The sequence below is a fragment of the Hyperolius riggenbachi genome, chromosome 10, assembly GCF_040937935.1.
Source record: "Hyperolius riggenbachi isolate aHypRig1 chromosome 10, aHypRig1.pri, whole genome shotgun sequence".
NCBI classification, from domain to species: Eukaryota; Metazoa; Chordata; class Amphibia; order Anura; family Hyperoliidae; genus Hyperolius; species Hyperolius riggenbachi.
Genome location: NC_090655.1, coordinates 242,415,753 through 242,542,563, shown reverse-complemented (window position 1 = coordinate 242,542,563; position 126,811 = coordinate 242,415,753). Strand labels below are relative to the sequence as shown.

At 50.5% G+C, this 126,811-nt stretch overlaps 18 protein-coding genes across 18 annotated transcripts; 8 read left to right on the top strand and 10 right to left on the bottom strand.

The window, feature by feature from the left end:
• Positions 1-10,171: 10,171 nt before the first annotated feature.
• Positions 10,172-10,582, bottom strand: LOC137536163 (histone H3.2). Its single transcript, XM_068258250.1, has one exon. It carries the CDS (start codon positions 10,580-10,582, stop codon positions 10,172-10,174), a length of 411 nt encoding a protein of 136 aa, XP_068114351.1.
• A 2,398-nt stretch (positions 10,583-12,980) lies between these two features.
• On the bottom strand, positions 12,981-13,374 carry LOC137536506 (histone H2B 1.1-like). Its single transcript, XM_068258717.1, has one exon. The coding sequence runs from the start codon at positions 13,362-13,364 to the stop codon at positions 12,981-12,983; it is 384 nt and encodes a 127-aa protein (XP_068114818.1). The 5' UTR covers positions 13,365-13,374.
• A 397-nt stretch (positions 13,375-13,771) lies between these two features.
• LOC137536505 (histone H2A type 2-B-like) lies at positions 13,772-14,164 on the top strand. Its single transcript, XM_068258716.1, has one exon. The coding sequence runs from the start codon at positions 13,772-13,774 to the stop codon at positions 14,162-14,164; it is 393 nt and encodes a 130-aa protein (XP_068114817.1).
• A 33,737-nt stretch (positions 14,165-47,901) lies between these two features.
• Positions 47,902-48,590, top strand: LOC137536500 (histone H1B-like). Its single transcript, XM_068258713.1, has one exon. The coding sequence runs from the start codon at positions 47,908-47,910 to the stop codon at positions 48,574-48,576; it is 669 nt and encodes a 222-aa protein (XP_068114814.1). The 5' UTR covers positions 47,902-47,907; the 3' UTR covers positions 48,577-48,590.
• A 1,613-nt stretch (positions 48,591-50,203) lies between these two features.
• LOC137537015 (histone H4) lies at positions 50,204-50,515 on the bottom strand. Its single transcript, XM_068259173.1, has one exon. It carries the CDS (start codon positions 50,513-50,515, stop codon positions 50,204-50,206), a length of 312 nt encoding a protein of 103 aa, XP_068115274.1.
• Positions 50,516-51,595: 1,080 nt separating this feature from the next.
• On the bottom strand, positions 51,596-52,026 carry LOC137537333 (histone H3). The gene has a single exon (XM_068259405.1). The coding sequence runs from the start codon at positions 52,024-52,026 to the stop codon at positions 51,616-51,618; it is 411 nt and encodes a 136-aa protein (XP_068115506.1). The 3' UTR covers positions 51,596-51,615.
• A 1,361-nt stretch (positions 52,027-53,387) lies between these two features.
• LOC137536499 (histone H2B-like) lies at positions 53,388-53,800 on the bottom strand. Its single transcript, XM_068258712.1, has one exon. The coding sequence runs from the start codon at positions 53,793-53,795 to the stop codon at positions 53,412-53,414; it is 384 nt and encodes a 127-aa protein (XP_068114813.1). The 5' UTR covers positions 53,796-53,800; the 3' UTR covers positions 53,388-53,411.
• Positions 53,801-54,207: 407 nt separating this feature from the next.
• LOC137536498 (histone H2A type 2-B-like) lies at positions 54,208-54,600 on the top strand. Its single transcript, XM_068258711.1, has one exon. The coding sequence runs from the start codon at positions 54,208-54,210 to the stop codon at positions 54,598-54,600; it is 393 nt and encodes a 130-aa protein (XP_068114812.1).
• A 4,191-nt stretch (positions 54,601-58,791) lies between these two features.
• Positions 58,792-59,375, top strand: LOC137537014 (histone H1A-like). Its single transcript, XM_068259172.1, has one exon. The coding sequence runs from the start codon at positions 58,794-58,796 to the stop codon at positions 59,373-59,375; it is 582 nt and encodes a 193-aa protein (XP_068115273.1). The 5' UTR covers positions 58,792-58,793.
• An 8,992-nt stretch (positions 59,376-68,367) lies between these two features.
• On the bottom strand, positions 68,368-68,679 carry LOC137537013 (histone H4). Its single transcript, XM_068259171.1, has one exon. The coding sequence runs from the start codon at positions 68,677-68,679 to the stop codon at positions 68,368-68,370; it is 312 nt and encodes a 103-aa protein (XP_068115272.1).
• A 1,100-nt stretch (positions 68,680-69,779) lies between these two features.
• Positions 69,780-70,190, bottom strand: LOC137537011 (histone H3). The gene has a single exon (XM_068259170.1). The coding sequence runs from the start codon at positions 70,188-70,190 to the stop codon at positions 69,780-69,782; it is 411 nt and encodes a 136-aa protein (XP_068115271.1).
• A 1,361-nt stretch (positions 70,191-71,551) lies between these two features.
• On the bottom strand, positions 71,552-71,964 carry LOC137536497 (histone H2B-like). The gene has a single exon (XM_068258710.1). The coding sequence runs from the start codon at positions 71,957-71,959 to the stop codon at positions 71,576-71,578; it is 384 nt and encodes a 127-aa protein (XP_068114811.1). The 5' UTR covers positions 71,960-71,964; the 3' UTR covers positions 71,552-71,575.
• Positions 71,965-72,371: 407 nt separating this feature from the next.
• On the top strand, positions 72,372-72,764 carry LOC137536496 (histone H2A type 2-B-like). Its single transcript, XM_068258709.1, has one exon. It carries the CDS (start codon positions 72,372-72,374, stop codon positions 72,762-72,764), a length of 393 nt encoding a protein of 130 aa, XP_068114810.1.
• Positions 72,765-88,307: 15,543 nt separating this feature from the next.
• LOC137537010 (histone H2A type 2-B) lies at positions 88,308-88,700 on the bottom strand. The gene has a single exon (XM_068259169.1). The coding sequence runs from the start codon at positions 88,698-88,700 to the stop codon at positions 88,308-88,310; it is 393 nt and encodes a 130-aa protein (XP_068115270.1).
• A 412-nt stretch (positions 88,701-89,112) lies between these two features.
• LOC137537009 (histone H2B 1.1-like) lies at positions 89,113-90,315 on the top strand. The gene is made up of 2 exons (XM_068259168.1): positions 89,113-89,334; positions 90,154-90,315. Exons 1-2 carry the CDS (start codon positions 89,113-89,115, stop codon positions 90,313-90,315), a joined length of 384 nt encoding a protein of 127 aa, XP_068115269.1.
• Positions 90,316-92,499: 2,184 nt separating this feature from the next.
• LOC137537008 (histone H3) lies at positions 92,500-92,910 on the top strand. Its single transcript, XM_068259167.1, has one exon. It carries the CDS (start codon positions 92,500-92,502, stop codon positions 92,908-92,910), a length of 411 nt encoding a protein of 136 aa, XP_068115268.1.
• Positions 92,911-94,003: 1,093 nt separating this feature from the next.
• On the top strand, positions 94,004-94,315 carry LOC137537007 (histone H4). Its single transcript, XM_068259166.1, has one exon. It carries the CDS (start codon positions 94,004-94,006, stop codon positions 94,313-94,315), a length of 312 nt encoding a protein of 103 aa, XP_068115267.1.
• A 1,605-nt stretch (positions 94,316-95,920) lies between these two features.
• LOC137536494 (histone H1.11R-like) lies at positions 95,921-96,613 on the bottom strand. The gene has a single exon (XM_068258708.1). The coding sequence runs from the start codon at positions 96,611-96,613 to the stop codon at positions 95,945-95,947; it is 669 nt and encodes a 222-aa protein (XP_068114809.1). The 3' UTR covers positions 95,921-95,944.
• Between the last annotated feature and the right edge of the window lie 30,198 nt (positions 96,614-126,811).

The window sequence follows — 126,811 nt, the reverse complement described above, 5'->3', positions numbered from 1 at the left end:
ACGCCAAAAGTCCCCGGGAAAAATCTGGATTTGACGCAAAGCAGCGTTTTAAGGGCAGAAATCATATTGAATGCTAAATGACAGGCCTAATGTGCTTTAAAACATCTTGCATGTGTATACATCAATCAGGTAGTGTAATTAAGGTACTGCTTCACACTGACACACCAAACTGTTCACTGAACAGAACAGGTATGCAGTGGCGGGTTCACTGAACAGAACAGGTATACAGTGGCGGGTTCACTGAACAGAACAGGTATGCAGTGGCGGGTTCACTGAACAGAACAGGTATACAGTGGCGGGTTCACTGAACAGAACAGGTATGCAGTGGCGGGTTCACTGAACAGTACAGGTATGCAGTGGCAGGTTCACTGAACAGGTATGCAGTGGTGGGTTCACAGAACAGGTATGCAGTGGTGGGTTCACAGAACAGGTATGCAGTGGTGGGTTCACTGAACAGAACAGGTATGCAGTGGCGGGTTCACTGAACAGAACAGGTATACAGTGGCGGGTTCACTGAACAGAACAGGTATGCAGTGGCGGGTTCACTGAACAGTACAGGTATGCAGTGGCAGGTTCACTGAACAGGTATGCAGTGGTGGGTTCACAGAACAGGTATGCAGTGGTGGGTTCACAGAACAGGTATGCAGTGGTGGGTTCACAGTACAGGTATGCAATGGTGGGTTCACAGAACAGGTATGCAGCCAGGGACAAGCTAAGCCTAACTAATCTTTCCCTATGAGAGAGTGTGCAGCAGCTCGCCCTACTCTCACTAATGCAGGCACTCGAGTGACCGTAATGGTCGCCGCTGCCTGCCTTTTAGTAGGGGGGGGAGTGGCTCCAGGGGCTAGTGTAGCCTAATTGGCTACACTGGGCCTGCTGACTGTGATGTAGAGGGTCAAAGTTGACCCTCATGGTGCATTATGGGGCAAACCGAACTTTCGCAAAAGTTCGCCTGCGGGACGCGAACGCGAACCACGGAAGTTCGCATGGAACCGTTCGCAGGCGAACCGTTCGGCCCAACTCTACCCGCATGGTGGCTGACTACATGGGGTCCTTCAGCGGGCTTGACAGCGTGGCCCCTGTTGATCCCATGGAGTATTGGGTCAAGCACCTGCCGATCTGGAGCGAGCTTGCGCAGTAAGCCCTGGAAGTGCTCTCCTGCCCCCCTTCCAGCGTACTGTCAGAGCGTTGCTTCAGTGCAGCCGGTGGAGTCGTCACTGAGAAGCGATCTCGTCTGTCTCACAAGTCTGTGGACAGACTGACGTTTCTCAAAATGAACCAGGGTTGGGTGGAAGGCGAATTCCTGGCCCCTGTTGTCGGCGAGAGGGGGACATGAAGTGGCGCACACACACATTACACCTGCTGCTGCTGCTGTATTTCTTCCTGCTGTCTGTGTGTCTCCACTGCCAGGGAACACATTACAAGGTGCTGCTGCCCATGCGCCACCAGCTATTACGCTCAACAATAGCTGCATTAATTTGAAAAAAAAAAATTGTAATTATTTTAGAGGTGTCCGGGTTGAAAACTGTGCTGTCCCAATTGTGTATTGGACACAATGTGGGCTTCACGACCGCTGTCTGGAACCTCATGCTGTTCATTTACGGCCCTGGAACCGCCGCCAGGACCCAGGGCCTACTATGTCTCGCTGCCTGCCCTCCTGCCTGCTGCCAAATGCCAGTCTGCCACACACTTATCCTCCTCACGCTGCCTGCTGTTATATTTCCTCCTGCTGTCTGTGTCTCCTCTCCACTGCCAGGGAAAACATTACAAGGTGCTGCTGCCCATGCGCGACCAGCTATTACACTCAACAATAGCTGCATTATTTTGAAAAAAAATAAATAAAAAAAATTGTGATTAATTTCCGGGTTGAAAACTGTGCTGTCCCAATTGTGTATTGGACACAATGTGGGCTTAACGACCGCTGTCTGGAACCTCATGCTGTTCATTTACAGCCCTGGAACCACCGCTAGGACCCAGGGCTCACTATGTCTCGCTGCCTGTCCTCCTGCCTGCTGCCAAATGCCAGTCTGCCACACACTCATCCTCCTCATGCTGCCTGCTGCTGTACTGCCTCCTGCTGTCTGTGTGTTTCCACTGCCAGGGAACACATTACAAGGTGCTGCTGCCCATGCGCCACCAGCTATTACGCTCAACAATAGCTGCATTATTTTGAAAAAAAAAATTGTAATTAATTTAGAGGTGTCCGGGTTGAAAACTGTGCTGTCCCAATTGTGTATTGGACACAATGTGGGCTTTACGACCGCTGTCTGGAACCTCATGCTGTTCATCTACGGCCCTGGAACCACCGCTAGGACCCAGGGGCTACTATGTCTCGCTGCCTGCCCTCCTGCCTGCTGCCAAATGGCATGCCAGTCTGCCACACAAACTCATCCTCCTCACGCTGCCTGCTGCTGTACTGCCTCCTGCTGTCTGTGTGTTTCCACTGCCAGGGAACATATTACAAGGTGCTGCTGCCCATGCGCCACCAGCTATTACGCTCAGCAATAGCTGCATTATTTTGAAGAAAAAAAAATTGTAATTAATTTAGAGTAGGGATGCTCGGAAAATTCCGCGGAATTATGAATTCCGTGATTCCGGCCGGAATTAGGTTAATTCCGATTCCGGTAGTCAAATCGGAATTCCTATACCTCTCAAACGGAATTCCGCGGAAATTTTATAATTCCGACGGAATTTTCCGGAATAACCCTCCTCCTCCTCCTCCTCCTCCTCCTCCTCCTCCTCCTCCTCCTCCTCCTCCTCCTCCTCCTCCTCCTCCTCCTCCTCCTCCTCCTCCTCCTCCTCCTCCCAGTAGGGAATTGCAGATTTTCAAAACAGCTTATATACCATAGCTGGGATTTGAACCCAGAACCTAGTGTGTAATAGGTATCTGTCTTAACCACACTACATGCTAAAGCTGGCGGTAGCATAAACCATACTTCCATTATGATCAATTCGATAGAAAAAGTAGCATGATTAAGGATTTGTACTTTTTGAAAAGCATGCTTATATACCATAGCTGGGATTTGAACCCAGGACCTAGTGTGTAGTAGGTATCTGTCTTACCCTCTAGACCAGGGGTCCCCAAACATTTTGGGTTGAGGGCCGGGTCAACATACTTCAGACCGCTGGTGGGCCGTAGTAAACATAAAATGATGTAGACGTCTTTGCGGACCAGACAGTGAAGCATACCCAGGTGACAATCTGCAAGCCAATTGGACAGCAGTGTCACCTGATGTGGAATTTGATTGGAAACCAGCAAAAATTCTGCTTTCTGGCTTCCATGTGGATGGGGGGTGCTGCACTGCTATTCCATATGTGGACCACCAATATTTAAAGATGTAGCTGACTGCATTTATAAGCAATACATTTTCTGTGTGGGGGGCCGGTAAGAAAGCCTTAGGGGGCCACATTCGGCCCGCGGGCCTTAGTTTGAGGACCACTGCTCTAGACCATCAACCACACTCAGGGCCAGGCTTTAGCATGTAGTGTGGTCAGAGGTGGGACAAGGTCCTTCAGCACCCAAGGCTGAGACAGCAAAGTGCGCCCCCCCCCCATCCCTCCCACCCCAGCTGTCACACACTGATTGCTATTACACTAAGAGGTACCCCAGGGCCCCCACCCCCCCCACCCCCAGCACCTTAATCTCTACTTATCTGGCTTGCAGTCGCTGCCATGTATCACCTTTTCTTATTTCTTTCTGCTTCAAACACAATTGGGAATGACAGCTGAATGAATTGTGCACCCCCTCCTACACTGCGCCCTGAGGCTGCAGCCTCTCCAGCCTCAGCCTTACTAGTGGGTAAGACAGATACCTACTACCATGCAGTGTGGTTCATGGTCTAGAGGGTAAGACAGATACCTACTACACACTAGGTCCTGGGTTCAAATCCCAGCTATGGTATATAAGCATGCTTTTCAAAAAGTACAAATCCTTAATCATGCTACTTTTTCTATCGAATTGATCATAATGGAAGTATGGTTTATGCTACCGCCAGCTTTAGCATGTAGTGTGGGTCATGGTCTAGAGGTTAAGACAGATACCTACTACACACTAGGTTCTGGGTTCAAATCCCAGCTATGGTATATAAGCTGTTTTGAAAATCTGCAATTCCCTACTGCATGATATGGAGGGAGGGAGGAGAGATTTTAAAATTTTTCCGACGGAATTCCGTATAAGTCGGAATTCCGCGGAACTGCCCTGGTATACCGTCGGAATGGAACGGTAACGGAATTTCTATATGACGGAATGCGGAATTGTGCCGGAAACGGAAATCGGCTATTCCGACCATGCCTGATTTAGAGGTGTCCGGGTTGAAACTGTGCTGTCCCAATTGTGTATTGGACACAATGTGGGCTTCACGACCGCTGTCTGGAACCTCATGATGTGTATTTACGGCCCTGGAACCACCGCTAGGACCCAGGGCCTACTATATCTCGCTGCCTGCCCTCCTGCCTGCTGCCAAATGCCAGTCTGCCACACACTTATCCTCCTCACGGTGCCTGCTGTTATATTTCCTCCTGCTGTCTGTGCCTCCTCTCCACTGCCAGGGAACACATTACAAGGTGCTGCTGCCCATGCGCTACCAGCTATTACGCTCAAAAATAGCTGCCTCCTGCCTGCATAAATTTAAAAAAAAAAATTGTACTTAATTTAGAGGTGTCCAAGACACATAATATAATGATAGAGAAGAAGATGATATAGAAGAAGAAGATATAGAAGAAGAAGATATAGAAGAAGAAGATATAGAAGAAGAAGATATAGAAGAAGAAGAAGAAGAAGAAGAAGAAGAAGAAGAAGAAGAAGAAGAAGAAGAAGAAGAAGAAGAAGAAGAAGAAGAAGAAGAAGAAGAAGAAGAAGAAGAAGAAGAAGAAGAAGAAGAAGAAGAAGAAGAAGAAGATATAGAAGAAGAAGATATAGAAGACGAAGAAGAAGATATAAAAGAAGAATATATAGAAGAAGAAGAAGAAGAAGATGATGATATAGAAGAAGAAAAAGATCTAGAAGAAGATCTAGAAGAAGAAGAAGATATAAAAGAAGAAGAAGATATAGAAGAAGAAGAAGATATAGAAGAAGAAGAAGATATAGAAGAAGAAGATATAGAAGAAGAAGATGAAGACGACGTAAATGAAGACTTCCAATAACCATTTTGGACACACCTTCTCATGCCAACACTTTTCATGAAGTTAATTTACTATTTTTGATACCTTTTTTTATAACTACTACATCACCACATAATCACTTGATGTTTTTCTTCATAAAAAAGGTGGTTTCATGCATCATTGACCTCCTATACAAGTTTTACAAGCTATTTAACGCCAGCTGGAATATTTTATTTGAATACAGACTCGGATAGTGACGTCGGATATCTGAGGTCGAATCGGATATTCGATTAACTCGAATATCAAACTTCAAGTGAATTCGGATAGTTTACTATCCGAATTCGACCAAACTCGAATAGGATAATGAGGTATTCGAGCAACTATTTACTCTCACAGGATTCATCACCACTATCGCCAATAAGGGCTGGTGCACACCAGAGTGGTTCTGAAGCGTTTTTTAAAACGCTTGCAGGGGGAAAATCGCTTGGCTAATGAAAGTGAATGGGATGGTGCACACCAGAGCGGTTCATTTTTTCTACAAATGCAAACTCTGGGGCTGCAGCATTTTTTCAGATTTCTGAGGCGTTTCTGCCTCAATGTTAAAATATAGGAAAGTGGAAAACTACTCTGAAAAATGCTAGGCATGTTTAGAAAACCTCTCTAAGGCCCCATTCACACTTAGAAACGCAAAACGCTAGCAATTTTTGCCGGCGTTTTGCAGGAGTGATTTTTTCGCGATTTCACACGGAAAAATCACTGAACACTGCAGCTATTTTGACGCAATCGCATTTAGCGCTTCTATAGCACTGAAACGTGATTGCCGGGAAATCGCCTGAAAATGGTGCATGTGATGCATTTGCGTTTAGCGGTTTTGGCTGTTTTGGGGTAATTTGCGGCGATTAGCGCAAATCACCCAAGTAAGAACGGGCCCATAGGGTTTTATTGCACTAGCGCTTTTAAAAAATGCTAGCGTTTGAGCATTTTGCCGAACAGGGCCGGCGCTACCATTAAGGCAAAGGAGGCAGCTGCCCCAGGGCCCCAGAGCTTGTAGGGGCCCCCAGTGGCTACAAGAGGAAAACAATTTTTTTCAAATCGGCCTTATAGTTTTTGAGAAAATCGATTTTAAAGTTTTAAAGGAAAAAAAAAACATTTAAAAACCTGCCGACTTTAATGGTTAATAGCAAATCCACCTTAAATGCTAGAAACCCTAAATTTGCAGGATATGTTAAGGAGATCATTAGGAATAAGAGGAAAAAACAATTTTTCAAAAAGACCTTATAGTTTTTGAGAAAATCGATTTTAAAGTTTAGAACGAAAAAAGTATAGTTTTAAATGCGGTAAATGTAACTTTTAGTAGCAAACCTAACGGTAGTGTCATTTTACATGTATCAAACGAAAGCACAATCAATTTCCTGACGGGGTTTCCAGGGGGTCTATACGCAGCCGCAGCGCTTTGGCCAGGGATCGCTATACAGCGCAATATGGCTGTATGAAGATCCCTGTCATTTTTTCCTATTTTCCCAATTTTTTTTTTATGTTTAGAGTGTGGGAATTTAAAAAAAAAATAATTATGTGGGGTTCCCCCTCCTGAAACTTTTTAACCCCTTGTCCCCCATGCAGGCTGGGATAGCCAGAATGTGGAGCTCTGACCGATTGGGACTTCACACCCTGACTATACCAGCTGCAAAAAAGATCCCCTAATGCCGATTTTTGTTCGGGGTATATGTTGGGGGGCCCCCCAGGTTTATTCTGCCCTAGGGCCCCATTGTTGCTTAAACCGGCCCTGTTGCCGAAATCACGGCAAAACACTCTAGTGTGAATGGGCCCTAAACATGCCTAGGAATCGCTCTGAAAATCTGCTTCAAAAACCTCTAGAGTTAGCAGATCTGCTAGAGGTTTTTGGTGTGCACTGGGCCATACTCAGTAGGAGCCAAACTCCTCCGGCGGTGGATTCACTGCCACTACCACCACTAACTCAGTAAGAGTCAAACTCTTTTGGCTCACAAATCACCCTGTTGGCACCGCAAATTACATTATGGGTGGTTGACAAGGTGCCATAGTCAGAGCAGGGACAAGGTCCTCCAGCACCCAAGGCTGAGACACCAAAGTGCACCCCTCCACCCCTCCCACCCAGCTGTCACACACTGATTACTATTAGACTAAGAGGGCCACAGGGCCCATACCCTCCCCAACACCTTAATATCTGGTTATCTGGCTTGTAGTTACTGCTATGTATCCCCTTTTCTTATTTCTTTCTGCTTCATACACAATTAGGAATGACAGTTGAATGAATTGTGCGCCCCCTCCTACACTGCGCCCTGAGGCTGGAGCCTCTCCAGCCTATGCCTCGGCCCGGCCCTGGCCATAGTAATAACAGTCTCACATGGGTTTACACCGGGCACTCTGGTTTTGTCATACATCTGAGATAAGTTAATTGGCTTCCTCTTCAGGGCCCTTTCACACTGGATGTTAACAGGGAATACCGCATAGTAACACGGTATTCCCTGAAGGGCTGTTTGTGGCGGAGCGGTGCTTGCGCCGCATCGCTGGTGCCAGTTTGCAGTATAAAACCAGCCTGAAGGAAACCTGAAATGTAATAAACAAGTATTTCTACTTGCCTGGGGCTTCCTCTGTGTCGATCTGGCAACCATTCATTCAGGCGCTGTCGGCCCTTGTAGTCGCCTAGTCGGAGACTATTGCGCATGCACAGACCTGGCTGTGTGCGTCCTTTAATGCGTTCCCAATGGCCAGGAGCATTCTGCAACTGCGCAGTTAGTTAAGGCTTGTAACTGCACAGTGACGGTAGAAATGTGATCCAAGGATGAACCCGGCGGGGCCAATCATGCGCAGTTGTCCCTGACTGGTTTAGTCAGGGACTTTACCAGGGTGGACAGTGGAGGAATGGGTGGGATGGGAAGGACCCCAAGACAGCCCACTGTCTACAGGGTTAAAAACAGGGAACACCAAGAGCCCCAATAGTGTAATACGTACTGGATAAGGTGGCAATAAATTTGTATTGCTAGATACTCACAAGTCAGGGTCACCAGCAGGTAACCACTGTAAACGCAGGGGAGATTGTCCTGACCCCACTCAGGATTAAGACGTCACTCTCTGTAGACAGGAAAAAAGGGTAGAAACCCTCCACCAGGGGTGGACTCGAAATTGTATATAAGGAACAGAGGCTCCAAAAGTATAAAATTAGATTAAATGAGCTTAAAAACCTACTTAATTGGCAAAAATGAAGGAGGAAGTGGTGATCTTACCTTCCTCAAGCAGACACGACAACAACTGCGCTTCAGACAGTCAAACACATTTATTAGAAACTCCCAAAAAATTGCAACGCGTTTCGCAGGCTCAATCCCGCTTCATCAGGCAATACAGGGAGGAGTATCAAGCGATCTGCACAAGGATTCAAGTTAAGCACCACTGTCAACAATCGCAGTTGTTGTCGTGTCTGCTTGAGGGAGGTAAGACCACCACTTCCTCCTTCATTTCTGCCAGTTAAGTTGGTTTTTAAGCTCATTTAATCTAATTTTATACTTTTGGCGCCTCTGTTCCTTATATACACTCTCTACAGGGGCTGTAGGAAGCCACAGGTAAGTAGAAATGCTTGTGTTATTACATAACAGGAACATTTTAAAATTGGCCCTATGGGGATTGAAACCTGATTCCTTGAGTTACATTGAAGCTGTACAGATGCGTCACTAGGCTGTAGGCTAGAAATGTATTCTGCTGCTATGTGGGGAGGCGGAGAACCAACGGAACGGTGCAGCCACTGACTGATGAGAACAATGCTCTCCGCCCACCTTCTGCCAGGCTGATCGCTGGTCAGGAGGGGTCAGCACTGCAGCACATGCTGGATTCTCAGCAGAGACGTTATCAGCCGAATTTCATGTAGCATGTGTATACAGCTTATGATTGTTTATGAATTTTTGAACCTGGGTGATAACTAATTAAATGTATGCATCACCCAGTTTCAAAAATGTATAAAGCATAATTAGGCGTATGTGACAACTTCCAACTTTTCCAGTTAAAATATACATTTTGGGATATACTAATATGACTGTTGGTCATTTGTATACTGTACTGTATGTACTGGCGCCATACTGTATAAACAGGTACAGATACTGGTGCTGTACTGTATGTAGAACCCAGTATACAACAACCAGCCAAATACAGCAAGCAATGTACCTTACCAGCGACTGGCTGGCTTAAAAGAAAAACATTTCTTTGTTACAGCTGATACAATTCTAGCAATAAATCTGCAATTTGTCTATTTCCTGCTTTCATTGAAGCAGACATTACGTCCTGTATTTACGGTACATATGAGCTCCCTGCTGTAGCAGTCAACTGACACAGCTGAGAGATCACATTACAATTTGTGCTTAGACACAGATGAGGGAATTAGACAGGCTAAACTCTAAATACATGCAGGGTGCATTTCTACGTATTCCTTCTGGCCAGCGCTAGAGTTCAGGTCCACTTTAACTAGCAGTTTTATATACGTATACATAAATGTTTTCACTATTATCAATCTGCACTGCTGAGCAAAATTGAAGAGAGCTATAGCGACCAGGCTCGGACTGAGCCACCGAACCACCAATGGTCCCATCGGTGGGCCCCGACTGCCCCGCCTCCTGGGGGCCCCAGAGCTAAGAGGGAGGGGGGCACAGCTTGGAAGGGGGGAAATTGGGCACAGAGTGGTGGGGAGGGGGGGAAGCCTCCCCTCCCTCACCTAGGGCCCCCCCCTTCCGCGCAACCCCCTCCTCCAGAAGTGCAGCCAGCAGCGAGCGGAGAATAACTTACCGAGCTTCAGATGATGCTAGCTCCGCTCCGCATGCTGCTGCTACTGCCCTGCTGGTCTCTGTCTCCTACAGTGACGCTGTCCAATCACGCTCTCCTGCGAGAGCGTGATTGGACAGCATCACTACAGGAGACGGAGACTTCCCATCTCTAATTCAAAATCCATCACTATTCTGCTACTCATAATTACACAGTGACAGCTCCATAGAGACAGAGTGGGTGGCTCTGAAAAGAGCCTTTGTGTTGTGGGTGATAATGTATGAGGCGCTTATGCCCTCTCGCCGCGGATCCTGCGGGCCAGCTGGATGTCTTTGGGCTTGATGGTGACCCTCTTGGCGTGGATGGCGCACAGGTTGGTGTCCTCGAAGAGCCCCACCAGATAAGCCTCGCTGGCCTCCTGCAGAGCCATGACGGCCGAGCTCTGGAAGCGCAGGTCGGTCTTGAAGTCCTGGGCGATCTCCCGCACCAGGCGCTGGAAGGGCAGCTTGCGGATCAGCAGCTCGGTGGATTTCTGGTAGCGGCGGATCTCTCGGAGAGTCACTGTACCGGGCCGGTAGCGGTGAGGCTTCTTCACTCCTCCGGTGGCCGGGGCGCTCTTCCGGGCGGCTTTGGTGGCCAGCTGCTTGCGGGGAGCTTTCCCTCCTGTGGACTTGCGGGCGGTCTGCTTGGTCCTGGCCATCGCTCAGGCAGTAATCTCTATTCACTTACGGAAATAAAATGAGAAGAGCGGCCGATGTAATGTCAGCTATTGCAGCCCTGCACGTTGTGCAGCCCCGCATGTGCAGTAGGAGCCTGCTTCCCATTAAATTGTGCAGCCACGTAAAACGTCCTAAATATCTCCGCTTCCGCACCACATACACCCCCGAAATTTTCAGGGGAGGGAGGGGACCCCAGATCTAGCTCTGTGCCGAATTGCAGCCCCCGAGCCCCGCTGGTTCCTGAGACTGATTGCAGCAAACCTATCTCGGGAACTAGCAGGGCTAGGGGGCTGCAATTCGACACAGAGCTAGATCTGGGGGTTCCCGTCCTCCCCTGAAAATTTCGGAAGTGTACGTGGTGCGGAAGCGGAGATATTTCAGGTAAATAATGTCTAACTTCTCACTGAGCATGCGCGATACTCAGTGAGGATGGCTGCTTCCGGTGTAATGTCTGATTGCGCTGCCCGGAAGCTCCCTTCCACACGTAGCATGCATGCTCAGTGTGAAGTTAATTATAATGCCGCTGGTTCCGGAGATAGATTAGAGGAACCTATCTCGGGAACCAGTGGGTCTCGGGGGCTGCAATTTGGCAGAGGTAGTTCGGGGGGTCCCCTCCCTACCCTCAAAATTTGGGGAGTGTAGGATGTGAAGAAGCAGAGATCAGGGACGGATCTGGGGGGGGGGGCAGGGGGCAAGCGGGTATCTTGCCCCAGGCGCAGTTTGTTGAATTCTTAAAAAGGCAGCAAAATGAATGGCAGTTTAGGCGCCAACACCTGACCTTGCCCCAGGCGCTACTTGGTCTTGATCCGTCCCTGGCAGAGATAGTTAGTATTTTACCATCAGCAGCATAAATAGGAACTGTGGCTGCACAGTCTCCTACTGCGCATGCGTGGCAGCGCAAATCCAAAGGCAGCATAATCAGACACAACACCGGGCTGCAATATCTGACATTACACCGGGAAGCGCCCTTTTATACAGCCCGAGCCTCTCTGTCATTGGCTGCCTCACACCACGCCCTCTACATGGTGACGCGAGACAGCGCGCAGAGCCAATTGTCTATCATTCCACCTCCATATACTGTGTACTGCGCGTGATCTAATAACCGCGGCCAATGAATGACTGTGACCGGGAAGGCGCACAACTCCCACCGCCATGCGGATACTCCTATACAGTATTACGGCGCTCTGGCTTTGATTGGCCGGGGTGATTGGAAGTCTTTATCTGATTGGCTACTGGAGAACATGTTTCATTTGTCAAATGTCCCGCCGGAACATTACTGTGTTAGAGTAGCCGCTATTGTGAAAGGATGACTGATTGCGTTCTTATGGAATCTCCTATAGCGGCGAGTTATAGCGGGAGGAATAGACGAGCTGTGTGCAGATCTGTATATTACACATATCCGAAGTTTACGGTGTGTCGGTTTTTAGATCGGCCCTGCTGGTGATTCCTATTGTAATGGAGACAGTTTAGGAGAGCTGAGATCTCCCTCCCCCCTCGGCGGGGCATTAGCAGCGGCAGCAATAGGGAGTCTCCTCGCTCCACACACAGACCGATGTAACCGGGAGGAACGCTCTAGAATTCCGTGGATCGGGATTAGTTTTGCTGGAAATTCCCAGCAGATCGGATATCTGGATGGTTTGGCGTCCTCATGTGTGTCTCAGTTATCAAACCCTCCGATTTCCTTTTAATTGTTTACAGTACCGGGAAATAATGGAGGACTTTAGAAGGCTTTTGAATGTGAAACGTGCTAAAAGCGGTTATTTGTGTTGCTAGCTGAGCTTTAGTGATATTTATTCCACCACACTAGCCCAGGATTAGTTCTCGCTTATTCATTATCCTGTTCTATTGAGAGACGTCACCGTATCCAATTCTGTCCCGCTTCTAACCAACCCCACCAGCCGCAGACTCTAGGTGAATGCGGAGGTCGCTGGTCCGTGTGGCCGCTTTATACCAGCGATCTCCACCCCGGCTTCTCTGAATACAGTGCGGCATATTCATCAACCCGGGCAATCTATATGCCTGGAGACACAGGAATAAAAGATTCTAGATTGTATTCTCAGGAATACTATGCGGCAACTCCAAGTACACAGAGATCTCCAAGATTCTGATTGAAGTGTAAACGCTGCAGAAAAAAGTATTCCAAATACTCCCCACCTTTTCATTTCTAAAGACCCCTCTAGGAGTGCCTATATTTAGTGATCAGAATTCCACGGCTGCAGAAAATTGGTAATCTCAGTGTGGGAATCACCTCCCTGGTCCTTACACATCTATTCCTAACCCTGTACAGCACAGATAATTGCATTAAACAGCTCCGCAGTGAATGAGTGGGTGGCTCTGAAAAGAGCCTTTGGGTTTCCTGTGTAGTCGGGTGAGAGGAGATTACTTGGCGCTGGTGTACTTGGTGACTGCCTTGGTGCCCTCGGACACGGCGTGCTTGGCCAGCTCTCCCGGCAGCAGCAGGCGGACGGCGGTCTGGATCTCCCGGGAGGTGATGGTGGAGCGCTTGTTGTAATGAGCCAGGCGGGAAGCTTCCCCGGCGATGCGCTCGAAGATGTCATTGACGAAGGAGTTCATGATGCTCATGGCCTTGGAGGAGATGCCGGTGTCGGGGTGCACCTGCTTCAGCACCTTGTACACGTAGATGGCGTAGCTCTCCTTCCTGGTCTTCCTGCGCTTCTTGCCATCCTTCTTCTGAGTCTTGCTCACCGCTTTCTTAGAGCCCTTCTTGGGCGCCGGGGCGGACTTGGTTGGTTCAGGAGCCATGCTGATTCTCAGTAACTCTGCAGAATGCGGAGACACAGGAGTAACGCCGCCTCCCCTCCTTATATAGGCGGCCTATGCTAATCAGGCTGCAGGAGAGCCGGCTCACACTATTGGATAGCGTCACTAGCGCCGCCTGATGACCGTCTCTTATATCTGATTGGCTTGAAGAGAGGCTGCGTCGTCGAACAGCGCAACAAAGAACTCTGGAAACAATTGGCTGCTTATAAAGAGAGCTCCTCCCTGGTATTTGCAGATTAGTGGAATGCTAGACAGGCATACTATTGGCTGAGTTGAATAGCAGCCAATCAGGTGGCAGCGCGGGTCGGGCAGCAGAGTATATAGGGCAGGAGGAGGGTTGGGTTCGGCTATTCTCGTGTTGGAGAGTTATCTGTATCCCCGAAGTCATCATGTCCGGAAGAGGCAAACAAGGTGGCAAGGCTCGTGCCAAGGCCAAGACTCGCTCCTCCCGGGCCGGCCTGCAGTTCCCAGTCGGCCGTGTTCACCGTCTGCTGAGGAAGGGCAACTATGCGCAGCGGGTGGGAGCCGGAGCTCCGGTCTATCTGGCCGCAGTGCTGGAGTATCTGACCGCTGAGATCCTGGAGCTGGCTGGTAACGCCGCTCGGGACAACAAGAAGACCCGCATCATCCCCCGCCACCTGCAGCTGGCCGTGCGCAACGACGAGGAGCTCAACAAGCTGCTGGGTGGGGTGACCATCGCCCAGGGGGGCGTCCTGCCCAACATCCAGGCCGTGCTGCTGCCCAAGAAGACCGAGAGCCACAAGGCCGCCAAGAGCAAGTAACTCCCTGCAGCAGCCTCCGGACACACAGTACAGAACCACAAAGGCTCTTTTCAGAGCCACCCACACTGTCTATAGAGAGCCTGATGCGCATTATTGTGCTTCCTCTGCATGCGGAGATGTCACTTGCTTATAATCTGCGATGAACACCCCCTATTAGCGAAGACTAATGTAACGTACACATCAATGGTTACATTCCATACATGGAAGTAACGCTACTATCAGTCAAACCCTTTATAAGCGGATCGGAGGGATCCCCCTGACTGGCAGTTGCACGTGTTCCTGTTACAGGAGGAATACTCCTGTTCCAATTCACACGCATGTTGGTATAGAGCTGCTATAGACGTGTGATGTATATGCGAGGAACACAAAAGCACGTATAGGACAAAGAACACAAGCGTTCTAAGCAAAGAGTATGCTCCTATTGATTGCATCATCTAATCTACACAGTGGCGGGGATGCTGCTTTTTTAGGTTGTATCTCCCCCTTGCTTATTTCAATTGGAATCCGACACTTATTGGCTGATGACAGCAGCTTCTGTAGCTGTGATTGGTGGAGGCAGAGCGGTTACTCTTTTCATATTTGCCGCTGAATTTCCCCGGGATGGATGTGCAGCTCTGTGTTGCGGCATCATGTGATGCTGCCCCGTAATATTCAGCATTGCCCCGGCAATGTCAGCTCACAGCTCCTCCATAAGAGGTACGGGAGGTTTGTATTTATATAGATTGGAATAGCCGGCCCAGCATTTGCTAAGCATTGAGGAGATTTTAAAGATGTTCTCCGTGTCATTTAACGATTAATATTATATTGTAAAATAACTAGTCAGATAATGAAGCAATGAGTTGTGTTGCCTTTGGAAAGTCTTAAAATTTGGAGGGAACTGACAGAAAGGCACCGGAGTGCTGTTCTCTTATTCCCCGCATGGGGGCAGCGGTGCGTCGCCAGGGAGATACAGGAAATAACTCCGCAACAGAAATGATACTTTGTATTGGCTTCTATAGGGAAGGAAATCAGAATTGTGTTTATTTCGCCAAGTACAAAGGTTAGTACCTGGTTGGAATTATTTCTGTAAGTATTAGCTATAGAAACATGCTGGTGGGATTAGAGTAGATGCGATGCCCGAGACAATCATCGTCTCATGTATATCAGCTCAGAATGAGGCTCCAAGAAAAGCTTTTGGGTTAAGCAATGATCGGAGGTATATGAGCCCGACACTGCTCAGTACGCGGAGATGACACGACAGCACTTGTATAGACAACGTAAGGAGACAGACTTGCTTATCCGCCGAAGCCGTTGTGTCCCGGGCAGTTGATCTGATTAGCCGAAGTTTTCAAATATCCCGCGCGTGTGCTAACGGTCTTTCCCGCCATTTTATCGATCTCCACCAACTATACACCCCTAGATTCGATCAGTCACGATTTGCGCACCTACAATAAAGATTACATGAGGTCTGAGTCTCTGCTGCGAGCGTGTTCCTGCTAACCCACCACACTGCTATTCCAGCACCGATCTGTCTCCGGTCCCATCCCAGGTGACACAGCCGGCTATAGGGGGCGTACAGCTTCCAGAGAGGAGCTCAGCGCTGCCTGCAAATGCTGGAACTCTCCAATCTCTGAGCAGCCGTTATCCATTTTCTTAACAGCCAACCCTATAATATAAGCCGCTAATAATCTGGGCTGGGATGATTAACTAAGCAGAAGTTACCAGGCTGCTCAATGCAGGAATTACCTGGAACGGATCTGCTTGTATCGCCCGCACCATTCAGCGGGATCCCGATAAAAACCACAATACCCGCTATTGCAATGCGCTGCTTATAGCAATGCTGGCTACCTTGGTGACATGACAGCACTTTCATGGATGAAGTGGGTGGCCCTGAAAAGGGCCTTTTGTACAGTATGACTGGTAAGGGGACAGACTCGCTTAGCCCCTGAAGCCGTAGAGGGTGCGCCCCTGGCGCTTCTCTGCCCTTTATCAACTGTACTTGTATCAGACAAAATCAGCACCTCCACCACCATTAGCGCAACCGCTCTTTATAAGGGCCGGTTCACACTTGCGGTTCCCTGCCAAACGGACCGGATGACCTGACCGGATCCGGATCGGAACCGTACGGTTCTGATCCGTCAGGTTGCATCAGGTGTTCATCAGGATGCGATCCGGATCCGTTTGGCAAAAGATAGTTGAAACCGAATAAAAATGTTGGGGTCTGAGAGGCCGGGCCGGTTTAAGCAACAATGGGGCCCCAGGGCAAAATAAACCTGGGGGCCCCCCCAACATATACCCCGGAACAAAAATCGGCATTAAGGGACCTTTTTTGCAGCTGGTATAGTCAGGGTGTGAAGTCCCAATCGGTCAGAGCTCCACATTCTGGCTATCCCAGCCTGCATGGGGGACAAGGGGTTAAAAAGTTTCAGGAGGGGGGACTCCACATAATTAAAAAAAAAAAAAAAATTCCCACACTCTAAACATAAAAATAAATTGGGAAAATAGGAAAAAATGCCAGGGATCTTCATACAGCCATTTTGCGGCTGTGTAGCGATCCCTGGCCAAAGCGCTGTGGCTGTGTCACGGACGATTGCGGGGACGCAGGCGCGTCCTGGAACCGCCCGTGAAGAAAAGAACGATCGCACTCGATTCCTGCATCGATTGCGCTTCAGATCAATAAAACCAAGATTTGATGCCTAGTATTCCTCTGCCTAGGAACAGCTGGGGGATCTGTCTTAGCTGAAGTGACAGCCTGGGGGGAAGGTGTTAATTAGCTTGGACATATTCCCTGTGGAAGGCACAATTTCCCTTTTGGCTCTGGGAACCAGGTGACACTTAGCTGATCTCATGGAGATGTTAATTAACCAAAGGATGCCTAGGTGCAGCCAAGCAGGCTACGAATCCACGGGAGGTCTGGACACTCTGCTCTCTGCTAAAGATCAAAGGAAAGTCAGCTGTTAGCAGCTAGAACATCCTGAATAAACCTGAGTCTCATCCTGGCATAATCCATAACTTCCCAGATCTGTAATATTTCTGGGGTTCCTGAGATGGCAGCTTCACCAAACGTGGGGGAAGTGTAGCATGAGCCCCGGTGCTGGTTCTGAGGAAGTTTCAGAACCTTCGGAGGTAAGGACTGCCAGCTAGGCAGTTTCAAAGCTCCCTGATGATACCACAGGGGTCCCACCCCTCATGTCTGGTATCAGGGCGCTGGGTAAATCGAGACAGACCTGAAAATGTTAATAAATCTGCCCTGACCTGTACGGTTCTGTGAGATAGAGCCCATATATGGGTAGATATGATTTCTAGCCCCAGTACAAGGGGAGGGCTCATCTCATCTTTGAAGGGGGTGTATGGCTCCCCGCCCTCACTCCCTCCTACTGAAGCAGGGGCATAAGAATGGCTGAGGACCCAAACTCAGTGTCCTCCACACTGAACCATCTTGCACTCATCAGATGCCAGCTTGAGGATATGCTGGCATCCACCTGGTCTGAACTCTGAACTCTGGACTTTGAAACCAAGAACTTTATGATTCTTCCCACAATAAGGACATCTTTCCAGGAACTAAGTATTTTTCTCCCTTCTTTTATTTTTCATACTGGCTATTACTGTTTTAATAATTGTTGAGTTTCATAATTGTCTGTATATATTAATTATTTATATTGCGTGAATAAACGACTTTCCCCAAGTCATTCACTGTTTCGCTACCCTGCTTATCAGCACACACAGAAATGATCCCGGGTCTCTGAAGATACGCTACTGTTTGTTTGTTGTTGGCTAGACAGAATATCGTGTGTTTAACCGTTTTATTCGCAGGATTAGTCAGTCAGTTAGTGGGCCCCACGGTCCCATAGTAACCGCGGTGGTGGCAGTTTACTCTGAACCAGTAGGTGACGTTGTAATTACCCGTGTCTCACAGGCTCCCTTCTGAGTTGTCTGCGGCTAATTCTTAACGGTTCCTGCGCATTGACTGCGACCAGAGTTCGCACGATCTGTGCGCTGGCACCGTTTAGAAGGCTAAGTGCGGTCAGCCACAAGGGCCCCTGTGACAGTGGTGGCAGCGGTGGGATCTGTGTTGTGCTGAAAGTATCTGCGATAGCGCTAGCGCTATCGAGAAACGAACTAATTCGTTGGTGTAGCTGGAAGGCAATATATTTTTTATATATACAGAGAGACTGTGTAGCCAGTACCCCTCCCCAAAAGTTTTATTTTATTTGGCATGGAAATGTCCGGGAACTACAAGAAAATGGGCCTGGCGGACCTGCAAAATCTTTGCCAAGAGAGAGGCATTGATGTCGGCCGCAAGAAACAACAGGACCTGGTAACGGAATTGTTTCAATGGGATACCCAGCAACTGCGGGAGCCGGGAGTGTCCGCTGAAGTGGATACCAGCCCATCTGACAATCGAGGGGAACCAGAGACTGAGACTCCTGACCGTACAGAGGTTGTGCATCCTGAGGGCCCTGCATCAACAGTTACGCCGGAGAATGTCAATGTGGACCCCAATCCCAGAGTTTCTGAAAGTACTCGCCTGGAACCGGCCAGTACTGGACTGTCCGTTTGTACTGATCCGCTAATGCAGCAGGCATTACAAAAGCTGATGGACACTGACCTGGACAAGTACCTGCAGTGCATGCGTGAAGAGCGCCAAATGCTGGAGGAACGGGAGCGGCAAGCTGCTGCTGCTGCTGCTGCTGAACGCCACGCAGAGAGGGATGCCGCTGAGCGAGAACGGGAGCGCCAATCTGCAGAGGCGCGGGAGAGACGACAGCATGAGCTCAACATGGCAAAGGTTCAACAGGCCAGCCGGAGTTCACCGCCCAGCCTCCCTGCTGAAGGAGCTGCACCACCCGTAAGTGCAAAATTTAAATTTGCTAATATTGAAAAAGACACAGACATTGACTTGTTTTTGCGGTCTTTTGAAAAAGCATGCCGTCAGTAGTGTCTGTCCCAAGACCAGTGGGCCAGACATCTGACACCTTTGCTGCGCTACAAAGCGCTTGATGCCTTCGCAGAATTGCCTGCGGAGAAGGATAATGATTATGCTGCTATAAAAGACGCTATTATTACTAAGTACCAGCTGACGCCAGAAGCCTATCGGAAAAAGTTTAGGGCCTGGCAGAAAAAGTCTTCTGATTCGTACCGAGATGTGGCCAGCAGCTTGCTCACCACACTCCGCCAGTGGACGCTAGGCCTCACCAAAGGGTCTTATGGCGTCCTGGAGGACTTGATAGTCCTCGAACAATTTCTGAACATTTGCCCTGCTGATGTACGACAGTTTGTGTTAGAACGCAGGCCGGCTTCAGCCACTGTCGCTGCAGACCTTGCTGAGACTTTTGCAACTACCCGGGTGGCTGATACTAGTGTTGGGCGAACAGTGTTCGCCACTGTTCGGGTTCTGCAGAACATCACCCTGTTCGGGTGATGTTCGAGTTCGGCCGAACACCTGACGGTGCTCGGCCAAACCGTTCGGCCATATGGCCGAACTAAGAGCGCATGGCCGAACGTTCCCCGAACGTTCGGCTAGCGCTGTGATTGGCCGAACGGGTCACGTGGTTCGGACCCGAACGCGCTCTGATTGGCCGAACTGTCACGTGGTTCGGGTAAATAAATACCCGAACCACGTCATATCTCCGCCATTTGTCTGTGGGTTTAGCTTTGGGTAGGCAGGCAGGGTAGTTCGCGCTCCAGCCACGCTAGCCAGGGTCCCCCCTGTCATTGTGTCACTGCTGGGAACAGTAGTACACCGCTTGCTCAGCCACACTATATAGCATTCTGTTTACTGCCACTCTGTGTACCTCGCTCAGCCACACTATATAGCATTCTGTTTACTGCCACTCTGTGTCTGCTGGGAATAGTAGTACACCGCTTGCTCAGCCACACTATATAGCATTCTGTTTACTGCCACTCTGTGTACCTCGCTCAGCCACACTATATAGCATTCTGTTTACTGCCACTCTGTGTCTGCTGGGAATAGTGGTACACCGCTCGCTCAGCCACACTATATAGCATTCTGTTCACTGTTCTGTGTCTGCTTGGAATAGTGGTACACCGCTCGCTCAGCCACACTATATAGCATTCTGTTTACTGTTCTGTGTCTGCTGGGAATAGTGGTACACCGCTCGCTCAGCCACACTATATAGCATTCTGTTCACTGTTCTGTGTCTGCTGGGAATAGTGGTACACCGCTCGCTCAGCCACACTATATAGCATTCTGTTCACTGTTCTGTGTCTGCTGGGAATAGTGGTACACCGCTCGCTCAGCCACACTATATAGCATTCTGTTTACTGTTCTGTGTCTGCTGGGAATAGTGGTACACCGCTCGCTCATCCACACTATATAGCATTCTGTTCACTGTTCTGTGTCTGCTGGGAATAGTGGTACACCGCTCGCTCAGCCACACTATATAGCATTCTGTTCACTGTTCTGTGTCTGCTGGGAATAGTGGTACACCGCTCGCTCAGCCACACTATATAGCATTCTGTTCACTGTTCTGTGTCTGCTGGGAATAGTGGTACACCGCTCGCTCAGCCACACTATATAGCATTCTGTTTACTGTTCTGTGTCTGCTGGGAATAGTGGTACACCGCTCGCTCAGCCACACTATATAGCATTCTGTTTACTGTTCTGTGTCTGCTGGGAATAGTGGTACACCGCTCGCTCATCCACACTATATAGCATTCTGTTCACTGTTCTGTGTCTGCTGGGAATAGTGGTACACCGCTCGCTCAGCCACACTATATAGCATTCTGTTCACTGTTCTGTGTCTGCTGGGAATAGTGGTACACCGCTCGCTCAGCCACACTATATAGCATTCTGTTTACTGTTCTGTGTCTGCTGGGAATAGTGGTACACCGCTCGCTCAGCCACACTATATAGCATTCTGTTTACTGTTCTGTGTCTGCTGGGAATAGTGGTACACCGCTCGCTCATCCACACTATATAGCATTCTGTTCACTGTTCTGTGTCTGCTGGGAATAGTGGTACACCGCTCGCTCAGCCACACTATATAGCATTCTGTTCACTGTTCTGTGTCTGCTGGGAATAGTGGTACACCGCTCGCTCAGCCACACTATATAGCATTCTGTTCACTGTTCTGTGTCTGCTGGGAATAGTGGTACACCGCTCGCTCAGCCACACTATATAGCATTCTGTTTACTGTTCTGTGTCTGCTGGGAATAGTGGTACACCGCTCGCTCAGCCACACTATATAGCATTCTGTTTACTGTTCTGTGTCTGCTGGGAATAGTGGTACACCGCTCGCTCAGCCACACTATATAGCATTCTGTTTACTGTTCTGTGTCTGCTGGGAACAGTAGTACACCGCTCGCTCAGCCAGAGTATATAGCATTGTGTTTACTGCCACTCTGTGTACACCGCTCAGCCAGACTATATACCATTGTTTACTGACACTCTGTGTACACCGCTCAGCCAGACTATATACCATTGTTTACTGACACTCTGTGTACACCGCTCAGCCAGACTATATACCATTGTTTACTGCCACTCTGATTCTGCTGGGAACAGTAGTACACCGCTCGCTCAGCCAGACTATATACCATTGTTTACTGACACTCTGTGTACACCGCTCAGCCAGACTATATACCATTGTTTACTGCCACTCTGATTCTGCTGGGAACAGTAGTACACCGCTCGCTCAGCCAGACTATATACCATTGTTTACTGACACTATATAGCAGACTATATAGCATTGTGTGTACACCGCTCAGCCAGACTATATACCATTGTTTACTGACACTCTGTGTACACCGCTCAGCCAGACTATATACCATTGTTTACTGCCACTCTGATTCTGCTGGGAACAGTAGTACACCGCTCGCTCAGCCAGACTATATAGCATTGTGTTTACTGCCACTCTGTGTACACCACTCAGCCACACTATATAGCATTGCGTACTCTGCCAGTCAGTGTGTATATTGCTGGGATCAGTAATACTCCACTCACCGTCAACCACTATATGAGCTCAACATGAGTTCCCCAGAGACCTCCGCTGTGAGCAGCACTCCCAACAACAGCAACAGCCAACGCCCCACGCAAGCTATAACATCCACCCCAGCAGCCAGTGGTCAGCAGCAGCCCTCCCCGGAGGAGAACGTTGTGTCCATCAGTCCGTCGCCAGAGCGATTAATGAGGGCTGCCATTGAGGAGATGATGGGGCCTGATGTGGAGGAGGAGGTCTGGCTCAGGCCAGCATCCCAAGTTAATGTTGAGGACGATGAGGGGTCTGTGTCTGGGGATGTTGGGGTGGCAGAGGTGGTGGGTGGGTCAGACTCAGGAGAAGAGTTGTATGATGAGGATGATGATCGGGACCATCTGTATGTGCCTCAGAGTCCGACCCCGGAAAACATGTTGTATCGTGTGTTTAGGTACTAAAATCTGCGTTCCCTCCCAGTAGTGTTGGGCGAACAGTGTTTGCCACTGTTCGGGTTCTGCAGAACATCACCCTGTTCGGGGTGACTATATAGCAGACTATATAGCATTGTGTTTAATGCCACTCTGTGTACACGGCTCAGCCACACTATATAGCATTGTGTTTACTTCCACTCTGTGTCTGCTGGGAACAGTAGTACACCGCTCACCCGCCACTGTATAGCATTGTGCTCTGTGTCACTGCTGACAATAGTGGTACACCGCTCACCCACCACTGTATAGCATTTCTGTACTGCCACTGTACTGCTGCCAGTCAGCGTGTACTTTAAGGATAAGTGAAATGAGGAAGAAATCCGGTGAAAGAGGGAGGGGCAAGGGAAGAGGTGTTTCCCCTGATGGTTCACGTACAGGCCACAGGGGAGCACCCAAGAAAACCCACTCAATACTGCCCATGTTGTCCAGGACAACAACCCTCACAGATCCAAAAGAACAGGACCAGATAATTACTTGGATGACCTCTCAAGCGTCCAGCAGTGGGTTAAGCAGCACCAGCACATCACGCACGAGGTCCGAGTCCTCAGCCAGTTAAAGTCTGGGCTTTCTTTGAAGACTGCACTGAGGATGTTACCATGGCGATTTGCAAGGTGTGCAAGACCCGCCTGAGCAGGGGGAAAAGTATTAACAACCTCTCCACCACCAGCATGAGCCGCCACATTCTATCCAAACATCCCACTCTGTGGGCAAACGCGGCAGGACAGGGTACCACCAGCAACACTGCCTCCCTTGGGTTCACCAGACTCACCACCAGACCCGCCTCAGCAGCAGCAGTAGCCCAGCCATTGCGTGGTTCACAACATTCACAAACATCAGACGATGCTGACACTGTCACTTTCCGGACTAGTGCTCTTGAGGTCTCCCAGTGTTCATCAAACACAACAACCAACAGCCCTTCGGTGTGCAGCGCTACGGTTGAGTTGTCTGTCTCTGAGATGTTTGAGCACAAGAGGAAATTGCCAGCAAATGACCCCCGGGCCGTGGCAGTAACAGCCAGCCAGCATAGCCAAGCTTCTGGCCTGCGAAATGCTGCCATATCGAGTGGTGGAGACAAACAGCTTCAAGGGCATGATGTCAGTGGCCATCCCACGTTACGTGGTTCCCAGCCGCTACCACTTTGCGCGCTCTGCAGTGCCTGAGTTGCATGAGCACGTGGTCAGCTAAATAACCCGAAGCTTGAAGAATGCCGTTGCCTGCAAGGTTCACCTCACCACTGACACCTGGACGAGTGCGTTCGGCCAGGGTCGATACATCTCCCTTACCGCGCACTGGGTGAACCTTGTGGAGCCTGGCAGCGATTCCTCACCTGCTACGGCGCGGGTGTTGCCCACGCCGCAAACAGCTGGATAACAACAGCAGCACCTACCTCTCTGACTCCTTCTCCTCCAACGCATCTCAAAGCTGTACCTCATCCGGAAATGCTAACCCAGCACCAGCAGCAGTAGGATCGTGGAAGCAGTGCAGCACAGCTGTTGGCATGCGTCAGCAAGCGTTGCTGAAGCTGATCTGCCTTGGGGATAAGCAGCACACAGGGGAGGAAATTTGGAGGGGAATAAAGGAACAGACGGATTTGTGGCTGGCACCGCTGGACCTGAAACCGGGCATGAAGCTAGACACCTGGCACGAACTGGCAATGTACGCAATAGAGGTGCTGGCTTGCCCGGCAGCCAGCGTTATGTCGGAACGCTGTTTCAGTGCTGCCGGAGGCATCATCACAGATCGGCGTATCCGCCTCTCCACAGAAAATGCAGACCGTCTGACTCAAATTAAAATGAATCAATCCTGGATTGGAAACGACTACGCAACACTCCTGGACCCCAACCAAGTAACATGACCGATGAACATCTGGGATGGTTTAGCGTTTCCGGTCCCTGTTTATTGAACCTCTCATCTGTATTACATTTATGACTGCATGGCGGCAAAAAGCATTGCTGCTATATCCGCACGCTTTTTGTCCTCATGCAAGGCCTGGGTTGTTGTGTCTCACAAAGCGTGGCCTTCTCCTCCTGCGCCTCCTCCTGTTCCATCACGTGTGCTGCTGCTGCTGCTGCTGCTGCTGGGTTACCGTTGCCGGTCCCTGTTTATGGAACCTCTTATCTTTATTACATTTATGACTACATGGCGGTACAAAGCATGCTATCCGCACGCTTTTTGTCCTCATGCAAGGCCTGGGTTGTTGTGTCTCACAAAGCGTGGCCTTCTCCTCCTGCGCCTCCTCCTGTTCCATCACGTGTGCTGCTGCTGGGTTAGCGTTGCCGCGTGGTCCCTGTTTATTGAACCACTTATCTTTATTACATTTATGACTGCATGGTGGTACAAAGCATGCTATCCGCACGCTTCTTGTCCTCATGCAAGGCCTGGGTTGTTGTGTCTCAAAGCGTGGCCTTCTCCTCCTGCGCCACCCTCCTCCTGTTCCATCACGTGTGCTGCTGCTGGGTTAGCATTACCGGTCCCTTTTCCTGGAACCTCTTATATGTATTACATTTATGACTGCATGCCGACAAAAAGCATGTTACCTGTGCAAAGAAAACAGACATTTCCCGCATTTAAAAGACAGTTTTCCCTTTGAAACTTTAAAATCGATTTTCTCAAAAACTATAAGCTCTTTTTGCTAATTTTTTTTTCCTCTTGTACCCACTCCCAAGGTGCACATACCCTGTAAATTTGGGGTATGTAGCATGTAAGGAGGCTTTACAAACCACAAAAGTTCGGGTCCCCATTGACTTCCATCATGTTCGGAGTTCGGGTCGAACACCCGAACATCGCGGCCATGTTCGGCCTGTTCGGCCCGAACCCGAACATCTAGATGTTCGCCCAACACTAGCTGATACCCGCAGAACTGCCCCATCCAGCTGGAGAGGAGGTCAGCCCAATACCTCGGCAGACCCTCCTGCCCCTGTGAGCCGTCCGCCACAGAGGCCACCCAGCGCAGCTGCTGCACCCAGGCCTGCAGCGCCTGGAGAGGTCACCTGTCACTACTGCCGCCAGCCCGGACACATGAAATTCGACTGTCTGGAGCGGAGACAGACACCACCAGCACCTGGATCATCTGCATCACCTGCACCTCACCCACAGCAGAGGCAACCCGCCAGCGAACCACAGCCTGGATCATCAGATTTTGTCCTGTTTGCACGCGGACAGGAAATCCGCGACCGAACCGACCAGCAGCAACTTGTTAGAGTGAACGGCAAAGTTGTCACCGGATTTCGAGACACCGGAGCTGACATCACGTTAGTTCACTCACATCTTGTGCCAAAGGAGAGCATCAGCTCCAGCCGATCCCTTGCCCTTACTGGAGTAGAGGGCACCCTTTTCCACATAGCCCACGCAAGAGTGAAGCTGGATTGGGGAGTGGGAGGGGTCCACGAAAGGGTTGTTGGGGTTATGAAGGATCTCCCAGTCCCTGTGTTGCTGGGGACTGATTTGGGCAAGCTTGTGTCCTACTATGAACCTGCCACGACCGCCTTGTCGCGCACGGAAGGAGACGGACTCTCCACCCACCACCAGGTACTTTATACACTTGGGGGAGCACCAGGGGGAGGTGGGTTGAATGTGCCCAGTTCAAGGGTACCAGGTTCAATAGTGCCTGCTTCAAAGGCACCTGAGTTTGATGTACAGGCTGTCTGTTGTGATGATGCTGTAACTGTACCTGAGTTTCTTGTACAACCCGTCTGTAATGAAAAAATGTCTATACCTGTCAATGTCATTACTGCATGCAATGATGATTTGAGTAATGCCCGTCTGTGCCATTCTGACAGTGTACCTGTGCTAGCAGTACCGCGCAGCTGCACTGCTCAGAACCCGAGCTCAGAACAGGTGGAGGGGGTTCCGGCCTCCCCCCCCTCCTCTGACCGCAGGGATGAGACCTTTCAGCCGCTGGCCTCGTGTGACATGAGCCAGTTGGCTGAAACTGACAGCGCCATATTCTCAGCCGCACTACAAAGTGACCCAAGCCTGGAGGTGCTCAGGCAGCAAGCCGCTGAGCCCCTCGCAGACGGGGCCGCTTTCAAGGTGTACTGGGAAGGTGGGAGACTGTACAGTGAGTCTGTACAGCCCCCTACAGGTAGATCCCACGCGGATACCAAGTGGCTTGTGGTCCCGAGTGCGTTCAGGGGACATGTGCTGAAATCCGCACATGGTAATCCTCTGACAGGGCACTCGGGTGTCCGCAAGACACTCGCCGGTATTCGGAACCTGTTTTATTGGCCCCGGATGAACAGGGATGTAGCAAACTACTGCAGGGCATGTGCCGTCTGTCAGGAGCTGGGAAGGTCCAGGGATTCCCGCGGGGTTCCCTTAGGTCCACAGCCACTCAGCAGGGGAACCCTGCGTGGGCTGGCTGTTGACCTAACCAACCCACTGCCCGTTGTCAGCAGTCCCGGCAGACACCACGTCCGACTGCAGTGGCGCAAACGCCCTGTCCAGAACGGTCCATGTTGGGTCAACCCTGAGGGTAGCAGACCGCGACCGGTCCAGGGGAACCGAGCCACAGGCTCCAATAGGTTTTCCCGCCGTACCGGCAACTCGAGGCCCGTCAGCCAGGTTAGCGGCGCCGCCACACATCTTGCGGATGAGTGGCTGAGCCGCAGACAAGGGGGAGGGCTGTCACGGACGATTGCGGGGACGCAGGCGCGTCCTGGAACCGCCCGTGAAGAAAAGAACGATCGCACTCGATTCCTGCATCGATTGCGCTTCAGATCAATAAAACCAAGATTTGATGCCTAGTATTCCTCTGCCTAGGAACAGCTGGGGGATCTGTCTTAGCTGAAGTGACAGCCTGGGGGGAAGGTGTTAATTAGCTTGGACATATTCCCTGTGGAAGGCACAATTTCCCTTTTGGCTCTGGGAACCAGGTGACACTTAGCTGATCTCATGGAGATGTTAATTAACCAAAGGATGCCTAGGTGCAGCCAAGCAGGCTACGAATCCACGGGAGGTCTGGACACTCTGCTCTCTGCTAAAGATCAAAGGAAAGTCAGCTGTTAGCAGCTAGAACATCCTGAATAAACCTGAGTCTCATCCTGGCATAATCCATAACTTCCCAGATCTGTAATATTTCTGGGGTTCCTGAGATGGCAGCTTCACCAAACGTGGGGGAAGTGTAGCATGAGCCCCGGTGCTGGTTCTGAGGAAGTTTCAGAACCTTCGGAGGTAAGGACTGCCAGCTAGGCAGTTTCAAAGTGCCCTGATGATACCACAGGGGTCCCACCCCTCATGTCTGGTATCAGGGCGCTGGGTAAATCGAGACAGACCTGAAAATGTTAATAAATCTGCCCTGACCTGTACGGTTCTGTGAGATAGAGCCCATATATGGGTAGATATGATTTCTAGCCCCAGTACAAGGGGAGGGCTCATCTCATCTTTGAAGGGGGTGTATGGCTCCCCGCCCTCACTCCCTCCTACTGAAGCAGGGGCATAAGAATGGCTGAGGACCCAAACTCAGTGTCCTCCACACTGAACCATCTTGCACTCATCAGATGCCAGCTTGAGGATATGCTGGCATCCACCTGGTCTGAACTCTGAACTCTGGACTTTGAAACCAAGAACTTTATGATTCTTCCCACAATAAGGACATCTTTCCAGGAACTAAGTATTTTTCTCCCTTCTTTTATTTTTCATACTGGCTATTACTGTTTTAATTATTGTTGAGTTTCATAATTGTCTGTATATATTAATTATTTATATTGCGTGAATAAACGACTTTCCCCAAGTCATTCACTGTTTCGCTACCCTGCTTATCAGCACACACAGAAATGATCCCGGGTCTCTGAAGATACGCTACTGTTTGTTTGTTGTTGGCTAGACAGAATATCGTGTGTTTAACCGTTTTATTCGCAGGATTAGTCAGTCAGTTAGTGGGCCCCACGGTCCCATAGTAACCGCGGTGGTGGCAGTTTACTCTGAACCAGTAGGTGACGTTGTAATTACCCGTGTCTCACAGGCTCCCTTCTGAGTTGTCTGCGGCTAATTCTTAACGGTTCCTGCGCATTGACTGCGACCAGAGTTCGCACGATCTGTGCGCTGGCACCGTTTAGAAGGCTAAGTGCGGTCAGCCACAAGGGCCCCTGTGACAGTGGTGGCAGCGGTGGGATCTGTGTTGTGCTAAAAGTATCTGCGATAGCGCTAGCGCTATCGAGAAACGAACTAATTCGTTGGTGTAGCTGGAAGGCAATATATTTTATATATATACAGAGAGACTGTGTAGCCAGTACCCCTCCCCAAAAGTTTTATTTTATTTGGCATGGAAATGTCCGGGAACTACAAGAAAATGGGCCTGGCGGACCTGCAAAATCTTTGCCAAGAGAGAGGCATTGATGTCGGCCGCAAGAAACAACAGGACCTGGTAACGGAATTGTTTCAATGGGATACCCAGCAACTGCGGGAGCCGGGAGTGTCCGCTGAAGTGGATACCAGCCCATCTGACAATCGAGGGGAACCAGAGACTGAGACTCCTGACCGTACAGAGGTTGTGCATCCTGAGGGCCCTGCATCAACAGTTACGCCGGAGAATGTCAATGTGGACCCCAATCCCAGAGTTTCTGAAAGTACTCGCCTGGAACCGGCCAGTACTGGACTGTCCGTTTGTACTGATCCGCTAATGCAGCAGGCATTACAAAAGCTGATGGACACTGACCTGGACAAGTACCTGCAGTACATGCGTGAAGAGCGCCAAATGCGGGAGGAACGGGAGCGGCAAGCTGCTGCTGCTGCTGCTGCTGAACGCCACGCAGAGAGGGATGCCGCTGAGCGAGAACGGGAGCGCCAATCTGCAGAGGCGCGGGAGAGACGACAGCATGAGCTCAACATGGCAAAGGTTCAACAGGCCAGCCGGAGTTCACCGCCCAGCCTCCCTGCTGAAGGAGCTGCACCACCCGTAAGTGCAAAATTTAAATTTGCTAATATTGAAAAAGACACAGACATTGACTTGTTTTTGCGGTCTTTTGAAAAAGCATGCCGTCAGTAGTGTCTGTCCCAAGACCAGTGGGCCAGACATCTGACACCTTTGCTGCGCTACAAAGCGCTTGATGCCTTCGCAGAATTGCCTGCGGAGAAGGATAATGATTATGCTGCTATAAAAGACGCTATTATTACTAAGTACCAGCTGACGCCAGAAGCCTATCGGAAAAAGTTTAGGGCCTGGCAGAAAAAGTCTTCTGATTCGTACCGAGATGTGGCCAGCAGCTTGCTCACCACACTCCGCCAGTGGACGCTAGGCCTCACCAAAGGGTCTTATGGCGTCCTGGAGGACTTGATAGTCCTCGAACAATTTCTGAACATTTGCCCTGCTGATGTACGACAGTTTGTGTTAGAACGCAGGCCGGCTTCAGCCACTGTCGCTGCAGACCTTCCTGAGACTTTTGCAACTACCCGGGTGGCTGATACCCGCAGAACTGCCCCATCCAGCTGGAGAGGAGGTCAGCCCAATACCTCGGCAGACCCTCCTGCCCCTGTGAGCCGTCCGCCACAGAGGCCACCCAGCGCAGCTGCTGCACCCAGGCCTGCAGCGCCTGGAGAGGTCACCTGTCACTACTGCCGCCAGCCCGGACACATGAAATTCGACTGTCCGGAGCGGAGACAGACACCACCAGCACCTGGATCATCTGCATCACCTGCACCTCACCCACAGCAGAGGCAACCCGCCAGCGAACCACAGCCTGGATCATCAGATTTTGTCCTGTTTGCACGCGGACAGGAAATCCGCGACCGAACCGACCAGCAGCAACTTGTTAGAGTGAACGGCAAAGTTGTCACCGGATTTCGAGACACCGGAGCTGACATCACGTTAGTTCACTCACATCTTGTGCCAAAGGAGAGCATCAGCTCCAGCCGATCCCTTGCCCTTACTGGAGTAGAGGGCACCCTTTTCCACATAGCCCACGCAAGAGTGAAGCTGGATTGGGGAGTGGGAGGGGTCCACGAAAGGGTTGTTGGGGTTATGAAGGATCTCCCAGTCCCTGTGTTGCTGGGGACTGATTTGGGCAAGCTTGTGTCCTACTATGAACCTGCCACGACCGCCTTGTCGCGCACGGAAGGAGACGGACTCTCCACCCACCACCAGGTACTTTATACACTTGGGGGAGCACCAGGGGGAGGTGGGTTGAATGTGCCCAGTTCAAGGGTACCAGGTTCAATAGTGCCTGCTTCAAAGGCACCTGCGTTTGATGTACAGGCTGTCTGTTGTGATGATGCTGTAACTGTACCTGAGTTTCTTGTACAACCCGTCTGTAATGAAAAAATGTCTATACCTGTCAATGTCATTACTGCATGCAATGATGATTTGAGTAATGCCCGTCTGTGCCATTCTGACAGTGTACCTGTGCTAGCAGTACCGCGCAGCTGCACTGCTCAGAACCCGAGCTCAGAACAGGTGGAGGGGGTTCCGGCCTCCCCCCCCTCCTCTGACCGCAGGGATGAGACCTTTCAGCCGCTGGCCTCGTGTGACATGAGCCAGTTGGCTGAAACTGACAGCGCCATATTCTCAGCCGCACTACAAAGTGACCCAAGCCTGGAGGTGCTCAGGCAGCAAGCCGCTGAGCCCCTCGCAGACGGGGCCGCTTTCAAGGTGTACTGGGAAGGTGGGAGACTGTACAGTGAGTCTGTACAGCCCCCTACAGGTAGATCCCACGCGGATACCAAGTGGCTTGTGGTCCCGAGTGCGTTCAGGGGACATGTGCTGAAATCCGCACATGGTAATCCTCTGACAGGGCACTCGGGTGTCCGCAAGACACTCGCCGGTATTCGGAACCTGTTTTATTGGCCCCGGATGAACAGGGATGTAGCAAACTACTGCAGGGCATGTGCCGTCTGTCAGGAGCTGGGAAGGTCCAGGGATTCCCGCGGGGTTCCCTTAGGTCCACAGCCACTCAGCAGGGGAACCCTGCGTGGGCTGGCTGTTGACCTAACCAACCCACTGCCCGTTGTCAGCAGTCCCGGCAGACACCACGTCCGACCGCAGTGGCGCAAACGCCCTGTCCAGAACGGTCCATGTTGGGTCAACCCTGAGGGTAGCAGACCGCGACCGGTCCAGGGGAACCGAGCCACAGGCTCCAATAGGTTTTCCCGCCGTACCGGCAACTCGAGGCCCGTCAGCCAGGTTAGCGGCGCCGCCACACATCTTGCGGATGAGTGGCTGAGCCGCAGACAAGGGGGAGGGCTGTCACGGACGATTGCGGGGACGCAGGCGCGTCCTGGAACCGCCCGTGAAGAAAAGAACGATCGCACTCGATTCCTGCATCGATTGCGCTTCAGATCAATAAAACCAAGATTTGATGCCTAGTATTCCTCTGCCTAGGAACAGCTGGGGGATCTGTCTTAGCTGAAGTGACAGCCTGGGGGGAAGGTGTTAATTAGCTTGGACATATTCCCTGTGGAAGGCACAATTTCCCTTTTGGCTCTGGGAACCAGGTGACACTTAGCTGATCTCATGGAGATGTTAATTAACCAAAGGATGCCTAGGTGCAGCCAAGCAGGCTACGAATCCACGGGAGGTCTGGACACTCTGCTCTCTGCTAAAGATCAAAGGAAAGTCAGCTGTTAGCAGCTAGAACATCCTGAATAAACCTGAGTCTCATCCTGGCATAATCCATAACTTCCCAGATCTGTAATATTTCTGGGGTTCCTGAGATGGCAGCTTCACCAAACGTGGGGGAAGTGTAGCATGAGCCCCGGTGCTGGTTCTGAGGAAGTTTCAGAACCTTCGGAGGTAAGGACTGCCAGCTAGGCAGTTTCAAAGTGCCCTGATGATACCACAGGGGTCCCACCCCTCATGTCTGGTATCAGGGCGCTGGGTAAATCGAGACAGACCTGAAAATGTTAATAAATCTGCCCTGACCTGTACGGTTCTGTGAGATAGAGCCCATATATGGGTAGATATGATTTCTAGCCCCAGTACAAGGGGAGGGCTCATCTCATCTTTGAAGGGGGTGTATGGCTCCCCGCCCTCACTCCCTCCTACTGAAGCAGGGGCATAGGAATGGCTGAGGACCCAAACTCAGTGTCCTCCATACTGAACCATCTTGCACTCATCAGATGCCAGCTTGAGGATATGCTGGCATCCACCTGGTCTGAACTCTGAACTCTGGACTTTGAAACCAAGAACTTTATGATTCTTCCCACAATAAGGACATCTTTCCAGGAACTAAGTATTTTTCTCCCTTCTTTTATTTTTCATACTGGCTATTACTGTTTTAATAATTGTTGATTTTCATAATTGTCTGTATATATTAATTATTTATATTGCGTGAATAAACGACTTTCCCCAAGTCATTCACTGTTTCGCTACCCTGCTTATCAGCACACACAGAAATGATCCCGGGTCTCTGAAGATACGCTACTGTTTGTTTGTTGTTGGCTAGACAGAATATCGTGTGTTTAACCGTTTTATTCGCAGGATTAGTCAGTCAGTTAGTGGGCCCCACGGTCCCATAGTAACCGCGGTGGTGGCAGTTTACTCTGAACCAGTAGGTGACGTTGTAATTACCCGTGTCTCACAGGCTCCCTTCTGAGTTGTCTGCGGCTAATTCTTAACGGTTCCTGCGCATTGACTGCGACCAGAGTTTGCACGATCTGTGCGCTGGCACCGTTTAGAAGGCTAAGTGCGGTCAGCCACAAGGGCCCCTGTGACAGGCTGCTTATAGACCCCCTGGAAACCCCGTCAGGAAATTTATTGCGTTTTCGTTTGATGCATGTAAAATTACACTACCGTTAGGTTTGCTACTAAAAGTTACATTTACCGCATTTAAAACTATACTTTTTTCCTTTTAAACTTTAAAATCGATTTTCTCAAAAACTATAAGGTCTTTTTGAAAAATTGTTTTTTTCTCTTATTCCTAATGATCTCCTTAACATATCCTGCAAATTTAGGGTTTCCAGCATTTAAGGTGGATTTGCTATTAACCATTCAAGTCGGCAGGTTTTTAAATGTGTTTTTTTTTCCTTTGAAACTTTAACATCGATTTTCTCAAAAACTATAAGGCCGATTTTGAAAAAATTGTTTTCCTCTTGTAGCCACTGGGGGGCCCTACAAGCTCTAGGGCCCTGGGGCAGCTGCCTCCTTTGCCTTAATGGTAGCGCCGGCTCTGCTGGGAGGTCAGCAGAAGGTGGACCTGTGGAATCAGGCCCTCCGCTGTTTAGCACTCACCTCCACCTCCGACATACTGCCAACATCTCCAGCACGTTTAAAGTCACTGCTGCTCCACTCCATAATGCTTGCCCATGTGTCCCCATCCAAAATCGCCGCTACAATACGCATAGAAAGTGGGGTAGAACATCCGTATTTTTAGCCAGTGTGTTGTGCGCTCTCCGGTTCTCATTGGTTTGTATTGGCCGGATGGTGCAGTCCGGCTCCGCTCCGGATACGGCTGCCGGAGGAGCCGGACCAAAAAATAGCGCATGTTGGGTCTTATGCCAGAGTCCGGATCCGGTCCGGACGAAACGGACGCATGTGAACGGACGCATAGGCTTTCATTGCTATGCCGTGCGTCCGTTCCGTCCGTTCTGCATGCGGTCCGGCTCCGGCACGGCGATTCCGGACGGCGACCGCTAATGTGAACCGGGCCGAACACAACAGCGTGAAACTACTACAAAACAACGTTTCGGAGCTATTTCATCAAGCTAATCCATATGTATATTCATTCATTACGCAGCAATCATAAATGGGATTACATGATCACGGATGAACTAACCAATAGTAGAGGACAGATGTGCTGACTAAACCGGGACCAATAAACCTGCATGCAAGCGGATATTAATTTCGCACATATCAGCGACCATCTCTATGGGTCGGAAATTACCAGGACTATAGAAAATGACATTTAGAAATAAAGAAGAGAGTCCTATTCTTTGAATGTGTTATTTAATGTTGATGGTAGTGAACAATTCCCATAATATAGGTCAATAATAACATAGACAGCCGATGTGTGAGAGCAGTGGTGCTCAGCAGAGCTCGAATATTCAAGTAGCTCGAATATTCGAGCTCTTTTTCAGCTATTCGAGCTCGGTATTCGAGCTCCGAATAGCTGCAGCTATTCGAATGGGCTATTCGCGTACACTCGAATAGCCCATTCACTATTCGAGCTATTCGAGCAAACGGCGCCAGGGGCGCCTCTAGCCATTTTGTCACTCCAGGCGAAAAAACCTGCGGCATCCCCCCCCCCCCGTGGTTCCCTTACCTCTCCCGTCCACCCCCTTCATGAAAATAATGTTTCATTATAAAATAATCGTACTGCGGCAATGTTTCACCATGAAAAAATCGTAATGCAGCAATGTTCCACCATAAAATAATCGTAATGCAGCAATGTTCCACCATAAAATAATTATAATGCAGCAATGTCTCACCATAAAAAAATCGTAATGTAGCAATGTTTCACTAGAAAATAATCGTAACGCAGCAATGTTTCAATAGAAAATAATCGTAACGCAGCAATGTTTCACTAGAAAATAACCGTAACGCAGCAATGTTTCACTAGAAAATAATCGTAACGCAGCAATGTTTCACCAGAAAATAATCGTAATGCAGCAATGTTTTACTAGAAAATAATCATAATGCAGCAATTTATCACTAGAAAATAATCGTAATGCTTCAATGTTTCACTAGAAAACAATCATAATATGGGCAGTGTTTCACAAATAAATAATGCACCTGTAAAAAAAAAAAAAAAAAAAAGCCTGCAGAAGTCGCCTCTCCCAGCGCACAGCTCATCGAGTCATCTCCCTTCAGCCAGCCGCTGTGAAAGTCCCACGCTAACACAGGCAGAGCAGGGCTACGGGAAGATGGAGCCCAAAGCCCTGCGCTGGAGACACAAATAGTCTCCAGTGCAGGGCTTCGGACACCATCTGCCTGTAGCCCTGCTCTGCCTGGCGGAAGACTCTGCAGGCTGAGGTGAGCTGCGGGATTCGGCCAGCAATTTGGCACAGCGTCTATTAGACGCCGCAAGCACCGAACCATGGGGGTCACACAATATGGCTGCGCCTCAGGTGACACAAACTGACAGCACCTCGCGCAACCGTTTGGTCGGTGAGGCTGGTGGATCAGGCAATCCTGAGAGAGAGAGAGAGACAGTAGCAGATAACAGAGACATACCAGGAAAGTGGGAGAGTGTCACGAAAGTACATGAAAAGGAGAGTGGTGAAGAAAATAGGTGGAAAGGAGGAAGAAATGGAGGAAAATGGAGGAGAGACAGAGTGATTGAGGGAGAGACAGATGTGCCTCACCACAAGTAGTCTTGTTTGACAGAGAGCACACTGGGAGCATGTTGAAGCACTGGGAGGGGGAGAGGAGGGAGGAAGAGGGGGATGGAGTCCAGCAGGGCAATCACAGGGCACTCAGACACAGGAACTTTTCAGCCCTGTTACAAATGCAAGGCAGTGAAGGCACCTTATATAAATAAGGCAGACTACCTTCTGCAGAGCCTGTGTCTTTTCTCCTGTCACTAGATGGGCGAGGGGGAGGGGGGCTGCCTCACACACAGTGTCGCTGACAGCCCTGTCCCTCTACTCACATGTCAGCCTTCCAGCTTCTGTGCTCCTCCTTGCACTCCATCCGTCCTGCTGATTGGTAGCTGTCTCTCTCTCTCTCTCTGTTCTCCTCTCCGAGCACAGCCTGCAGCTTTGCCATCTGCCTGCTCACCTCTCTCTGCTCTGAATGATTTCCCTTCAGGGGGGATGCAGGGGGGCATAGACTGGCCACTTTCAGGTGGTCAGCAGCATCCAGATCGGCATAACCTCCATGCTTGACTGGTGGTGGGCGGGGTTAGGGGGCGCGGCCACACGCAGTAAACACTGCGTCTGTGGCTGCTTACAAAAGCTGAGGCTTGGAGCAGAGCTTTCCCCTCTGCTTATTGGACGGCTGGCGCCAGAGGGCGGAGGGGAGACGGAAGTGTCGCTACACGCACGTGTAGCATAGAAACAAGCTGGCTGCTGCTGCCGAGAGGAACACAGACAGGGGGGACAAAATAAATGACATGGCAGTAGGGACAGGCGGCCGCAAATGCGCCTTTTGATTGGCACAGCGCTGCAGGCAGCTGCTTGTACTGCCTGTGGCAAGAAGCGCCCCTGAACGGCGCTATTCGAGCTCGGTACCGAGCTCGAATAGCGTCATAGCCCAGATTGATGTCCTTAGAGCCAATCAGAGGGCTCCCAGGCCCTCTGACGGCAGCCAATCACAGAGGGGGACCCTGGCCAGCCCCTACCCTATAAATAGTGGCCGCCATGTTACGTTTCTCCGTCCTTGCCTGAGACTTGCATAGAGAGAGAGTTGCTCCTTTGTGCTTTGGCTTAGCAAGAGCTTTATTGTGGTCATTTACCTAGCGTTTTTGCTCACATACACCTCCTATACACACCTATATTGTTGTTAGTTAGTTAGACATTGTATTTTAGTTAGTAGCTTTTGTGTTACATAGAGACAGACACAGCTGCTGCAGGCTTACAGCTTTAGGCCTCAGGGCCTGCCTGTGTGGGCAGCTGTCCTCCTTTCCTCTGTTTATTTCTCTCATCTATACCAGTATTTCTGCTGTCCTTTACTACTGATTGTATTAGTATTGTAGTTATATACTGTAACTGTACCAGGGCCGGATTTCTACTTTTTGCCGCCCAAGGCCCGCTGTCATCGGCCGCCCCCCCCCCCCTCCCTCCTAACAGCATCCTCATCAACCACACACACACACTTTTCTCCTCCCAGCAAACACAAAACTTTAACTGAAACTACTGTAGAAATCATCTTACACCCCACCGTTTCAGCACTGGCTTCCTCTCTGGTCAAATGGGATTCTGCAGTGTTCAAGCTTGGCTGTAGGCGAGTGTGTCCATACTGGGCATGCACAAGTAAAGTTGGCACATGCTCAGTAGAACTAAGGTACTTGTGTGCTTTTTTTCCTCCATGCACAAGCATTTCATTTTACTGAGCATATGCAAACCTTATTTGCACGTGTGCAGTACAGATACGCTTGGCCACAGTGTATGTGTGTGTGCATGTGTATGGAATAAGGCAGTTAGAACTGAGGAAGGTCAACTAGAGGAGCTGTATGCATGCAGAGGGACAGAACTAATGCCTGGCAGACACAATGAGATTTTCCGGCAGATTTCCTGTCAGACTGATTATTTCCAATATGTCCAATATGATTTCTGATCGATTTTCCGTTTACTTCTATGGAACATCGATCGGAAATCAGATTGGACATGTTGGAAATAATCGATCTGACAGTAAATCTGCCAGAAAATCTCATTGTGCGTACCAGGCATTAGGGACAGAAAGGCTGGTGTAAGGTAGGTAAGGGGCAGTTAAAACTGAAGAGGTGGTCATGGTGAGGAGAGATCAGTCAGGCTGGGGTGAGGTAAGAAAGGATAAAGAAGATAGAGAAGGATGGTCAGAACTGAGGGGGTGTTCAGGGTAAATAAGTCAGCCAGGGTAGGGGATGGTAACAATTGAAGGGCTAGCCAGGGCCCCTGTTTCCATAGGGGCAAACAGCTCCCAGCATGCGCCCCCCCCACCTATAGAAGCGCCACAGCTTCTAGTTTGCCCCTCCATAGAAGCACTACAGTTCCCAGCATGGTCCACCTCTCCATAGAGGCACCACAGCTCCCAGCATTCCACTCCATATAGTATTGGGGTGTCCCCAGGGCCCAAGAGCAGGCTGTCAACCCCATCCCCCAATGTGTATAATGGTCTGCAGTGCCCTGCAGAGTATTTGCAGCAGGGCACACTCACCTGTCCAATCGGCATGCTCCTCCTTCCGTCTGTGTGCCTCATCCTTGTGGATGCCTCATCTCCATGACCTGGCGGCATGTACATTACTCATGTGCACCTGGGTCATGGAGATGAGGCGTCTGCGTGGATGAAGACTGAGGCACCCAGAAGAGTGCGTCAGAGGGACAGATGAGGGCACTCCGCTGCGAATACTCTGCAAAGGCATCATGGATGACTATACACATAGAGGGAAGGGGTCTACCAGCTGGCTCTGGTGACATGGGGGACACCCCAGTACTATGAGAAGGAGGTGCATGCTGGGAGCTGTAGTACCTCTATATAGGTGGACATTCTGGGAGATGTAGTGCCTCTATAGAGGGGGGCATGCTGGGAGCTGTAGTTCCTCTGTATAGGTAGGCATGCTGGGAGCTGTAGTGCCTCTGTAGAGGGGGCATGCTAGGAGCTGTAGTGCCTCTGTATAGGTGGTCATGCTGGGAGCTGTAGTGCCTCTATAGAGGGGGCATGCTGGGACCTGTAGTGCCTCTGTATAGGTGGGCATGCTGGGAGCTGTAGTCCCTCCATAGAGGGGGGGGGCATGCTGGGAGCGGAAGTGCCTCTATAGAGGGGGCTTGTTAGGAGCTGTAGTGCATCTATACAGGGAAGCATGCTATGAGCTGTAGTGCCTCTATGGTGGGTGGAGGGGACAAAGGGGTCACCATCTAATGCTGCTTCCTGGATGGGAGGTCAGGATCAGGTAGGTACTCACACAGGCTTGAAGTCACTGTGTCTGCAGCAGAAGAAGTTATTGTAAGAGCCAGACACCCGATCCTTCAGCTTCCTGATCTATTCTATCTGTACAGACTGAGTCCTGCTTCAGCTTCTCCCCACGTGCAATGATTTCAGCACTCCCTCCCTCCCCCGTGCTTTGCTGTCGGTAATGAAAGGAGGGAGGGGGGGAGTGTATACACAAAGTTGCTGTGGCTATGCACAGAGGTCTGTCTCCTTCTCTGCCAGCGCTCTGGGGTTTCTGACTGCCTCAGCAGCGTGGTGAGACCTCTGTGCAGCACTCCTCTATGCTGCCGCTGCCTGCTCTAATCAGCTGATCCTGCTAACTTCCCTGACTTCCGCCTAGCCGCCCGCTGCGCACACACACAACATGCTGCAATGTGCTAAGCAATGCGGGCGGCTACAGACAGAAGGAACTGAGGTGACGGTGGGACACACAAGTTACTTCTCAGTCGCCCTAAGAATTCTCCGCCCTAGGAACCGGCCTTGGTGGCCTTGCCAGAAATCCGGCCCTGAACTGTACTAGGACACTCACTGTCACTGTTCATAGGCTACTAGCTGCTCCTGCATGTGTGCACTCACTGTCTGTGTACACACTACACACACATTTCCAAGTTCTGATAACTGATTGATTATTGTAATTGAATATTGTAATTAGTTAGTTGTACTCACTGTTACTACTTACTGTACTAGGAGTCTCGGACACTCAGTCACTGTTCATAGGCTACTAGCTCCTGCGTGTGTGCACTCACTGTCTGTGTACACACTACACACACTCTATTTCCTTCTGATAACTGATTGATTATTGTAATTAGTTAGTTGTACTTACTGTTACTACTTACTGTACTAGGAGTCTAGGACACTCAGTCACTGTTCATAGGCTACTAGCTCCTGCGTGTGTGCACTCACTGTCTGTGTACACACTACACACACTCTATTTCCTTTTGATAACTGATTGATTATTGTAATTAGTTAGTTGTACTTGCTGTTACTACTTACTGTACTAGGAGTCTAGGACACTCAGTCACTGTTCATAGGCTACTAGCTCCTGCGTGTTTGCACTCACTGTCTGTGTACACACTACACACACTCTATTTCCAAGTTCTGATAACTGATTGATTATTGTAATTGAATATTGTAATTAGTTAGTTGTACTCACTGTTACTACTTACTGTACTAGGAGTCTCGGACACTCAGTCACTGTTCATAGGCTACTAGCTCCTGCGTGTGTGCACTCACTGTCTGTGTACACACTACACACACTCTATTTCCTTCTGATAACTGATTGATTATTGTAATTAGTTAGTTGTACTTACTGTTACTACTTACTGTACTAGGAGTCTAGGACACTCAGTCACTGTTCATAGGCTACTAGCTCCTGCGTGTGTGCACTCACTGTCTGTGTACACACTACACACACTCTATTTCCTTCTGATAACTGATTGATTATTGTAATTAGTTAGTTGTACTTACTGACTGTTACTACTTACTTACTTACTGTACTAGGGACACTCACTCAGTCACTGTTCATAGGCTAGCTCCTGCGCGTGTTTGCGCGTGCGTGCACTCACTGTCTGTAGTGTACACACACTAAATTTACTTGTGATTACTGCTGATTATTGTAAGTTGTAACTGCTAGTTGTACTTCCTGACTGTTACTACTTACTTACTGTACTAGGGACACTCACTCAGTCGCCTCACCCACCAACCCACTCCATTAAAGTACCCCACTTTTCACCCGCCCTTTTAAAAAACTTTTGTCTATACGCCCAAAACATCGAAGATGTCTGGAAGTGGCAGCCAGCGCGGTTTGGGCAAGGGGAAGGGCAGCAAGGGAATTAGGAGGAGAGGGAGCAGCATTGTGGCAAGCCGCGGGCGCGGGCGCGCCACCATGCACAGTTCCGCAGCAGCAGCGTCAGTGGCTAACATTCCTCCCATAGCCACTGGCCGTGGACGCCTTGGGCAGACACTGTGGTGCAACTCATGACGGAGGATGAGCAGCCCGCCATCAGCTCTGCATCTGAGGCCTCCACCCTCACCACCACCACCACCACCCCTGTTCGCAGCAGCCGCCCAGCAGGGTCTGGGGAGGAGGCCAGTTCACCGTCACTCGCCGACCTGTCATTCAGCAGTCTTTTGACCCCAGGCATCATGAGTAAATTGTCTGCTGTTGTTGGCGATCTTGAGGAGGAGATGCTGCTGGGCACTTTGGGGGATGAGGGATTGGACAGCAAGACTGTGGCGACAGTCAAGCAGCCCATCCATGCATCAGGAGAGGAGTTTGGGGGGTCCTCATCCCAGCAGGACATGTTTCAGGAGGGGGAGGATGTTGATGACCCGGTGACAGACAGAGACTGGGTGCCACCACCTCCAGGGGATGTCGTCCTCAGCAGCTCTGAGGAGGAGGAGGAGGATGCTCTTGTGGGCCTTGCAAGGAGGCGCATCATTGCAAGCATTGGCAGCAGCAGTAGGCAGGTCCCACAGCCTGCTGGTGTCTCAGGCTCAGCAGCAGCAGCAGCAGCATCTGCCAGTACCACCACCAGCCGCACCCAAGCCTCCCAAGCCCCCCCCCCAAACCACCACAGGGAGACAGGCAGCAGCGCTTCCATGCCGTAGGGGGATGTTTCTGTCACCAATCTGGCGCTTTTTCACCATGCCCACAGTGTACAGCAAGTACGCCACTTGCAACCACTGTCAGCGGAAGTTGAGCAGAGGTGCAGACCCCTTAAAGTTCTGCACCAGCTCGCTCATCAACCACCTTGCTGCGAAACATTTCCACCAGCATCAGGAGTTCCAGAGGCTGAAGGCATCTGGTGCTGGCAGTGGCACCACACCCATCACTGCACAGCCTTCAGCAGCAGCAGCAACAGCAGCCACCCGCCCTCCTGCTCCTCCAGCAGCACCAGCAGGAGTGCGGAAACGCACTGCTCCTCCAACCTCTGCAACTCCTGCCGCCGACACTGAGGCCTGTTCTGGCAGCCAGTCCTCAGTGGCCTCCTCCGCTGTGTCTGCTGATTCCCGTGCCAGCAAAAGGCCACGCCAGAGCCTTTTGAGCGAGTCCTTCCAGGGGGTGGTTAGGGCTCTGCCTCCCAGCAGCCGTCGCGTGCGGCAGCTGAACGGCTTGCTGGCACGGGCCATGTGCTCCCAACTCCTGCCGTACACGCTCGTGCAGGAGGGAAGCGACATTCGTGCGCTGCTTGCTTGCGCAGCCCCAGACTGGCAGCTCCCCAGCAGACACTTTTTCTCCCGCAAGGCCATTCCTGCACTGCACCGCTTTGTGATGGCCAATGTGGAGCGAGGGCTGGAGCACGCGGTTGGTGAAAGGGTCCACGTCACCATGGACTCCTGGAGCAGCCGCTTCGGGACAGGCCGCTACCTGTCCTTCACTGTCCACTGGGTCAGCTTGGTGGAAGGGGGTGAGGATGGGAGAGCAGCAGCGGGCACAGCAGCAGCAGCAACACAGTGGGTGGTGCCACCCCGCAGGGTCAGGGGAACTGCAGCAGGTTCCTCCGATCCTCTGCCATCCTCCGGCACACCTGGCCAAACCCCCCGCCTCAGCAGCAGCGTGAAGGCCCGCCACTGCCAAGCGCTGCTGCACTTGGTCAGCCTTGGGAAGACCAAGCTGACGGCAACCCATGTGTTGGCCAAACTCCAGGAGCAGGAGAGGATTTGGCTGACCCCCAGAGGCCTCAGAGTCGGAGAGGTGGTGGCCGACAATGGGGCCAATCTGGTTGCCGCAATAGACAGGGGAAACCTGACCCACATCCCCTGTCTTGCCCACGTGCTGAACCTGGTGGTGCAGAAGTTCTTGCGCACCTACCAGGGGATGGGCGAACTGCTGGAAACGGCAAGGAACGTTGTGCGTCACTTCCGGCGCTCGGCTGCAGCCTGTGCGAGCCTGGAAGACGTGCAAAAGGAGCTGGATCTGCCACGCCATCGGCTGATCCTTGACGTTCCGACTCGCTGGAACTCCACCCTGGCGATGTTGGAGCGTCTGGTTGAACAGAAGCGCGCTGTCAAACAGTACCTTGCCCTGGCCACTGTTTCCGCCGCTCAGAGAAGGGACAAGACCAGCAACATCCCGTCCATCGTCCCCGATGATGACTGGAGGCACATGCAGCAGGTGTGCTTAGTGCTGGCTCCCTTTCTGCAGGCCACTAACATGGTGAGCAGGGACCATGCTATGGTCTGCGAGTGGGTGCCCCTGGTTTGTCTGCTGAACAGGGCCCTCGATGCTTTGCTGGAACAGGGAGCGGCAGCCTTGGACCAGCAGGAGCGGCAAGCAGCTGCACAGTCCACCTCTGAGGGGGAGGAGGAGGAGGACTTGGTGGAGGTCCCTGACCTTGCTGCTGATGAGGGGGATCAGCACAGTGCAGCTGAGTTGGTGCGGGGGTGGAGAGAGGATGAGGCTGACGAGGCAGAGGAGGAGGATGAGGACAGCAGCACTGCCGTCGATGTGCCAGCAGACGTGGCCCGCCTCTTCCCAATGGCAGCGCACATGCTGACGTGCCTTCGCAGAGACCCCAGGGTGATCCAGATGAAGCAGAGGGAGGACATCTGGATCAGCATGATGTTGGACCCACGCCTCAAGGGGAAGTTGAGCCAGTTCCTGCCGCCTGCAGGAGGAGACCCAGCGCAACAAATAAGGAGCTTGCAGCAGGCCCTTGTTGAGCGCTTGGAGGAAGCCTTCCCCCAGCCTTCCACCCCCACTGTCCAGCAGCCAGCACAGAGGCAGCAGCAGGTGCCTGCATCCAGCAGCAAGCGCCCCACAGACCTGCTGTCTCTCAGCCACGAGCTCTACAGGACTGTAGAGGCTCCGGCAGCAGTGACTAGAGAGGAGGTGCATGCAGCAGCATCCTCCACCGGTCACAGCCAGCGCCTGACCAGCATGGTGGATGACTACATGGGGTCCTACAGCGGGCTTGACAGCGATGCCCCTGTTGATCCCATGGAGTATTGGGTCAAGCGCCTGGAGATCTGGAGCGAGCTGGCGCAGTACGCCCTGGAAGTGCTGTCCTGCCCCCCTTCCAGCGTGCTGTCCGAGCGCTGCTTCAGTGCAGCTGGTGGTGTGGTCACCGAGAAACGCTCACGTCTGTCTCACAAGTCTGTGGACAGACTGACGTTTCTCAAGATGAACCAGGCGTGGGTGGAAGGCGAGTTCCTGGCCCCTGTTGTCGGCGAGAGGGGGACATGAACTGGCTAAGAACCATCGTTAATGTGCCTTACCACCCTTTACCACCTCCTGGCTCCTGCTCACTAAGCCAGCCTGGTTCACTTTGACTATTACGTCGCCTGCAGCCACACATTTTACACCTACAGTGGGCTGCTGTGTACTGCCCTTCTGCTGTCTGTCTGTGTTTCCCACTGCCAGGGTACACAGATTTACCTTCTGCTGCCACTCTGCCACCAGCTATTACGTCAAACAATAGCTATATATCTGTGTAATTTGTTTTACAAACAAAACCGAAAAACCATAAAAAAAAGTTTTAATTTTTCTGAGGTGCCCGGGTTGAAAACTGTGTTGTCCCAGTTGTGTATTGGACACGATGTGGGCTGCACGACCGCTGTCTGGGACCTCCTGTTGTGTTCATTTACGGCCTGGTATCACCGCTAGGTACCAGGGCTATTATGTCACGCTGCCTGCCTGCTGCCACACTCACACTACTCCTCCATTCCTCCTGCTGCTGCTGTCTGTCTGTGTTTCCCACTGCCAGGGTACACAGAATTACCTTCTGCTGCCACACTGCCACCAGCTATTACGTCAAACAATAGCTGCTCACATTACTCCTCCATTCCTCCTGCTGCTGCTGCTGTCGGTCTGTGTTTCCCACTGCCAGGGTACACAGAATTACATTCTGCTGCCACTCTGCCACCAGCTATTACGTCAAACAATAGCTATATATCTGTGTAATTTGTTTTACAAACAAAACCGAAAAACCATAAAAAAAAGGTTTAATTTTTCTGAGGTGCCCGGGTTGAAAACTGTGTTGTCCCAGTTGTGTATTGGACACAATGTGGGCTGCACGACCGCTGTCTGGGACCTCCTGCCTGCTGTGTTTATTTACAGCCCTGGTATCACCGCTAGGTACCAGGGCTATTATGTCACGCTGCCTGCCTGCTGCCACACTCACACTACTCCTCCATTCCTCCTGCTGATGCTGCTGTCTGTCTGTGTTTCCCAACGCCAGGGTACACAGATTTACCTTCTGCTGCCACTCTGCCACCAGCTATTACGTCAAACAATAGCTGCTCACATTACTCCTCCATTCCTCCTGCTGCTGCTGCTGCTGTCTGTCTGTCTGTGTTTCCCAACGCCATGGTACACAGATTTACCTTCTGCTGCCACTCTGCCACCAGCTATTACGTCAAAAAATAGATATATCTGTGTAATTGGTTGTAAAACCAAAACTACAAAACCATAAAAAAAAAAAAAGGTTTAATTTTTCTGAGGTGCCCGGGTTGAAAACTGTGTTGTCCCAGTTGTGTATTGGACACAATGTGGGCTGCACGACCGCTGTCTGGGACCTCCTGCCTGCTGTGTTTATTTACAGCCCTGGTATCACCGCTAGGTACCAGGGCTATTATGTCACGCTGCCTGCCTGCTGCCACACTCACACTACTCCTCCATTCCTCCTGCTGATGCTGCTGTCTGTCTGTGTTTCCCAACGCCAGGGTACACAGATTTACCTTCTGCTGCCACTCTGCCACCAGCTATTACATCAAACAATAGCTGCTCACATTACTCCTCCATTCCTCCTGCTGCTGCTGCTGCTGTCTGTCTGTCTGTGTTTTCCAACGCCAGGGTACACAGATTTACCTTCTGCTGCCACTCTGCCACCAGCTATTACGTCAAAAAATAGCTATATCTGTGTAATTGGTTGTAAAACCAAAACTACAAAACCATAAAAAAAAAAAAGGTTTAATTTTTCTGAGGTGCCCGGGTTGAAAACTGTGTTGTCCCAGTTGTGTATTGGACACAATGTGGGCTGCACGACCGCTGTCTGGGACCTCCTGCCTGCTGTGTTTATTTACAGCCCTGGTATCACCGCTAGGTACCAGGGCTATTATGTCACGCTGCCTGCCTCATTGACTGCCTGCTGCCACACACTCATCCTCCTCCTCCTGCTGCTGAATTTACCTCCTGCTGTCTGTGTGTTTCCACTGCCAGGGAGCACATACAATGGCGCTTCCAACATGCGTGCGCCACCAGCTATTTGTTACGCTCAAAAATAGCTGCATTTCTTTAAAAAAAAAAATTTGAAAAGAGAAATAAGTGAAGAAGAAGACGATATAGAAGAAGATGAAGAAGATGAAGAAGAAGAAGATGAAGATGATGAAGAAGATGAAGAAGAAGAAGATGAAGAAGATGAAGATGAAGAAGATGAAGAAGAAGAAGATGATGAAGAAGAAGAAGAAGAAGATGAAGAAGAAGATGAAGAAGATGAAGAAGAAGAAGATGATGAAGAAGAAGAAGAAGAAGATGAAGAAGAAGATGAAGAAGATGAAGAAGAAGAAGAAGAAGATGAAGAAGATGAAGATGAAGAAGATGAAGAAGATGAAGAAGAAGAAGATGAAGATGATGAAGAAGAAGAAGATGAAGAAGAAGATGAAGATGATGAAGAAGAAGAAGAAGAAGAAGAAGATGAAGAAGATGAAGATGATGAAGAAGATGAAGAAGAAGATGAAGAAGTTGAAGATGAAGTAGATGTAGAAGAAGAAGAAGAAGAAGATGAAGAAGATGAAGAAGAAGATGAAGAAGATGAAGAAAAAGAAGATGAAGAAGAAGAAGATGATGATGAAGAAGATGAAGAAGAAGAAGAAGAAGACAATATAAAAGAAGAAGATATAGAAGAAGAAGATATAGAAGAAGAAGATATAGAAGAAGAAGAAGAAGATATAGAAGATAAAGAAGAAGAAGAAGAAGTATATACAGTACTGAACAAATTTCTGGACACAACTTCTCTTTTCAACTTTTTTTTTTTTAAAGGAACATCCCCACATAATCACTTGCTGTTGTTACTTGGAAAAAAAGAGGTTTCTTGCATCATTCACCCTCAAAACAAGTGTTGGAAGCTATTTAAGGCCATTTCGAATAGTCAGCTCGAATAATGAGCTCGAATACCGACTCGAATAGTGAGCTCGAATTCCGAGGTCGAATCGAATAGTAAAAATTATTCGACTCGAATATTCGACTGATCTCGAATAATTTACTATTCGAATTCGACCTAACTCGAATTTTGAAAAGGGGTATTTGAGCACCACTATGTGAGAGGCTCATCCCAATGGCAGGCAGCAGAGGAGAGCTCAGCCTGTGCTAGCATCCGGGACATTCCTCCGCATAATATTCCCCTCCAGAGGTCAGTAGCCCCCCAGCCCCGTATAATGTGTGGCGGGGATCCCCTCCTTCATATTGCGGGGGCAGTGACAGGAGACCCCGTATTAGAGACATGTTACCCCCTGATAATGATGGAGACAGAGGAGATCGGGGGAGCAGGAATCAGAGCTGGTCACATTACAGGGGGATTTCCCGGCCACTGTCGCCGCTCAGAAGCCCCCCGTGACTGTAATGGGGGAGGGGATACCCCTGCCAGCCGGGCGGCCGCACACAGGGGGCGCACCGCTACTTTCCGGGGGGAATAAACCCACTTTTCTCCCGGTGAGGAAACACAAGCAAAGAGCCGAGGAGTGACAGCTGTGTGGAGGGGAGGGGTGGCTGAGAGTCCGGATCCCACCAATAGGAAGACGGGACGCGCTACTGTCAGCAGCCAATGGCAGCGCAGCCGGAGAGAGTATATAAGCGCAGAGCTGGCGATCACTTGCAATGTTACACTTTGTTGCAAAATAACTAGGAAGATGGCAGAGACCGCCCCAGCAGCCGCCCCTCCCGCAGCGGAGCCCGCCGCCAAGAAGAAGCAGACTAAGAAGGCGGCAGCCGGAGGAGCAGCCAAGAAAGCCAGCAAGAAGCCTTCCGGCCCCGCCGTGTCCGAGCTCATCCTCAAGGCCGTGTCCGCCTCCAAAGAGCGCAGCGGGGTCTCCCTGGCCGCCCTGAAGAAGGCTCTGGCTGCCGGAGGCTACGATGTGGAGAAGAATAACAGCCGCCTCAAGCTGGCCATCAAGGGCTTGCTGACAAAGGGCAGCCTCGTCCATGTCAAAGGCACCGGCGCCTCCGGATCCTTCAAGGTCAGCAAGAAGGAGGCAGCCGGCAAAGAGCACAAGAAGCCGGCGGCGGCCAAGAAGAAGCCAGCGGCTGCCGCCAAGCCTAAGAAGCCGGCTACTGCCAGGAAGCCCAAAGCCGCCAAGTCCCCGAAGAAGCCTAAGAAAGCCCCCAGCGCCGCCAAGAAGAGCCCCGCTAAGAAGGCAGCCAAGAAACCGGCGGCAGCTGCTGCCAAGAAGCCCAAAGCTGTCGCTAAACCCAAGAAAGCTGCCAAGAGCCCCGCTAAGAAGGCAGCCAAGCCTAAGGCCGCCAAAAGCCCGGCAAAGAAGGCAGCAAAGCCCAAGAAGGCTGCTCCTAAGAAGAAATAAGCTGCAGCTTGTCTCTCCAGAAACACAAAGGCTCTTTTCAGAGCCACCCACACTTTCCCTGAAGGGCTGCGATATTTCTCATTCACATTGTTACCAAGCAGTGCATATAGCTGTTAGTGACAGGGCTGTTATTGGCAGATATGCATGTGCTGCTCTTCCTGTGGATGTGAGAACCGGGTGAGGTGGGGATTGCTTAATATAGTTGCGGTTAATCTAACCCTGGGTTCAGTTTTAGATGATCATCAAGTCTTTACATAATGCTCCAGTCACAATTACATTAGGAACGCATGGTGTGTAGTTTATTTTATATAGTCGCTGATAAAAATCAGTGGCTGCTGGTACATATCCTACTAGCTTTACCTAAACCTACACCACGCCCAACAATTTGGGCGCCCATATTTAAGTAAATACCGTTTTATAGCCCGGGAATTCGGGCGCCCGATACAAATAGTGGAGGCGGAACTCGGACACGGCTGGAGTACCCCGGATAGTTTTTATTGGCCGGGTGTAGTTATTCTGAGATGAGCGGTCTAAGCTCTGGTACATTTCTGCCGGCGAGCAGCCCTGCACTGTTTGTAGACGGTATGATAGCGGCACTACAGCTCTGTATGGAGAACATGGGGGCGGCTCTGATCTAAGTTACAGAATTGCCGGGTGCCCACAGCGTGTCTGTGTACAGGGAACGGTTACTCGCTGCCAACGCTTTGGAAAATAAGAGTCAATCTGGAGGTCAAACAAGCTCTATCCATTCTTAACGTTCCAACAAAATAAAATGTTTGGGCGCAACAATAAAAATTACTATATCTAGTGAAGTTGCAGTGTTAGGGACGGGTACCCAGCTGCTTGTAAGTGACGAAAGGGAAATACGAGGAATTACTTTTTCTGGATCACATGGATAGCCGCCTCTCCCATCTGCCCCATCCTAAAGTTCTCAGCATCACAAAGCTTTTATGCAGCAAATTCAGCAATTTATGTGGAGCAGCAGATCGGGGAATACTTATTAGTCAGGCGCTTTTATGTAGGTAAAAATAAACAAAAACTACAGTAGCCGATGTTTTCCCAAATATCCCGCGCGCATATTAGCGGTCTTTCCCTCCATTTTATCCATCTCCAACAAATAGATTTCCCTAGATTCCATCGGTCACGACGTTTTGCACTCCCTGTGCTATTACTGCCGAGAATTTACCGCCGTCATGTGGTCTCTGTGCTGCGAGCATCTCCCTACTTCCCAACCATACTATTATTCCGGCACAGATCGGTCTCCATTCACATCGCGGATGAGCCGGCTACAGGAAGCGTACATGAGAATTGTCTCCAACCTTTGGGGCAGCCGTTATCCGCTGGAACGCTACTGCAATTATAGCCGGTGACGTCACCACTTCCCATCGCAAAGGAATAATGGAAGCCGCTGGTGAGTGCTGATGAATAAGCAGCGGTTAGATGGTTGCTCAGTGTAATACTTCCCTAGAGATCTCTTCACATCTTCCGATGGATGCAACAATACCACGTTATAGTGCGCAGCTTGTATAGCAATGTAATAATACACGGAGATATAACAGCACTTCTATAGATATAGTGGGTGGCCCTGAAAAGGGCCTTTTGTACAATAAGGAGAATTGGGATTAGCTTAGCCCCCGAAGCCGTAGAGGGTGCGGCCCTGGCGCTTGAGGGCGTACACCACATCCATGGCGGTGACCGTCTTCCTCTTGGCGTGCTCGGTGTAGGTGACGGCGTCCCGGATGACGTTCTCCAGGAAAACCTTCAGCACTCCGCGGGTCTCCTCATAGATGAGGCCGGAGATGCGCTTGACACCCCCTCTGCGGGCCAGGCGGCGGATGGCGGGCTTAGTGATGCCCTGGATGTTATCCCGGAGCACCTTCCTGTGCCGCTTGGCGCCTCCTTTCCCGAGTCCCTTCCCGCCCTTTCCTCGGCCAGACATGATAGTAATGTTGCTTCTTCTCTGCTGTAGAGATGAATTGATCTGTGCTGCCGCTTCCCCTCCTCTTATACAGCCTGGGCGGACCTGAGGGGAGACTGCACAGAAGGGGGCGGAGCAGATTTTCCAGTGATTGTGTTGGGTTTGTTCGCCCCCGCCCAGCCCAGCCCTGTTAATGAAAGTAAATCAGTGACTATGTACTGCTTGGAAAAAGCTTGTCTTTCTTTCATATAATACTTCCGAATACATTGCAATATTGTTTTTTTATCCATACTGTTGACATTCGGATACATTCCATTATATCCGTTTATTTTCTTGTGATTGCGTGTATCATGTACGGTCCTGATCTGGAATTCTTAATTAAAAAAAGCCCGGAACTCACTGATCTCTCATAGGACACAGACATTTAGGTCACGGATTGTTAAACTGGCGGGATATGGATGAGACGTTCCAGTCCACAGAACATCGGCGGGAAATGTGAAATTTGTTTTAGCGCTCAACCAACCAGCGCCAGACGCTTCTCCATAAAGCCAGTAAAGAACGCCAAGAAAGTATTAATTCGGATTGCTGGCTACAGATGTTTCTATGTACAGATAAGAGTGTTTCAGTCAGTTATGTCGAAGTTGCGCCTTACATTTCCCAGGACAATTGTGGAAGTTGAGGATTCATACGTTAACACAGATAATTGTGTCATGGAAGTTATGTAGCTGTGATAATACGTGTGCACTTCACTACAAGCTGCTGTGTGGGATTGAAAAAACTAAACCTGAGCGTTATCGGGGCCAATCTGAGGACGAGGAACATTTTATACCGCGCTTCTCTCCTTGCGGAGCCAAGGCGCCACCAGATAAAATTGCAGCTGGTAGGGGCGAGTGTGATCACGGGGATCGCTTTTACATACTGGATTGAACTGCTGCTCGAAGTTTGGTCAAAGCCTAACAAACCGCTATGCCAGTGTGGGTATGAGTAGTATCACTAGATGACATGTGATTAGACTGATGAAAGCATATGCAGCTACTGCCGCTACATTACTGCTCTGTATGGAGAATGTAGGGTGGCTCTGAAAAGAGCCTTTGTGTTGTGGGTGACAATGTATGACGTGCTTATGCCCTCTCGCCGCGGATCCTGCGGGCCAGCTGGATGTCTTTGGGCATGATGGTGACCCTCTTGGCGTGGATGGCGCACAGGTTGGTGTCCTCGAAGAGCCCCACCAGATAAGCCTCGCTGGCCTCCTGCAGAGCCATGACGGCCGAGCTCTGGAAGCGCAGGTCGGTCTTGAAGTCCTGGGCGATCTCCCGCACCAGGCGCTGGAAGGGCAGCTTGCGGATCAGCAGCTCGGTGGATTTCTGGTAGCGGCGGATCTCTCGGAGAGCCACTGTACCGGGCCGGTAGCGGTGAGGCTTCTTCACTCCTCCGGTGGCCGGGGCGCTCTTCCGGGCGGCTTTGGTGGCCAGCTGCTTGCGGGGAGCTTTCCCTCCGGTGGACTTGCGGGCGGTCTGCTTGGTTCTGGCCATCGCTCAATCGGCTGATTCTTCTCACAGGCGAGAATAGACTGAGGAGAGCGGCCGGGAAGAGCCTTTTTGTACACCCTGCGCCTCTCTGTCATTGGCTGCCTCACGAGATCCAATCACAGGGCGGCCTCCTAATTGCCCCACCCAGAGCAGCCAATAGCTGACCGTGAAACGCACAGTATTATCCCCATTCTCCAACTCGCCCTCTGCCATGCTAATACCCATTCATAAGCGCCGTGTCTTCTGATTGGCCAGGGTGATGGGGAGGAGATTTTATCTGATTGGCTACTGGAAAATATTTGTTATTTTTCAAATGTCCCGCCACAATATTGCTTATCCCGCCATTCTACGTTGCCTGATTTTGTTCTTATTTATTGAATTTTCTATCAGCTCTAAATTATACTATTTATAGCTAAAGCGTCAAATATAAGTGGAAAGGAATAAAGGTAGATGAGTCACGTTTCTATGCAGATCTGTATTCTGGATCGATTCGTGACGGCGGAGCGGACAGGCTGATGGTTACTCTTTGTTATGGAGACAGATTAGGAGAGCCGAGATCTCCCCAGCCGGGGCAATAATACGAGTCCCCTCGCCCCACAAACGGACTGATCTGACCGAGCGGAGCGTTCTAGATGTCTGGGAATCGGGATTAGTTTTGCTGGAGTAACCACATGTCCCAGCAGATCGAATATTTAGGTGGTTTGGCGTTCATCAGCTATCAGATTCACCGAGATTCCTTTCAGGATTATGTTCTTGTTAAAATAATATACTCTTGAAAGCGATACTTTATGCGCTTTTATTGATACATTTATTTACCTTTCAAACCATCACCATCCATGCACCCCATTAGTTTCATTCCATAGAATTATACAATACGTATTATTTAGAACCGTCACCCTGCCTTGTCCGGATGAACCGCTTCGAAAACCCCATCACCAGCTACACTGACGCCAGGATGGACTCGATAAATACACAACTTCTGCCGCTGGCTCGTGTGGCCGCAGCGCATCAGTAATTGTGTTCTCAGAAACACTGCGGCATCTCCAAGTACACACAGAGGTCTCTGGGGTTCTAATGGAACATAGTCAGTGGCAGCAGGGGAAACTATTCAATACATTAGTCACCCCTGAAGCTCCCCAGCGCCAATTCAGAAATAAAGATTAGGAAAATATATTTATTTTAAATCAGAACCAATCGGCTACAGATCAATAACACCAGCGTGGGAATCCCCTTCCGTGCTCAGCTTATGACTTCAGTAGTAATAGTACCGGGAACACTAAGGTTAAAGCGCGCAAAAAACACCAACAGCAATACATAGCCCTGCAGTGAATGAGTGGGTGGCTCTGAAAAGAGCCTTTGGGTTTCCTGTGTAGTCGGGTGAGAGGCGATTACTTGGCGCTGGTGTACTTTGTGACGGCCTTGGTGCCCTCGGACACGGCGTGCTTGGCCAGCTCTCCCGGCAGCAGCAAGCGAACGGCGGTCTGGATCTCCCGGGAGGTGATGGTGGAGCGCTTGTTGTAATGAGCCAGGCGGGAAGCTTCCCCGGCGATGCGCTCGAAGATGTCATTGACGAAGGAGTTCATGATGCTCATAGCCTTGGAGGAGATGCCGGTGTCGGGGTGCACCTGCTTCAGCACCTTGTACACGTAGATGGCGTAGCTCTCCTTCCTGGTCTTCCTGCGCTTCTTGCCGTCCTTCTTCTGCACCTTACTCACCGCTTTCTTAGAGCCCTTCTTGGGCGCCGGGGCGGACTTGGCTGGTTCAGGAGCCATGCTGATTCTCAGTAACTCTGCAGAGTGCGGAGAGACAATGAGGAGCAGCGCCGCCTCCCCTCCTTATATAGGCGGCCTATGCTAATCAGGCGCCAGGAGAGCCGGCTCACACTATTGGAGAGCGTCACTAGCGCCGCCTGATTACCGCCCCTTATATCTGATTGGCTGGAGGAGAAACTTTCGCGGTTGAATAGTGCAACAAAGAACTGTGCGTACAATTGGTTGCTAACGATGAGAGCTCCGCCCCGGCATTTGCTGATTAGCGGATTGCTAGACCGGCATACTATTGGCTGAGTTGAATAGCAGCCAATCAGGAGGCAGCGCGGGGCGGGCAGCAGAGTATATAGGACAGGAGGAGAGGCGGATTTGGTGATTCTCGTGTTGGAGAGTTATCTGTATCCCTAAAGTCATCATGTCCGGAAGAGGCAAACAAGGCGGCAAGGCTCGTGCCAAGGCCAAGACTCGCTCCTCCCGGGCCGGGCTGCAGTTCCCAGTCGGCCGTGTTCACCGACTGCTGAGGAAGGGCAACTATGCGCAGCGGGTGGGGGCCGGAGCTCCGGTCTATCTGGCCGCAGTGCTGGAGTATCTGACCGCTGAGATCCTGGAGCTGGCTGGTAACGCCGCCCGGGACAACAAGAAGACCCGCATCATCCCCCGCCACCTGCAGCTGGCCGTGCGCAACGACGAGGAGCTCAACAAGCTGCTGGGTGGGGTGACCATCGCCCAGGGGGGCGTCCTGCCCAACATCCAGGCCGTGCTGCTGCCCAAGAAGACCGAGAGCCACAAGGCCGCCAAGAGCAAGTAATTCCCTGCAGCAGCCGGACACACATCGTACGAAACCACAAAGGCTCTTTTCAGAGCCACCCACTCTGTCTATAAAGAGCCTAATGCGCATTATTACTGTACAGATTATGCTTATAATTACAACTAACGGGTACACCCCATATTAGTGGAGACCGATGTATAAAACAATGGTTACATTTCAGACTGAAGTCGCACCCAATATCGTATAAGTTATCAGTGAACAGGTAGAATGTAATGCGGCTGTATAGGAACTGCCATCCACATGCATTGCATATAAGTAAGCTGAGCAGCCTGCAGAAAGAACGTATAGAAGGCGTGCACGAGCGCTATTGGCAGCCAACAGACTAGTGATGGGAATTCCGGCTCTTCTCGGAGAATCGGCTCTTCTGAATCGGCTCCCATTAAAGAGACGGCTCTCAATCGGCTCTTCATTAAATAACACTGGACACCACTCAGAATCGGAGGAAAAGCCCCGTCTCCATGACAACTTCAGACTGCTTCTCTCACTCGGGCAATCCCTCCTGCTACTGCTCTGGCCTGCCCTTATACACTCCTACAGGCTGCAAGAGGAGGACTACATCCCCCAGCATGCCTCAGCGCCCTTTATTACACAGCAAATCAGAGCTGTGTGGGGTGGCTGAGGCATCGGCTCTTTCAAAACTGAGAGCCGGCTCTTGTCGCTCACAGTAAAGAGCCGGCTCGTTCGTGAACGACCCATCACTACAACAGACAGCATCAGCTGTATACCCGGTGCAGGGAACGTTCATCTGCAGGTTAAATCTTAACGGGCATGTTTTAATAGTTTGGGGTATTCATTAGAACCACCCAATAGTACAAACCACAACATATTCAACTATACAAGTCGGGCTCACAATGTAGAGAGCAAATATTCTGGCAGCGCTATTGGCTGACGAGCCAATGCTCCTGTAGCTGTGATTGGTGGAGGCACAACCGTTGCGGTTTTCAGATTTGCCGCCGAATTTCCCCGGAGCAGCCGGGATGGATGTGCAGCTCTGTGTTGCGGCATTATGTGATGCTGTACCGGCAGCTGCCCCGTACTCCTCTCTAGAAGCTGTATGCCCCCTATAGCCGGCTGTGTCACCCGGGATGGGACCGGAGACAGATCGGTGCTGGAATAGCGGTGTGGTTGGATAGCAGGAACACGCTCGCTGCTGCTGCTGTCGGTCTGTGTTTCCCACTGCCAGGGTACACAGAATTACATTCTGCTGCCACTCTGCCACCAGCTATTACGTCAAATAATAGCTATATATCTGTGTAATTTGTTTTACAAACAAAACCGAAAAACCATAAAAAAAAGGTTTAATTTTTCTGAGGTGCCCGGGTTGAAAACTGTGTTGTCCCAGTTGTGTATTGGACACAATGTGGGCTGCACGACCGCTGTCTGGGACCTCCTGCCTGCTGTGTTTATTTACAGCCCTGGTATCACCGCTAGGTACCAGGGCTATTATGTCACGCTGCCTGCCTGCTGCCACACTCACACTACTCCTCCATTCCTCCTGCTGATGCTGCTGTCTGTCTGTGTTTCCCAACGCCAGGGTACACAGATTTACCTTCTGCTGCCACTCTGCCACCAGCTATTACGTCAAACAATAGCTGCTCACATTACTCCTCCATTCCTCCTGCTGCTGCTGCTGCTGTCTGTCTGTCTGTGTTTCCCAACGCCATGGTACACAGATTTACCTTCTGCTGCCACTCTGCCACCAGCTATTACGTCAAAAAATAGCTATATCTGTGTAATTGGTTGTAAAACCAAAACTACAAAACCATAAAAAAAAAAAAAAGGTTTAATTTTTCTGAGGTGCCCGGGTTGAAAACTGTGTTGTCCCAGTTGTGTATTGGACACAATGTGGGCTGCACGACCGCTGTCTGGGACCTCCTGCCTGCTGTGTTTATTTACAGCCCTGGTATCACCGCTAGGTACCAGGGCTATTATGTCACGCTGCCTGCCTGCTGCCACACTCACACTACTCCTCCATTCCTCCTGCTGATGCTGCTGTCTGTCTGTGTTTCCCAACGCCAGGGTACACAGATTTACCTTCTGCTGCCACTCTGCCACCAGCTATTACATCAAACAATAGCTGCTCACATTACTCCTCCATTCCTCCTGCTGCTGCTGCTGCTGTCTGTCTGTCTGTGTTTTCCAACGCCAGGGTACACAGATTTACCTTCTGCTGCCACTCTGCCACCAGCTATTACGTCAAAAAATAGCTATATCTGTGTAATTGGTTGTAAAACCAAAACTACAAAACCATAAAAAAAAAAAAAAGGTTTAATTTTTCTGAGGTGCCCGGGTTGAAAACTGTGTTGTCCCAGTTGTGTATTGGACACAATGTGGGCTGCACGACCGCTGTCTGGGACCTCCTGCCTGCTGTGTTTATTTACAGCCCTGGTATCACCGCTAGGTACCAGGGCTATTATGTCACGCTGCCTGCCTCATTGACTGCCTGCTGCCACACACTCATCCTCCTCCTCCTGCTGCTGAATTTACCTCCTGCTGTCTGTGTGTTTCCACTGCCAGGGAGCACATACAATGGCGCTTCCAACATGCGTGCGCCACCAGCTATTTGTTACGCTCAAAAATAGCTGCATTTCTTTAAAAAAAAAAATTTGAAAAGAGAAATAAGTGAAGAAGAAGACGATATAGAAGAAGATGAAGAAGATGAAGAAGAAGAAGATGAAGATGATGAAGAAGAAGAAGATGAAGAAGAAGAAGATGAAGATGATGAAGAAGAAGAAGATGAAGAAGAAGATGAAGAAGATGAAGAAGATGAAGAAGATGAAGATGAAGAAGATGAAGAAGAAGAAGAAGATGAAGAAGAAGATGAAGAAGAAGATGAAGAAGAAGATGAAGAAGAAGAAGAAGAAGATGAAGAAGATGAAGAAGAAGAAGATGAAGATGATGAAGAAGAAGAAGATGAAGAAGAAGATGAAGATGATGATGAAGAAGAAGAAGATGAAGATGATGAAGAAGATGAAGAAGAAGATGAAGAAGTTGAAGATGAAGTAGATGTAGAAGAAGAAGAAGAAGATGAAGAAGATGAAGAAGATGAAGAAGAAGATGAAGAAGATGAAGAAGAAGATGAAGAAGAAGATGAAGAAAAAGAAGATGAAGAAGAAGAAGATGATGATGAAGAAGATGAAGAAGAAGAAGACAATATAAAAGAAGAAGATATAGAAGAAGAAGATATAGAAGAAGAAGATATAGAAGAAGAAGATATAGAAGATAAAGAAGAAGAAGAAGAAGTATATACAGTACTGAACAAATTTCTGGACACAACTTCTCTTTTCAACTTTTTTTTTTTTAAAGGAACATCCCCACATAATCACTTGCTGTTGTTACTTGGAAAAAAAGAGGTTTCTTGCATCATTCACCCTCAAAACAAGTGTTGGAAGCTATTTAAGGCCATTTCGAATAGTCAGCTCGAATAATGAGCTCGAATACCGACTCGAATAGTGAGCTCGAATTCCGAGGTCGAATCGAATAGTAAAAATTATTCGACTCGAATATTCGACTGATCTCGAATAATTTACTATTCGAATTCGACCTAACTCGAATTTTGAAAAGGGGTATTTGAGCACCACTATGTGAGAGGCTCATCCCAATGGCAGGCAGCAGAGGAGAGCTCAGCCTGTGCTAGCATCCGGGACATTCCTCCGCATAATATTCCCCTCCAGAGGTCAGTAGCCCCCCAGCCCCGTATAATGTGTGGCGGGGATCCCCTCCTTCATATTGCGGGGGCAGTGACAGGAGACCCCGTATTAGAGACATGTTACCCCCTGATAATGATGGAGACAGAGGAGATCGGGGGAGCAGGAATCAGAGCTGGTCACATTACAGGGGGATTTCCCGGCCACTGTCGCCGCTCAGAAGCCCCCCGTGACTGTAATGGGGGAGGGGATACCCCTGCCAGCCGGGCGGCCGCACACAGGGGGCGCACCGCTACTTTCCGGGGGGAATAAACCCACTTTTCTCCCGGTGAGGAAACACAAGCAGAGAGCCGAGGAGTGACAGCTGTGTGGAGGGGAGGGGTGGCTGAGAGTCCGGATCCCACCAATAGGAAGACGGGACGCGCTACTGTCAGCAGCCAATGGCAGCGCAGCCGGAGAGAGTATATAAGCGCAGAGCTGGCGATCACTTGCAATGTTACACTTTGTTGCAAAATAACTAGGAAGATGGCAGAGACCGCCCCAGCAGCCGCCCCTCCCGCAGCGGAGCCCGCCGCCAAGAAGAAGCAGACTAAGAAGGCGGCAGCCGGAGGAGGAGCCAAGAAAGCCAGCAAGAAGCCTTCCGGCCCCGCCGTGTCCGAGCTCATCCTCAAGGCCGTGTCCGCCTCCAAAGAGCGCAGCGGGGTCTCCCTGACCGCCCTGAAGAAGGCTCTGGCTGCCGGAGGCTACGATGTGGAGAAGAATAACAGCCGCCTCAAGCTGGCCATCAAGGGCTTGCTGACAAAGGGCAGCCTCGTCCATGTCAAAGGCACCGGCGCCTCCGGATCCTTCAAGGTCAGCAAGAAGGAGGCAGCCGGCAAAGAGCACAAGAAGCTGGCACAGGCCAAGAAGAAGCCAGCGGCTGCCGCCAAGCCTAAGAAGCCGGCTACTGCCAGGAAGCCCAAAGCTGCCAAGTCCCCGAAGAAGCCTAAGAAAGCCCCCAGCGCCGCCAAGAAGAGCCCCGCTAAGAAGGCGGCCAAGAAACCGGCGGCAGCTGCTGCCAAGAAGCCCAAAGCTGCCGCTAAAACCAAGAAAGCCGCCAAGAGCTAGTGTTGGGCGAACATCTAGATGTTCGGGTTCGGGCCGAACAGGCCGAACATGGCCGCGATGTTCGGGTGTTCGACCCGAACTCCGAACATAATGGAAGTCAATGGGGACCCGAACTTTTGTGGTTTGTAAAGCCTCCTTACATGCTACATACCCCAAATTTACAGGGTATGTGCACCTTGGGAGTGGGTACAAGAGGAAAAAAAAATTAGCAAAAAGAGCTTATAGTTTTTGAGAAAATCGATTTTAAAGTTTCAAAGGGAAAACTGTCTTTTAAATGCGGGAAATGTCTGTTTTCTTTGCACAGGTAACATGTTTTTTGTCGGCATGCAGTCATAAATGTAATACATATAAGAGGTTCCAGGAAAAGGGACCGGTAACGCTAACCCAGCAGCAGCACACGTGATGGAACAGGAGGAGGGTGGCGCAGGAGGAGAAGAAGGCCACGCTTTGTGAGACACAACAACCCCGGCCTTGCATGAGGGCAAGAAGCGTGCGGATAGCATGCTTTGTACCGCCATGCAGTCATAAATGTAATAAAGATAAGTGGTTCAATAAACAGGGACCACGCGGCAACGCTAACCCAGCAGCAGCAGACGTGATGGAACAGGAGCAGGCGCAGGAGGAGAAGGCCACGCTTTGTGAGACACAACAACCCAGGCCTTGCATGAGGGCAAGAAGCGTGCGGATAGCATGCTTTGTACCGCCATGCAGTCATAAATGTAATAAAGATAAGTGGTTCAATAAACAGGGACCACGCGGCAACGCTAACCCAGCAGCAGCAGACGTGATGGAACAGGAGCAGGCGCAGGAGGAGAAGGCCACGCTTTGTGAGACACAACAACCCAGGCCTTGCATGTGGAAAAAAAGCGTGCGGATATAGCAGCAATGCTTTTTGCCGCCATGCAGTCATAAATGTAATACAGATGAGAGGTTCAATAAACAGGGCCCGGAAACGCAACACCATCCCAGATGTTCATTGGTCATGTTACTTGGTTGGGGTCCTGGAGTGTTGCGTAGTCATTTCCAATCCAGGATTGATTCATTTTAATTTGAGTCAGACGGTCTGCATTTTCTGTAGAGAGGCGGATACGCCGATCTGTGACGATGCCTCCGGCAGCACTGAAACAGCGTTCCGACATAACGCTGGCTGCCGGGCAAGCCAGCACCTCTATTGCGTACATTGCCAGTTCGTGCCAGGTGTCTAGCTTCGATACCCAATAGTTGAAGGGTGCAGATGGATGGTTCGACACAGCTACGCCATCTGACATGTAGTCCTTGACCATCTTCTCCAGGCGATCGGTGTTGGAGGTGGATCTGCACGCTTGCTGTTCAGTGGGCTGCGGCTGCATGGGTGTCAGAAAATTTTCCCACTCCAAGGACACTGCCGATACCATTCCCTTTTGGGTACTAGCTGCGGCTTGCGTTGTTTGCTGCCCTCCTGGTCGTCCTGGGTTTGCGGAAGTCAGTCTGTCTGCGTACAACTGGCTAGAGGAGGGGGAGGATGTCAATCTCCTCTCTAAAGTCTCCACAAGGGCCTGCTGGTATTCTTCCATTTTGACCTGTCTGACTCTTTCTTCAAGCAGTTTTGGAACATTGTGTTTGTACCGTGGATCCAGAAGGGTATAAACCCAGTAATTGGTGTTGTCCAGAATGCGCACAATGCGTGGGTCACGTTCAATGCAGTCTAGCATGAATTGAGCCATGTGTGCCAGAGTCCTACCAGAATCCTCATCATCCTCTTGTGAGCGTTGTGATAGTTGTTGTGATGCATCATAGTCGTCACCTTCCTCCTGGTCTGCTTCTGCTGACCATTCGCGTTGAATTGTGGAAGTCCAACGTGCACCGCTCTGGCCCTCGTCAGTGGTGGCATGAAATTCCTGCTCCAACTCCAGCTGTTCCTCCTCCTCTTCTTCGTCATAGCTGCTGGGGCCAGCGTTCCCTGAGGCGGATGGCCTGATGTTGGTACCATCACGCTGATCGTTTTCTCCTTCAGATTCCCCCAGTTGCATCATGACAGCTGTTTCCTTGATTTTTAACATCGACCTCTTCAGTAAACACAGCAGTGGTATGGTAATGCTGACTGAAGAGTTGTCACTGCTCACAAGCAACGTGGATTGCTCAAAATTTTGGAGGACTTGGCAGAGGTCCAACATGTTGGCCCAATCGGATCCACAGAAGCTTGGCAGCTGGCCGGATGCGCCTCGGTACTGCGCCGTCATGTACTGGACCACTGCACTCTTCTGCTCGCAAAAGCGGGCTAGCATGTGCAGCGTAGAATTCCAGCGCGTAGGGACATCACACAGCAAGCGATGGTGGGGGAGATTGAAGCGCTCCTGCATCTTGGCGAGTGCCCCCGAAGCAGTACTGGAATTTCTACAATGTTTGGACACTCGACGCACCTTCAACAGCAGATCGGGCACGCCTGGGTATGTCCTCAGGAACCGCTGAACTACTAGGTTCATCACGTGCGCCAGGCAAGGGATGTGTGTCAGCTTAGCCAACCTTAAAGCGCGAATGAGATTACTCCCATTATCACACACAACCATGCCCGGTTTCAGGTCCAGCGGTGCCAGCCACAAATCCGTCTGTTCCTTTATTCCCCTCCAAATTTCCTCCCCTGTGTGCTGCTTATCCCCAAGGCAGATTAGCTTCAGCAACGCTTGCTGACGCATGCCAACAGCTGTGCTGCACTGCTTCCACGATCCTACTGCTGCTGGGTTAGCGTTTCCGGATGAGGTACAGCTTTGAGATGCGTTGGAGGAGAAGGAGTCAGAGAGGTAGGTGCTGCTGTTATCCAGTGGGAGGGACGGCGGTGCAGCTGTTTGTGGCGTGGGCAACACCCGTGCCGTAGCAGGTGAGGAATCGCTGCCAGGCTCCACAAGGTTCACCCAGTGCGCGGTAAGGGAGATGTATCGACCCTGGCCGAACGCACTCGTCCAGGTGTCAGTGGTGAGGTGAACCTTGCAGGCAACGGCATTCTTCAAGCTTCGGGTTATTTTGCTGACCACGTGCTCATGCAACTCAGGCACTGCAGAGCGTGCAAAGTGGTAGCGGCTGGGAACCACGTAACGTGGGATGGCCACTGACATCATGCCCTTGAAGCTGTTTGTCTCCACCAATCGATATGGCAGCATTTCGCAGGCCAGAAGCTTGGCTATGCTGGCTGTTACTGCCACGGCCCGGGGGTCATTTGCTGGCAATTTCCTCTTGCGCTCAAACATCTCCGACACAGACAACTGAACCGTAGCGCTGCACACGGAAGGGCTGTTGGTTGTTGTGTTTGATGAACACTGGGAGACCTCAAGAGCACTACTCCGGAAAGTGACAGTGTCAGCGTCGTCTGATGTTTGTGAATGTTGTGAACCACGCAATGGCTGGTCTACTGCTGCTGCTGAGGCGGGTCTGGTGAACCCAAGGGAGGCAGTGTTGCTGGTACCCTGTCCTGACGCGTTTGCCCAAAGAGTGGGATGTTTGGATAGCATGTGACGGCTCATGCTGGTGGTGGAGAGGTTGTTAATATTTTTCCCCCTGCTCAGGCGGGTCTTGCACACCTTGCAAATCGCCATGGTAACATCCTCAGTGCAGTCTTCAAAGAAAGCCCAGACTTTGGAGCACCTGCCTCCTTGCTGGCGATTTCTGTTTGCTCCTCTTTTGCCTCTCACTTGAACTTCCACGCTTGTGGTGCCTGAAATTGCGCGCCGCCTACCTTGTGGCACAAGGCGAACTCGTGCAGCAGTGTGTTCTTCAACAGACTCATCTGTGCTGCTGCTACGACGGCGATGTTCTCGTTCACAAACAAAATCTGGGTCTCTGTCCACATTGTCCATACCCTCCTCTTCCATTTCCTCAAACTCGTCATATGTCATTGTGGGCCACCGCCGTGGAGTAGAGCTCCCCACAACAACCTCTGCGCAGCACACTCCAACGTCGTCTTCCAGATCTTGTCGGCCGACCTCCTGCAATTGCAACCCCTCCTGCCCAAATTGCTCTGGGATTTGGGTTTCCGAGTCCTCTTCGGACTCGCCTTGTATTTCAGTGCGCGGTGCATTTCCCACAGTTAACGGTTGTGAATCCAGGCACAACATTTCTGGCTGTTCCTCCATTGACCTTTGAAAGGTGGAAGTTTGTTGGGCTGGGAATAGCTCCTGCGAATACCCCATTGTGTCCTGAGGTAATTCATCGGACTGGTTATCTGGCAGTTGTGTGCGTGGTGTCGCTGCCGGTTGTGTCAGCTTTGTGCCCACTGGCTCCTTGTAACTGGCTGAGGACTCGGACCTCGTGCGTGATGTGCTGGTGCTGCTTAACCCACTGCTGGACGCTTGAGAGGTCATCCAAGTAATTATCTGGTCCTGTTCTTTTGGATTTGTGAGGGTTGTTGTCCTGGACAACATGGGCGGTATTGAGTGGGTTTTCTTGGGTGCTCCCCTGTGGCCTGTACGTGAACCGTCAGGGGAAACACCTCTTCCCTTGCCCCTCCCTCTTTCACCGGATTTCTTCCTCATTTCACTTATCCTTACAGTACACGCTGACTGGCAGCAGTACAGTGGCAGTACAGAAATGCTATACAGTACCACTATTCCCAGCAGCGACACAGAGCACAATGCTATACAGTGACGGGTGAGCGGTGTACCACTATTCCCAGCAGCGACACAGAGCACAATGCTATACAGTGACGGGTGAGCGGTGTACCACTATTCCCAGCAGTGACACAGAGCACAATGCTATACAGTGACGGGTGAGCGGTGTACCACTATTCCCAGCAGCGACACAGAGCACAATGCTATACAGTGGCGAACGAGCGGTGTACCACTATTCCCAGCAGACACAGAACAGTACACAGAATGCTATATAGTGTGGCTGAACGAGCGGTGTACCACTATTCCCAGCAGACACAGAACAGTACACAGAATGCTATATAGTGTGGCTGAACGAGCGGTGTACTACTGTTCCCAGCAGACACAGAACAGTACACAGAATGCTATATAGTGTGGCTGAACGAGCGGTGTACTACTGTTCCCAGCAGACACAGAACAGTACACAGAATGCTATATAGTGTGGCTGAACGAGCGGTGTACCACTGTTCCCAGCAGACACAGAACAGTACACAGAATGCTATATAGTGTGGCTGAACGAGCGGTGTACCACTATTCCCAGCAGACACAGAACAGTACACAGAATGCTATATAGTGTGGCTGAACGAGCGGTGTACCACTGTTCCCAGCAGACACAGAACAGTACACAGAATGCTATATAGTGTGGCTGAACGAGCGGTGTACTACTGTTCCCAGCAGACACAGAACAGTACACAGAATGCTATATAGTGTGGCTGAACGAGCGGTGTACTACTGTTCCCAGCAGACACAGAACAGTACACAGAATGCTATATAGTGTGGCTGAACGAGCGGTGTACCACTATTCCCAGCAGACACAGAACAGTACACAGAATGCTATATAGTGTGGCTGAACGAGCGGTGTACCACTGTTCCCAGCAGACACAGAACAGTACACAGAATGCTATATAGTGTGGCTGAACGAGCGGTGTACCACTGTTCCCAGCAGACACAGAACAGTACACAGAATGCTATATAGTGTGGCTGAACGAGCGGTGTACCACTGTTCCCAGCAGACACAGAACAGTACACAGAATGCTATATAGTGTGGCTGAACGAGCGGTGTACCACTGTTCCCAGCAGACACAGAACAGTACACAGAATGCTATATAGTGTGGCTGAACGAGCGGTGTACTACTGTTCCCAGCAGACACAGAACAGTACACAGAATGCTATATAGTGTGGCTGAACGAGCGGTGTACCACTGTTCCCAGCAGACACAGAACAGTACACAGAATGCTATATAGTGTGGCTGAACGAGCGGTGTACCACTGTTCCCAGCAGACACAGAACAGTACACAGAATGCTATATAGTGTGGCTGAACGAGCGGTGTACCACTGTTCCCAGCAGACACAGAACAGTACACAGAATGCTATATAGTGTGGCTGAACGAGCGGTGTACCACTGTTCCCAGCAGACACAGAACAGTACACAGAATGCTATATAGTGTGGCTGAACGAGCGGTGTACCACTGTTCCCAGCAGACACAGAACAGTACACAGAATGCTATATAGTGTGGCTGAACGAGCGGTGTACCACTGTTCCCAGCAGACACAGAACAGTACACAGAATGCTATATAGTGTGGCTGAACGAGCGGTGTACCACTGTTCCCAGCAGACACAGAACAGTACACAGAATGCTATATAGTGTGGCTGAACGAGCGGTGTACTACTGTTCCCAGCAGACACAGAACAGTACACAGAATGCTATATAGTGTGGCTGAACGAGCGGTGTACCACTGTTCCCAGCAGACACAGAACAGTACACAGAATGCTATATAGTGTGGCTGAACGAGCGGTGTACCACTGTTCCCAGCAGACACAGAACAGTACACAGAATGCTATATAGTGTGGCTGAACGAGCGGTGTACCACTGTTCCCAGCAGACACAGAACAGTACACAGAATGCTATATAGTGTGGCTGAACGAGCGGTGTACCACTGTTCCCAGCAGACACAGAACAGTACACAGAATGCTATATAGTGTGGCTGAACGAGCGGTGTACCACTGTTCCCAGCAGACACAGAACAGTACACAGAATGCTATATAGTGTGGCTGAACGAGCGGTGTACCACTGTTCCCAGCAGACACAGAACAGTACACAGAATGCTATATAGTGTGGCTGAACGAGCGGTGTACCACTGTTCCCAGCAGACACAGAACAGTACACAGAATGCTATATAGTGTGGCTGAACGAGCGGTGTACCACTGTTCCCAGCAGACACAGAACAGTACACAGAATGCTATATAGTGTGGCTGAACGAGCGGTGTACTACTGTTCCCAGCAGTGACACACAATGACTGGGGGGGACCCTGGCTAGCGTGGCTGGAGCGCGAACTACCCTGCCTGCCTACCCAAAGCTAAACCCACAGACAAATGGCGGAGATATGACGTGGTTCGGGTATTTATTTACCCGAACCACGTGACAGTTCGGCCAATCAGAGCGCGTTCGGGTCCGAACCACGTGACCCGTTCGGCCAATCACAGCGCTAGCCGAACGTTCGGGGAACGTTCGGCCATGCGCTCTTAGTTCGGCCATATGGCCGAACGGTTTGGCCGAGCACCGTCAGGTGTTCGGCCGAACTCGAACATCACCCGAACAGGGTGATGTTCTGCAGAACCCGAACAGTGGCGAACACTGTTCGCCCAACACTACCAAGAGCCCCGCTAAGAAGGCAGCCAAGCCTAAGGCCGCCAAAAGCCCGGCAAAGAAGGCAGCAAAGCCCAAGAAGGCCGCTCCTAAGAAGAGATAAGCCGCAGCGCGTCTCTCCAGAAACACAAAGGCTCTTTTCAGAGCCACCCACACTTTCCCTGAAGGGCTGCGATATTTCTCATTCACATTGTTACCAAGCAGTGCATATAGCTGTTAGTGACAGGGCTGTTATTGGCAGATATGCATGTGCTGCTCTTCCTGTGGATGTGAGAACCGGGTGAGGTGGGGATTGCTTAATATAGTTGCGGTTAATCTAACCCTGGGTTCAGTTTTAGATGATCATCAAGTCTTTACATAATGCTCCAGTCACAATTACATTAGGAACGCATGGTGTGTAGTTTATTTTATATAGTCGCTGATAAAAATCAGTGGCTGCTGGTACATATCCTACTAGCTTTACCTAAACCTACACCACGCCCAACAATTTGGGCGCCCATATTTAAGTAAATACCGTTTTATAGCCCGGGAATTCGGGCGCCCGATACAAATAGTGGAGGCGGAACTCGGACACGGCTGGAGTACCCCGGATAGTTTTTATTGGCCGGGTGTAGTTATTCTGAGATGAGCGGTCTAAGCTCTGGTACATTTCTGCCGGCGAGCAGCCCTGCACTGTTTGTAGACGGTATGATAGCGGCACTACAGCTCTGTATGGAGAACATGGGGGCGGCTCTGATCTAAGTTACAGAATTGCCGGGTGCCCACAGCGTGTCTGTGTACAGGGAACGGTTACTCGCTGCCAACGCTTTGGAAAATAAGAGTCAATCTGGAGGTCAAACAAGCTCTATCCATTCTTAACGTTCCAACAAAATAAAATGTTTGGGCGCAACAATAAAAATTACTATATCTAGTGAAGTTGCAGTGTTAGGGACGGGTACCCAGCTGCTTGTAAGTGACGAAAGGGAAATACGAGGAATTACTTTTTCTGGATCACATGGATAGCCGCCTCTCCCATCTGCCCCATCCTAAAGTTCTCAGCATCACAAAGCTTTTATGCAGCAAATTCAGCAATTTATGTGGAGCAGCAGATCGGGGAATACTTATTAGTCAGGCGCTTTTATGTAGGTAAAAATAAACAAAAACTACAGTAGCCGATGTTTTCCCAAATATCCCGCGCGCATATTAGCGGTCTTTCCCTCCATTTTATCCATCTCCAACAAATAGATTTCCCTAGATTCCATCGGTCACGACGTTTTGCACTCCCTGTGCTATTACTGCCGAGAATTTACCGCCGTCATGTGGTCTCTGTGCTGCGAGCATCTCCCTACTTCCCAACCATACTATTATTCCGGCACAGATCGGTCTCCATTCACATCGCGGATGAGCCGGCTACAGGAAGCGTACATGAGAATTGTCTCCAACCTTTGGGGCAGCCGTTATCCGCTGGAACGCTACTGCAATTATAGCCGGTGACGTCACCACTTCCCATCGCAAAGGAATAATGGAAGCCGCTGGTGAGTGCTGATGAATAAGCAGCGGTTAGATGGCTGCTCAGTGTAATACTTCCCTAGAGATCTCTTCACATCTTCCGATGGATGCAACAATACCACGTTATAGTGCGCAGCTTGTATAGCAATGTAATAATACACGGAGATATAACAGCACTTCTATAGATATAGTGGGTGGCCCTGAAAAGGGCCTTTTGTACAATAAGGAGAATTGGGATTAGCTTAGCCCCCGAAGCCGTAGAGGGTGCGGCCCTGGCGCTTGAGGGCGTACACCACATCCATGGCGGTGACCGTCTTCCTCTTGGCGTGCTCGGTGTAGGTGACGGCGTCCCGGATGACGTTCTCCAGGAAAACCTTCAGCACTCCGCGGGTCTCCTCATAGATGAGGCCGGAGATGCGCTTGACACCCCCTCTGCGGGCCAGGCGGCGGATAGCGGGCTTAGTGATGCCCTGGATGTTATCCCGGAGCACCTTCCTGTGCCGCTTGGCGCCTCCTTTCCCGAGTCCCTTCCCGCCCTTTCCTCGGCCAGACATGATAGTAATGTTGCTTCTTCTCTGCTGTAGAGATGAATTGATCTGTGCTGCCGCTTCCCCTCCTCTTATACAGCCTGGGCGGACCTGAGGGGAGACTGCACAGAAGGGGGCGGAGCAGATTTTCCAGTGATTGTGTTGGGTTTGTTCGCCCCCGCCCAGCCCAGCCCTGTTAATGAAAGTAAATCAGTGACTATGTACTGCTTGGAAAAAGCTTGTCTTTCTTTCATATAATACTTCCGAATACATTGCAATATTGTTTTTTTATCCATACTGTTGACATTCGGATACATTCCATTATATCCGTTTATTTTCTTGTGATTGCGTGTATCATGTACGGTCCTGATCTGGAATTCTTAATTAAAAAAAGCCCGGAACTCACTGATCTCTCATAGGACACAGACATTTAGGTCACGGATTGTTAAACTGGCGGGATATGGATGAGACGTTCCAGTCCACAGAACATCGGCGGGAAATGTGAAATTTGTTTTAGCGCTCAACCAACCAGCGCCAGACGCTTCTCCATAAAGCCAGTAAAGAACGCCAAGAAAGTATTAATTCGGATTGCTGGCTACAGATGTTTCTATGTACAGATAAGAGTGTTTCAGTCAGTTATGTCGAAGTTGCGCCTTACATTTCCCAGGACAATTGTGGAAGTTGAGGATTCATACGTTAACACAGATAATTGTGTCATGGAAGTTATGTAGCTGTGATAATACGTGTGCACTTCACTACAAGCTGCTGTGTGGGATTGAAAAAACTAAACCTGAGCGTTATCGGGGCCAATCTGAGGACGAGGAACATTTTATACCGCGCTTCTCTCCTTGCGGAGCCAAGGCGCCACCAGATAAAATTGCAGCTGGTAGGGGCGAGTGTGATCACGGGGATCGCTTTTACATACTGGATTGAACTGCTGCTCGAAGTTTGGTCAAAGCCTAACAAACCGCTATGCCAGTGTGGGTATGAGTAGTATCACTAGATGACATGTGATTAGACTGATGAAAGCATATGCAGCTACTGCCGCTACATTACTGCTCTGTATGGAGAATGTAGGGTGGCTCTGAAAAGAGCCTTTGTGGTGTGGGTGACAATGTATGACGTGCTTATGCCCTCTCGCCGCGGATCCTGCGGGCCAGCTGGATGTCTTTGGGCATGATGGTGACCCTCTTGGCGTGGATGGCGCACAGGTTGGTGTCCTCGAAGAGCCCCACCAGATAAGCCTCGCTGGCCTCCTGCAGAGCCATGACGGCCGAGCTCTGGAAGCGCAGGTCGGTCTTGAAGTCCTGGGCGATCTCCCGCACCAGGCGCTGGAAGGGCAGCTTGCGGATCAGCAGCTCGGTGGATTTCTGGTAGCGGCGGATCTCTCGGAGAGCCACTGTACCGGGCCGGTAGCGGTGAGGCTTCTTCACTCCTCCGGTGGCCGGGGCGCTCTTCCGGGCGGCTTTGGTGGCCAGCTGCTTGCGGGGAGCTTTCCCTCCGGTGGACTTGCGGGCGGTCTGCTTGGTTCTGGCCATCGCTCAATCGGCTGATTCTTCTCACAGGCGAGAATAGACTGAGGAGAGCGGCCGGGAAGAGCCTTTTTGTACACCCTGCGCCTCTCTGTCATTGGCTGCCTCACGAGATCCAATCACAGGGCGGCCTCCTAATTGCCCCACCCAGAGCAGCCAATAGCTGACCGTGAAACGCACAGTATTATCCCCATTCTCCAACTCGCCCTCTGCCATGCTAATACCCATTCATAAGCGCCGTGTCTTCTGATTGGCCAGGGTGATGGGGAGGAGATTTTATCTGATTGGCTACTGGAAAATATTTGTTATTTTTCAAATGTCCCGCCACAATATTGCTTATCCCGCCATTCTACGTTGCCTGATTTTGTTCTTATTTATTGAATTTTCTATCAGCTCTAAATTATACTATTTATAGCTAAAGCGTCAAATATAAGTGGAAAGGAATAAAGGTAGATGAGTCACGTTTCTATGCAGATCTGTATTCTGGATCGATTCGTGACGGCGGAGCGGACAGGCTGATGGTTACTCTTTGTTATGGAGACAGATTAGGAGAGCCGAGATCTCCCCAGCCGGGGCAATAATACGAGTCCCCTCGCCCCACAAACGGACTGATCTGACCGAGCGGAGCGTTCTAGATGTCTGGGAATCGGGATTAGTTTTGCTGGAGTAACCACATGTCCCAGCAGATCGAATATTTAGGTGGTTTGGCGTTCATCAGCTATCAGATTCACCGAGATTCCTTTCAGGATTATGTTCTTGTTAAAATAATATACTCTTGAAAGCGATACTTTATGCGCTTTTATTGATACATTTATTTACCTTTCAAACCATCACCATCCATGCACCCCATTAGTTTCATTCCATAGAATTATACAATACGTATTATTTAGAACCGTCACCCTGCCTTGTCCGGATGAACCGCTTCGAAAACCCCATCACCAGCTACACTGACGCCAGGATGGACTCGATAAATACACAACTTCTGCCGCTGGCTCGTGTGGCCGCAGCGCATCAGTAATTGTGTTCTCAGAAACACTGCGGCATCTCCAAGTACACACAGAGGTCTCTGGGGTTCTAATGGAACATAGTCAGTGGCAGCAGGGGAAACTATTCAATACATTAGTCACCCCTGAAGCTCCCCAGCGCCAATTCAGAAATAAAGATTAGGAAAATATATTTATTTTAAATCAGAACCAATCGGCTACAGATCAATAACACCAGCGTGGGAATCCCCTTCCGTGCTCAGCTTATGACTTCAGTAGTAATAGTACCGGGAACACTAAGGTTAAAGCGCGCAAAAAACACCAACAGCAATACATAGCCCTGCAGTGAATGAGTGGGTGGCTCTGAAAAGAGCCTTTGGGTTTCCTGTGTAGTCGGGTGAGAGGCGATTACTTGGCGCTGGTGTACTTTGTGACGGCCTTGGTGCCCTCGGACACGGCGTGCTTGGCCAGCTCTCCCGGCAGCAGCAAGCGAACGGCGGTCTGGATCTCCCGGGAGGTGATGGTGGAGCGCTTGTTGTAATGAGCCAGGCGGGAAGCTTCCCCGGCGATGCGCTCGAAGATGTCATTGACGAAGGAGTTCATGATGCTCATGGCCTTGGAGGAGATGCCGGTGTCGGGGTGCACCTGCTTCAGCACCTTGTACACGTAGATGGCGTAGCTCTCCTTCCTGGTCTTCCTGCGCTTCTTGCCGTCCTTCTTCTGCACCTTACTCACCGCTTTCTTAGAGCCCTTCTTGGGCGCCGGGGCGGACTTGGCTGGTTCAGGAGCCATGCTGATTCTCAGTAACTCTGCAGAGTGCGGAGAGACAATGAGGAGCAGCGCCGCCTCCCCTCCTTATATAGGCGGCCTATGCTAATCAGGCGCCAGGAGAGCCGGCTCACACTATTGGAGAGCGTCACTAGCGCCGCCTGATTACCGCCCCTTATATCTGATTGGCTGGAGGAGAAACTTTCGCGGTTGAATAGTGCAACAAAGAACTGTGCGTACAATTGGTTGCTAACGATGAGAGCTCCGCCCCGGCATTTGCTGATTAGCGGATTGCTAGACCGGCATACTATTGGCTGAGTTGAATAGCAGCCAATCAGGAGGCAGCGCGGGGCGGGCAGCAGAGTATATAGGACAGGAGGAGAGGCGGATTTGGTGATTCTCGTGTTGGAGAGTTATCTGTATCCCTAAAGTCATCATGTCCGGAAGAGGCAAACAAGGCGGCAAGGCTCGTGCCAAGGCCAAGACTCGCTCCTCCCGGGCCGGGCTGCAGTTCCCAGTCGGCCGTGTTCACCGTCTGCTGAGGAAGGGCAACTATGCGCAGCGGGTGGGGGCCGGAGCTCCGGTCTATCTGGCCGCAGTGCTGGAGTATCTGACCGCTGAGATCCTGGAGCTGGCTGGTAACGCCGCCCGGGACAACAAGAAGACCCGCATCATCCCCCGCCACCTGCAGCTGGCCGTGCGCAACGACGAGGAGCTCAACAAGCTGCTGGGTGGGGTGACCATCGCCCAGGGGGGCGTCCTGCCCAACATCCAGGCCGTGCTGCTGCCCAAGAAGACCGAGAGCCACAAGGCCGCCAAGAGCAAGTAATTCCCTGCAGCAGCCGGACACACATCGTACGAAACCACAAAGGCTCTTTTCAGAGCCACCCACTCTGTCTATAGAGAGCCTAATGCGCATTATTACTGTACAGATTATGCTTATAATTACAACTAACGGGTACACCCCATATTAGTGGAGACCGATGTATAAAACAATGGTTACATTTCAGACTGAAGTCGCACCCAATATCGTATAAGTTATCAGTGAACAGGTAGAATGTAATGCGGCTGTATAGGAACTGCCATCCACATGCATTGCATATAAGTAAGCTGAGCAGCCTGCAGAAAGAACGTATAGAAGGCGTGCACGAGCGCTATTGGCAGCCAACAGACTAGTGATGGGAATTCCGGCTCTTCTCGGAGAATCGGCTCTTCTGAATCGGCTCCCATTAAAGAGACGGCTCTCAATCGGCTCTTCATTAAATAACACTGGACACCACTCAGAATCGGAGGAAAAGCCCCGTCTCCATGACAACTTCAGACTGCTTCTCTCACTCGGGCAATCCCTCCTGCTACTGCTCTGGCCTGCCCTTATACACTCCTACAGGCTGCAAGAGGAGGACTACATCCCCCAGCATGCCTCAGCGCCCTTTATTACACAGCAAATCAGAGCTGTGTGGGGCGGCTGAGGCATCGGCTCTTTCAAAACTGAGAGCCGGCTCTTGTCGCTCACAGTAAAGAGCCGGCTCGTTCGTGAACGACCCATCACTACAACAGACAGCATCAGCTGTATACCCGGTGCAGGGAACGTTCATCTGCAGGTTAAATCTTAACGGGCATGTTTTAATAGTTTGGGGTATTCATTAGAACCACCCAATAGTACAAACCACAACATATTCAACTATACAAGTCGGGCTCACAATGTAGAGAGCAAATATTCTGGCAGCGCTATTGGCTGACGAGCCAATGCTCCTGTAGCTGTGATTGGTGGAGGCACAACCGTTGCGGTTTTCATATTGCCGCCGAATTTCCTCGGAGCAGCCGGGATGGATGTGCAGCTCTGTGTTGCGGCATCATGTGATGCTGTACCGGCAGCTGCCCCGTACTCCTCTCTAGAAGCTGTACGCCCCCTATAGCCGGCTGTGTCACCCGGGATGGGACCGGAGACAGATCGGTGCTGGAATAGCGGTGTGGTTGGATAGCAGGAACACGCTCGCAGCAGAGACTCGGACCTCATGTAATCTTTATTGTTGGAGCGCAAATCGTGACCGATCGAATCTAGGGGTGTATAGTTGGTGGAGATCGATAAAATGGCGGGAAAGACCGTTAGCACACGCGCGGGATATTTGAAAACTTCGGCTAATCAGATCAACCGCCCGGGACACATAACGGCTTCGGCGGATAAGCAAGTCTGTCTCCTTGTCTATACAAGTGCTGCCATGTCATCTCCGCATACTGAGCAGTGTCGGGCTCATATTCTTTTAAAGGTGGCCACACACGATACAATAAAATGAACCGATTTTACTGTAATTCGATAAAAACGATCGGATCTCCCGGAAAAACTCAAAAGCTTTATTTTCCTTTGCCTGAAAAATCCGATCGGATTTCCCGTTTTCTTTGATTGTTATGGATCCGGAATGCCAGATATTTTTCTTCAACCTTAAGATTGTATGGTGTGTGTTTGCCAATTTTGTTAGAGTATCCAATCATTTTTTTATCGTAATTGGGGAAAAATGTGTGTGGTACATTGGTCATATTTTTAAAATGTTACAACCAGTTAGAAAAATTGACTGCAATTCTTAAATTGAACAAATCTTTTAAAAAATTGTATGGTGTGTGGCAACCTTAACTCCGATCATTCCCAAAAACTTTTCTTAGAGCCGCATTCAGAGCTGATATCGCTGGTGCCATACATGAAACGATGATTGTCTCGGGCATCGCATCTACTCTAATCCCACCAGCATGTTTCTATAGCTAATACTTACAGAAATAATCCCAGGGACTACCCTTTGGTATTTGGCGAAATAAACACAATTCTGATTTCCTTTATGTATAGAAGCCAATACAAATGTATCATTTCTATTGCGGAGTTATTTCCTGTATCTTCCTGGCGACGCACCGCTGCCACCATGCGGGGAATAAGAGAACAGCACTCCAGTGCCTTTGTGTCAGTTCCCTCCAAATTTCAGACTTTCCCAAAGACAACACAACTCATTGCTTCATTATCTGACTAGTTATTTTACAATATAATATTAATCGTCAAATGACACGGAGAACATCTTAAAATCTCCTCAATGCTTAGCAAATGCTGGGCCGGCTATTCCAATCTATATAAATACAAACCTCCCGTATCTCTTATGGAGGAGCTGTGAGCTGACATTGCCGGGAGCAGCACAGTCGGGGCAATGCTGAATATTACGGGGCAGCTGTCGGTGCAGCATCACATAATTCCCCAACACAGTCCCGGGGAAATCCAGCGGCAAATATGAAAAGAGTAACCGCTCTCCACCAATCACAGCTACAGAAGCTGCCAGGGGAGGACTGGGACCTTTCAGCCTGGGGGGGGGGGGGGGGGGACACAAACTAGAGGCCCGTTTCCATGGCAGCCCCAGCCCAAATGATAGACACGCACCCCACGTGCTACATGCTGGTAGTCATGTGGCGCGCCCATGTGAAAATACAGTAAGGACACTTCCAGGGCAGTGTGACAGGTAAGGTATAACTGCACAGGCACCAGGGGACACAATACATTTGGAGGGATGACAGCCAGGGGTTTCCGTTGTGTCTGTCGTTCGTGATTATTGCACGACGTTACCGCTGCGCACCAAATCAACCACACCGGCCTGAGATTTCCCAGCATCTCAGTTTCAACCAATTTCCGACCAAAATCAGTCAAATTGTCAATTGGGCATGCTTGTGGCAGCACAGATTTTCATCCAATCCGATAGTAATTATCAAAACAGTTGGTTGATCGCCGAGACAACAGATTTATGGCCATATTAATTCCCCAAGATTCCCCCCCCCCCCACACACACACACACTTATGTCCATAGAGGTACTGTCCCTTCAGAAGAGGGACAGTTGGGAGCTATAATGGTGTGAAAGCAGACAGTTGTTTTTTTTCTATGGACCCTGCAGGCAAGCCTCTGCTCTGCATCTTGCTGTGTACATTTACCATCTTACCCGTCCTCTAATTGCTCCGTAATTGAACCTTTATTTCTCTCAGCCAGCCTAATGTTTCACATTGCCTTATACAAAAACCTGAATGCAGCAGGCACTGTACCAGCCCTAAATCATTAAATGAGAGGCAGCCTGGGGGGAAATATCCCCCTTTCCCCCCTGGCCAGTCCTCCCCTGGAAGCTGCGGTCACTAGCCAATAAGTTAAGTGTCGGATTCCAATTGAAATAAGCAAGGGGGAGATACAACCTAAAAAGCAGCATCCCCGCCACTGTGTAGATTAGATGATGCAATTAATAGGAGCATCCTCTTTGCTTAGAACGCTTGTGTGTGGACTCGCATATAAATCACACGTCTATAGCAGCTCTATACCAACATGCGTGTGAATTGAATTCCGAGGAAGTAACAGCAGCATCCCTCCCACCTGTAACAGGAACACGTGCAACTGCCAGTCAGGAGTATCCCTCTGATCCGCTTATCAAAGCGTTTGACTGGTAGGAGCGTTACTTCCATCTATGGAATGTAACCATTGATGTGTACGTTACATTAGTCTCCGCTAATGGGGGGGGGGGGGGGCGTACGTCACAGGTTATAAGCAAGTGACATCTCCGCATGCAGAGGTAGTACAATAATGCGCATCAGGCTCTTTAGAAGACAGTGTGGGTGGCTCTGAAAAGAGCCTTTGTGTTCTGTGTGTCTCTTTAGCTGCAGGGAATTACTTGCTCTTGGCGGCCTTGTGGCGCTCGGTCTTCTTGGGCAGCAGCACGGCCTGGATGGCCTGATACGCTTTTTCCCTATGCTTCCATGTCATAACAACTGGGTAGTTGCCCCGCCCTCACTACCCCATAGGACCATGTGATTATAAATTTTAGCAGCCTCCGCCCCCCCCCCAGTCTTTTTTCCTCGACCTCACCTCGTAGGACCATCGCAAGGGGGGCATGATTTGCCTGTCAATTTTTTTTTTTATATATATTTTGCCCTGCCTGGTCGCTTAAACAGTAGTGTTGGGCGAACAGTGTTCGCCACTGTTCGGGTTCTGCAGAACATCACCCTGTTCGGGTGATGTTCGAGTTCGGCCGAACACCTGATGGTGTTCGGCCTTTTAAGTTCGGGTTCGCCCCGAACTTCTGTATGCCCCCGAACAGGGCCGAACAGGGCCCCTGTTCGGGCGAACAGGGCCCTGTTCGGCCGAACAGGCCGCAATACGGCCCCCCTATGGGGTCGCAGGCATAAGGGGGGAGCATGCCCCGATCGCGGGGGGGGGGTCGGAAATTCCCCCCACCCCCTCCGCTAGCGCTCCCCCCTCTGCCCGCTTCCCCATAAAAAAAGTTTAAATCAAGTTCAATAGTAGTGTACCTGGGCTGGTGGCATTGGCTGGCAGTGGAGTGAGGAGGAGGAGGAGTCCGAGTAGCAGAGTGACGTTGAGGCCGGGCAGCGGGCGGTTCAGCGCTAGTACCCTTGTGGTACTTCCGCCCTTTCTCTGACCTCACGTCCTCTGCATACGAGGGTACGCATCACGCGTACCCTCGTATGCGTCATCACGCAGAGGACGTGAGGTCAGAGAAAGGGCGGAAGTACCACAAGGGTACTAGCGCTGAACCGCCCGCTGCCCGGCCTCAACGTCACTCTGCTATTCGGACTCCTCCTCCTCCTCACTCCACTGCCAGCCAATGCCACCAGCCCAGGTACTATTGAACTTGATTTAAACTTTTTGTATGGGGAAGCGGGCAGAGGGGGGAGCGCTAGCGGAGGGGGTGGGGGGAATTTCCGACCCCCCCCCGCGACCGGGGCATGCTCCCCCCTTATGCCTGCGACCCCATAGGGCCCCCAAAATGGGCATGTTCGGGGGTCCCATTGACTCCCATTGAGTTCGGCGTTTGGGCCGAACATGCCGAACATCTGGCCCATGTTCGGCCTGTTCGGCCCGAACCCGAACATCCAGGTGTTCGCCCAACACTATTAAACAGTGACCTGTAAGTATTCATGGACCGCATAGGCTATAAATTAGCAAGGTCCCCCTCGAGTTTGCTGGTTTTGGAGGGAGTTGGAGTGACAAAGGTAGCCTAAAGGGCTCGTTTTCTGTTACATGGCCGCCATTACAGATGTCCGTCAACCTTCGGTTGACTGTTATGGTGCAGTGGGAGCTTCTTACCTCACTTTCTCTGTACTAGCTCGCTGACTGCACGCCGGGCGCTTCCGGGGTTGCGGAATGGAGCGCAGACGTCACTTCCGATGACGTACTTCCGCCTCCTGCGCTGTTCGGCCTCAGGGATTGGTGGGGAGGCACCCACTCTAGCTGTCACTCCCCACTACGCGCCTCAATTGGAGGAACAGGACAACGGGGCGGGACGCCCAGGATCTCGGGGGAAATTTAAACTCCAGAGAGCAGTGGTCGGCCTCCATAGCAGCGTCGCCGGGCCACGCTATACAGGACAGCGAGCAGGCAGTATGGAGACAGGAGACGCTTTGGGTCCAGCTCCTGCGGAGATCCCTCAGCAATGTAAGTAGTGAGGGAAACAGTGAGTCTGTTTATTGGTTGTTTCTTCTCGGGGGGTAACTCTCTTTTCCTTTATTTCATGCGCCAGCCACTTCAGCTGCTCCTATTACTCCCACTGCACCCCAAAAAGACCAGCACCGGGTAGAAAGGTATGGGCAATAAGGTAGGTTCTTACCCATTACATGGTGCTAGTAGAAGGAGACTGAAACATTGTCCCACTTCTGTTACAGCCCAAAAAAACACAAAAAGAAGAAGAGGACTAAATCAAGGTCAAGGTCAAGATCGAGATCCGGGAGAAGGAGCCAGTCTCCCACCTACAGACAGACCTACAGACTGAGAAGCAGATCAAGATCACCACGTCGATATAGAAGATGCTGGGCATGCGACAGGGAAGCTCTCCCAGACAAGACTGTGTGTAGGAAATGCTTTAATGAATTGGGAAGAGAAAAGGATCAAGCACCAATTGACGTTTCTCAGATGATAACCCAGGCGGTACAAGATTCCATGAAGGAATATCTAGCATCCCTGCCGAATATTCCGACACAACCCACGGAACAAAATCAGTCCCAGGCGGTCATGGATACGGAAGACCTAGCAATTGGTTTCGATTTCTCACTCGTCCAACCATACATTCAGGCGATCAGAGAGGCCATAGAATGGGAGGAGGATGAGACAGGAGAATCCTCCACTGGTACGAAACAGAAGGAATACTTTGCACATTTGAAGAAAAAAACGACCACGTTTCCGCTGATGACAGAAATATCGGACATTATCAAGGAGGAGTGGGAAAAGCTTGACAAGAGAGCACCAGTAAATAATAGAATTTCAAAGCTCTATCCGCTAAAGACGGAACAGACAAGGAGTCTAGACACTCCTCCAATAGTGGACGCCTCGGTGGTACGTCTGGCGAGACCCATGACTTTACCAAGAGAGAACGCAACAACATTTAGAGATGTACTAGAAAAGAAATTGGACTCGGAATTAAAGAAGATATATACACTTTCGGGTAATGCAGTTAAACCGGCAATAGCTCTGACATCAATATCTAGGGCCCTCAGAGCCTGGACGATGAACATTGAGGAAGCGGTGAAAGCTGACACAGATAAAGAAGCGATTCTAGCAGCACTAGATGACTACAACCTCACAGCCGATTTTATCGGAGAAGTAGCAGTAAATGTGATAAGGTGTAGCTCCAGAGCGATGGCCTCATCAGTCGTAGCTAAGAGGGCTCTCTGGCTAAAGACATGGGCAGCGGATCCAGCATCAAAGCAAGATTGGTGCAGAATACCGTACGATGGAGCCAATCTCTTTGGTAAGGAAATGGACGACGCCATCAAGAGAGTGACTGGGGGAGCGTCTGGTCTACTGCCTCAGGACAGGAAGAATAAGCGCTCTTTCCCACAGCAGACTGCCCATTTTCAACAGTCGAGATACAGAAATGCAATGTCATATATGCCCGGGAGAGAATTCAAGAGAACCTGGCAGAGTTCACAATCGAACCTGCAGCGTCTGACTAAACAAAGATCGACTCAATCCACTCCTTCTCAGCAAAAGCCATTTTGACGGGCAACCCGCTCAGTCTTGCCCGGTAGGGGGAAGACTAACCCACTCCAGACAGGTCTGGGCGGACAATATAAAGAATCGGTGGGTTGTACGCACAATATCCCGAGGACATCGTTGGAGTTTTCGTACAACGCCCAGGGATCATTTTCAGGAGACAAGAATCCCAACACAACCGGGGAAAAGGCTGATCTTACAACAATATATCCAAACACTGAAGCAGAAGGAGGCTATAGTAGCCGTACCGATGAAACAGAGAGGCAGAGGGGTGTATTCCCCATTATTCTTAGTGTTAAAGAAAACAGGGGACTGGCGTCCAGTCCTGGATTTAAGAAGGCTGAACAAGAACATACGCATAAAAAGATTCAAGATGGAGTCTCTAGAATCGATCCGTCAATCCATAAGAGTATCAGACTGGATGCTTTCGGTGGACCTCGAGGACGCCTATTTGCATATCCCAGTACACTCGAGGTCCCAGAAATACCTAAGGTTTGCACTTCCAGTTTACTTGCCTGCTATTTGGAATATGTACCGCTCCGAGGACCTTTTCCAAGACACTCTTGGCGGTGGTGTCCCTGTTACGAGAGAGGGGATTGAGGTTATACCATTACCTCGACGATCTGCTTCTGCTAGCGGCAGACAAAGAGACGATACTGCTCCACAGGGAGATGCTTCTGGAAACACTAGTATACTTCGGATGGAAAATCAACCACCTCAAGAGCCAGTTGGAGCCTACACAGTCCATGATCTTTCTAGGAGCCATGTTCAACACAGTTCAGAATTCTCTCACTCTTCCAGATCAGAAGATAGAGAGCTTAGTGCAGAACATACACAATGCATTAGACAGACCAGAAATGAAGGCAAGACAATGCCTAAGTCTATTAGGCCTGATGAACTCTACGATACCGATGGTAAGATGGGCTCACTGGCACATAAGGCCGTTCCAATGGGACAAGAGATCGTTCAATCAGAGAATCCAGGTGTCATCACTTATGAAAAACAGCTTGAGGTGGTGGACGATAGAGGAAAATCTCAAAAGATATCACCTGATTCAGGAGAATGTGGAGACCATAATTACCACGGATGCCAGTCGGACAGGATGGGGAGCTCACTGCAGGGGCCATTTTGCTCAGGGGCAGGGCAGATGGACCTCGTCAACGATCCACGTTCCAGCAAATATATTGGAGATGCGGGCAGCACTCCACGCCTTATTCAACTTCCAACATCTCATTCAGGGAAAATCTATCTTGATGAAGATGGACAACAAGACGGCAGTGTCCTACATCAGGAGAAAGGGAGGTACACGGAGCATGTCGTTACTCCAGGAGGCTGCATCCATTTTTCAATTTGCAGAGGAACACCTATGGAATATCAGAGCGGTTTATATACCGGGGAAAGAGAATCAGACGGCAGATCACTTAAGCAGGAAAAAGTTGAGCAACAACGAATGGAGCCTGTCTCAGAGCACCTTCCAATGGATCTGCACACAATGCGGAGAACCGGAGATAGATTTGATGGCGACTCCTCAGAACACAAAGTGCAGGAGATTCTTCTCCAGATACCGGTACGAACAGACGGAGGGAGTGGATGCACTGTCCGTCCAGTGGAACTTCTCCCTGGCCTATGTATACCCTCCAGTACCAATGATTCGTCCGTTGCTGCTCAGACTCTTTCGGGAGAAGGTGACAATAATTGCGGTTATTCCATACTGGCCGAGACGCCCCTGGTTCCCCTTATTGTGGGAGCTGAAGTCACAATATCCACTACCGATACCGTACGACAGGAACTTACTAACTCAGGGACTGATACGTCACCAGAACCCGGAGAGACTGAACCTGATGGTATGGACATTGAGGGGAAAAGGCTAAGACAGGCGGGATGTTCAGAGGAGGTCATAGGAACGCTACTGTGTTCCAGGAAGCCTACTACTAACGCCACATATACAAGAATATGGAAAGTTTTTCTCCAGTTTGCTACTGAGAAGAAATTTAACCCATCAAAACCGGAACCACATATGATACTAGACTTTTTACAGAGGGGACTCACGAAGGGTCTAGGATATCATACCATAAAGGGCCACATATCGGCTTTAACAGCCCTGACAGGCATATGAGTTGAGCTGAAATTTTCGTAATTTCGCATTACTATAATTACGCATGCGAAATTTGCGATTACGATGCGAAATTAGCGTAGCGAAATTGCCATTAAAATCGTAATTGAAAATACCGTAAGCGTAATTTTCAACGCGAAATTTCGCGTTTCGTTCATGCCGTAATTTCGCATTAAACGCTACCGTAATTTCGCGTTAAACCGTAATGCTCCGTATAATATAAAAAAGCCGCCGACTTTAAGGGTTAATAGCAAAGCCCCCTTAAATGCTAAGAGCCTCAAATTTGGAGAATATATTAAGGAGATCAGGAGGAATAAGAGGAAAAATTTTTTTTTCAAAAAGACCTTATAGTTTTTGAGAAAATCGATGTTAAAGTTTCAAAGTAAAAATGTATATATTTAAAAACCCGCCGACTTTAACGGTTAATAGCAAAGCCTGCTTAAAGTTTAGGAACACCAAATTCCTAGGGTATATTAAGGGGATCAGTGGGAATAAGAGGAAAAAAATTTTTTTCAAAAACACCTTATAGTTTTTGAGAAAATCGATTTTTAAGTTTCAAGGGCAAAAATGTCTTTTAAATGCGGAAAATGTCAGTTTTTTTTGCACAGGTAACAATAGTGTATTATTTTCATAGATTCCCCCAAGTGGGAAGAGTTTTACTTACTTCGTTCTGAGTGTGGGAAATATAAAAAAAAAAAACGACGTGGGGTTCCCCCTCCCAGACCTCTTTAACCCCTTGTCCCCCATGCAGGCTGGGATAGCCAGAATGCGGAGCACCGGCCGCGTGGGGCTCCGCACCCTGACTATACCAGCCCGCATGGTCCATGGATTGGGGGGTCTCGGAAGGGGAGGGGCAGCCAAGCTTTCCCCTCCCCCTCCGAGCCCTTGTCCAATCCAAGGACAAGGGGCTCTTCTCCACCTCCGATGGGCGGTGGAGGTGGAGGCCGCGATTTCCTGGGTGGGGGGTTCATGGTGGAATCTGGGAGTCCCCTTTAAAAAGGGGTCCCCCAGATGCCCACCCCCCTCCCAGGAGAAATGAGTATAGAGGTACTTGTAGTACCCCTTACCCATTTCCTTTAAGAGTTAAAAGTAAATAAACACACAAACACATAGAAAAAGTATTTTAATTGAACAAAAAACATAACCACGAAAAAAGTCCTTTAATATTCTTAATTAACCATTAATACTTACCTGTCCCTTTAAATAAATGATCCCACGCAATATCCTCGGAAATGTTCTATCAGTTACAATGTAACAAAGTTATTACAATATAACAACTTTGTTACATTGTAACTACGCCGCACCCGACGTCACTCACCGCCGCCGCCGCCGCCCCCGCGTCTGCGCTGCAGGACCCGACAGAGCTCTGAGCTATAGCTCAGAGCTCTCGAAAGCATCTTTGTATTTGGGCTCCAAGGAGCCCCATTGGTCCTTAGCAGACCAATGGGGTTCCTTCTGATTTGAAGGAACCCCATTGGTCTGCTAAGGACCAATGGGGCTCCTTGGAGCCCAAATACAAAGATGCTTCTCAGAGCTCTGAGCTATATAGCTCAGAGCTCTGTCGGGTCCGTGCAGGACGCTAAGTCCCCGCCGGCTCCGCTGCCCTCCCCGCCTCTCCCACATGTCACCCACATGTCACCCACATGTGGGTGACATGTGGGTGACAGATGTGGGCGGGGTGGACAGCGGGAGCTGCGGGGACTTAGCGTCCTGCACGGACGCGTATGCGGCGGCTGAGCGGCGAGTGGCGTCGGGTGCGGCGTAGTTACAATGTAACAAAGTTGTTACATAATAACTTTGTTACATTGTAACTGATAGAACATTTCCGAGGATATTGCGTGGGATCATTTATTTAAAGGGACAGGTAAGTATTAATGGTTAATTAAGAATATTAAAGGACTTTTTTCGTGGTTATGTTTTTTGTTCAATTAAAATACTTTTTCTATGTGTTTGTGTGTTTATTTACTTTTAACTCTTAAAGGAAATGGGTAAGGGGTACTACAAGTACCTCTATACTCATTTCTCCTGGGAGGGGGGTGGGCATCTGGGGGACCCCTTTTTAAAGGGGACTCCCAGATTCCACCATGAACCCCCCACCCAGGAAATCGCGGCCTCCACCTCCACCGCCCATCGGAGGTGGAGAAGAGCCCCTTGTCCTTGGATTGGACAAGGGCTCGGAGGGGGAGGGGAAAGCTTGGCTGCCCCTCCCCTTCCGAGACCCCCCAATCCATGGACCATGCGGGCTGGTATAGTCAGGGTGCGGAGCCCCACGCGGCCGGTGCTCCGCATTCTGGCTATCCCAGCCTGCATGGGGGACAAGGGGTTAAAGAGGTCTGGGAGGGGGGACCCCACGTCGTTTTTTTTTTATATTTCCCACACTCAGAACGAAGTAAGTGAAACTCTTCCCACTTGGGGGAATCTATGAAAATAATACACTATTATTACCTGTGCAAAAAAAACTGACATTTTCCGCATTTAAAAGACATTTTCGCCCTTGAAACTTAAAAATCGATTTTCTCAAAAACTATAAGGTCTTTTTGAAAAAAAAATTTTTCCTCTTATTCCCACTGATCCCCTTAATATACCCTGTGAATTTGGTGTTCCTAAACTTTAAGCAGGCTTTGCTATTAACCGTTAAAATCGGCGGATTTTTAAATGTTTACATTTTTCCTTTGAAACTTTAACATCGATTTTCTCAAAAACTATAAGGTCTTTTTGAAAAAAAAATTTTTCCTCTTATTCCTCCTGATCTCCTTAATATATTCTCCAAATTTGAGGCTCTTAGCATTTAAGGGGGCTTTGCTATTAACCCTTAAAGTCGGCGGCTTTTTTATATTATACGGAGCGTTACGGTTTAACGCGAAATTACGGTAGCGTTTAATGCGAAATTACGGCATGATACGACTGTAATGCGAAAATTACGCGAAAATTACGCTTACGCGAAATTTCGCGAAATCCTTCTTCATTACGATTATGTACTTACGGCCATAATCGTAATTACACTAATTACGCGAAATTTCGCAAAATTGTAATTAGGTCATTACGCTCATCAGCACGATCCTTTAATTAAACAGTTCACAAAGGGAGTTTTAAGATTAAAGCCTCCGAAAAAAAATGTTTTTCCTAAGTGGGATTTACCACTAGTATTGGAGTCCCTAACAAAGAGGCCATTCTACCTAGCACAAGACTGTACTTTGTGGCATGTAACCCTGAGGACTGTATTTTTAGTAGCCATCTCATCTGCCAGGAGAGTGTCGGAACTGCAGGCCTTAGGTTCAATGGAACCATACCTCTCTTTCTTTGCCGACAAGGTGGTACTAAGACCAATCCAGGAATTTATTCCAAAGGTCACATCAACGTTTCACCTGAATCAGGACTGGACACTTCCCTCTTTCACCATAGAGGATTCACAGGAATCACATCCATTAGATGTGGTACAGGCCCTGAGAAACTACATTGAAGTTACTGCACAGTTTAGAAAGACTGAGAGACTATAGGTGCGTACACACATGCGACTATAGTCGTTTGTAACGATCGTTCCCCGATCTTTACCAACGACGATCGTTACAAAAAACGAACCACCGACTATTAAGGCAAACGACGAACGAGCCAAATCGCTACAAAAGAAAGTTCTGTCTCGGCGGATTTTAACCAACGACGATCGTTTGCAAAAGTAGTACATCGTTGGAAACGATCGTTCGTACTAGGCTTGACATGCGCATTTCACTATTTCTCCATGAAACTTCTCATTTTTATGCGCAGGCGCAATAGTTGCTTTCTGTGATGTAACGTTCGTTCTAACGATCAGATCGTTACACACATTTTAAAACTACCTTTACTTAGGTCGTTCTTTCATCAATTAAAAGTTCGTTCGTCGTTCTTAACGAACGATCGTTGTCGCATGTGTGTACGTAGCATAAGGGTCATACCCTCAGGATACAGGAGAGGAGAGGCAGCTACAGCTAGAACCATCGCATCCTGGCTGGTTAAAACGATCCAAACTGCCTACAGGACTCTCAACATGGAGCCACCAACACAGATAAGAGCCCATTCAACACGTAGCATGGCTACGTCTTGGGCAGCATATAACAGAGTACCGGCAGACAAGATCTGCCAGGCCGCAAATTGGTCAAGCATACACACCTTTATGCGCCACTACAGGGTGGACTTGTCATCACAAAGTTCCATTGTGTTTGGGAAATCTGTATTATTTGCAAACTCATAATTAAAGTGTGTGATTAAGCATCAATATACCCTCCCTTCATTATTTTTTCCTAGTTAAGTCCCAGTTGTTATGACATGGAAGCATAGGGAAAACGGAAAATTGTTACTTACCTATCGGTAATTTTCCTTTCCCGATGCTTACATGGCATAACACGACCCTCCCTTCTAGGTTAGCTTCGGTGAGTTTGAGGCTGACGTAGACTGGGGGGGGGTGGAGGCTGCTAAAATTTATAATCACATGGTCCTATGGGGTAGTGAGGGCGGGGCAACTACCCAGTTGTTATGACATGTAAGCATCGGGAAAGGAAAATTACCGATAGGTAAGTAACAATTTTCCGTTGTGTTTCCTCTGCATGTGGAGATGTGTCGCTTGTTTCTAATAACAAGCAACCCCCATATTCACGGAGTCTTAATTTATTTAAAAAAAAAAAAGTTACTTTCTATTGACTGAAGTCACGCTCCATATCAGACTCAACGAATCGGAGGGATTCCTGAGTGGCAGTTACACGTGTTCTGTTTACAGATCCAAATAAGACGACTGTACAGCAATTCGCTCCCCCCATAGTTCATAGTTTTGGTGGGTAATCCGGCCACTTCCCTCATCCCGATTTGAACAAAAGGTCCCTCTCAGGCGCAGGCCACCCGCCGTTTCCATGTACAGACAAATGTGTGTACAGGGAATATCGGTACATTGTAAATCTACAGATGTATCGCATAATAACCTCACATGTAACCGCATTGTATAAAACTGTATAATCTTTCCTTGCCCTGCAGTTTGCACTCATGTATAATATATATCAAAGTGCTGCCATCCTGTGGTAAACTGAAGAACCTGCAGTATTTACTGTCAGTGCAGCACCGTACATGGAGCCAATGCGGTCTATTGCCCGCTGACAGCGCTTATGATTTGTGCACATGCTTTTTCTGCAGGCGTGTGGATTGGGGGCGGGGGGGGAAGCGAATTGCTGTACAGCCGTCTTGTATGGATCTGTAAACAAAACACGTGTAAGGCCCGGTTCACACTTGCGGTGGCCCTCCGGAATCGCCGTGCCGGAGCCGCACCGCCTGCAGAACGGACGGAACGGACGCACGGCATAGCAATTAAAGCCTATGCGTCCGTTCACATGGGTCCGTTCTGCAGAACCGGAGCCGGACCGGATCCGGGCCGGATCCGGACTCCGGCCTCCGTTCCAACATGCGCTATTTTTTCATCCGGCCCCTCCGGCAGCCGTATCCGGGGCGGAGCCGGACTGCACCATCCGGCCAATACAAACAAATGGGAACCGGAGGCCGCACAACACACTGGCTGAGAAATCCGGATGTTCTACCCCACTTCCTATGCGGATTTTTGCGCCGATATTGGCTGGGGACACATGGGCAAGCATTTTGGAGTGGAGCAGCACGAGCTGGAGGTGTTGGCAGGATGTTGGCAGCATGTCGGAGGTGGAGGTGAGTGCTAAACAGCAGAGGGCCTGATTCCACAGGTCCCCCTTCTGCTGACCTCCCAGACCCCAACATTTTTTTTTTTTTTTACGTTAACTTTGCCAAACGGATCCGGATCGCATCCTGATTACCACCTGATGCAACCTGACCGGATCCGGATCGGATCCGGATCAGAACCGTACGGTTCCGATCCGGATCCGGTCCGGATCCGGTCAGGTCATCCGGTCCGTTTGGCAAACAACCGCTAATGTGAACCGGGCCTAACTGCCACTCAGGAAGGATCTCTCCGATCAAGTCTGATATGGAGTGCGACTTCAGTAAATGGAAAGTATTTTTTTATATATATATATATATATATATATATATATATATATATATATATATATATATTTTTATTTTTTTTATTTATTTATATTAAGACTCCGTGAATATGGGGGTTTCTTGTTATTAGAAACAAGCGACACGTCTCCACATGCAGAGGAAACACAAAGCGTATCAGGCTCTCTATAGACAGTGTGGGTGGCTCTGAAAAGAGCCTTTGTGGTTCTGTACTGTGTGAGTCCGGCGGCTGCTGCAGGAATTACTTGCTCTTGGCAGCCTTGTGGCTCTCGGTCTTCTTGGGCAGCAGCACGGCCTGGATGTTGGGCAGGACGCCCCCCTGGGCGATGGTCACCCCACCCAGCAGCTTGTTGAGCTCCTCGTCGTTGCGCACGGCCAGCTGCAGGTGGCGGGGGATGATGCGGGTCTTCTTGTTGTCCCGGGCGGCGTTGCCAGCCAGCTCCAGGATCTCAGCAGTCAGATACTCCAGCACTGCGGCCAGATAGACCGGAGCTCCAGCCCCCACCCGCTCCGCATAGTTGCCCTTCCTCAGCAGACGGTGAACACGGCCGACTGGGAACTGCAGCCCGGCCCGGGAGGAGCGAGTCTTGGCCTTGGCACGAGCCTTGCCGCCTTGTTTACCCCTTCCAGACATGATGACTTCAGGGATACAGAAAACTCTCCAACACGAGAATAACCAATCCCGCCTCTCCTCCTGTCCTATATACTCTGCTGCCCGCCCCGCGCTGCCTCCTGATTGGCTGCTATTCAACTCAGCCAATAGTATACCGGTCTAGCAATCCGCTAATCAGCAAATGCCGGGGCGGAGCTCTCATCGTTAGCAACCAATTGTACGCACAGTTCTTTGTTGCACTATTCAACCGCGAAAGTTTCTCCTCCAGCCAATCAGATATAAGGGGCGGTAATCAGGCGGCGCTAGTGACGCTCTCCAATAGTGTGAGCCGGCTCTCCTGCAGCCTGATTAGCATAGGCGGCCTATATAAGGAGGGGAGGCGGCGCTGTTCCTCATTGTGTCTCCGCACTCGGCAGAGTTACTGAGAATCAGCATGGCTCCTGAACCAGCCAAGTCCGCCCCGGCGCCCAAGAAGGGCTCTAAGAAAGCGGTGAGCAAGACTCAGAAGAAGGACGGCAAGAAGCGCAGGAAGACCAGGAAGGAGAGCTACGCCATCTACGTGTACAAGGTACTGAAGCAGGTGCACCCCAACACCGGCATCTCCTCCAAGGCCATGAGCATCATGAACTCCTTCGTCAATGACATCTTCGAGCGCATCCAGTAGAGATGGGAAGTTCGGATCTTTTCAATGATCCGGATGATTCGAATCGGATCATTGAAAAGATCCGGATCTTTGATCCGAATCTCGGATCATTTTACTACCGAAGCATTCGGGGTGAGATGAATAGCAGGACAGGTCTTTCCCTGCTGTGGACAGGAGAAGGGGAGGGGGTTGGACACACAGAGAGAAGGGGAGAAGATGGACAGAGGGCAGGGAGTGGACAGAGAAGGGAGGAGGGACGAGCAGAGAGCAGAAATGTTTGTGCACACAATACCCACATGCTGCAATCATATGCTTTACATGTATTTATTTCACCTATATGCTCATCTGTGTACTTTCCATGCAAACGTCACACAGTGAAGGAAAGCATTCCCGGAAGATAAGTGCAGCTGTTTAGTGCCGAGTGGAGGAGGATCATTTTGCCCTGCAATCACAGTGCCTGCAAAGTTACTGAGCTGTGCTGAGCTGAGCCAAAAGCTTCAAATGTGTTCACTGTGCAGCACTACGGAACAGTCAGCCTATAATGGGCAGCACGTTATAGCCAGTATGTGTGCTCTACACATATCTGGCAGTGGCACCCATGTCCCCTCTCTCTCTCATCTACCTGTCTCCCTGCAAGGCTGCCTCCCATCCAACAGAGCGATCCATCTCAGCTCTGCTTCCAGGACCCCGCTGCCCGCTGAGAGGGGGCGTGTCGCTCCTGGCCCCGCCCCTTTTGCGATCCGAATCGTTCATTTTGATGATTCGGATGATTGACTCATTAAATAGATTCGGATCAAAGATCCGAATCGTTCATGATCCGGACAACACTACATCGCAGGGGAAGCTTCCCGCCTGGCTCATTACAACAAGCGCTCCACCATCACCTCCCGGGAGATCCAGACCGCCGTCCGCTTGCTGCTGCCGGGAGAGCTGGCCAAGCACGCCGTGTCCGAGGGCACCAAGGCCGTCACAAAGTACACCAGCGCCAAGTAATCGCCTTTCACCCGACTACACAGAAAACCCAAAGGCTCTTTTCAGAGCCACCCACTCATTCACTGCAGGGCTATGTATTGCTGTTATTGTGTTTTTTGCGCGCTTTAACCTTAGTGTTCCCGGTACTATTACTACTGAAGTCATAAGCTGAGCACGGAAGGGGATTCCCACGCTGGTGTTATTGATCTGTAGCCGATTGGTTCTGATTTAAATAAATATATTTCCTAATCTTTATTTCTGAATTGGCGCTGGGGAGCTTCAGGGGTGACTAATGTATTGAATAGTTTCCCCTGCTGCCACTGACTATGTTCCATTAGAACCCCAGAGACCTCTGTGTGTACTTGGAGATGCCGCAGTGTTTCTGAGAACACAATTACTGATGCGCTGCGGCCAGACGAGCCAGCGGCAGAAGTTGTGTATTTATCTATAGAGTCCATCCTGGCGTCAGTGTAGCTGGTGATGGGGTTTTCGAAGCGGTTCATCCGGACAAGGCAGGGTGACGTCTCTAAATAATACGTATTGTATAATTCTATGGAATAAAACTAATAGGGTGCATGGATGGTGATGGTTTGAAAGGTAAATAAATGTATCAATAAAAGCGCATAAAGTATCGCTTTCAAGAGTATATTATTTACAAGAACATAATCCTGAAAGGAATCTCGGTGAATCTGATAGTTGATCGCCAAACCACCTAAACATCCGATCTGCTGGGACATGTGGGCACTCCAGCAAAACTAATCCCGATTCCCAGACATCTAGAACGCTCCGCTCGGTCAGATCAGTCCGTTTGCGGAGCGAGGGGACTCGTATTATTGTCCCGGCTGGGGAGATCTCGGCTCTCCTAATCTGTCTCCATAACAAAGCGTAACTATCAGCCTGTCCGCTCCGCCGTCACGAATCGATCCAGAATACAGATCTGCATAGAAACGTGACTCATCTACCTTTATTCCTTTCCACTAGTGTTGTCCGGATCATGAACGATTCGGATCTTTGATCCGAATCTATTTTATGAGTCGATCATCCGAATCATCAAAATGAACGATTCGGATCGCAAAAGGGGCGGGGCCAGGAGCGACACGCCCCCTCTCAGCGGGCAGCGGGGTCCTGGAAGCAGGGATCGCTCTGTTGGATGGGAGGCAGCCTTGCAGGGAGACAGGTAGATGAGAGAGAGGGGACATGGGTGCCACTGCCAGATATGTGTAGAGCACACATACTGGCTGCAATGTGCTGCCCATTATAGGCTGTCTGTTCCGTAGTGCTGCACAGTGATCACATGGGAAGCTTTTGGCTCAGCACAGCTCAGTAACTTTGCAGGCACTGTGATTGAAAGGCAATTATATGATCCTCCTGCACTCGGCACTAAACAGCTGCACTTATCTTCTGGGAATGCTTTCTTTCACTGTGCGACCTTTTCTTTCAAAGTGTACAGATGAACATATAGGTGAAATACATGTAAAGCATATGATTGCAGCATGTGGGTATTACTACGTCACGTGCAAACATTTCTGCTCTCTGCTCGTCCCTCCTCCCTTCTCTGTCCACTCCCTGCCCTCTGTCCATCTTCTCACCTTCTCTGTGTGTCCACTCCCTCCCCTTCTCCTGTCCACAGACCTGTCCTGCTGTTCATTTCACCCCCGAATGCTTACGGTAGTAAAATGATCCGAGATTCGGATCAAAGATCCGGATCTCTTCAATGATCCGATTCGAATCATCCGGATCATTGAAAAGATCCGAACTTCCCATCTCTACTTTCCACTTATATTTGACGTTTTAGCTATAAATAGTATAATTTTGAGCTGATAGAAACTTCAATAAATAAGAACAAAATCAGGCAACGTTGTACAATGGCGGGATAAGCAATATTGTGGCGGGACATTTGAAAAATAACAAATATTCTCCAGTAGCCAATCAGATAAAAGCTCCCCGACACCCCGGCCAATCAGAAGCCACGACGCTTATGACTGGATATTAGCATGGCAGAGGGCGTGCTTTGAGTCGGAGAATGGGGATAATAGTTTCACGGTCAGCTATTGGCTGCTCTGGGCGGGGCAATTAGGAGGCCGCCCGGTGATTGGATATCGTGAGGCAGCCAATGACAGAGAGGCGCAGGGTGTATAAAGTGGCTCTTCCCGGCCACTCTCCTCAGTCTATTCTCGCCTGTGAGAAGAATCAGCCGATTGAGCGATGGCTAGAACCAAGCAGACCGCCCGCAAGTCCACCGGAGGGAAAGCTCCCCGCAAGCAGCTGGCGACCAAAGCCGCCCGGAAGAGCGCCCCGGCCACCGGAGGAGTGAAGAAGCCTCACCGCTACCGGCCCGGTACAGTGGCTCTCCGAGAGATCCGCCGCTACCAGAAATCCACCGAGCTGCTGATCCGCAAGCTGCCCTTCCAGCGCCTGGTGCGGGAGATCGCCCAGGACTTCAAGACCGACCTGCGCTTCCAGAGCTCGGCCGTCATGGCTCTGCAGGAGGCCAGCGAGGCTTATCTGGTGGGGCTCTTCGAGGACACCAACCTGTGCGCCATCCACGCCAAGAGGGTCACCATCATGCCCAAAGACATCCAGCTGGCCCGCAGGATCCGCGGCGAGAGGGCATAAGCACGTCATACATTGTCACCCACACCACAAAGGCTCTTTTCAGAGCCACCCCACATTCTCCATACGGAGCTGTAATGTATCCAGCAGCATTACTTCAGATTGCTGCATATGCTTTCATCAGTCTAATCACATGTCATCTAGTAAAACTACTTATATCCACACTTGCATAGCGGTTTGTTGGGCTTTAACCAAAGTTCGAGCAGCAGTTTAATCCAGTATGTAAAAGTGACAGAGACAAGGTTCCCCCGTGATCACACTCGCCCGTACCAGCGGCTAGAATAGCTGTAATTTTATCTGGTGGCGCCTTGGCTCCGCAAGGAGAGAAGCGCGGTATAAAATGTGCTCAGGTTTTCTTTTTTCAATCCCACACAGCAGCTTGTAGTGAAGTGCACACGTATTATCACAGCTACATAACTTCCATGGCACAATTATCTGTGTTAACGTATGAATCCTCAACTTCCACAATTGTCCTGGGAAATGTAAGGCGCAACTTCGACATAACTGACTGAAACACTCTTATCTGTACATAGAAACATCTGTAGCCAGCAATCCGAATAAATACGTTCTTACTGGCTTTATAGAGAAGCGCCTGGCGCTGATTGGTTGAGCGCTGAGCAGCTGGTATTTCACATTTCCCGCCGATGTTCTGTGGACATATCCCGCCAGTTTAACAATCCGTGACCTAAATGTCTGTGTTCCATGAGAGATCAATGAGTTCCGGGCTTTTTTTTTTTTTTTAAGTAAATTCCAGATCAGGGCCGTACATGATACACGCAATCACAAGAAAATAAACGGATATACTGGAATTTATCCGAATGTCAACAGTATGGGTAAATAAAACAATATTGCAATGTATTCGGAAGTATTATATGAAAGAAAGACAAGCTTTTTCCAAGCAGTACATAGTCACTGATGTACTTTCAAATAGGGCTGGGCTGGGCGGGGGCGAACAAACTCAACACAATCACTGGAAAATTGCTCCGCCCCCTTCTGTGCAGTCTCCCCTCAGGTCCGCCCAGGCTGTATAAGAGGAGGGGAAGCGGCAGCACAGATCAATTCATCTCTATAGCGGAGAAGAAGCAATATTACTATCATGTCTGGCCGAGGAAAGGGCGGGAAGGGACTCGGGAAAGGAGGCGCCAAGCGGCACAGGAAGGTGCTCCGGGATAACATCCAGGGCATCACCAAGCCCGCCATCCGCCGCCTGGCCCGCAGAGGGGGTGTCAAGCGCATCTCCGGCCTCATCTATGAGGAGACCCGCGGAGTGCTGAAGGTTTTCCTGGAGAACGTCATCCGGGACGCCGTCACCTACACTGAGCACGCCAAGAGGAAGACGGTCACCGCCATGGATGTGGTGTACGCCCTCAAGCGCCAGGGCCGCACCCTCTACGGCTTCGGGGGCTAAGCTAATCCCAATTCTCCTTATTGTACAAAAGGCCCTTTTCAGGGCCACCCACTATATCTATAGAAGTGCTGTTATATCTCCGTGTATTATTACATTGCTATACAAGCTGCGCACTATAACGTGGTATTGTTGCATCCATCGGAAGATGTGGAGAGATCTCTAGGGAAGTATTACACTGAGCAACCATCTAACCGCTGCTTATTCATCACCAGCGGCTTCCATTATTCCTTTGCGATGGGAAGTGGTGACGTCACCGGCTATAATTGCAGTAGCGTTCCAGCGGATAACGGCTGCCCCAAAGGTTGGAGACAATTCTCATGTACGCTCCCTGTAGCCGGCTCTGCCATCCGCGATGTGAATGGAGACCGATCTGTTCTGTGCTGGAATAATAGTATGGTTGGGAAGGAGGGAGATGCTCGCAGCACAGAGACCACATGACGGCGGTAAATTCTCGGCAGTAATAGCACAGGGAGTGCAAAACGTCGTGACCGATGGAATCTAGGGAAATCTATTTGTTGGAGATGGATAAAATGGCGGGAAAGACCGCTAATATGCGCGCGGGATATTTGAAAACATCGGCTACTGTAGTTTTTGTTTATCCTTACCTACATAAAAGCGCCTGACTAATAAATATTCCCCGATCTGCTGCTCCACATAAATTGCTGAATTTGCTGCATAAAAGCTTTGTGATGCTGAGAACTTTAGGATGGGGCAGATGGGAGAGGCGGCTATCCATGTGATCCAGAAAAAGTAATTCCTCGTATTTCCCTTTCGTCACTTACAAGCAGCTGGGTACCCGCACTACACTGCAACTTCACTAGATATAGTAATTTTTATCGTTGCGCCCAAACATTTTATTTTGTTGGAACGTTAAGAATGGATAGAGCTTGTTTGACCTCCAGATTGACTCTTATTTTCCAAAGCGTTGGCAGCGAGTAACCGTTCCCTGTACACAGACACGCTGTGGGCACCCGGCAATTCTGTAACTTAGATCAGAGCCGCCCCCATATTCTCCATACAGAGCTGTAGTGCCGCTATCATACCGTCTACAAACAGTGCAGGGCTGCTCGCCGGCAGAAATGTACCAGAGCTTAGACCGCTCATCTGAGAATAACTACACCTGGCCAATAAAAACTATCCGGGGTACTCCAGCCGTGTCCGAGTTCCGCCTCCACTATTTGTATCGGGCGCCCGAATTCCCGGGCTATAAAACGGTATTTACTTAAATATGGGCGCCCAAATTGTTGGGTGTGGTGTAGGTTTAGGTATAGGTAAAGCTAGTAGTATATGTACCAGCAGCCACTGATTTTTATCAGCGACTATATAAAATAAACTACACACCATGCGTTCCTAATGTAATTGTGACTGGAGCATTATGTAAAGACTTGATGATCATCTAAAACTGAACCCAGGGTTAGATTAACCGCAACTATATTAAGCAATCCCCACCTCACCCGGTTCTCACATCCACAGGAAGAGCAGCACATGCATATCTGCCAATAACAGCCCTGTCACTAACAGCTATATGCACTGCTTGGTAACAATGTGAATGAGATATCGCAGCCCTTCAGGGAAAGGGTGGGTGGCTCTGAAAAGAGCCTTTGTGTTTCTGGAGAGACGCGCTGCGGCTTATCTCTTCTTAGGAGCGGCCTTCTTGGGCTTTGCTGCCTTCTTTGCAGGGCTTTTGGCGGCCTTAGGCTTGGCTGCCTTCTTAGCGGGGCTCTTGGCAGCTTTCTTGGGTTTAGCGGCAGCTTTGGGCTTCTTGGCAGCAGCTGCCGCCGGTTTCTTGGCTGCCTTCTTAGCGGGGCTCTTCTTGGCGGCGCTGGGGGCTTTCTTAGGCTTCTTCGGGGACTTGGCGGCTTTGGGCTTCCTGCCAGTAGCCGGCTTCTTAGGCTTGGCGGCAGCCGCTGGCTTCTTCTTGGCCTGTGCCGGCTTCTTGTGCTCTTTGCCGGCTGCCTCCTTCTTGCTGACCTTGAAGGATCCGGAGGCGCCGGTGCCTTTGACATGGACGAGGCTGCCCTTTGTCAGCAAGCCCTTGATGGCCAGCTTGAGGCGGCTGTTATTCTTCTCCACATCGTAGCCTCCGGCAGCCAGAGCCTTCTTCAGGGCGGCCAGGGAGACCCCGCTGCGCTCTTTGGAGGCGGACACGGCCTTGAGGATGAGCTCGGACACGGCGGGGCCGGAAGGCTTCTTGCTGGCTTTCTTGGCTCCTCCTCCGGCTGCCGCCTTCTTAGTCTGCTTCTTCTTGGCGGCGGGCTCCGCTGCGGGAGGGGCGGCTGCTGGGGCGATCTCTGCCATCTTCCTAGTTATTTTACAACAAAGTGTAACATTGCAAGTGATCGCCAGCTCTGCGCTTATATACTCTCTCCGGCTGCGCTGCCATTGGCTGCTGACAGTAGCGCGTCCCGTCTTCCTATTGGTGGGATCCGGACTCTCAGCCACCCCTCCCCTCCACACAGCTGTCACTCCTCGGCTCTCTGCTTGTGTTTCCTCACCGGGAGAAAAGTGGGTTTATTCCCCCCGGAAAGTAGCGGTGCGCCCCCTGTGTGCGGCCGCCCGGCTGGCAGGGGTCTCCCCTCCCCCATTACAGTCACGGGGGGCTTCTGAGCGGCGACAGTGGCCGGGAAATCCCCCTGTAATGTGACCAGCTCTGCTTCCTGCTCCCCCGATCTCCTCTGTCTCCATCATTATCAGGGGGTAACATGTCTGATATACGGGGTCTCCTGTCACTGCCCCCGCAATATGAAGTAGGGGATCCCCGCCACACATTATACGGGGCTGGGGGGCTACTGACCCCTGGAGGGGAATATTATGCGGAGGAATGTCCCGGATGCTATCACAGGCTGAGCTCTCCTCTGCTGCCTGCCATTGGGATGAGCACCTCACGTCACGCATCGGCTGTCCAGGGTTAATTACATCTGAGTGTATGATGATTAATGATTATAAGTATGGTATGGGCATTTCTAATACATTTACAATGGACAACATTAGAAGAGGGAGATTATTATAGAGCTGTAGCAGTTTAGAGTAGTGGTACTAGTGGAAATGTACGTTCATTTTGTATTCAGCACTGGTGATATTATATAGCAAAGCTGTAAACAATAAATAAATAAACATTTCGTTTGCCACTTGTACCTTTACTGCAAGCTGAAAAAGTAGGAAGGTTTGTCTGAAAGTGACACTCTGGAGGAAGTGTCACTAACAGGACGGGGAACCGCCTCTAACAATAAGGTCGGTTCTCGAGGTCGGGCAAGCTACGTCGTAACACACGGACAGAGAAAGTACAGATACAGTAGGCAGAGGCGGAGTCTAAGGCACAAGCAGGGTTCGGCAACGGGTATCAGAAATATCAAACAACACTTGTTTTGGGGGTGAATGATGCAAGAAACATCTTTTTTTCCAAGTAACAACAGCAAGTGATTATGTGGGGATGTTCCTTTAAAAAAAAAAAAAAGGTGGAAAGAGAAGTTGTGTCCAAAATTCTGTTCAGTACTGTATATACTTCTTCTTCTTCTTCTTCTTCTTTATCTTCTATATCTTCTTCTTCTTTATCTTCTATATCTTCTTCTTCTTTTTCTTCTTCTTCTATATCTTCTTCTTCTTCTTCTATATCTTCTTCTTCTTCTATATCTTCTTCTTCTTCTATATCTTCTTCTTCTTCTATATCTTCTTCTTCTTCTTCTTCTATATCTTCTTCTTCTTCTTCTATATCTTCTTCTTCTTCTTCTTCTTCTCCTTCTTCTTTTTCTATATCTTCTTCTTATTATTATTTTTCTATTTCTTCTTCTTCTTCTTCTTCTTCTTCTTCTTCTTCTTCTTCTTCTTCTTCTTCTTCTTCTTCTTCTTCTTCTTCTTCTTCTTCTTCTTCTTCTTCTTCTTCTTCTTTTTCTATATCTTCTTCTTCTTCTTTTCCTTCTTCTTCTTTTTCTATATCTTCTTCTTCTTCTATATCGTCTTCTTCTTCTTCACTTCTTTCTCTTCTATATTTTTTTTTAAAGAAATGCAGCTATTTTTGAGCGTAATAAATAGCTGGTGGCGCATGGTGGAAGCGCCATTGTATGTGCTCCCTGGCAGTGGAAACACACAGACAGCAGGAGGTAAATTCAGCAGCAGCAGCAGGAGGAGAATGATTGTGTGGCAGCAGGCAGTCAATGAGGCAGGCAGCGAGACATAATAGGCTGTGGTACCTAGCGGTGGTACCAGGCCGTAAATACACAGCATGAGGTTCCAGACAGCGGTCGTGAAGCCCACATCATGTCCAATACACAACTGGGACAACATGAGAGAAGTCACAGAGGCGAGCGTCCTTATTCTTGTTCAGAATGTGGGAAAGGTTTCATCCAGAAAGGAGGCCTTAACAGACACCAGAGAATTCACACAGGTGAGCGGCCTATCTCCTGTTCAGAGTGTGGGAAAGGCTTCATCCAGAAGAGGGACTTTCTTATACACAAAAAAAGGCACACCGAGCACTTTGCTTGTTCGAAATGTGGGAAAACTTTTGTACACGAAGGACGTCTAATTTTACATAAGAAGATTCACTCCCCCTGAGCCCTGGAGGCAAAGGAAGGCATATCACAGGTAGAGGTGTACCGAACGGTTAGCCGGCGAACGGTTCCAGGCGAACATTGGGGGTTCGCGTTCGCCTGCGCCAGGCGAACTTTTCCGGAAGTTCGATTCGCCCCATAATGCACTATGAGGGTCAACTTTGACCCTCTGCATCACAGTCAGCAGGCACATTGTAGCCATTCAGGCTACAGTAAGCCCTGGAGCCCCACCCCCCCTTATATAAGGCAGCCTCCGGCGGCCATTACAGTCACTCGTGTGCCTGCTAGAGAGAGGAAAGGGACAGCTGCTGCAGACTTTTTCTCTTAGGGACAGATTAGTTAGGTTCTAGGCTGCTTTGCTTGTTCCTGACTGATTAATATTGCTTTTAAAGCACCCAGCAACAGCTCTTTTCAGAACTCAACCTGTACATTTTTTTTTCTGACACTTTTGTTGCATGCACAGCCTTGCTAATTGATAGTGTGTGTGCCACTGCCAGCAGCCCAGCACATTCAGTGACTGACTGCCTGTGTGTGTGACAGGGAGCTGCACATTGTACTACCCAGTACTGCATATACCCCAGTACCTGTTGTGTTTACTTAACCCACCTCATCACTGCATATACTTAGCTTTGTGTTGAGTGAACCCAGCTCACTGCATCTAACTACCCAGTACCTGTTGTGTTTACTTAACCCACCTCATCACTGCATATACCTAGCGTTGTGTTGAGTGAACCCAGCTCACTGCATCTAAGTCTAACTACCTGTTGTGTTGAGTGAGAACCCACCTCACTGCATCTTAAGTACCTTTACTGTATACTGTTCAGTGAACCCAGCTCACTGCATCTAACTACCCAGTACCTGTTGTGTTTACTTAACCCACATCATCACTGCATATACCTAGCGTGGTGTTGAGTGAACCCAGCTCACTGCATCTAACTACCTGTTGTGTTGAGTGTGAACCCACCTGGCCACCTCACTGCATCTAACTACCTGTTGTGTTGAGTGAGAACCCACCTCACTGCATCTTAAGTACCTTTACTGTTGAGTGAACCCAGCTCACTGCATCTAACTACATGTTGTGTTGAGTGTGAACCCACCTGGCCACCTCACTGCATCTAACTACCTGTTGTGTTGAGTGAGAACCCACCTCACTGCATCTTAAGTACCTTTACTGTTGAGTGAACCCAGCTCACTGCATCTAACTACCCAGTACCTGTTGTGTTTACTTAACCCACCTCATCACTGCATATACCTAGCCTTGTGTTGAGTGAACCCAGCTCACTGCATCTAATTACCTGTTGTGTTGAGTGTGAACCCACCTGGCCACCTCACTGCATCTAACTACCTGTTGTGTTGAGTGAGAACCCACCTCACTGCATCTTAAGTACCTTTACTGTTGAGTGAACCCAGCTCACTGCATCTAACTACCTGTTGTGTTGAGTGTGAACCCACCTGGCCACCTCACTGCATCTAACTACCTGTTGTGTTGAGTGAGAACCTACCTCACTGCATCTTAAGTACCTTTACTGTTGAGTGAACCCAGCTCACTGCATCTAACTACCCAGTACCTGTTGTGTTTACTTAACCCACCTCATCACTGCATATACCTAGCCTTGTGTTGAGTGAACCCAGCTCACTGCATCTAATTACCTGTTGTGTTGAGTGTGAACCCACCTGGCCACCTCACTGCATCTAACTACCTGTTGTGTTGAGTGAGAACCCACCTCACTGCATCTTAAGTACCTTTACTGTTGAGTGAACCCAGCTCACTGCATCTAACTACCTGTTGTGTTGAGTGAGAACCCACCTCACTGCATATAGCTAGCATACCCCCGAGATGGACAAAATGGACAAACCAGGTAGAGGAAGAGGTAGAGGCAGACCCAGAGGAAGGCCACCAGGCACCGGCAGGTCTGTGGCTGTGCGAGGTGGTGTTGCTGTGATTTCATGCGGACCTGCCCCAAAATACAGTGCTCAGAAGAAGGCACGTGCCATCACTTCCCAAAATCGTGAGGAGGTGATTGAGTATTTAACACAGAACACCTCATCTCCCGCAGCCACCAGCGCTACAACAAGCACCACATCCGCTGCATTTGACACTTCGCAGGAGTTATTTGGTGGTGGTGGTGAAATCACTGATTCCCAGCCACTACTGCAACAACAACAAGAAGGCGTAGGTACACCACCTCATACGTCTGAGTTAGGTGGCGATAGTATGGACGCAACGTGTGTGGATGGGGATGATGGTGGACCACCTGAAGTTGGTGCACTTGAGGAGGTGTCTGAGGAAAGCACAGCTGGCCATGAGGATTATGATGACGATTATACGGATAGCACATATGTTCCCGGTAGAGGAGATGACCAGGGGGACAGTTCAGAGGAGGAGTCAGAGAGGAGTAGGAGGAGACGACTCCATGATAGAAGCAGAGGGAGCTCGTCCTCAGAAACAGCTGGGGGCAGTGTCCGGTGCCATGTATCGCCAGCTATGGCCAGGGAGCACACATGCCCTTCAACGTCAGCAGCTGCTGATGCCACCGTAGCGCCATCACCCCAGGGGGCCTCAGCGGTTTGGAAATTTTTTCACGTGTGTGTCTCAGATCGGAGCAAAGCCATCTGTTGTCTCTGCCAGCAAAAATTGAGCCGTGGAAAGGCCAACTGTCATGTAGGGACAAGTGCTTTACGAAGGCACCTGGAGAGAAGGCACAAACAGCTATGGCAAGAACACCTGAGGAAAAGAAGCACCCCTCAAAAGACAAGCAGCGGAGAACAACCGTGGCAGCCGTCACAGGGGGCTTCTGCTGCTCCACGTTCCCATGGTATTGTTCGTGGCTGGGGGGGAGGAAGAATGGATACACTTTTAAACAATTTAAAAATACAACCATCTAAACTTTCAAACAATTTAAAAATACAACCATCTAAACTTTCAAACAATTTAAAAATACAACCATCTATCATTTTCAAAAAATTTTAAAAAAAAGGGCAAAAAAACTTGCCCTCCGTAAAACATTCTTGGCAAATGCTTTCGACTTGGTTTGTCTTCCGCTGGCTCAAGGGTCCATCTGACCACAGATGCCTGGTCTGCAAAGCACGGTCAGGGCAGCTACAGCATGGGTCTCAGCAGGCTCCCACTTCGGGCCGCAATCCAACCTTCATTCCCCGCGGTGACAATGGCAGACTTGCCCTCCATAACGGATTCCCGTTAAAGGATTTAAAGTTAATTCATTTCAAATACACAGCAGGGCCTCGAAAGTCCGCCTCCTGTATTGTTATTTTTGATCACTACCTCGGGGCGGGCGTGCATGCCTACCTGCTGCCCTCCTTGGATGTGTAGTGGTAGCCGTTTCTCAGGCTCCACACCGGATTCCATCTCTCATTTCCCGGCCATTACCCGGGGTCACAAATGACAGACTTGCCCGCCTCCATATGATTCTCGTGAAAGGAATGTGGTGTCATCTTTGCCCGCCATAACTGGTTCTCGTTAAAGGATTTAAAGTACATTCATTTCAAATACACAGCAGGGCCTCGAAAGTCCGCCTCCTGTATTGTTATTTTTGGTCACTACCTCGGGGCGGGCGTGCATGCCTACCTGCTGCCCTCCTTGGATGTGTGGTGGTAGCCGTTTCTCAGGCTCCACACCGGATTCAAACCTCTCATTCCCCGGCCATTACCCGGGGTCACAATGGCAGACTTGCCCGCCTCCACAGGATTCACATTGTAGCGGTACTGAACAAGTACACAGCAAGTAGAAAATGTAAATTAAAAACAAAACGTAAGCTTTTTAACAATGCCATGGAAAGTTGAGAAGGAAGTCACACATTACCTGACATCACTGAGTGAGGAAGAGCAATCACGCCATGTTGCGCAGTAGTCCAGCATGGCCGTCACTACACAAACAGCTGTTTGCGGTGCGTTACACAGTGAGTTTGGTGTGTCAGTGTGAAGCAGTACTCTAATTACACTCCCTGTTTGATGTATACACATGCAAGATGTTGTAAAGCACTTTATGCCTCCAATTTAGCATTCAATGTGATTTCTGCCCTTAAAACGCTGCTTTGCGTCACATCCAGATTTTTCACCGGGACTTTTGTCATGTATCCCACTCAGCCATGTCCCCCTCCAGGTGTTAGACCCCTTGAAACATCTTTTCCATCACTTTTGTGGCCAGCATAATTTTTTCTATTTTTCAAAGTTCGCCTCCCCATTGAAGTCTATTGCGGTTCGCGAATTGTTCCGCGAACCGAACCTTCTGCGGAAGTTCGCGAACCGAAAATCGGAGGTTCGCGACATCTCTAATCACAGGAAGAGTGGAGTGTTGTCAAAGATCACTCCATCCAGAATTTGTAGGCGTGGCCAGGGGAGGGGCAATCTGCTGCCTGTTTCCCTCTTTCTGGAGGCAACAGCTTCCTCATGCTCCCCTCCGTCTGCCGCCGTTAGTGTAATGTTCATGCCGGGACCGGTGACTTGCTTGACCCCCCACCCGGACATACTGCGCCCTGTGTGCACAGTATTTCCTCCCCTCTTCACTTCTGGCTGGCGCATAGCGAGCGGCTCAGAAGCACGCTGATCCCTCTGTCTCCTCTGGGCTGCGTGTGCGCTCCACTACACCGAGCGTCACATGCTAATCATGCGCCAGGCGAACTTTTCCGGAAGTTCGATTCGCCCCATAATGCACTATGAGGGTCAACTTTGACCCTCTGCATCACAGTCAGCAGGCACATTGTAGCCATTCAGGCTACAGTAAGCCCTGGAGCCCCACCCCCCCCTTATATAAGGCAGCCTCTGGCGGCCATTACAGTCACTCGTGTGCCTGCTAGAGAGAGGAAAGGGACAGCTGCTGCAGACTTTTTCTCTTAGGGACAGATTAGTTAGGTTCTAGGCTGCTTTGCTTGTTCCTGACTGATTAATATTGCTTTTAAAGCACCCAGCAACAGCTCTTTTCAGAACTCAACCTGTACATTTTTTTTTCTGACACTTTTGTTGCATGCACAGCCTTGCTAATTGATAGTGTGTGTGCCACTGCCAGCAGCCCAGCACATTCAGTGACTGCCTGCCTGTGTGTGTGACAGGGAGCTGCACATTGTACTACCCAGTACTGCATATACCCCAGTACCTGTTGTGTTTACTTAACCCACCTCATCACTGCATATACTTAGCTTTGTGTTGAGTGAACCCAGCTCACTGCATCTAACTACCCAGTACCTGTTGTGTTTACTTAACCCACCTCATCACTGCATATACCTAGCGTTGTGTTGAGTGAACCCAGCTCACTGCATCTAAGTCTAACTACCTGTTGTGTTGAGTGAGAACCCACCTCACTGCATCTTAAGTACCTTTACTGTATACTGTTCAGTGAACCCAGCTCACTGCATCTAACTACCCAGTACCTGTTGTGTTTACTTAACCCACATCATCACTGCATATACCTAGCGTGGTGTTGAGTGAACCCAGCTCACTGCATCTAACTACCTGTTGTGTTGAGTGTGAACCCACCTGGCCACCTCACTGCATCTAACTACCTGTTGTGTTGAGTGAGAACCCACCTCACTGCATCTTAAGTACCTTTACTGTTGAGTGAACCCAGCTCACTGCATCTAACTACCTGTTGTGTTGAGTGTGAACCCACCTGGCCACCTCACTGCATCTAACTACCTGTTGTGTTGAGTGAGAACCCACCTCACTGCATCTTAAGTACCTTTACTGTTGAGTGAACCCAGCTCACTGCATCTAACTACCCAGTACCTGTTGTGTTTACTTAACCCACCTCATCACTGCATATACCTAGCCTTGTGTTGAGTGAACCCACCTCACTGCATCTTAAGTACCTTTACTGTTGAGTGAACCCAGCTCACTGCATCTAACTACCCAGTACTTGTTGTGTTTACTTAACCCACCTCATCACTGCATATACCTAGCGTTGTGTTGAGTGAACCCAGCTCACTGCATCTAAGTCTAACTACCTGTTGTGTTGAGTGAGAACCCACCTCACTGCATCTTAAGTACCTTTACTGTATACTGTTCAGTGAACCCAGCTCACTGCATCTAACTACCCAGTACCTGTTGTGTTTACTTAACCCACATCATCACTGCATATACCTAGCGTGGTGTTGAGTGAACCCAGCTCACTGCATCTAACTACCTGTTGTGTTGAGTGTGAACCCACCTGGCCACCTCACTGCATCTAACTACCTGTTGTGTTGAGTGAGAACCCACCTCACTGCATCTTAAGTACCTTTACTGTTGAGTGAACCCAGCTCACTGCATCTAACTACATGTTGTGTTGAGTGTGAACCCACCTGGCCACCTCACTGCATCTAACTACCTGTTGTGTTGAGTGAGAACCCACCTCACTGCATCTTAAGTACCTTTACTGTTGAGTGAACCCAGCTCACTGCATCTAACTACCCAGTACCTGTTGTGTTTACTTAACCCACCTCATCACTGCATATACCTAGCCTTGTGTTGAGTGAACCCAGCTCACTGCATCTAATTACCTGTTGTGTTGAGTGTGAACCCACCTGGCCACCTCACTGCATCTAACTACCTGTTGTGTTGAGTGAGAACCCACCTCACTGCATCTTAAGTACCTTTACTGTTGAGTGAACCCAGCTCACTGCATCTAACTACCTGTTGTGTTGAGTGTGAACCCACCTGGCCACCTCACTGCATCTAACTACCTGTTGTGTTGAGTGAGAACCCACCTCACTGCATCTTAAGTACCTTTACTGTTGAGTGAACCCAGCTCACTGCATCTAACTACCCAGTACCTGTTGTGTTTACTTAACCCACCTCATCACTGCATATACCTAGCCTTGTGTTGAGTGAACCCAGCTCACTGCATCTAATTACCTGTTGTGTTGAGTGTGAACCCACCTGGCCACCTCACTGCATCTAACTACCTGTTGTGTTGAGTGAGAACCCACCTCACTGCATCTTAAGTACCTTTACTGTTGAGTGAACCCAGCTCACTGCATCTAACTACCTGTTGTGTTGAGTGAGAACCCACCTCACTGCATATAGCTAGCATACCCCCGAGATGGACAAAATGGACAAACCAGGTAGAGGAAGAGGTAGAGGCAGACCCAGAGGAAGGCCACCAGGCACCGGCAGGTCTGTGGCTGTGCGAGGTGGTGTTGCTGTGATTTCATGCGGACCTGCCCCAAAATACAGTGCTCAGAAGAAGGCACGTGCCATCACTTCCCAAAATCGTGAGGAGGTGATTGAGTATTTAACACAGAACACCTCATCTCCCGCAGCCACCAGCGCTACAACAAGCACCACATCCGCTGCATTTGACACTTCGCAGGAGTTATTTGGTGGTGGTGGTGAAATCACTGATTCCCAGCCACTACTGCAACAACAACAAGAAGGCGTAGGTACACCACCTCATACGTCTGAGTTAGGTGGCGATAGTATGGACGCAACGTGTGTGGATGGGGATGATGGTGGACCACCTGAAGTTGGTGCACTTGAGGAGGTGTCTGAGGAAAGCACAGCTGGCCATGAGGATTATGATGACGATAATACGGATAGCACATATGTTCCCGGTAGAGGAGATGACCAGGGGGACAGTTCAGAGGAGGAGTCAGAGAGGAGTAGGAGGAGACGACTCCATGATAGAAGCAGAGGGAGCTCGTCCTCAGAAACAGCTGGGGGCAGTGTCCGGTGCCATGTATCGCCAGCTATGGCCAGGGAGCACACATGCCCTTCAACGTCAGCTGCTGCTGATGCCACCGTAGCGCCATCACCCCAGGGGGCCTCAGCGGTTTGGAAATTTTTTCACGTGTGTGTCTCAGATCAGAGCAAAGCCATCTGTTGTCTCTGCCAGCAAAAATTGAGCCGTGGAAAGGCCAACTGTCATGTAGGGACAAGTGCTTTACGAAGGCACCTGGAGAGAAGGCACAAACAGCTATGGCAAGAACACCTGAGGAAAAGAAGCACCCCTCAAAAGACAAGCAGCGGAGAACAACCGTGGCAGCCGTCACAGGGGGCTTCTGCTGCTCCACGTTCCCATGGTATTGTTCGTGGCTGGGGGGGAGGAAGAATGGATACACTTTTAAACAATTTAAAAATACAACCATCTAAACTTTCAAACAATTTAAAAATACAACCATCTAAACTTTCAAACAATTTAAAAATACAACCATCTATCATTTTCAAAAAATTTAAAAAAAAAGGGCAAAAAAACTTGCCCTCCGTAAAACATTCTTGGCAAATGCTTTCGACTTGGTTTGTCTTCCGCTGGCTCAAGGGTCCATCTGACCACAGATGCCTGGTCTGCAAAGCACGGTCAGGGCAGCTACAGCATGGGTCTCAGCAGGCTCCCACTTCGGGCCGCAATCCAACCTTCATTCCCCGCGGTGACAATGGCAGACTTGCCCTCCATAACGGATTCCCGTTAAAGGATTTAAAGTTAATTCATTTCAAATACACAGCAGGGCCTCGAAAGTCCGCCTCCTGTATTGTTATTTTTGATCACTACCTCGGGGCGGGCGTGCATGCCTACCTGCTGCCCTCCTTGGATGTGTAGTGGTAGCCGTTTCTCAGGCTCCACACCGGATTCCATCTCTCATTTCCCGGCCATTACCCGGGGTCACAAATGACAGACTTGCCCGCCTCCATATGATTCTCGTGAAAGGAATGTGGTGTCATCTTTGCCCGCCATAACTGGTTCTCGTTAAAGGATTTAAAGTACATTCATTTCAAATACACAGCAGGGCCTCGAAAGTCCGCCTCCTGTATTGTTATTTTTGGTCACTACCTCGGGGCGGGTGTGCATGCCTACCTGCTGCCCTCCTTGGATGTGTGGTGGTAGCCGTTTCTCAGGCTCCACACCGGATTCAAACCTCTCATTCCCCGGCCATTACCCGGGGTCACAATGGCAGACTTGCCCGCCTCCACAGGATTCTCATTGTAGCGGTACTGAACAAGTACACAGCAAGTAGAAAATGTAAATTAAAAACAAAACGTAAGCTTTTTAACAATGCCATGGAAAGTTGAGAAGGAAGTCACACATTACCTGACATCACTGAGTGAGGAAGAGCAATCACGCCATGTTGCGCAGTAGTCCAGCATGGCCGTCACTACACAAACAGCTGTTTGCGGTGCGTTACACAGTGAGTTTGGTGTGTCAGTGTGAAGCAGTACTCTAATTACACTCCCTGTTTGATGTATACACATGCAAGATGTTGTAAAGCACTTTATGCCTCCAATTTAGCATTCAATGTGATTTCTGCCCTTAAAACGCTGCTTTGCGTCACATCCAGATTTTTCACCGGGACTTTTGTCATGTATCCCACTCAGCCATGCCCCCCTCCAGGTGTTAGACCCCTTGAAACATCTTTTCCATCACTTTTGTGGCCAGCATAATTTTTTCTATTTTTCAAAGTTCGCCTCCCCATTGAAGTCTATTGCGGTTCGCGAATTTTTCCGCGAACCGAACCTTCTGCGGAAGTTCGCGAACCGAAAATCGGAGGTTCGCGACATCTCTAATCACAGGAAGAGTGGAGTGTTGTCAAAGATCACTCCATCCAGAATTTGTAGGCGTGGCCAGGGGAGGGGCAATCTGCTGCCTGTTTCCCTCTTTCTGGAGGCAACAGCTTCCTCATGCTCCCCTCCGTCTGCCGCCGTTAGTGTAATGTTCATGCCGGGACCGGTGACTTGCTTGACCCCCCACCCGGACATACTGCGCCCTGTGTGCACAGTATTTCCTCCCCTCTTCACTTCTGGCTGGCGCATAGCGAGCGGCTCAGAAGCACGCTGATCCCTCTGTCTCCTCTGGGCTGCGTGTGCGCTCCACTACACCGAGCGTCACATGCTAATCATGTGACGCTTTGTGTAGTGGAGCGCACACGCAGCCCAGAGGAGACAGAGAGATCAGTGTGCTTCTGAGCCGCTCGCTATGCGCTGGCCAGAAGTGAAGAGGGGAGGACATACTGCGCACACAGGGCGCAGTATGTTCGGGTGGGGGATCAAGCAAGTTGCCGGTCCCGGCATGAATATTATACTAACGGTGGGTGGCAGACGGAGGGGGGCAGGAGGAGCGGATGGTATGTACTTTTAAACCCCCACACACAGCAGCAATCATTTTTTTTTAGTTGTGGTATCCTTTAAAGTGAACCTTAAGTGTAAAAAATAAATTGAGTTTTACTAACCTGGGGCTTACCTCAGCCCCCTGCAGCTGATCGGTGCCCACGACGAGTCGCTCTGATGCTCCGGGTCCCGTTGGCGGCCACTTCCGGTTTCGCCGTCAGGACCCGTCAGGCTGGGAAGGCGGCCGTTTCTACGCGTTCCCAGCCAAAATAGCACCCCTATGCGGCCATATGGCCGCATAATGGTGCTATTTTGGCTGGGAACGTGTAGTATCAGCCGCGTTCCCCAGCCTGACGGGTCCTGACAGCGAAACCGGAAGTGGCCGCCAGCGGGACCCGGAGCATCAGAGCGACTCGTCATGGGCACCGATCAGCTGCAGGTGGCTGAGGTAAGCCCCAGGTTAGTAAAACTCAATTTATTGTTTACACTTAAGGTTCACTTTAAAGGACAACTGAAGTGAGAAGTATATGGAGGCTGCCATCTTTTTTTCCTTATAAACAATACCAGTTGCCTGGCAGTCCTGTTGCTCTATTTGGCTGCAGTAGTGTCTGAATCACACATCGGAAACAAGCATGTGGCTAATCTAGTCAGATTTGACAGAAATGTCAGAAACACCTGATCTGCTGCATGCTTGTTCAGTGTCTAAGTCTATTAGAAGCAGAGGATCAGCAGGATAGTCATGCAACTGGTAAATGTATGCCAACGCATACATTTTTTAGAAACACCATAGACTTACATGACTTCTGGTATGCCGCAGATCATTGCCACAGATCGTCACAGAGGTTGCGGGGCAGCGTATGCTGTATAAAATCACCCATAGGCTTTCATTGGCATAGCGGTGAGATGCAGTAAAGTGACCCACCGCATCAGTGTAAAAGGCCTCTGACACTACAAATAGTGCCGGTAGTCCAGTAATGGGTGCACATTCCATATAGGGATCCCTACAGTTATGGCCTACTAACAGACCCCATGCCATACATAGGTGTTTAAATTGGTGTTGCTAATTGGTGATGTTTTTGTATTGTGATTATATTTTTCTATGAATTAAAGTGTGTTTTTATCACAAATTATATTATTGGTAATCCCTACCAGCCTGTGTGCTTTTTTTAGGTTTTTCTTCCATTATTGGTAGCCAGAGAGCCTCCACCCCCTGTGTAGGTAACCAGAGAGCCCACTGTGTAGGTAACCAGAGAGCTCACTGTGTAGGTAACCAGAGAGCCCACTGTGTAGGTAACCAGAGAGCTCACTGTGTAGGTAACCAGAGAGCTCACTGTGTAGGTAACCAGATAGCCCACTGTTTAGGTAACCAGAGAGCCCACTGTGTAGGTAACCAGAGAGCCCACTGTGTAGGTAACCAGAGAGCCCACTGTGTAGGTAACCAGAGAGCCCACTGTGTAGGTAACCAGAGAGCCCACTGTGTAGGTAACCAGAGAGCCCACTGTGTAGGTAACCAGAGAGCCCACTGTGTAGGTAACCAGAGAGCCCACTGTGTGGGTAACCAGAGAGCCCACTGTGCAGGTAGTCAGGGACCCCACTGTGTAGGTAACCAGAGAGCCCACTGTGCAGGTAGTCAGGGAGCCCACTGTGTAGGTAGTCAGGGAGCCCGCTGTGTAGGTAGTCGGGGAGCCCACAATGTAGGTAGTCGGGGAGCCCACTGTGTAGGTAGTCAGGGACCCCTCTGGTTAGGCAGTCAGGGAGCCCACTGTGCAGGTAGTCAGGGAGCCCACTGTGTAGGTAGTCGGGGAGCCCACTGTGTAGGTAGTCAGGGAGCCCACTGTGTAGGTAGTCAGGGAGCCCACTGTGCAGGTAGTCAGGGAGCCCACTGTGCAGGTAGTCAGGGACCCCACTGTGTAGGTAACCAGAGAGCCCACTGTGCAGGTAGTCAGGGAGCCCACTGTGTAGGTAGTCGGGGAGCCCACTATGTAGGTAGTCGGGGAGCCCACTGTGTAGGTAGTTAGGGACCCCTCTGGTTAGGCAGTCAGGGAGCCCACTGTGCAGGTAGTCAGGGAGCCCACTGTGTAGGTAGTCGGGGAGCCCACTGTGTAGGTAGTCAGGGAGCCCACTGTGTAGGTAGTCAGGGAGCCCACTGTGCAGGTAGTCAGGGAGCCCACTGTGCAGGTAGTCAGGGAGCCCACTGTGCCGGTAGTCAGGAAGCCCACTGTGCAGGTAGTCAGAGAGCCCACTGTGTAGGTAGTCGGGGAGCCCACTGTGTAGGTAGTCGGGGAGCCCACTGTGTAGGTAGTCAGGGAGCCCACTGTGCAGGTAGTCAGGGAGCCCACTGTGCAGGTAGTCAGGGAGCCCACTGTGCCGGTAGTCAGGGACCCCACTGTGTAGGTAGTCAGGGAGCCCACTGTGTAGGCAGTTGGGGAGCCCACTGGGTAGGTAGTCAGGGAACCCACTGTGTAGGTAGTCAGGGAGCCCACTGTGTAGGTGGTCAGGGAGCCCACTGTGTAGCTAATCAGGGAGCCCACTGTGTAGGTAACACGAGAGCCTACTGTGTAGGTAACCAGAGAGCCCACTGTGCAGGTAGTCAGGGAGCCCACTGTGTAGGTAGCCCGAGATCCCACTGTGTAGGCAGTGGCTGTCAGGAACCGGCCCGCGGCACGCCTGCGTATACGGTTCCCGACTGCGGGTTTGACCAGATTAAGCGGGGAACAGCCTTATTTAAGCTACAAACAAGGCTGGAACCCCTCAAACACTTCCCACTGCCACCACTAGCGTTGCTAGACACGTTCACTCAGCTATCGAGTGCTCAATACGCAATCTGCGTTTTCGTATTTGGGTCAGCTTTGCGCTTAGGCCAAACACGGGAATGCCACGCACCCACACACACACACAGTTGCAATCTTACACTGTCGTGAAGCAAAGACCCACTAACAGTCGTTCCGAACGATACTGTTAGCCACTCTGCTGTCGCTACTTGCACTGGCGTTGTTCGTACGTTGGGTCAGCTGCGCGCTTAGGCCAACGTATGACAAACGCCCCCACACACAATGCAATTACAATTTCATACGGTAGTGTTGCTCAAGCGTACAATTAGGCATGAACTTATACACGGTTACACTTCAGTCTCTTCTAGGCTATGAGTGTTAGTTTAGTACGGCAGAAGTCAAACTTATTAAATAATAATTTAATATTCTAGAAAAACATAGAACAATGCAGAACTTAATATATACAAAAAGATTACAAAAAACAAAGTAAAAATAGTTACAAGATAAAAGTTACAAAGATAACACACAAAGCGATTTTGCTTACCAAAATAAACGGGAAATAAACGTACCAGCGTATCGATCTGGTGTTGTTGCGGGGGGTTCGCACTTCTGGTCAGGAACCAGGTTAGTTCTAGCCGTGTGAGCTACCTCCAAGAACTACCAGTTGTGGCTATCCTAGCTGCGGTTTTATACTATGAAATACGTCTGGAGGCTGTAAGCCTGTGTGGACGGGGGGGGGGGGGGAAGCTAGATTTAATTACATCCTCAGTCATAATTGGATCTCCAGAGATCTAACATCCACCTGCGAAAAATGTACAATAGCCCACATACATGAAAAGATTTCCCTAGTCCACGTTACAGGTGACAACCCCATTGTTGACAGTACTTCCTAGCTGATCAAAGATAAGGAGGTTGCACCTCCACCAATAATTCAATTTCCACAGGTAGCAAATGGTATCAAAAGGACTTCAACACACTTCACTTCTGCCATTGTCTTATTACCCCAAGCATTATTCACTGAAGTCCTCTTTAGATGCAAATGTAGGTCTTTGAAGTTCCCTGACTATGTCCTGATTGGTATAATGGGACAATAGGGCTTCTAATTAGCTCCCTGCTCTCCCAGGAACTGAGGGTAATTGTATTCCACACTGTCACACAGACAAGTACAGCTTCCCCCCAAAGCCAGATGATGACCCATACATACGCATCTGAAGTACAGTACATAGCAGTCAGACAGGCAAATGAAAATATTATCCTTACATCATAAGCACCCCAGTATATTCCTGACACGCCCCCTCTTCCAAATGGCGCCGGCAGATGATTCTAACGAATCGTCCTGCCAAAGCCGACACTGACGGACGGGCCTGGGGGGGTAATTCCTTAGCTCCAAGCTACAGGACTGGAAAGCTAGGTCAGGTTGCTGCAATGTGTCATTGCCCCTGACAACCTGACGTAACCAACCAGGGGAATGAGGGTCAGTGACAACCGTGAATTCGCGACCATAGAGACAGTGCTGCAGCTGGGGGAGGGTTCCAACCGTCGCTACACACACTTTCTCTATAGTGGCAGGAGCTATCTCTCGGTCCCTTTGGGGAACGATTCTCTGCCGGGCTGCCTCCTCCACTTCGGACAGCTCCGAGGGAATAACTTTCCAGAACCCTCTCAGCCCGACCCTCCCAGCTGGTGACCTGCTGGCTAGCCCCCTGAGCTCTTCCAGGCTGCTGTCAAATCGAACAGCCCCAAAGAGCTCAGGGCTGCCTGTCACACATTCTAGGAAGGCTGCAGATGGAGAGGCTCCTGGGCCCTCAGAGCCAGGTTCCGAAGTGAATGTTGCTGACCCAGCAACATTTGTCACTTTAGTGGACAGTCCCTCTGCTGTAGACTCGCTAGCGCTGCGGGTTACCACGGCAGCCGAGGGAGCGCCCACCTGACCCATATCATAAACCACATCACCTTTGGTCTTGAAACCATCTGAAGGGGAAGGATCTGGCCTGGTGCCATCTGCCCCTTCAGTGGACAGTCCACCTGCTGCAGCCCAGCGAGCGCCGCTGGTTACTCCTGCAGCTGATGGAGTGTCCACATGACACCCCGCATTTTGTAGCACAACACATATGACATCAGCATTATCAGCCCTACATATATTGTCATTTGGGACATCACATAAAACATCAACATTATCTGTATCATTACACTCATTTCTACTCAGCACTTCACAATTATCATCAACAGTTCCTGCATCGATCGCCTCGATAGCCCGTGCGTCATAAATGACATCACCAGTTTCTGCATTCTCCGTTTCAACATGTCCCCCTCCAGGCCTAGGCACTGGAGAATCACTAGGGCTGGCTCCTAGTACACAGTCCATAGCCCCTGGGGCCTCGCCAGCATTCCCCACTTGCACAGCATTATCAAACAGTACCTTGCAAGAGTCCTGAACTTCTGCTGGGGATGCAGGCCCCACAGGGTTTGGGGTAGGCTCATACCGGGCCACTAACCGTCCCAGGTCAGTACCCAGCAAAACGTTGGTGGGGATTTTGTCAGTTACCCCAACTTCTTTCAGTCCGCTGCCGGCCCCCCAATTCAGGTGGACCAAGGCGGTGGGTATGGCTGGGGTGACACCCCCAATTCCTCGGACAGCAATCATTTTCCCAGGTATGTACTGCTCCGGGTTCACAAGCTGGGGATGTATGAGAGTCACTTCTGCTCCAGTGTCTCTCAGCCCAGTGGCAACTGTACTCCCAACCGAGACAAGCTGCAGATTCTCTGCATAGCCAGTGGCATTCCTGGTAGCACACAAAGCCGTTGGGACTTCACTGGGGTTTGAGGCCTCACTGGATTTTGGGGCCTCCCTCTTCCTCTCTGGGCAAGTCGTGCTGATATGACCCACCCTGTCACATACAAAGCATTTCCGAGTGTCAGTGGTTGGTTGCCTGAATCCAGGAGACAGCGGTGCTTGCCTCCTCTGGGTGCTGGGTGAAACAGGTTTAGCCATCTGTTCTCCTCTCCAGCTGGGCGTAGTAGTCCTCCGGGACTCAGGTGCTCTATGGGCGGTGTAGGCATCGGCCATTTCCGCAGCCTCATCCACTGTCTTTGGTTCTCGATCCAGCACAAACAGCCGGACCTCAACAGGACAGGTGTGTAGGAACTGGTCTTTTATCATCAGCTCCTGCAGGGCATCCAAGGTTTTAACTGACAGTCCTTTTAGCCACTGCTGGAAGGCAGTGCGCAGGTTGCAAGCATGATCCAGGTAGCTGTCATTAGGACCTCGCTGCACTGTCCTGAAACGTTTTCGATACACCTCTGGCGTGAGGTGGTATCGTGCAATAATGGCTTTCTTAATCGCCTCAAAGTCTGTTTCTTCCTCCTGGGGGAGACTCACAAACGCCTCCAGGGCCTTGCCTCTCAGCCCTGGTGTGAGGTATCTTGCCCACTGCTCACGGGGCACCCCATACTGCCGACAAGTCCTTTCAAACCCCTGTAGGAAAGTGTCTATGTCAGAGTCCTTGTCCATAGCGGGGAACTTATCCAGGGGGATTCTGTGGACTCGCTCACCTTCGCGTTCTGCGGGTCCAGCAGACCGGTTCTTCAGTCTCTTCTAGGCTATGAGTGTTAGTTTAGTACGGCAGAAGTCAAACTTATTAAATAATAATTTAATATTCTAGAAAAACATAGAACAATGCAGAACTTAATATATACAAAAAGATTACAAAAAACAAAGTAAAAATAGTTACAAGATAAAAGTTACAAAGATAACACACAAAGCGATTTTGCTTACCAAAATAAACGGGAAATAAACGTACCAGCGTATCGATCTGGTGTTGGTGCGGGGGGTTCGCACTTCTGGTCAGGAACCAGGTTAGTTCTAGCCGTGTGAGCTACCTCCAAGAACTACCAGTTGTGGCTATCCTAGCTGCGGTTTTATACTATGAAATACGTCTGGAGGCTGTAAGCCTGTGTGGACGGGGGGGGGGGGGGGGGGAAGCTAGATTTAATTACATCCTCAGTCATAATTGGATCTCCAGAGATCTAACATCCACCTGCGAAAAATGTACAATAGCCCACATACATGAAAAGATTTCCCTAGTCCACGTTACAGGTGACAACCCCATTGTTGACAGTACTTCCTAGCTGATCAAAGATAAGGAGGTTGCACCTCCACCAATAATTCAATTTCCACAGGTAGCAAATGGTATCAAAAGGACTTCAACACACTTCACTTCTGCCATTGTCTTATTACCCCAAGCATTATTCACTGAAGTCCTCTTTAGATGCAAATGTAGGTCTTTGAAGTTCCCTGACTATGTCCTGATTGGTATAATGGGACAATAGGGCTTCTAATTAGCTCCCTGCTCTCCCAGGAACTGAGGGTAATTGTATTCCACACTGTCACACAGACAAGTACAGCTTCCCCCCAAAGCCAGATGATGACCCATACATACGCATCTGAAGTACAGTACATAGCAGTCAGACAGGCAAATGAAAATATTATCCTTACATCATAAGCACCCCAGTATATTCCTGAGAGTGGCGGCTCCAGCTTCAGATTTTTGGGGGGGCTCAAAGGGGGCACGAGGGCTGGCAGGCCGGGCTTGGGGGGGGGGGGAATTTGCGGCGCGCGAAGCGCGCCGCGGCGAGAAATTGGGCGTGGTCATGATGTCATGTGGGCGGGGCTAACTGTAATGTAGTTGTACAAGCTAACGTAGTTACATGGAAAAAAAAATGAAGTAAACGCACATAATGACAGGTAGCCTTTCACCAGTAAATGCACATAAGAATCAGCTTTTCAGCAGTTAATGCACGTAATGACAGACAGCGTTTCCCCATTAAATGCACATAAGAGACAGCTTTTCACCAGTTAATGCACATAATGACAGACTGCGTTTCTGCAGTAAATGCACATAAGAGCCTGCTTTTCACCAGTTAATGCATGTAATGACAGACAGTTTCCCCATTAAATGCACATAGACAGCTTTTCACCAGTTAATTCACATAATGATAGACTGCGTTTCCGCAGTAAATGCACATAAGGGACAGCCTTTCACCAGTTAATGCACATAATGACAGACTGCGTTTCCGCAGTAAATGCACATAAGGGACAACTTTTCACCAGTTCATGCACATAATGACAGACAGCATTTCCCCAGTAAATGCACATAAGAGACAGCTTTTCACCAGTTAATGCACATAATGACAGACAGCCTTTCACCAGTTAATGCCCATAAGAGACAGCTTTTCACCAGTAAATGCACATAAGAGACAGCTTTTCACCAGCTAACGCACGTAATGACAGACAGCCTTTCACCAGTAAATGCACATAAGAGACAGCTTTTCACCAGTAAATGCACGTAATGACAGACAGCTTTTCACCAGTAAATGCATGTAATAACAGACAGCGTTTCCCCATTAAATGCACATAAGAGACAGCTTTTCACCAGTAAATGCACGTAATGACAGACAGCGTTTCTGCAGTAAATGCATGTAATGAGAGACAGCGTTTCACCAGTTAATGCACATAATGACAGACAGCCAGTGTCCCCAGTATATGTAGCCAGGCGTATAGCTGTCCCCAGTATATGTAGTCAGGCTAGTGATGGTGGGCTGGGGGCCCCAGGGCACCTCAGGCCTGGCTGGTGGTGGTGGGATGGGGGGCCCAGGGCAGCTCAGGCCTGGTGGGAAGGCCTCAGGCCTGGCTGGTGGTGGTGGGCCCAGGGCACCTCAGGCCTGGCTGGTGGTGGTGGGATGGGGGGCCCAGGGCAGCTCAGGCCTGATGGGAAGGCCTCAGGCCTGGCTGGTGGTGGTGGGCCCAGGGCACCTCAGGCCTGGCTGGTGGTGGTGGGATGGGGGGCCCAGGGCAGCTCAGGCCTGGTGGGAAGGCCTCAGGCCTGGCTGGTGGTGGTGGGATGGGGGGCCTAGGGCACCTCAGGCCTGGCTGGTGGTGGTGGGATGGGGGGCCTAGGGCACCTCAGGCCTGGCTGGTGGTGGGATGGGGGGCCCCAGGGAGGGCAGCTCAGGCCTGGTGGGAAGGCCTCAGGCCTGTCTGGTGGGATGGGGGCCCAGGGCACCTCAGGCCTGGCTGGTGGTGGTGGGATGGGGGGCCCCAGGGAGGGCAGCTCAGGCCTGGTGGGAAGGCCTCAGGCTTGGCTGGTGGTGGTGGGATGGGGGGCCTAGGGCACCTCAGGCCTGGCTGGTGGTGGGATGGGGGGGCCCCAGGGAGGGCAGCTCAGGCCTGGTGGGAAGGCCTCAGGCCTGGCTGGTGGTGGTGGGATGGGGGGCCCAGGGCACCTCAGGCCTGGCTGGTGGTGGTGGGATGGGGGGCCCCAGCCCAGGGAGGGCAGATCAGGCCTGGTGGGGAAGGCCTCAGGCCTGGCTGGTGGTGGTGGGATGGGGGGACCCCAGGGCAGCTGGGGCAGAAAAACAATTTGGAATTGGCAGTGAGTTGACGACTGGCTGGCTGGAGAGGACAGCCACCGTCCGCCCACCGCACCCACCTTGTCGGAGTTCCGACGGCGACTTCCAAGTCCTGCTGCTGTCCTGTCAGCTCCAGCCTCCTTCAGAGTCCAGCCTGAGCCTCCAGTCCACTCCCGGGCCGTGCCGTGCGCAGCGCTGTCTGACACACTGTCCGTCCGACCGTCCATGTGGGTCGGTGCCTGGCCTGGCCTGGGTGGGGGTGTGTGTGTCACACTGGCTGACTGCGTGACTGGCCTGGCTCACTGGCTGGCGCAGACACTCTCTCTCACTCAGATGTTGGAGTCGGCGGCAAATGTCACGTGACGCCGGACGCGTCACATTTTATAACGCCGCTAGAGTCACCACCACCGTACGTGGTGTACCTCCCCCTGAGGCGGGCCTGAGGCTGAGCAGGGTAGGTGGGTGGGAGTCCGTGTGGTGGGACTAGTGCCCGGACTGATGATTCGCTGGGGTGGGTGGTGCCACACAGCCCAAGCCCTCGCCCTCCAGTCCTCCCACCCAGGCAGCCAGGCTCGGCGGCTCCACTGCACTGCATTGCAAACGAGCCGAGGTCGGGTCGGAGCGGACACTTGCGGCGGCGGCGGGGGGGGCTTTGAGGGGGGCTAATGAGTTGCCAGCTGGGGCTTAAGCCTGGGTAAGCCCCAGCGTGGCGCCGCCACTGTGTGTAGGCAGTCGGGGAGCCCACTGTGTAGGTAGTCAGGGAGCCCACTGTGCAGGTAGTCAGGGAGCCCACTGTGCAGGTAGTCAGGGAGCCCACTGTGCAGGTAGTCAGGGAGCCCACTGTGCAGGTAGTCAGGGAGCCCACTGTGCAGGTAGTCAGGGAGCCCAGTGTGCCGGTAGTCAGGGACCCCACTGTGTAGGCAGCCAGGGAGCCCACTGTGTAGGCAGTCGGGGAGCCCACTGGGTAGGTAGTCAGGGAGCCCACTGTGTAGGTAGTCAGGGAGCCCACTGTGTAGGTAGTCAGGGAGCCCACTGTGTAGGTAGTCAGGGAGCCCACTGTGTAGCTAATCAGGGAGCCCACTGTGTAGGTAACATGAGAGCCCACTGTGTAGGTAACCAGAGAGCCCACTGTGTGGGTAACCAGAGAGCCCACTGTGTGGGTAACCAGAGAGCCCACTGTGCAGGTAGTCAGGGACCCCACTGTGTAGGTAACCAGAGAGCCCACTGTGCAGGTAGTCAGGGACCCCACTGTGTAGGAAGTCAGGGAGCCCGCTGTGTAGGTAGTCAGGGAGCCCACTATGTAGGTAGTCGGGGAGCCCACTGTGTAGGTAGTCGGGGAGCCCACGGTGCAGGTAGTCGGGGAGCCCACTGTGTAGGTAGTCAGGAGCCAGCTGTGTAGGTAGTCAGGGAGCCCACTGTGTAGGTAGTCAGGGAGCCCACTGTGTAGGTAGTCAGGGAGCCCACTGTGCAGGTAGTCAGGGAGCCCACTGTGCAGGTAGTCATGGAGCCCACTGTGCAGGTAGTCATGGAGCCCACTGTGCAGGTAGTCAGGGAGCCCACTGTGCAGGTAGTCAGGGAGCCCACTGTGCCGGTAGTCAGGGACCCCACTGTGTAGCTAGTCAGGGACCCCACTGTGCCGGTAGTCAGGGACCCCACTGTGTAGGTAGTCAGGGAGCCCACACTGTGTAGCTAATCAGGGAGCCCACTGTGTAGGTAACACGAGAGCCCACCGTGTAGGTAACCAGAGAGCCCACTGTGTGGGTAACCAGAGAGCCCACTGTGCGGGTAGTCAGGGACCCCACTGTGTAGGTAACCAGAGAGCCCACTGTGCAGGTAGTCAGGGAGCCCACTGTGTAGGTAGTCAGGGAGCCCGCTGTGTAGGTAGTGAGGGAGCCCACTATGTAGGTAGTCGGGGAGCCCACTGTGTAGGTAGTCAGGGAGCCCACTGTGTAGGCAGTCAGAGAGCCCACTGTGCAGATAGTCAGGGACCCCACTGTGTAGGCAGTCAGGGAGCCCACTGTGAAGGTAGTCAGGGAGCCCACTGTGTAGGTAGTCGGGGAGCCCACTGTGCAGGTAGTCAGGGAGCCCACTGTGTAGGTAGTCGGGGAGCCCACTGTGCAGGTAGTCGGGGAGCCCACTGTGTAGGTAGTCAGGGAGCCCACTGTGTAGGTAGTCAGGGAGCCCACTGTGCAGGGAGTCAGGGAGCCCACTGTGCAGGTAGTCAGGGAGCCCACTGAGAAGGTAGTCAGGAAGCCCACTGTGCAGGTAGTCAGGGAGCCCACTGTGCCGGTAGTCAGGGACCCCACTGTGTAGGTAGTCAGGGAGCCCACTGTGCAGGTAGTCAGGGAGCCCACTGTGCAGGTAGTCAGGGAGTCCACTGTGCCGGTAGTCAGGGACCCCACTGTGTAGGTAGTCAGGGACCCCACTGTGCCGGTAGTCAGGGACCCCACTGTGTAGGTAGTCAGGGAGCCCACTGTGTAGGTAGTCAGGGAGCCCACACTGTGTAGCTAATCAGGGAGCCCACTGTGTAGGTAACACGAGAGCCCACCGTGTAGGTAACCAGAGAGCCCACTGTGTGGGTAACCAGAGAGCCCACTGTGCGGGTAGTCAGGGACCCCACTGTGTAGGTAACCAGAGAGCCCACTGTGCAGGTAGTCAGGGAGCCCACTGTGTAGGTAGTCAGGGAGCCCGCTGTGTAGGTAGTGAGGGAGCCCACTATGTAGGTAGTCGGGGAGCCCACTGTGTAGGTAGTCAGGGAGCCCACTGTGTAGGCAGTCAGAGAGCCCACTGTGCAGGTAGTCAGGGACCCCACTGTGTAGGCAGTCAGGGAGCCCACTGTGAAGGTAGTCAGGGAGCCCACTGTGTAGGTAGTCGGGGAGCCCACTGTGCAGGTAGTCAGGGAGCCCACTGTGTAGGTAGTCGGGGAGCCCACTGTGCAGGTAGTCGGGGAGCCCACTGTGTAGGTAGTCAGGAGCCCACTGTGTAGGTAGTCAGGGAGCCCACTGTGTAGGTAGTCAGGGAGCCCACTGTGCAGGGAGTCAGGGAGCCCACTGTGCAGGTAGTCAGGGAGCCCACTGTGCAGGTAGTCAGGAAGCCCACTGTGCAGGTAGTCAGGGAGCCCACTGTGCCGGTAGTCAGGGACCCCACTGTGTAGGTAGTCAGGGAGCCCACTGTGTAGGTAGTCAGGGAGCCCACTGTGTAGGTAGTCAGGGAGCCCACTGTGTAGGTAGTCAGGGAGCCCACTGTGCAGGTAGTCAGGGAGCCCATTGTGTAGGTAGTCAGGGAGCCCACTGTGTAGGTAGTCAGGGAGCCCACTGTGTAGGTAGTCAGGGAGCCCACTGTGCAGGTAGTCAGGGAGCCCACTGTGTAGGTAGTCAGGGAGCACACTGTGCAGGTAGTCAGGGAGCCCACTGTGCAGGTAGTCAGGGAGCCCACTGTGTAGGTAGTCAGGGAGCCCACTGTGCAGGTAGTCAGGGAGCCCACTGTGTTGGTAACACGACAGAGTCCACTGTGCAGGTAGTCAGGGAGCCCACTGTGTAGGTAGTCAGGGAGCCCACTGTGTAGGTAGTCAGAGAGCCCACTGTGTAGGTAGTCAGGGAGCCCACTGTGCAGGTAATCAGGGAGTCCACTGTGTAGGTAGTCAGGGAGCCCACTGTGTAGGTAACCAGAGAGCCCACTGTGTAGGTAACCAGAGAGCCCACTGTGTGGGTAACCAGAGAGCCCACTGTGCAGATAGTCAGGGACCCCACTGTGTAGGTAACCAGAGAGCCCACTATGCAGGTAGTCAGGGAGCCCACTTTGTAGGTAGTCAGGGAGCCCGCTGTGTAGGTAGTCAGGGAGCCCACTATGTAGGTAGTTGGGGAGCCCACTGTGTAGGTAGTCAGGGAGCCCACTGTGTAGGCAGTCAGAGAGCCCACTGTGCAGGTAGTCAGGGACCCCACTGTGTAGGCAGTCAGGGAGCCCACTGTGAAGGTATTCAGGGAGCCCACTGTGTAGGTAGTCGGGGAGCCCACTGTGCAGGTAGTCAGGGAGCCCACTGTGTAGGTAGTCGGGGAGCCCACTGTGCAGGTAGTCGAGGAGCCCACTGTGTAGGTAGTCAGGGAGCCCACTGTGCAGGTAGTCAGGGAGCCCACTGTGCAGGTAGTCAGGGAGCCCACTGTGCAGGTAGTCAGGGAGCCCACTGTGCCGGTAGTCAGGGACCCCACTGTGTAGGTAGTCAGGGAGCCCACTGTGTAGGCAGTCGGGGAGCCCACTGGGTAGGTAGTCAGGGAGCCCACTGTGTAGGTAGTCAGGGAGCCCACTGTGTAGGTAGTCAGGGAGCCCGCTGTGTAGGCAGTCAGGGAGCCCACTATGTAGGTATTCGGGGAGCCCACTGTGTAGGTAGTCAGAGAGCCCACTGTGTAGGTAGTCAGGGAGCCCACTGTGCAGGTAGTCAGGGAGCCCACTGTGCAGGTAGTCAGGGAGCCCACTGTGCCGGTAGTCAGGGACCCCACTGTGTAGGTAACCAGAGAGTCCACTGTGTAGGTAGTCATGGAGCCCACTGTGTAGGTAGTCAGGGAGCCCACTGTGCAGGTAGTCAGGGAGCCCACTGTGTAGGTAACCAGAGAGCCCACTGTGCAGGTAGTCAGGGAGCCCACTGTGTAGGTAACCAGAGAGTCCACTGTGTAGGTAGTCAGGGAGCCCACTGTGTAGGTAGTCAGGGAGCCCACTGTGCAGGTAGTCAGGGAGCCCACTGTGTAGGTAGTCAGGGAGCCCACTGTGTAGGTAGTCAGGGAGCCCACTGTGCAGGTAGTCAGGGAGCCCACTGTGCAGGTAGTCAGGGAGCCCACTGTGTAGCTAATCAGGGAGCCCACTGTGCAGGTAGTCAGGGAGCCCACTGTGCAGGTAGTCAGGGAGCCCACTGTGCAGGTAGACAGGGAGCCCACTGTGTAGGTAACCAGAGAGTCCACTGTGTAGGTAGTCATGGAGCCCACTGTGTAGGTAGTCAGGAAGCCCACAGTGCAGGTAGTCAGGGAGCCCACTGTGCAGGTAGTCAGAGAGTCCACTGTGTAGGTAGTCAGGGAGCCCACTGTGTAGGTAGTAAGGGAATCCACTGTGCAGGTAGTCAAGGAGCCCACTGTGTAGGTAGTCAGGGAGCCCACTGTGCAGGTAGTCAGGGAGTCCACTGTGCAGGTAGTCAGGGAGCCCACTGTGTAGCTAATCAGGGAGCCCACTGTGCAGGTAGTCAGGGAGCCCACTGTGCAGGTAGTCAGGGAGCCCACTGTGCAGGTAGTCAGGGAGCCCACTGTGTAGGTAACCAGAGAGTCCACTGTGTAGGTAGTCATGGAGCCCACTGTGTAGGTAGTCAGGAAGCCCACTGTGCAGGTAGTTAGGGAGCCCACTGTGCAGGTAGTCAGGGAGCCCACTGTGCAGGTAGTCAGGGAGTCCACTGTGTAGGTAGTCAGGGAGCCCACTGTGTAGGTAGTAAGGTAGCCCACTGTGCAGGTAGTCAAGGAGCCCACTGTGTAGCTAATCAGGGAGCCCACTGTGTAGGTAGTCAGGGAGCCCACTGTGCAGGTATTGCGTGTGGATCCCGGCGAGGTCAGTTGACTACCACTTCCTTCCTATCCTTGTCACAAATAATGGGGTTGATTCATAATAGGCTGGTAACATTGCCCACCGCATGGCAATGCTATAGCCCTGTACTGAAGATAGTAACGCTCGTTGCGTCAATAGTGCAATGAGCATTACCATAGCAACGCACATACACAGTGTATGCCTGGTATGGAAATAGCGTAGCTCGCACTACACTACTTCCTAACGTGAGGTACACGTGGGGTGGGGCGCGGGGGGGGGGGGGCGGCGCGCATAGCGCGCCGCGGCGAAAAGTGGGAAGGAGTGAGGAGCACGCAGCGGCGAAGACTGGGGGAGGGGGGCTGCGGCGCGCCGAAAAAATGGGCGTGGCCATGACATTGTATGGGCGGAGCTAACGTAATGATGTAACAGCGAGGCATAAGAAAGCAGTGTTTACGCCATGATGTGGACAAACGAGACTTTGTATCATGGGTGTGCAGAAACTGTGTGATGCTAATAGTATACCGTAACCACAAAGCAGCAAACATAGCCATCTATGACCATTAAATAATAAATGCAGTAACAGTTACCCCGGACACCAGAAAATAAACGCAATAGGCAACATGTCAGTATAAAATAAATGCAATGCAGGCAAACATGTCAGTACAAAATAAACGCAATGCGGGCAACATGTTAGTACAAAATAAACGCAATGTGGGCAAACATTTCACCAGACAATAAACGCAATGCGGGCAAACATGTCAGTACAAAATAAACGCAATGCGGGCAACATGTCAGTACAAAATAAACGCACTGCGGGCAAACATTTCACCAGAAAAGCAACGCACTGCGGGCAAACATTTCACCAGAAAAGAAACGCACTGCGGCCAAACATTTCACCAGAAAAGAAACGCACTGCGGGCAAACATTTCACCAGAAAAGAAACGCACTGCGGCCAAACATTTCACCAGAAAAGAAACGCAATGCGGGCAAACATTTCGCCAGAAAAGAAACGCACTGCGGGCAAACATTTCGCCAGAAAAGAAACGCAATGCGGGCAAACATTTCGCCAGAAAAGAAACGCACTGCGGGCAAACATTTCACCAGAAAAGAAACGCACTGCGGCCAAACATTTCACCAGAAAAGAAACGCAATGCGGCAAACATTTCGCCAGAAAAGAAACGCACTGCAGGCAAACATTTCGCCAGAAAAGAAACAATGCGGGCAAACATTTCACCTGGAAAAGAAACAATGCGGGCAAACATTTCACCTTGAAAAGAAACAATGCAGGCAAACATTTCACCTGGAAAAGAAACAATGCGGGCAAACATTTCACCTGGAAAAGAAACAATGCGGGCAAACATTTCACCTGGAAAAGAAACAATGCAGGCAAACATTTCACCTGGAAAAGAAACAATGCGGGCAAACATTTCACCTGGAAAAGAAACAATGCGGGCAAACATTTCACCTGGAAAAGAAACAATGCGGGCAAACATTTCACCTGGAAAAGAAACAATGCGGGCAAACATTTCACCTGGAAAAGAAACAATGCGGGCAAACATTTCACCTGGAAAAGAAACAATGCAGGCAAACATTTCACCTGGAAAAGAAACAATGCGGGCAAACATTTCACCTGGAAAAGAAACAATGCGGGCAAACATTTCACCTGGAAAAGAAACAATGCGGGCAAACATTTCACCTGGAAAAGAAACAATGCGGGCAAACATTTCACCTGGAAAAGAAACAATGCGGGTAAACATTTCACCTGGAAAAGAAACAATGCGGGCAAACATTTCACCTGGAAAAGAAAGCATTTACTCACCTGGCAGAAGTGTCCGGCCTCTGGCGCGCTGCTCCGTCCCGGGACCGTCTTGTTCCTCCTGCTCTGGTCTCCCGCGCTGACAGGGCTACGGCAAGATGGCGCCCGAAGCCCTGTACTAGTGACACAAATAGGTCTCCAGTACAGGGCTCCGGCAGCCATCTTGCCGTAGCCCTGCTCGCCTGCTGGTGTCGGAAACAGACACCGGAAGAGGAGGCTGGAGCGGGGCTGCGGGCAATGAACTGGCACGGCGTCTATAGACGCCGCTGCCAGTTCATTGAGGAGAGAGTGGCCAGAGTCCCGAGGCCGGGACGTCCCGCTGCTGAAAGCGGGACGTTTCCCGGGACCTCATTAAGCCTGGGACAGCGGACCCCGAATCCGGGACGTGTCCCGGGCAATCCGGGACGTCTGGTCACTCTACCTAACACAACAAAGCTTCTCCCATGATTCAATGCAAAGCACTTGTGTCTTCGGTGTGCAATAAAACTTTATGGTATAAATTGCTCTGGCTGGGAGTGATCTGCACTTGCGCAGAAGTACCGCGCAGGCACAGATCGCTCACAGGGACAGGAGGGCAGCGGAGGAGCGTGCCTGGCCAGCCCGTGCATGTGGGACAGAGCGCGACTCGGCCAGGCTTTTGGGGACAATTGACAAAAACGTGTGTGTTTTTATCACACCAGCTAATGTAATTGATAGAGGAAATGTACAGTGTTCAGAATTAGGCCTTGTTCACACTTCTAAGCGCAGATGATCAGAACATAATGACCGCGATCCCCTGCCATCTGTGCTGCCATACATTGCGCTGCTGATCCCATTCACTACAGTGAATGGGTTATCACTGTTCTTTGCTAAACAATGCATTTGGCGGTGCGATAGCGCATCACACCACTGCGCAGCACATTGTAGCGCACCTCCAAACATCAGACGGTGCAATCTACGCACTTCTGATGTTCCTGTGTGCCGCACCACTATACGCATTTCTGAAATGCGCACAGCAACAAGTGTCGTATAAACAAGGCTTTATTCTGCAGGATGTCAGGTTTTTTTTCTGCATGTGAAAAATGCATTCAAGTGTGAACCAGCCCATTGCATAACAACATGAGTTCTCAGTTTAAAGGTGTTTTTCTGTGCAGAAAACATGCACAAAAGCAGTGAGGTGTGACCCCTTCCTGAACATTTTGTTCCCTTCCACATTACGCAGTTCTCTCTGTTTTTCAGCACGTGAAACTGGATCTGGAATGACGGCCTGGAGCATTTTTCTGCAGATCGCAACCAAATCTTCATTACCGTGGGGATTCAGAGGCAAATTTGCATTAGCACGAATGCCACATCTGTTTCAGCAATGGACGTGGCACATGAATTGCATTGTGTG

Coding starts and splice junctions, on each gene's coding strand:
- LOC137536497 (XM_068258710.1), bottom strand. CDS start 71,959: ATGGCTCCTGAACCAGCCAAGTCCGCCCCGGCGCCCAAGAAGGGCTCT.
- LOC137536506 (XM_068258717.1), bottom strand. CDS start 13,364: ATGGCTCCTGAACCAACCAAGTCCGCCCCGGCGCCCAAGAAGGGCTCT.
- LOC137536500 (XM_068258713.1), top strand. CDS start 47,908: ATGGCAGAGACCGCCCCAGCAGCCGCCCCTCCCGCAGCGGAGCCCGCC.
- LOC137537010 (XM_068259169.1), bottom strand. CDS start 88,700: ATGTCTGGAAGGGGTAAACAAGGCGGCAAGGCTCGTGCCAAGGCCAAG.
- LOC137537011 (XM_068259170.1), bottom strand. CDS start 70,190: ATGGCCAGAACCAAGCAGACCGCCCGCAAGTCCACCGGAGGGAAAGCT.
- LOC137537007 (XM_068259166.1), top strand. CDS start 94,004: ATGTCTGGCCGAGGAAAGGGCGGGAAGGGACTCGGGAAAGGAGGCGCC.
- LOC137536163 (XM_068258250.1), bottom strand. CDS start 10,582: ATGGCCAGGACCAAGCAGACCGCCCGCAAGTCCACAGGAGGGAAAGCT.
- LOC137537009 (XM_068259168.1), top strand. CDS start 89,113: ATGGCTCCTGAACCAGCCAAGTCCGCCCCGGCGCCCAAGAAGGGCTCT. Junction 89,335..90,153: donor TCAATGACATCTTCGAGCGC/ATCCAGTAGAGA, acceptor GGACAACACTAC/ATCGCAGGGGAAGCTTCCCG.
- LOC137536505 (XM_068258716.1), top strand. CDS start 13,772: ATGTCCGGAAGAGGCAAACAAGGTGGCAAGGCTCGTGCCAAGGCCAAG.
- LOC137537013 (XM_068259171.1), bottom strand. CDS start 68,679: ATGTCTGGCCGAGGAAAGGGCGGGAAGGGACTCGGGAAAGGAGGCGCC.
- LOC137537008 (XM_068259167.1), top strand. CDS start 92,500: ATGGCTAGAACCAAGCAGACCGCCCGCAAGTCCACCGGAGGGAAAGCT.
- LOC137537333 (XM_068259405.1), bottom strand. CDS start 52,026: ATGGCCAGAACCAAGCAGACCGCCCGCAAGTCCACCGGAGGGAAAGCT.
- LOC137537014 (XM_068259172.1), top strand. CDS start 58,794: ATGGCAGAGACCGCCCCAGCAGCCGCCCCTCCCGCAGCGGAGCCCGCC.
- LOC137536499 (XM_068258712.1), bottom strand. CDS start 53,795: ATGGCTCCTGAACCAGCCAAGTCCGCCCCGGCGCCCAAGAAGGGCTCT.
- LOC137536494 (XM_068258708.1), bottom strand. CDS start 96,613: ATGGCAGAGATCGCCCCAGCAGCCGCCCCTCCCGCAGCGGAGCCCGCC.
- LOC137537015 (XM_068259173.1), bottom strand. CDS start 50,515: ATGTCTGGCCGAGGAAAGGGCGGGAAGGGACTCGGGAAAGGAGGCGCC.
- LOC137536498 (XM_068258711.1), top strand. CDS start 54,208: ATGTCCGGAAGAGGCAAACAAGGCGGCAAGGCTCGTGCCAAGGCCAAG.
- LOC137536496 (XM_068258709.1), top strand. CDS start 72,372: ATGTCCGGAAGAGGCAAACAAGGCGGCAAGGCTCGTGCCAAGGCCAAG.